At 22.5% G+C, this 144,179-nt stretch overlaps 12 protein-coding genes and 1 long non-coding RNA gene across 27 annotated transcripts in view; 8 read left to right on the top strand and 5 right to left on the bottom strand.

The window, feature by feature from the left end:
- LOC122714150 (cyclic AMP-dependent transcription factor ATF-6 alpha) overlaps positions 1-569 on the top strand; it is a 3,851-nt gene extending 3,282 nt beyond the window's left edge. For both annotated transcript variants that reach the window (XM_043935228.1, XM_043935227.1), the window contains 2 exons: positions 1-16; positions 85-569. The exon at positions 1-16 is cut by the window's left edge and continues 574 nt beyond it. In XM_043935228.1, the coding sequence (XP_043791163.1) occupies positions 1-16; positions 85-509 (441 nt within the window). In that variant the 3' untranslated portion in view covers positions 510-569. The remainder of the gene's footprint in view (positions 17-84) is intronic.
- Positions 570-7,577: 7,008 nt separating this feature from the next.
- LOC122714153 (iron-sulfur protein NUBPL) lies at positions 7,578-10,189 on the bottom strand. Of its 5 annotated transcripts, XM_043935235.1 has the most exons (6): positions 9,685-10,182; positions 9,142-9,470; positions 8,683-9,056; positions 8,477-8,604; positions 8,180-8,211; positions 7,595-7,733 (listed from the first exon to the last, which is right to left on the bottom strand). In XM_043935235.1, exons 1-5 carry the CDS (start codon positions 9,766-9,768, stop codon positions 8,200-8,202), a joined length of 927 nt encoding a protein of 308 aa, XP_043791170.1. In that variant the 5' UTR covers positions 9,769-10,182; the 3' UTR covers positions 7,595-7,733; positions 8,180-8,199. The 5 variants fall into 5 exon arrangements, 4 of the variants coding, with proteins under 4 accessions (XP_043791171.1, XP_043791170.1, XP_043791172.1 ...); XM_043935236.1 differs by lacking the exon at positions 8,180-8,211 and having other exon boundaries at positions 7,578-7,733; XR_006346585.1 differs by lacking the exon at positions 8,180-8,211 and having other exon boundaries at positions 7,597-7,733; positions 8,675-9,056; positions 9,685-10,189.
- A 133-nt stretch (positions 10,190-10,322) lies between these two features.
- On the top strand, positions 10,323-15,796 carry LOC122714152 (protein SMG7-like). 3 transcript variants are annotated; one of them, XM_043935232.1, is made up of 5 exons: positions 10,323-10,374; positions 10,762-10,832; positions 10,964-11,302; positions 12,022-14,839; positions 14,958-15,796. In XM_043935232.1, the coding sequence occupies exons 2-5, from the start codon at positions 10,801-10,803 to the stop codon at positions 15,174-15,176; spliced, it is 3,408 nt and encodes a 1,135-aa protein (XP_043791167.1). In that variant the 5' UTR covers positions 10,323-10,374; positions 10,762-10,800; the 3' UTR covers positions 15,177-15,796. The 3 variants fall into 3 exon arrangements, with proteins under 3 accessions (XP_043791167.1, XP_043791166.1, XP_043791168.1); XM_043935231.1 differs by having other exon boundaries at positions 10,344-10,374; positions 10,745-10,832; XM_043935233.1 differs by lacking the exon at positions 10,323-10,374 and having other exon boundaries at positions 10,699-10,832.
- Positions 15,797-42,020: 26,224 nt separating this feature from the next.
- Positions 42,021-50,555, bottom strand: LOC122714156 (protein SDA1 homolog). The gene is made up of 12 exons (XM_043935240.1): positions 50,427-50,555; positions 50,031-50,125; positions 49,863-49,967; positions 48,021-48,119; positions 47,414-47,929; positions 47,075-47,309; positions 46,800-46,935; positions 46,283-46,604; positions 45,921-46,135; positions 45,344-45,815; positions 42,311-42,538; positions 42,021-42,218 (listed from the first exon to the last, which is right to left on the bottom strand). The coding sequence occupies exons 2-11, from the start codon at positions 50,115-50,117 to the stop codon at positions 42,338-42,340; spliced, it is 2,388 nt and encodes a 795-aa protein (XP_043791175.1). The 5' UTR covers positions 50,118-50,125; positions 50,427-50,555; the 3' UTR covers positions 42,021-42,218; positions 42,311-42,337.
- Positions 50,556-51,745: 1,190 nt separating this feature from the next.
- Positions 51,746-52,927, top strand: LOC122714162 (general transcription factor 3C polypeptide 6). Of its 4 annotated transcripts, none has more exons than XM_043935252.1 (4): positions 51,746-51,955; positions 52,062-52,246; positions 52,311-52,569; positions 52,705-52,927. In XM_043935252.1, exons 2-4 carry the CDS (start codon positions 52,085-52,087, stop codon positions 52,875-52,877), a joined length of 594 nt encoding a protein of 197 aa, XP_043791187.1. In that variant the 5' UTR covers positions 51,746-51,955; positions 52,062-52,084; the 3' UTR covers positions 52,878-52,927. The 4 variants fall into 4 exon arrangements, with proteins under 4 accessions (XP_043791187.1, XP_043791185.1, XP_043791186.1 ...); XM_043935250.1 differs by having other exon boundaries at positions 52,645-52,927; XM_043935251.1 differs by having other exon boundaries at positions 51,746-51,971; positions 52,645-52,927.
- Positions 52,928-53,684: 757 nt separating this feature from the next.
- Positions 53,685-58,860, bottom strand: LOC122714130 (amidophosphoribosyltransferase-like). Its single transcript, XM_043935195.1, has 8 exons — positions 58,725-58,860; positions 57,361-57,568; positions 56,852-57,144; positions 56,533-56,782; positions 56,057-56,290; positions 55,853-55,980; positions 54,149-54,370; positions 53,685-54,060 (listed from the first exon to the last, which is right to left on the bottom strand). The coding sequence occupies exons 2-8, from the start codon at positions 57,542-57,544 to the stop codon at positions 53,788-53,790; spliced, it is 1,584 nt and encodes a 527-aa protein (XP_043791130.1). The 5' UTR covers positions 57,545-57,568; positions 58,725-58,860; the 3' UTR covers positions 53,685-53,787.
- Positions 58,861-59,523: 663 nt separating this feature from the next.
- LOC122714131 (multifunctional protein ADE2) lies at positions 59,524-63,196 on the top strand. The gene is made up of 6 exons (XM_043935196.1): positions 59,524-59,663; positions 60,455-60,778; positions 60,927-61,270; positions 61,350-61,625; positions 62,730-62,874; positions 62,966-63,196. Exons 1-6 carry the CDS (start codon positions 59,657-59,659, stop codon positions 63,130-63,132), a joined length of 1,263 nt encoding a protein of 420 aa, XP_043791131.1. The 5' UTR covers positions 59,524-59,656; the 3' UTR covers positions 63,133-63,196.
- A 272-nt stretch (positions 63,197-63,468) lies between these two features.
- On the bottom strand, positions 63,469-65,622 carry LOC122714168 (xaa-Pro aminopeptidase 3-like). Its single transcript, XM_043935260.1, has 5 exons — positions 65,425-65,622; positions 64,376-65,317; positions 63,945-64,307; positions 63,650-63,850; positions 63,469-63,568 (listed from the first exon to the last, which is right to left on the bottom strand). Exons 1-4 carry the CDS (start codon positions 65,471-65,473, stop codon positions 63,690-63,692), a joined length of 1,515 nt encoding a protein of 504 aa, XP_043791195.1. The 5' UTR covers positions 65,474-65,622; the 3' UTR covers positions 63,469-63,568; positions 63,650-63,689.
- Positions 65,623-65,766: 144 nt separating this feature from the next.
- On the top strand, positions 65,767-86,453 carry LOC122714167 (E3 ubiquitin-protein ligase HERC2). Of its 2 annotated transcripts, XM_043935257.1 has the most exons (13): positions 65,767-65,806; positions 66,266-66,519; positions 66,583-66,783; positions 66,924-67,134; positions 67,382-67,639; positions 67,733-79,572; positions 79,684-80,007; positions 80,113-80,422; positions 80,688-81,409; positions 81,544-81,982; positions 85,410-85,633; positions 85,702-85,856; positions 85,923-86,453. In XM_043935257.1, the coding sequence occupies exons 2-13, from the start codon at positions 66,327-66,329 to the stop codon at positions 86,154-86,156; spliced, it is 15,111 nt and encodes a 5,036-aa protein (XP_043791192.1). In that variant the 5' UTR covers positions 65,767-65,806; positions 66,266-66,326; the 3' UTR covers positions 86,157-86,453. The 2 variants fall into 2 exon arrangements, with proteins under 2 accessions (XP_043791192.1, XP_043791194.1); XM_043935259.1 differs by lacking the exons at positions 65,767-65,806; positions 66,266-66,519; positions 66,583-66,783; positions 66,924-67,134; positions 67,382-67,639 and having other exon boundaries at positions 68,352-68,500; positions 68,557-79,572.
- A 3,925-nt stretch (positions 86,454-90,378) lies between these two features.
- Positions 90,379-91,099, top strand: LOC122714165. Its single transcript, XR_006346588.1, has 3 exons — positions 90,379-90,506; positions 90,785-90,850; positions 90,932-91,099. It is a non-coding gene; the product is annotated as an uncharacterized LOC122714165 (long non-coding RNA).
- Positions 91,100-91,397: 298 nt separating this feature from the next.
- Positions 91,398-92,367, bottom strand: LOC122714175 (peptidyl-prolyl cis-trans isomerase-like 3). The gene is made up of 4 exons (XM_043935302.1): positions 92,315-92,367; positions 92,074-92,148; positions 91,729-92,009; positions 91,398-91,622 (listed from the first exon to the last, which is right to left on the bottom strand). Exons 1-4 carry the CDS (start codon positions 92,315-92,317, stop codon positions 91,496-91,498), a joined length of 486 nt encoding a protein of 161 aa, XP_043791237.1. The 5' UTR covers positions 92,318-92,367; the 3' UTR covers positions 91,398-91,495.
- A 315-nt stretch (positions 92,368-92,682) lies between these two features.
- On the top strand, positions 92,683-123,996 carry LOC122714174 (protein PRRC2C). Of its 4 annotated transcripts, none has more exons than XM_043935299.1 (19): positions 92,683-93,119; positions 94,708-94,846; positions 95,440-95,691; positions 96,052-96,208; positions 96,838-96,945; positions 97,090-97,388; positions 97,468-98,011; positions 98,139-98,801; positions 108,853-109,187; positions 109,393-111,168; positions 115,656-117,635; positions 118,391-118,585; positions 118,765-119,076; positions 120,256-120,441; positions 120,593-120,728; positions 120,831-121,181; positions 121,258-121,382; positions 122,469-122,742; positions 122,845-123,996. In XM_043935299.1, exons 2-19 carry the CDS (start codon positions 94,763-94,765, stop codon positions 122,994-122,996), a joined length of 7,929 nt encoding a protein of 2,642 aa, XP_043791234.1. In that variant the 5' UTR covers positions 92,683-93,119; positions 94,708-94,762; the 3' UTR covers positions 122,997-123,996. The 4 variants fall into 4 exon arrangements, with proteins under 4 accessions (XP_043791234.1, XP_043791236.1, XP_043791235.1 ...); XM_043935301.1 differs by having other exon boundaries at positions 94,708-94,855; positions 97,468-97,975; XM_043935300.1 differs by having other exon boundaries at positions 94,708-94,855; positions 118,406-118,585.
- Positions 123,997-127,260: 3,264 nt separating this feature from the next.
- Positions 127,261-130,105, top strand: LOC122714147 (protein-associating with the carboxyl-terminal domain of ezrin). The gene is made up of 5 exons (XM_043935224.1): positions 127,261-127,795; positions 127,939-128,383; positions 128,461-128,650; positions 128,788-128,924; positions 128,991-130,105. Exons 1-5 carry the CDS (start codon positions 127,601-127,603, stop codon positions 129,914-129,916), a joined length of 1,893 nt encoding a protein of 630 aa, XP_043791159.1. The 5' UTR covers positions 127,261-127,600; the 3' UTR covers positions 129,917-130,105.
- Positions 130,106-144,179: the final 14,074 nt, after the last annotated feature.

Below are 144,179 nucleotides of genomic sequence, written 5' to 3'. Positions count from 1 at the left end.
ACACTTTCTATGAATGGTAATAATTTTTTATTTAGACTATATGTATTATGAAATTGAAAAAAATTCATTCAATATTTCTTTTAGAAACATTTTCAACGCCTCCAAAACATATAACTATGATGCAAATTGATTGTGAAGTTACTAATACCCAATTATTACATTTACAACAATCAATCATACCTGATCATTTAAAAAATATTAATAAAACTGAAAATCATACACATCAATCAGATGATGAATCAGATGCAGTAACAGCAAATGTAACTAAAAATTACAAACCATATTTTATTAAAGAAAGTAATCACAAAATGTTTCATAAAAAAAATTTAAAAGATATATATGTTAATAAAGATAGTAAAAATTATAATAAGTCAATTGCTTATATCTTAAAACAGAAATTTATTTCTGAATTCGATTTAGAAGAAGTAAAAACTGAATTGCTCAAAGATCTAAAAAAAACAGATTCTAGTACAAAATTTATGCCTTCGAAAAAAAATGAAAGTGAATAATAGTTATAGTATTTAAAAAAGAAATTTGTATTTTTAACAATAAAAAATATATACATATATAATATTACATAGATATTAAAATAGTAAATATACATAATCTTAAAACATAAAGAGAATTCATATATTTTATGTATTTCTTATATTTTATATTTTAAGAATCATATATAGGATATTTTTGAAAATATGAGAAATTATTAAGGGTCGATTTTACATCAAAATGATTATAAAAGTTGATATAAAATTGAAATTGTTGATATGAAGTTATTTTTCAAGTTATAAATGATTTAATTTTAATTTATTGGCAATATCACATCATAGTATCACATCTAGTCAAATCTTTTAATCAAGATTAATATCTTCATTTTAAATGCAAAATAAAATAATATTAAAAAAATTTTTATTTATAAAAATATATTTATCTCTATGCAATATACTATTAATATATTATATACTTATATACTATTATATACTTCTAAAATAAAATTAAATAAAACTTTTTATAATTTATAATTTGAAAAATAAATTTTTAATCAACATTTTTCTGAATTCTGAATTTTTCTATATATATAACTTTAGTTTTGATCGTAGTTTTTGAATTAAATATCTTTAAAAAATATATGTGATTTGTTGATATGTGAATTAAGATTAGATTTTGAATTAAAGTTTAATTCATATCGAATTTAAGTATTCCAAAGAATTATTGGAAAATAAAATGTAGATTTTGAATGACCAAAATTATAACTGTATTATAATGATACATATTAAATCGATCATCATTTCTTTCAAATTTTGTGTCAATTGGCCATTTATATTTTTTGAAAGCGCCATTTTTGTAGAATTTAAATTAGATTTAAATCAAAATATTATTCAATCATCTTTATATTATTCGGTGATCCATGGTCATCTATATATGTAAAGGCAATACGTAACTAAACAATAGTATATACATATTATATATATATATATATTATATATAATATATATATAATAATATATATTATTATATATATATATATTAATATTAATATATATTATATATATTTAAAAATTTATATTTATTTATTAAAAATTTTTGAACTATGATATCTCTCGATTATAGAAAATATTTTTATGGATATCTAAAATAGTGATATGTATAAAAAAAAGTTTTTCTTAAAGAAAAGAAAAATATAATTATAAAATATAAAATATAAAATAATGTAATATAAAAATGAATTATAATTATAATATAAAAATAAATTATATATATATTTTAAAAAGTTATCAAAAATGATAAAAAGCACTTTATTCTTAATAATTTCATTTAATATTTGAATATAGATTTAAAATCTATATCAAATATCAAATTTATATCAAATCTTATAATCTTTCATATATGTCTTAAAAATATTTTATATATTATAATATATATTATAATATATATGTTTCAAATGACAATAATTGAATATCTTGAAAGATATGAAAGAAAAAAAAATAATTGATATGAAAATTGTAATATATCGATGAATATGTATTGATGAATTGTAATGTATTGATGAATATATTATGATATTTATTTGATCTTGAGATAATCTGAAAAAGTTTATAAAGATCTTTTTTATTTTTAAAAACATTTCATATTTTTTTATTATGTTTTTATAACTGATGTCAAAATATTGTCAAAATATATATATATATAAATTAATTTCAAAATATCATGTGTTAATAGTATTATATGTTACTTATAATATACAATATAATGAAATTGCTCGATCATATTATAATACTCTTAAAAATCAATATCATTTAAATGATTTGAATGATTTTTTTTAATTCTTTCCAAAAAATCAAACAATTAACAAATAATATTGAATGTAACAAATATCAACAAATTAACAAATATCTTATGAATATAACAATAATTAAATCTTTGAAGTAATAATTTGAAAAAAATTTCAAATGTTGAAATTTTAAGTTTTATGAACTATGTTATAATAATCATGATTATTTTTTTAGAAAAACATTTATGATACACTTGTTAACAATATTAATAATATTTGTTGATGTTTGTTAATTATAGAAAAGAAATTATAGAAGTATATAAGTAATAAACTCAAATTTATTTCTTATAAAGATATTTATTATATAAGTATAAACATCTTATTTAATTAATTTGATAAATTTAATTTATAATAAAATAATATTAAATATTATAACTTTTTTTTTATCACAAAAATATTCAGACATTAAATATTTAAATATTCAAATATTAATATATTAAAAATTTATAAAAATAATTAAAATAGAAATTTTTTTATAAAAATTATTTTAACTTATTTAAACTTTAATATCATTTTAATTTTATAGCACTAGTTTTAAATATTCTAAAATATTAAAAATTATTTTTTAATTTATTTTTATCAACAACATACTATATACTTTATTCCTATTTTAAACAAATTTATCATTTTTTTTTAATGTATTGTTCTTTTTTGTTCATTGTTTTGTTGTTGTTGTTTGCATAAAAATATTTTATAAAGATTTATTAATTTAATTTGATAACTTAATAAATGTATTTGATTATATTTATAAATTAAAAATGTGTTTCTTTTTAGTTTATTTTGTATTGCTCAGTACAATATTAAGATTTTTTATTTTTTGGACATGTATAATATTACAAGAAATATTGCAAGAGTATATTACATGTAACAAACAAAAATAAAAAATTTCTTGATATGTGCTAAATGAATGTTTCTTTTATAATTAACAAAGATACATTGTTAAAGTTAAATATATTAATGTCCAGATATTTTTATGAAATATATAAATATAATACAATTATTTTTATGAATAATTGTATTCATAAAGTTTGAATACTATTTTACATATCATTTTGTATTTCATTTTGTACATCAAATAATACTAAAAACATTTTATATTTAAAAATTGACTTGAACAAAATATAATGTAAATAATAAAAAATGAAGTTTCCCATTGAAAACTGAAAACTAAAAATATTTACAAGAGTTTTAACATCTGAAAATCATCTCAAAATCAAATAATACCATAATATGTTTTGATATCAATTATTTCTTCATATATTTCAATACAGATAAAAATCTTATTTAAAATTTTTATTTAAACTTTATTTGAGTATAGATACACTCAATGCATATAAATATAAATATATATTTAAATTAATGATAATAAATATTAACATACAATATATAAATATTTTATTTTATATGAAATAATTGAAAATATTTATAAATTAAAAATGTATGTTCTCTTATTTTGTATTACTCAGGATTTTTCATTTTTTAGGTATATATTGCAAGAGATATGATTTACATATGATTTTATAATAGAGTATATAGAATATTTTATTGTTCATTCAAGTTTTATTAAAATTAAAATTCAATAATTTCAATATAAAAGTGCTTATATTAAGATTTAAAATTTTATTCAATTATAATACAAAATGAAAATTTTATACATACAGTATATCTAATTTAAAACAAACTTAAATATCTAAAAAAATATGAATAATATGAAAATATGTTTTAAACAAAAATTACTTGATATAAAGAAATTAATAATTTAATATTAATAATATAAAATTTAATAATTTTTTTATAGATTGAGAGAATTATAGAATAATAAATTGAAATTGAATCATGTGAAGATCAATTTTAATTTTTTAAAATGGAACTATATAATTTTTATTAATCAACATTAATTAATGAAGTTTATTATTTCTTATAAAAAAAAGTATTAAGCTATTTCTGTCAAAAAACTTTTAACTTAAGAGATATTTTAATTTGAAATTTATAATAATTATATACAGAAAGACAAAAAAAATAATAAAATATCATTTCGCATGCTTTTTAACTTTCATATAATAAGTTTTATATATTTTATATTACAATATTTTTTAAATTTTTTCATACAATTTCATACATTTCATACATTCAACATATAATAAATATACTAATAACAATAATTAACAAATAAGTACTTTTTTTATAAGAAATAATTGCATCAATTGATACAATAAAAAAAATTACACAATTCCATTTAAAATTGACTTTTATATAAGTTTTATGTATTAATCTATAGAAAAAATATTAATACTGTATAATGTATTTCTTTATGCAAACCAACTTTTGTTTGAAATATTTTTTTGCATCATTCATATTTTTTTCAGATGAATTATTTCCAAAAACTGAGCATAAATAAATAATGTATATACATTATTTACAATATAAAAAAATAAAAGGACTTTTAAAAATTAATATGAAAATAAATTTTTATTGCATTAAAAATTAATAAATAGATATATTTTATTTTACGTACATTTATTTATATAAAATTTAAAGATATATTGATTATTTTAAATTTGGCATAGAACCTCCTAGATAAGTTTTTAAATCCGTTATTGTAGATTGTATTAATTTAGCTTTTATAAATGATTTCCCAAGTCTTTGATGAGCTATATATCTGTGACATCCGCCAAAAGAATAATAATAATCACCGCCTAAAATAGTGAAAAAAATATAATTATACAAAATTAAAATTCCTGGAAAAATAATATGGTTTTATGACAAAAATAAATCAATTTACACTAATATAGATGTTAATATATTTGTGAGATAATTTTAACAATTCTAAAATTGAAAAAGATATCACTATACAAAAATATCGATAAATTTATTTATTAAATTATATTAATTAAATACAATAAAACAAAGATAAAATGAAATTTCTTTATCTCCATTAACCGCTATATTTCGTCTCGTTCATTTAATATGAATTTAAATTGTTTATAACTTAATAAATGAAACTCAATTGACATTTTTATATATATTTTATTTGTTTTTATCTTTAAAATCAAGTTTTTAAAACTATCGACTATTTTACGAATATTATTAACATCTTCTATATGTTTAAATCTTTAAATCATTTAAATCTTTATAATTTATTATATATAACTATATATAATATTATAAAATTATTATATAGTTCATCAGTAAATATTTTTTATATTTTTTGAGAATTTATTACATTTTTTATGTATGTTGATAATTTTATAAATCATTTTAAAAATATAGAAAATATTTTTATTAAAATGATTTCATTTAAATCTTTTCTAAATTTATATAATTTAAATAACATATTTTAATTGCTAGAAATGCTTAATCTACTATGAGTTAATCAAAATCGTATAAAACGCATAAAAATATGTTTCATGTGATAAAAAAGTTTAAAGGTAATTTGGAAAAAATAAATATGATTATATATATATTTATATTTATTGTATAATAATGGCAAAAGAATGAATTTTTTTAAATATAAAGAAATCATACATGTGTAGAAATTTATTTTAAATTTTGTTTAAAATAAAAATTTAATATATTGTTGAGTAGCCTTAACTATATTAAACAGTAGACAATCATTTTGGTAGTAATTTTACCAATTTTTTTGTAAAATCAAATTCGATCTTATTTCATTTTTCTATTAATGATTTTTTTAAATCGTTTTATTTGAAATTATATATATTTGAATGAAAAAGATTAAATTTATATTTATATTTTAATTTTTAATTCATTTCGAATATTTTCAGACATTTAAGTCGTATGACTGAAAAATATATTTACTTTTAAACTGTTATATAATAACTATTTTAATAATATGTGATGATTTGTTTAAGATAGTTTTTGCTATAAAATTCAAAATTATTTAAAATTCCTAATTTTTCGTTACTACTTTTCAAACTTTTTCTTTAAATATTTAAACAATAATATTTAATATTTTTTTTTATATTTTTATAATATTTATTTTTCATATTTCTCAAAATTATCTATTTTAACTATAGATATACAACTCCAAGCTATCATACTAGATATATCACATTAATTAAGCTCCATATTTAATTATTTAATAATTTTTAATTATTATATTATAATATCTTTCCAAAAAATATATGAAGTAAATATATGTTGTAAGATTTTAGAGATTTTTTTATGAGATTTTTCCCAATAATAATCTTATTTTTTTTTTTTTTATATACTTAAAAAAGTAAATATACTTATTTTTTTAAATATTAGAATTAACATTATAGAATATAGATATATACATAATATATAAATATATATTCATTATATTTTTTTTTCCAAATCATTCCTATTTTTTTTTATCATATGAAACATATTTTTATATGTGATATATTATATATTGATTTCTAAAACAAAATTCATTATTTCATTCAAGCAAAATCGAGGAATTTTTTGTCACTTCTTATTATTATATATTTCCAAATATTTATAATAAACATTTATTTATAAAAATTTTTTGTTCATTAACAATAATAGAAATATTTAGATTTTATTTCAATTTCAAGGCTATATTTATATTTGCCACAGATTGTCCATATCAAAATTAATTTGTCCCAAACTATTAATGATGATTGATAAAAATTTGTCACTCTCTTCTTATTTATTAGTAAAAGAAATTATATAATAATAATAAATAAAATAAAAAGAATAAAAAAATAATAAAATTAAAATTAAATAATAAATAAGTAAAAAAGAAACGAAAAATGCAAATTGGACGACAAGATGATACTAAAGGAGCATTTATTTTTGTTGTCATAAATTATTGTAAACTTTATGTTTTTACTGCTTTGAATGGAAACAAATGAAATTTGTTGCTGATAAGAAATGTGAAAAAACCTATAAAATATTTAATAATTTTTCAAGAAACAAAATATTGATAAAATGTTTCTCATTGTTACTTTAATAAAAGTAATATAAACAGTTTAATATAAACAAAAAAAAGATATTTTGTAAACATAGAATTCTATCTTTATAAAATAAATTTATAATAAATATTGATAGTATTAGTATAAGTTATATGAAATTATTTATCTTATAGTCAAAAATCAATATAATTTTTTGTTAATTCAAAAGCAAAGTTACTTTTCTTTATTATTTCTATAATATATGTTATAAATAAAAAAAAAAATAAAATTTTTATTACCTTTGCTTCCTTTAATCCATAAAACATCGATTGGCGGTACAAATATTTCTGTTTCAGGATTGCTTAATGTATTTATTAAACTTTGAACCTTTTCTTCATTAATAATTGGAGGAATAGGTCGAATAAGTACATTCATTGGGATGTCATAAATTTCTGCATTTGTATCGGAATGAATGCTAATAGAACTTTCAATATTCATTTTAGATTCTAAAATTATAAAATAAAATAAAAGATGTAATATTTAATCATAAATAAGATAATATAATTAATAAATAATAATTCAAAATGAAAGATGTGATTTATACATTTAACATTTTTACGCAAATACTTTTTATGATGCAAGTTGATTTAATTAATATTAATGTTAAATTAATTATTATTATATAAATGTTAAATTAATTAATATTAATATTAAAATATTATTAAGTTGACTTAATTTAAATAAATATTAATAAAAAAATTGCAAAAAACTAAAATATATATATTTAGGTTAGTTTAACATGTTTGTTAATTACTTAAACATGCGTTTTTATTTTTAATATGTCAAAATAATTCTTTATTTATTAATTTTACACTATAATTAATAAATAATATATATATTTTCATAATATAAATAAATATAGAATATATTAAAATAAATTAAGACTACCTACTTTCAAAAGGCATAAATTAACTATGAAGTCATCTATAAAATAAATCAGAAATATTTAGAGAGAGGATAAAATATAAAGAAAGATAGAAATGATAATAACAATAATAATAATTACAATAAATAAATCAAAATATTCTGATTTGAATATCTTTTGTATAATTATTTCAACATTTTATATATTTAAATGAATAATAAAATATTTGTTTAATATTTGAAATTAACTTGGAATAAATAATTAAAATAAAATATAAAATTATTATTTTATATTTAATGATTGTTTAGTTAAAAAGAAAATTACATGTTCTGCCAAATGTTTATACATATCAGTTTGTATACTTTTTGGTGCAGATAATATAATTGGTTTACCACTATTACAACTATTCATAATAGCTTCTGATAAAGGAAAAGTTTGTAAAATTTGCACACCTAAAAAAAAAAGAAAATTTAATATATATATTAATATAACATTAATATGTTATATTAATGTGTTCATAACTTTAATACCAAGTTCTTCTGCAATCATTCGAGTTCCATCATTATAAAGAATTATTTCATTATTACATTGTGGGCATATAACACTGCTCATATTTTCCACAATTCCAATAATTGGAATATTTAGATGTTTGAACATGTTAGCTCCTCTTCTAGTCACTTCTAAAGCTGTTGTTTGAGGTGTAGTTATTAATAATACACCAGCAACTGGAAGATTTTGTACAATTGAAAGATGTGTGTCTCCTGTTCCGGGTGGGGTATCTACGACAAGATAATCCAACGGACCCCATGCTACTTGATGTAATAACTTATCAATAGCATTCATTACCATTAATCCTCTCCAAATTACAGAAGACTTATTATCAATTAAAAAGCCCATAGACATGCTATATATATATATATATATATAAAATTTTAATTTTAAAGATATTAATAAGAATATAAATAAAATAAATAATATTATTTTATCACCATTTTACACCATAATTTACAAGAGGTTCTATAAGATTTGCATTATTAATCATAGGACTTTGTCGTATATTCATCATTAACGGCACAGAAGGACCAAATACATCAGCATCGAGTAAACCAACAGATTTTTGTGGTTCGACAGTTTTTAAAGCGATTGATAAATTTACAGCAATTGTTGATTTGCCAACTCCACCTTTTCCAGATGCTACAACAACGATTTGTTTAACACCTTTTAAAGGTTTCACTTTTGGAAGACCACGTGCCATTAATTCTTTTTGTTTTATTTCTATTTCTTTCTTTTTTTGTTCGTTTAAAAAAATAAAACGACTCTAAAACAAAACAAATAAATAATTATTATAAAATTACGGGACAAAAAAAAAAGAAATATTTGAAATGCTTTGTTATAAACACTGTCACTCACATAAAATTATATTATTAACATTATATGTATAACAATTTTTACATATAATTGATAAAATAAAATAATAGCGAATTATTAAACAATATGAAAAATATTGTATATTATAAAAAAAATGTACGTACTAATGAAAACGATCGATATATATTTGTTTCATTTCGATTTCGTTGAAGACGAATACAAATTTTGGTAAATGCCAATGTTAACATTTTTAATAAGTATATTTATTTCACAAAACTAGCAACTTTTCTTCTACTTGACATTACGAATCTCATCATTGAGAAATCTTTTTTTACATATCAAGAATATAATATATGAATATTAACAATTTTTTCTTATTACAAGATTTATGTTAACAATTTGCTGATATATGGTTTGATCGTATATTTTTACAAATTTTGTTTACATTCATAGCAAATTTTAATGTTTCTGATTGAAACTAACATAAATGTTTAATACGAGGGCAGTGCAGTTTTTCATTAAAACGAAATACATATCAGTAATGCGATATAATTTGAGTTTAACATAAATATGTGAAAGTAAGTCTTATTTTTTATTTTTCGAAGACATTTTAATTAACCTTTATCTTATATAGTTTTTCGTTTTAGAATTAAAAATGAATATTATGAATATTATTTATAACTTTTTTGCTATTCACATTATCATTGGCTTATAGTTAACCTAACTGTTGAGTCATAATATATATACATATACATAGATATATTGTCCTTAATATAATAAGTAAATTATATCATATACAAGATTTGATAATATTTTATTTTATTTTGAAAATTCAATATCTTAAATATTATATTGTAAGTATATAATTATTTATTTAACAATTTTGTTTATATAATTTGAAATAAATATCATATGTGAAAGTTTATATGTAATTATTTGTATATTTTAACATAATTATGAATTTAACCTTTATAAATTATTCTTTAACATATTTTTATTCATAATATATAATAATAATAATATACATAATAATATACACAATATATTAAATATTAAATATGTAATAATATAAAACATGTAATATATAATATATATATAATGTAATACATATAATAATAATATCATAATATTATTACAATAATGATTATAATATGATATTTAATATATTACAGAATATTAAATACAGAATATTTTTAAAAATTGAATAATAATATGTGTATTTAGTTTTTTCTTTTTCATAGATAAAACATTTTATATCAGAAATTTAAGGTATATAGACTATGGGCCTAAACGCAGCTGTACAAGCTTTAAAGTAAGTTAAAAATAAAAATATTGTTTTTAAATACTTAATTTAATTGTTTTTAAGTATTATAAAAAAATATATTATAAAAAAATATTTATCTAAAGTTTGTTAAAAGTTTATTTGATTATTATTTTTATTAGAAAAGCAGAGCCTTTAAAGGATAAAGTACAACGTTGTAGAGATCTTTTAAATGATAGCGATGCATGGGTATGCCAACAACAATTACAGAAAATATATCAACAAGTTCTGATATTAGATTTGGAGTATGCCCTTGATAAAAAAGTTGAACAGGAACTTTGGAATCTTGGATTTAAAAATTATATAGCAACTTTACAATCTCAAGCAAAAGATAGGAAAAATCCTAAACGTGGAGAATCTCAAGCTTTACTTAGTTGGTGCTTAGAAGCAGCTAGTGGTTTTTATTTAACATTACTACAAGAAATTTGTACTGCATTTGATTTAGATTTACCATTCAGAAGGTAATTAGATAAAATAAATTATGTTACATATTGCTTATGTTTTTAATTTTTTTAAAAAATATAAATTAAAGATTGAAAAGTTATGATATTAGTTATGAAAATGCGAAATAATATTATGACAAATAGATTAAAAAGATTCTAGCCTATCAATTATGATTTCAATTCACATAGAATTATTATTATATTAATTATTATTATATATTATTATATTTAAAATGATTTTATATTGATTTTGATATATATTTGCTTGAATGTCAATATTAAATCAGTATTGTTTATTCATTTATAAATAAACTTTATTACTATTAGATATCTTATTATTACAATAATTTTTGATACTTTTTATTATAATAAATGAATAAATAATATTATTGATTACTTCTGAAATCAATTTGAAAATGTGTGTTTGATTTGTGCAAAGAAAATAAATTTCAATTATTAATATATTATTTATACAATGCATTAATTATAATTATACATATATAATATATGATATTTTAGAACTGAAATCAATATAATAATATAATTTTGTAAAATTAGAATCATATTCAATATAAGCTGAAATCTTTTTATATAATTGTTATAACATTATTTTGGTGATTCAGAACTAGTATATAACAATTTTAAAGAGTTATTTTCAAAATCATTATAATCTTTTAAATTTATTTATATAAAGAATTATGGAGAAACAAATTTTATAATCATCATGTTCTTTTTAGGAAGGGTTATATTTATGGATGTACATCACCATGGAAAGCTACTGAAAAATTATCAGTGCCTCATAAATCTTCATGTTTTTATGCATGCCAGTACTGTCTTGTGCATTTAGGAGACATTGCTCGTTATAGAAATGAGAGTAAACAAGCTGAATTATTCTATAGGCATGCAGTATCATTATCACCATCCAGTGGTCAACCATATAATCAGTTAGCCCTTCTTGAAGCATCGCGCGGTAATAAATTGGCAACTGTATTTCATTATACACGATCTGTTGCTGTAAAACATCCTTTTCCTGTTGCCACAACAAATTTGGCAAAAATATTATCTTCTGCTTTAAATGATACATCAGTTAATATAGATGGAAAAACAAAATTAACTTCTCAAGAGTATATAGCAGTTTTTTTAAAGCTTCATGGTGTTATTCACAATCTTGGAGATTTAAAAATTGCTTCTGCATATGCGAAATTATTAACTGAAACATTAACAGCTTTAGTTGCAACAGAAAGTTTTAGTTCTTGGATGCTTGTTCAAATGTTTGTAATTAATTTGTATGCTTTAGAACATACAAGTGTTGTTAGTAATACTGAACCATTAAAACAGGAACAATTAACATCTGATGAAAAAATTGCTCGTGATTGTATTTTGGATCTTATAGCTGGAAGTTTGTCTGCCTTGTTGTTACCTGTCTATACAATAAAAAATTCTATTATTGAGTATTTTGCTTTGCCTTCTATAAAACTGTGCCTTGATTGGATTCATACAAAACCCACAGTTTTGGAAGAATTAGCTTTTACATCAAGGCTTCAAATTTGGCCCAGCCTCTGCGTATTATTAAATGCCTTACAGAATTGCGTAATCGATTTCACATATGATCAATATATTAAAGTACCACTGCCAGAGGATCGTGATCTTCAAGGATTTTTACCGCTAGAAAAAAGTTTTGAGTGTTTAAAATTTACGAGTACTGATTTAGAAGATAATATTGAAGCTTCCAATAAATTGCGAGCAATTCGTATCCTTCATTTAGGTCATTGTTTAGCACAATATAGAATTAATGGTACTGCATTAATTACTATTACATTAGGAGAAGAAAAAGGTGAGAACAGATTTAGTTCTATAAGTGAAGGAAATGGATTAAGCAATGAATTGATGAAAGAATTAGAAGAACTCAGTTTAAATAGAGGAAGACAGTCTGTTGTATCTACTAGTCCAGTTCTTTCGGAATCTGCTAGTAGTAAAGGTTCTACAGATGTTGATATCTTGGAACATGCTTTAGATAAAAGAATAGGTATCTTAAAACCTCAAGGTTCATTAGAACGAAGTAAAGATACAACTTTAATCATTGCTATGGAATCTAATACTTTTGAAAACACTAATGTGCAGCCCAGGAAACCAAGACAAAACATAGCAATGCAAACTATAATGCGACGAGCTGAAAATGAACAAAAACAGGTTACCTTTAAGAATGTGTCTCCATTAAATATAGAAGAGGAGACTGAGAAAAAGCCTAAAGTAACTGGAATATCGATAAGTCCAACAAAAAGTGTTACTCCTAGTGGAAATAAAAATATATCAGTTGTTGGAGAAATATCAAAGCTGAATAATATTTCAAACACAACTATTCCAATCACAGTTCAAAATCGATTACCATTGATGCCTTCTGTTACAACAACTATGCAAAGTCAAATTGTGTCTTCTCAAAATCTAACAAAAACTACAAAATTACAACATACTATGTCACAATCTACTCAAATTAATCATCTCTCTATAAAAGAACAGCAAGCATCCGGGATTTTAACTTCAATATCTGGAATATCTCAATGTGCAGGAAATATTTGTTATCAAAGTCCAACTTTTAATGTACAAAATCCACAATTTACAAAAAATTACATTACGAATCAAGTTGGAAATTTATCAAGTTATCCAATTCAAGGACATTTTACTGGTTCAGCACCGCAATCGCAGAATATAAATTTACATACATCCAATCAAAATAGAACTATGCATCAGAGAACTCATATTGTATCTCAGAATACATTGTTACATCAAAATCTTGGAATTTTATCTTCAACACAGTCGATAAATGCTTCCCAGAATATTAATCCTCAACAGACAGGAAATATTGGTTTGCAGCAAAATCGTAATTTGAATATTCAACAAAATCATAACTTAGCTGTACAACAACAAAATATTATGAAAACTAACCTTAGACCAAACACAATATCTTTACATAATCAAGCTACTTTAACTAGTTCAACTATTGCTAATGTGTCTACTTTGTCAACATTAAATACATATCAAAAGAAACTTCATCAAGCTGCGCTTATGATACCAAATGTGTCAAATATACCAAGTAATTCATTAAATCCGAATTTTCAGTTTAATTTTAAGCAAAATGATTTTAATCAAGATGCCTTTAATCAAATACCACAAAAACAACTATCATCATCAATATATAATAAAAATTCAGATGTTTTGGAATTTTCATTATCCAATCATTTGGGCAAAAATCAATCTCAATCTACAGCAAACTATCCAATTTTTCAAAATTATGAAACTACAAATTTCAGTTTATGGAAAGATACTCACCATTCACAGCTTTCTGTGCCTTGTTGGGGTTCAGCAAATAGAGGTATACAGTTGCATGATGAAGATACATCCGTTATGGAAAATTATCATAAGTGGGAAGATTCTTCTAATTCTGGAAATATGATACCTCAAATTTCATTGAAAACCTCAAACAATTATTCATCAGATTCTAAATATATGAAGCATTTTAATACTGGAAACAATTTTGATAGTTCTAAATCTTCAGAGGTATGTAATTAAAATAAAATCTCGTTATTTTTGTATATATATGTTGCATACTTTATGTGTATTTTATATTATATATATTTGAATACTATTATAGAAATCTTCATACATATGATTATAGGTAGACAACAAATCAAATCAATCAATCAGCATAGGAAATACTTACTCATTATTTAGCAGTAATAATGCATGGGGATCTAATGCACAAAGTTGTAATGTATCAAATCAAGATCAAACAAAGACTAGGCTTAATCAACAATCTTTATGGTTTGGACCTGGACCTTCTCCCTTGGAACGGCTTTTAGAACAACAAAAATCATTACGCGAAGGAGGTACCTGAAGGAAAGCAATATAAGATTATATCGAAATATATTGAAAAAAGATATATCCAAATTATGGATGCAAATAACCAAGGGATTAAACAAAACGTATCATAATAAATTCTATCGATCGTTTGATGAAATTATTAAATTTGTTACAAAACAATATCTAGTGAGAGGTTTGGTAGGTGTTTAGATGTTCGTTATGTAAAACGAACAATATACACGTCCAAAGCGTGAAACGCACTGTATAGAAATATATAAATGTTAATTACTTATGTTAATTGTTGTGCGCATGATAGAAACCGAAGTTATTCTGGTAGTTGATATTACCCGATGAAGTTAAAAAAAGAAGAAAAGGGTGAAAAAATAAAAAAAAAAAGAGAAAGAAAAATGTTTTTTTTTAATCTATTTAGATATATGTTTAATTTGTGCTGCTTTAAAAAAATGATACTCAACAACAAAATGATTCATCATCAATAAATGACTAGTTATAAGAATACTATACATAAATCGTATCATTTAATGCTAAGAATTATGAATTTAAAGATACATATTTTACATAGAATGAGAAAGACTTTCAATTAATTTTATAATTTAGCATTATATATAACTTATTTTTGCAAATAATTCTAACTTTATAAACAAAAGGAAAAATGGAAAAGAAGAAAAATACACAACATATAAAAATTATTCTTATTTATATTATTATTAATAAAATTAATATAAAATATAATTTTGAGGATTCATTCTAATAGCATGAAACAGCATTTATAATTTTAAAAATGAGTAAAAATTCAATGCAATGAACATAAAAGTAATTTTGTCAAAATGATTGAAGTTAAATTTTTTTTAAATACATTATATGTAAACTATTATGAAATTAATTTAGCAATTTAATAATTTAATCAATTTTATATTAAATATTGTTACTGATATATATATAATAGAGCAATATAAAAACAAAAAAGTATGTATTTTATAGAATATTTATGTATTTATGTAGTTATTTAAAAAGAAAAGGAAAAAGGTAAATAATTTTTTGGAATATATTAATGCGTTTTTTTTTTGCAAACATGTATTGAAAAATTAATAATTTTGAGATTTCTTAGATTTATGACATTATTATTAATATACATTCAAATAATTTAATTTCAATTGAGACATTTCATTTTTGTGCATGCGAAGAGAAACTTGTCCTTTATTTTCTTTACAGTAACGTATTATCTGTTTTAAATAAAAAAATCATTGAATATTAAAAAATTATAATTCATTTTATTTTATTATAAATTATTAATTTTGATTTAACATTTATTAATAATTTAATATTATATAACTTAATATTACTGTTTTATTATAATACAATAATGTAACAAATAATTTTTATGTTCAAGTATGATCTCACATATTTTTTTGTTGATAAATTAATATATGTAGAAGCTGTATGTTTATAATTAATTCTTTATTGTTATAAATTATAATATTAACAAAAAACAAACTCATATTGATATGAAATGCAAAATCATAATTTTTTAGCAATATATCAATATTTATTATACATTTTTTAGAAAATATTATCTTAATTGAACCTAATAATTAATATTTTACATCTAAATGTTAAATGTGCATGTGAAAGTGCAAGAATACTAAAAAAAAAGAAAAAGAAAAAGAAAAAAGATATATAAAGATTTTAATACCTCATAAAATGTATGTTTGTGGTATCTTCTTAAGTGCTCTATAAATCATCTATTTGATATTTTAAATAGACATAAACTAATATAACATGGATATAAAATAATGGAATGGGTTGTTTGCTATTTTTTTATATTTCTTTTAAATAATTATTACAAATTTTTACATCTGTTTGTGTCAAAAAATATTACTTAATTATTTCAAAATCAGTTTATGTAAAAATTAAAATTTTTTCTCAATGTTTTTTTTTTCATATATAAAATATTACAAATATTTCTTTTTCATATCTTTTAATTGATTTTCCATAGATAGCTATTACATAAATGATATAACTAAAAATATGTATAATAAAATAATCTGAGAATTTATTATACAATTTTAAAAAATAATTTAGATACATATAAATAAAAAATTATGTGTAATTATTATGCATTATGTATTAATAATGCATCAGATCAAAATCAATTTTATCTTCTATGAAAAAAAAAAAATATGTAACTCTCATATAAAATGTATTAAATTCTATACATGTAATTATAAAAATAGCATTATTTTAGAATTATATAATTGAGATTATATGATTTGCTTTACATTTTTTAAGACTATTTTCTTAAATTTTAATTATTTGATGAAAAAAAAAAGTTTCATATAATTTAGAAAATTTTTCTTAACAAAATATTAATTACAAAATAAGCACAAATTTATTAAAATTAATGAAATAAAATATAATTATTAAAATAATGAAATAAAAAATCATTATACAAAAAAAATGTTGCAAAGATTTACATAAATTATAATGGAAATGATTTTAATTTATTTATTCTTATTCTTAAGTGCAAGACAAAAAGTGCATTTATTATCAAAGCAATAGAATAAATACTACTTTTAAAAAATGTAATTAAAAAGATAAATAAATAACATGCAGGTTATACAAAAAATGTGAATTAATAATTTTTAATGTGATAAACTATATTGTAGTACCTGAAAAGAAATTTATTAAAATAAACACTAGAATTTTATTTATTGAAACAAAATTTTCATTAATATTCAATTAAATAAACTCTAGTCAAGTTTTTATCGCTTAAAATAATGTTGATCATTATTATAATTATCAATATCAGCTATGAATAAAAACATAAATGTAATACAATATAATGTATTACATAATTTAAAATATAAGTTAGATATTAATCTATGATTGAATCTAAATTATCTAAATTATTATTATCTAAATTTGAATTCCAGTTATTTGAAGATCATAAGTAATTAAAGAAATTAATGAACAATTATTTGAACTATAAATTGCTTATTCTTAGTAAACATATATAAATAAAATTTTACTATAAATAATTTATTATGAATTTTATATAAATATATCATATTTAAATTATGTTATATAAATATATAAAGATTATTATATATGAAATACATACTAAAATTATATTTTCTCCATATGGGGTTATATAGGATTACTTATATTAAATTATAATGGATTTTAGAATTATTAATATCACTTATTTTTATTGAAAAAAAAAATTGAATTGTCAGATTTTTAAGATTATTTTTTTAATAATTTTAAAATTATGAGTCAAATTTTCTATAAGAAAATTTCTAATTATAAAATCTTTTTTGCATATTAAATATTCTTTTACTTTTATACTATAAAAATAACAAATAGATAAGATATTTAATGATATGATCTATTGAAAACTTATTGAAAACTTTAGTTGAAAAATTAAATGTATTTAAACATTTGTATTGAATATTAAATCTATTTTTCTAATTCTATAGATATTTCAAATGAATTTTATAGATAGATATAAAAGAATTTAAGTATAATTGTAATATATTATAATTCATAAAATAATTTATGAAAATTATCAATAATATATATAGCAAATCTTAATAAAAATATTTTTATACAATTTAATAATTTAACTGCATAAAAATTAAAATTATAATTAAATTACATAAATAAAAACAGTAATATCAATAGTTTATAATATATAAAAAATGTATAAAATATACTTTGTTTTTATCTATTATTTTAAATTATTTAAATAAATATTATTTTAAATATAATTTAAACTGTTAATAGATGATTAAAAATAACTTTTTTTATAGATTTATTTCATAATCTATATTTAGAAATTATTTTATAAATATAAATCTCGCATTAAACTTTATGCTTTTAAAAAATATTGTTGTTCACTGAATCGATTCATCAAATAAACAAAATCACATGATCAAAATTTAGAAAAATCAAATTTTTTTTTATATGATAATATAAAAAAATATATATTATATATATTATATATTTAGTGGTCAAAGAATTATTCGGCATAAGTTGGTGCTTATAAGAAGGCTATTTTCCATTTTACTGGATAAAATATGCAACAATCAAGCAAAAATTATTTATTATTATAAGTTATTTCGTGTTATGTTAATTGTTCGAGATATAAAAATATTCTATTCGCAAAAATTTTTTCTTTCTTGAAGTCTTTATTTTATCTTATCTAAATCTATTTATTTTTTTCAATTCCATGGTTCCATGACAAATGATAAATCAGATTTCGCTTTATTAACAAATATATTCCGTTAATTTTTTTCTATTTTTGGATTACTAATGGTAAAAACTTGTTATTACAATAGATTACGCATGCGCAGTATTACCACAAAAATTCCTTGAACAAATCACGTATCACGTACTTTTATTTTTACTTAATATCTACGTCGTATCATTATGTCACATCATATGTAATCCACGATTGTCGAACAAGTGATAATTATGCTATATTTCAATAAAAATAGCTCAATTCTGCAGCAAATTTCTGCAGAATATATTATATTATCCCTACCATTAGAAAATTAAACAGATATATATCACGTAATCAAATTTCAGTCAAAGCCAAGTCGCATTATATTTTCTTTCCATGAAAATTCGCTATAGAAGAATTAAGTTATTTTGGTAGAGGGGATATTATTCTTCATATTATACTCGTCTGGCAATCGCAAACAGCATAATTCTCATTTTAAAATTTGCAAATAAAAAAGAGATATTATTTCTTCTATTATTAAAAGTAGCTTAATTCTTTTTCAGTGAATTTTTGTAAGAGCAAAATACGTCATATTATCCCTATTGTTATTGTTATATTAGCCAAAGATATGTCACATAACATATCTCTGCAATGCTCGGAAAATCAAATAATTTTAAATAACCAAAATCACTTTTATTATCACATAAGCTAAAATATTTTAATTCATGAAAATTTTTTCTTTTTAAAATTATTGGATTCTAGATGAAAAAATCATTTTATTTTTTTAAAATTAACAACAACAAATTTATTCATGTGAAGTTAAATGTAATAAATTGTACAGATAATAATTTTGATATATATATTTTGAACATTCTGCAACATGTGAATGAAATATATTAATATAAACTCAAAATAAAAAACAAAAAAAAGATCACATGATGTCATCTATTATTCAAATAAGAAAATTGAATTTTATGAACTAAATGTCAGCGGAATATATAAATTGCCAATTATGGATTATAATTTTCAATTATATTATTTATCATATATTATGAATTATTAAATTACAAATTGTAATTAAAAAAATTAATCCTATGTTACGCTACATTGATTCATTCCAATGAATATTAACATAAATATAACATAGACATAATGCATAGATAAGAAATAATAAAGGAATAATGATATGAATAAATAAATGGAGGATCAATAGAAATGTGAATTCATGTAATATACATTATAGAATTTATGTAATATAAATAAAAATGAGAATTTACAGCGTTTTATTATAGCGTTTTTGAGCTTGAAAATTATCACCAAAAATTTTTTTCATTTATTATATGTTATTACTTTCTATAATAATACAAGAAATAATGAAAAAAAAAATAATGACAATTAATCATCGGAAAAGTCAATAAACAAGTAAATTCTGGAAATATTTGAATACATCTTTGGTATTCTGTGATTTGATCCTGCATTTTTTTAGAAAAGAAAAAGTCCAAGAATATTAAATTAATTTATATTTTGAATCTCATTTCATTTATTGTTAATTTTTTGAAAGATTTGTCACATTTGTTTATTGGAAAAAAATTTTTTTAACAATCTTAAAGTTAAATTTATTTTATATAATAACGAGATATTTTATATAATTATTTTAATATAATAATAAAATTTTTATATAATAATGAGAGTAAATAAAATCGTTTTTAATTCTGAGTAAAAACGAATTGATTTCACTTTTTTTTCTTATATTTTCTCTTTTTTTTATAATTTTAGAAGATTCTATGAAATAAAATAAATAAAAAAATATAATAATAGATTGTCTAATTTTTTTAAATAAAAGAAAGATATTAAAGTTTATTTTATTATTCTTTTTTTTAGAAAAAAATTAACACGTGAATAAATGATAGACATGTGAATTAGATGAAAAATCTGGCATTTCATAAATTACGATAGAAGAATGAACAGAATTTGAAGACAAAGGCAATTTTCGCCTGTGTCTAAATAATAAAATAATTTCTTCTCCATTTGCATTATTTTGTTTCTTATATTTCGTTGTGTCTATTTGTTTAATCAATCAATTATCAGCAATATCTAAAAAAATATTTTTAAAATAGATAAATCATTGTTTTATACAATACATATAGAGAAATGTTTTTATTAATGAAAAATCGGATGATTATTTATATGATTCTTTTATTCTTTTTTTATGATTTTATGATTCTTTTTTTCTTTTTATTTTAATATGAATTAATCTTTGTTTTATTTCAACGTGTATATATATATTGACTTTATATATATATAGAATGTATTAAAGACAAAACCAAGATTTGTGAAATGGTCAGACAACTTGGGTTTTATTTTCAACGACTTGAGCATTTTTAATAGTCTAGAAATAATTTACAAGACATACTTGTCTTGTAATGTCTTGCGATGGATTTATGGAAGCGATCGCAAGAGTTCCAAGCACTGCGACGCGATTTCGCAAGGGTCTATCTTTCGAATATCCTTCAATGTTCTTGGTTCCTCTAACACCCTTTTAGTTTACATTTTCACAGAAAATAATGATTGAAAGAAAAACTAAGACAGTCTTTTAGATTAGATCAGTTAGAATAAAATAGAATTTACATTACATAGAATTCAGCAACAATATAGCACATCACAGTACAGTTAGAATCATTACAGTTAATTGTTAATTAACTCACAAACAGTAAACTATCATTCGTTCATTTTTATAAGCTTATAATACAAACAATTTGTACAATTCAAGTAATACTATCAGTTCAGATATTCCATTTGCAATATACAAAATCATTCAGTTTAGGCTTTAATATTTAGTCCTTCGAGCCGGATACAGCTGGATACAATCAAAAAATAAATATTCAAAAGTGAATTCAGTTCAATATCCAATGGACATCAATCAAGAATCATCATTATTAAAAAAGGATTCATTTAGTATTAAAGATCCGTCAATGCGTTCCTATTTCGACTTGAAAAAAGATCATCAGCATAAGAAACTGCATCGAATTCTCGATCCAACAATATTCAGGATAACAACAGCATCAGATGATCGGCTCTGTAATAATCAGCATTCTAAGTATCAATTTTAGCATTGTTGATATATTCTCCCATCTAATTCCGGTAAGCAAATTCTTGTCCTTACATTAGCAGAGATGGAAGCTCAATTAAAAGTATTAGTCAGCGAGCATATATATTCGATTAAGATCTCATTAACAAATAAGAAATTTCATTAACATTTAAGAAATTTCGAAGAATTCGAGCTATCAGTAATGGCACTCAAAAATGGATATGAGGCGTAGATCCGTTATATTATATATGTTATATGACAGATATGTATATACAAGAAAGCATAAAAAGAAAGCATAAATTACCACAAGTATTGAGTTAGAAACATCACGCAGTTCATAGGGAATTTAAAAATTTCAACATAACGGCCGCAGTAGAAGATTTTATAGAAGATGCACGCGCATGTCAAAAGAGAAAAGAGAAAAGAGAAAATCTTCCTTTATTATTACGACTGATCGCGTTCCCCGCCGTTATTTAGTAACAGCATCTGATAATTTTGTTGCAAATAAAATTGCCAATTTCTGAATTCCTAAAGAACTCCTAAGGATTGGATTAAATCAGAGATTTAAATATTTATTTCATTGGTTCAAAATAATAAATCTTTATCAGACTTGCAAGATTTCATTATCATGCTGTTCGTGCAATCCAATTTTTGTATTCGAAACAAATTACAGGCTGGCTTGGGAGAGTTTACATGATATAAGAAAACCATGAATCTTCGCTATTATCATGTGGGCGCGCTTTTAAATTTGATGCATTGATCAGAAACAAATCTTTCATCCTTAAGAGAATTCATTGATGATACAAAAAATCATTTTCTCGTGTTGGAAAAATTACATGAAACGATAGAATTATGGAATACCATTGTATTAGTATATAATAATAAAATAGAATATTTCGGATATCGGAAATTCCACCTTATTAGGAGAAACATTTATCAATATTTCTAAATCACTATAAATTTGCAGAACTTTTCATTAGCAAAAGAAAAATTAGAAATACTGTCACATATTAGTCTATCCTCAATTTAATCGGTGTAGAAAAATAGATATGCTCATCGGAGCATCATAGGCACATTTTGAGCATTGTTGTGTATAGGTCAATGTAGAGCAAGTTTTGGCTTATTATGTTAGAAGATCCAGTTCGGTTGAATGCTCGGTGGCACTTTCACATGGTAGAATCCGACACGCGTTGGATGTTATTTAGCTAAAAACAATGATTTGGATAAATAAGTGATTTGTCAAATTTTGAGTGATAGAGGATATATCTGCGAAGTTTGACCGAAAAACAAAATTATTGTGAAACCCATTTCTGGAAAAACAACAAACGATAGATGTTATATAATAATAGAATGTTTTGAGATAATGTACTTCAATTGGATGATTCATGCAAATAGGCAGAAAAGCGAACTCGCTTGAAAGAAAATTATTATAAATTAGCTAGACAATTGGAGTTGTAAAGACAATATCAGGATTTTATGCAGAAGTATCAAAGATTAGAGCATATGATTCGATATATTAATTGCCTTTTAACATAAGGAAGATTATTCATACTACTTATTTTCCACCTTCTTTAAGATTAGCAGCACGACTACGAAAATTCGGATGATAAGATGGATTAATAAGAATTGGGCCTATTCTTAAATAATACTCAAATAATAGGAGCAACCATTCAAAACTCTATTTTACATTTTGGTTTTGTCAACATAAGTATGTTATGTCAGCAGATATAGAAAAAATATATCTAAGTATTAGATGCGTATCAAATATTTTATATTGAATAATAATCATTCATTATTCATAAGAAATTATTTTATCTTTATTTATATATCATTATTTATTCGAATAAGATTAATAATAATTCAGATGAAGATAATTGTAACAATTCAGTAACAACTTTGAAGATTTTAAATGGTAAGATATTAAATTTAAATTAAATTAATAATTAAATGTAAATTCTTTAAATTAATATTAGAGAAATCTTCGTCAATGATGCTCTATGAAGTAATTTATATAAATTATCAATTTTAACATAGAGAAATCAGAGGATCTTTAATATTTAACTATACATCGCATTTAAATCCAAAATATGACAGTACAATATTATATTAAATGAAGTAAATATATATATATAACGAACTAAGGAAATTTCGAATAATGTTTTTGTTGTTCCATAAAAAACAAAAAAACAAAGTAGTTGTTACAAAAAAAATTCAATATACATACACACATTTTTATCAACTATAGTTAATATATACTTTCAATATATTTTTAAAAATCTAAAAATTACAAAATATGAAAATATTATTACTGTATATGATGTAATGGATGATTACTATTACACAAATACTTTTTATGGGAACTCTAAGAAGGCAAATAAATGAAATATATTTGTATAGATTTATGATTAATACAATTAATTAATATATTTATTACAGCTGATGTATGGTCTACCAAAAAAAGAATTCTTTGCTATCATTGTATTGTTGTTGTTAGATTCTTTTATATCATTGATTAGATTCTTTTATATTTGAATGACAGCAGCTTTGACATTTAAAAGATTCAAAAGTGTACATAATTTTGATAAGATTGTTGATATTTTTCATTGAATTTATTTAAAATTTAATTTAAATGTTAATAAAATTATAATAATTATTATATAATTACAAACAATGTTAATAATTTTATAAAAGTATTTTTTTATCATTTTCAAAAATGATAAACAATGATAATATTTATATTAGGCATTTATATCAGATATTTAAGAGATGAAAATTATATATTAATAAGAATAGTGTATTTTTCATCCTAGTTATTGGATGTTAGTGTTTATCACAATATTTAATAAGTTGTACATATATATTTAAATTTAAATTTATGTATAATAATTTATTGTGGCAATTAAAAAATATGATACATTGTTGTTACTTATATAGCTGATAAATAACATAGATAATCATATTATCTATGTTTAAATATAATTTTAAAATTCTAAAATTGCAGAAATTATGTAAAGTGTATTAAAATATATTCTGAACTGGTATAACAAAATGAAATTTCATATGATTCATTATAGAAAATTCATGAAAATAAAACTTTACACAAAGAATTAAAATTAAACATTAATATAAGAAACATAGAATTTGTAATATAGTATATACTATTATACATATATACATATATATATAATATATAGTATTAAACATATATACTATATATATACATATATATATACATATACATATATATATACATATATATATATAGTATATAGTATTATACATATATACATATATATACATATAATATAGTATAGTATCAAAAACTGCAATGCTTAGCATTATTAGTAAGAGCTTTACATGTCATTTAGAACGAAAAAGAAGCATATTATAATTGTATTATCGGTTTTATGTCCTATACAGAAAAAATTAAAAGTATTATTAATAATATTTTTATTAAAATTATTAAGAATACAAGAAATATAGGCTATTATTGCACTGTTAACAAATTTCAATACAAGATTTATTTCATTTTTTGATTACGATTGAATACGATTGAATATGATTGAGGCGAAGTAAGCTATATTCGTAGTGTTTTCGTATTTAAAATTTAAATCCCAATGACTAAATTGTCTCAAAATAAGTTATCATTCATAATTGTTTAAAACAGCAAAAATATATATAAAAAAAATATATATTTCTGTTGTTATTGCAATATTATTTCTTTTATGCAATTTATTTTTGTTTTTTTATTTTTATTTAAAGATATAGCACTAATATCAAAGAATAGTTTATTTTGCATCATTATTATTTAACATCAAGTTTCTCATAATATAGAATATAAAATTCTCATAATATATAAATATAGAATTGAATCATAAAATTTTTCTTAGATAAATATCGTGATATATATATATATTAAACTATTATAAATTAATTCGATATATATTTTTTCAATACAATACTTATTCAATATTATATTCAATTATATATTAGATTCACTTACAAATATTTATTCGTTATTAGATATTATGCTGAATACGATGTTATTTCTTATTCATCATTCATTAATCGAATTTTTTGTAATTCGATTATTTAATTTTGTAATTCTCTGTTTGAAAAATGCAAAATCAGATCAACAATCTCTTTAGTTGTCAAGGCAATATTACTTTATATTTGTTTTAAATTGCTTTTTGATTCCATATCAGAAATAAAAATGAAGTTACTCAGAAATATAAATGAAGTATATTAAAAATAAAAGGATTTTCAATGTTCATTCATATATTCATAAAAAAGAATAATTACAAAATATATTTTTTACGAATGTATATAAACATGTATATAAGATAGTTAACAATTTTTATTTTTCAATGAATGTACATAAACATGTGTTATTAATGCAAAATATTCAACAATTTTGACTATTATTTTTCTATGATTTAGTAATCTTGTATTAGAATAAAAAAATATTGAGAATTGAAATAAAAATAAAAATTTAGTGGTTTCATTGATCTACATTTATCTGTAGAATTTAAATTGTTTCATTATTCAAATATTTCACCATTTATTAATAATAATAAAAATAATGAAAAATAATAATTTTCTTATATATATGAAAATAATTTAAAAAAGCAAGTTTCTATCTGAAACATATAATTTTTCTATCCGAAATCTTACGAGAGTATATATTCTGTTCCTATAGATTTAGATAATTGTAAAATAATGATTTATCTATGATTTGAAAATAAAAATGAAATCATGTTATGTACAATATGGAATTTATTATAATTTATTTGAAATAAGTCTTTGTTAAATAATAAATTATTAGATAGATAAATAATAGATTTTTAATTTGTATAATTAAAAATATATAATAAATATATATAATAAATATATATAAAAAATTATTTTTTTCAAATGATATAAGTATATTATATGGTTATATATAATATATTATATATTTTATATCTGAATATATATATATATATATATATATATATATATATATTGAATATATATATTATTATATAGTTATATTATACAATATTCTCTAAATTTATGTATGAAATTTGATGTTTCATATTGTTTTGTTTTATTGAGATAATTAAATTTATTGATATTTCTCTATAAACTATTTTTATATTTGAAATGCTGTCTTCGATGCTTTCGATGCTTGCAATTACTAACAAAATTGGTTTCAAGTTAAAAAATGTTTACATGTTTCTTTTGTTATACTCAATTTTGAGTTAAGTGAAGATGTTCTAATCTATTGAAACAGTCTAAATCTATCATCTATACTTTTGATTAAGAATATTTTACATAATCTTTATATAATATAATATAATATATTATATTATATTTATATTATATATTATATTATAATTATATTATATATTATATAATATATTATAATAATAACTGAAATTTGAATTGTTTGTTAACTCCGGTCTGTGGTTATTGATAACATATAAGAAGTTATTAAGAACATATAAAACAGATGATGTTTAACAATGTTTGTAACAAAGATATTTGCTATCTCTCTTTGTGATATTTTTTAAGAGAATAGCTCGAAGCTAAAATAGCCTACTAACGGATAAATATATCCATTTGATAATATCATTCAGATCACATTCAGATTACATTCAGAAGTTTTTAAATCTTGTCTTAGGAAATTTTGTTGAATTCCTGTGGATGATCATATTTTTTAATTTAATTTTATTTTTCTATCATTTTTTAAGCAGGTTAACACCATTTTTTATGTTGGTTTTTATATATGACCAGTATTTGCTGTTTATTATCTATTTTATATTTTGTATTAGCAATTCAAATATTTGATTTGATCGTCATTCTAATTTTCTGATCTATATATATATATATATAATATATATATATATATCAGAAAATTTTATTTATATTATATTTAATATATATGTATTATATTTTATATATATGTATAAAATTTTGAAGTTTTGTACGATATTTCAACTCAAAGAGAACTGCTAAAATAAGCTTTTTTAGTTTTCTTTATTGTCTTGGTGCTTATTGAATGTTAATTAAATTTTCATATCAAAATTCGTTTTTACTAAATCTATATTAATAGTGGACAGCGTATCTTTTATTACATTGTTCTTTCTTCTGATATTGGTACTTGATATTGGTGATAAATTAAAGGATAAAATCTAAATCTATTTTTTGTTATGGCGATTCGATTGTGTTAGCTATTGTTATAAAGGTTAAGTAAGTATAACGGCTTACAATATTTATATTCCTATATTTAATAAATCTATATTTAATATATTTCCTATATTTAATATATAATATATATAATATTAATATATATTAATATATAATCCTATATTTAATATATTTATTAAATAAATATTTAATAAAGGTAATATTTATTAAATCTATTTAATATTTGATTTAATAATAAAATCAAATACCTACAAATGTTTAATTTATTTAATTGAAGTATAAATTGCTAATAATTCTTTATCGAAGAAATATTTAATTTTCGACGCTTTTAATTTTTATTTAAAAATGCAAATAGGCTAATTTTAATTTCATGCAACTACAGCGTTATTACATCTTTTTAGATGTATTATTGTTGCAGTGCTATCTAATGAATGAACGGATTGAAATTATTAAAAACTTTTAAATTTTTTTTTAAAATTCATAGCATATAATTATAAAACTTTAGAAAAATATAAAACTTTTTAAAAATATAATTCAAAGTCAGATTTAAATAAAAATCGAAGATTATTTGACATAAATTTAATCAATTCTTTTCAAGACTATTAATTTTTGTAATATAAAAGTAATTCAAGAATTAATTTTAATATAATATTAATAATATTTTCTTTGAAAGACTTCGCTACGCAAGCGATATTGCAATATATAATAGTATTGTCGCGCATTCAGCTGAGCGTTTTTGTTCTTTTGACGTCTCACTCTATCTTTAATACAAACTTAAAATGCTTATAACTTGTTAATTAAGCCTTATCGACATATGTGTTTATAAAATTTTTTCATCGTTTATATCTAGAACCTATCATCCAAAGTCTCATATTTTTATGAACATCTTGTATATATTTATATAAAAATTCTCCTATAGATTTATTAAACTGCAAATGATTAATTGATTAATATTGGTGATCATGCAGTATAGCAAATAATAATACATTGATCCGACAGCATATTCTTTGTTTTTGAATATGTTATTTTATTTTATAGGTAGGTAATATTTTATCAATATTATATGTATAATATATCTGTAATCAGTTTAATATTATATGCAAATCCATCAAATTAATTTAATAATCCAGTCTATTTTGAAATTTAGTTAGTAATTGAATCAGATGATAGTTAAATCTAATTAAAAATAATAACTATTTTCTAATTTAATATAGATTACAACTTATTGCTTATTTTTTTATTCCAAATATTATTTATTATTTCAATATTATTTAACATTCATTTTAAAAAATTTCGATATTCATCTTTTTGTACTACAATTTTGCATTATTTATTTTAAATGATTCGATCATTTCAATCAATTCATTCATTCGTTTTATACGAATGATAACTAATTAATCCACTATTCGTGAATAAGAAATAATTCGATATAATTTTATTTAATAAATATTCAATACATTTGCTTATATAAATATTATTTGAATTCTTGTTTGAATTTAATTAGCAGCATATATCTAATACTATTGTTACAACTTATCAGTACAACAAATCTACTCAGTGTTTTTTATTAATAATTCATTAATAATTCATTAATTCATTTAATAAATCAAAATAAAAATTTATAGAAAATAAAAAATTGTTTGAAATTATCTTAGAAACCTCTAACATTTTTAGGACATTTTGTGAGATTAATATCAATATTATCTCATACGAGATATGATACAGAGATATAATATAGAGACCAATATCTATATATACGCTATTCTATGTATAACTATATTGAAAATATCATATTCTTTTTTAAATTTATAAAATTGATATTATAAAATTTTCAAAATTAATTTATTTCACATTGATCAAAATTATAAAATAAATTAATATACAAAATAAAACATAATAGTTATGTGTAAAAAATTGATATATTATAAATTTAAATTATTTTAAATATTTGATCAAATAGTTAAAAAATTTTATATAAAAAGTTGCAAAATAAAAATATATTCATAATGATAAAAATAATTTTATGAAATAAATTATGATATATATATTATAAATAATTTATGATAAAAATAATTTTTTGTTTTAATATTTATTTAGTTTTTTTAAGTTTTCTTAAATCTATATAAAAATAAAATAATATTCATTTAATTGATATTTTTAAAAATAGAAACTTATTTTTGTAGTTATAATATATTGCAATTGAGTTAAATATAAAAAATTAAAAATACAATATTTTCTATGTAAAATTATCGTTCCAATTGACTATTAGTTTATAATAATTTTTATAAGAATAAGTACATTTCAATATGAAATTTTATATTTCGTTTAAATTTATAAAACAATCTATTTTATATTTTATTTCAGATTTTATATTGAATTCTAATTATTATTATAATTTTAATTCTAATTATTATTATTTATTTCATTAATATTAATTTTTTGTGCTGAATCAATAACATTAAGATGACATTAAAATAACAATGGAGCTTTGGAGCTTCAAAATCGTGGGATAAAGAAATACATTGTACCTCTAATCTATTTTATCTATAATTACATTTCTATGAAGAGATAAAAATAAGATTTAATTTTGCGGATTTTCTATTGTGATTGTATTTCTTTTCTCTCCTCTTCTTTCCATTTATGATATACATTCTATTTTATGAAAGTCAAATATTTTTAAATACAAATATTTTTAAATATTTTTAAAGTCAATTATTTTTAAATGTACTTTATAATTTGTAAAGTGACTACAACATTACTAGAGAAACGGCATTTGAACGCATAAAATTTGATATTAATTTACATTTTAGAAATAATAGAGGAAAAAAAAATTAACAAAGAGTATAACAATTTAATATTTCTCTTTGTCAGTACGCTATTTCTTCAATCATGTTTTCTTCGACGAATTTTCACATAATAAAAATATCACATTATGCCATATCACTATTGCTATATTATATATTATATATTATAAGCAATAATGTAACATCATATATTCTTCTCATATGGAAAAATTTCATTGCGCAATTGAGCTATTTTTAATAATAAAAATAAAATATTATTCATCCAATAAATATTTATATTTATATATAGATATTACTCATATGTTGATGCTTCTGCTATCAGATCGAATTACATAGGCTATGAATTCATATTCTAGATGTATTTTGATTTTTTTAAAAATGTATTAGGATGCATGTTAACTTACTCGCATGCATTTTCATCAAATTTTCTGGAGTTTAAGAGTTCAAGAATTTAAGATAGAAACCGAGCTTGAAATTCTTTTCTATCCTCTATTGTTTTCTAATTTAATCTAATTTTACTCTTATAGAGAAGTATTTACAAGCTGTATCGTGTTATGTATTCGTCTACATATTCGCGTTTATTTTCCTCTTCGTACTTTTATGAATTCATTATGTTTTAATGCACATATTTATGTTTTTTCTATTTATTTTAATTAACATTGATACTTTTGATGATCATATCAAATAATTATACATAACATAATGTACATAATGTACATGTATAATTTTTTTTCTTTTTTTATATTTAATTTTTATTTTTATATTAGATTTTTATTCTTTTTTATCATTAATTATGCAGAGAACTCTCTTAATAAAGAAAATAATTTTATATAAATTTCAATATAAAAATGGTTTATTTATCACAATAATATATACTATATCTAACGTTTCTCCTTTTTTTTTAAAATTTTCTTATGTAATTGACGAAACTCTTGGCCAATTAATAGCATAGCTGCAGCAATCTTGATCGTATGAGATTCAATCATTTCAGTTTAGTGTGGTACATATTTTTTGAATGATATATATAAAAAAACTTTTATTTTATTTTATTTTGGAATAATTTTTAGTTTTAGAAAAAAACAGAAAATATTATAAGGTAACTTAAAACTCGGTGATCGATACTATTTCGAGGAATGAAAATTCTCGCAGCAACCAATATCTGAAACTGTTCAGAATTTTATTGTTATAGAGGATTTCATAAAAGATTCAAAAACTGTTCTCGAGAATCTAAAAGAAACTGAAAAACAAAGCAGAAGAAAGTCAACAAATATAACAATAATAATAACAATAATATAACAATAATAATAATATAATATGAATTCAGCAATTAACAAAAAATTAAAAAGATAATTAAATCCTTTATCAAAGATTGAAATGATAATTATATCAGTATTAATCATTATTGGAGAACTTATCAAAGGACAAAAGAGTTACAACATATTTTGCACAGCGAATCCAAAATGAAACTCCGACTTTCAATTTGAAGAATATTAAGAATATTATGCTCTAAGTAATTCTATATATCTTCAGGAAATTGCGAAAAAAATCTTTAATATTTTATATTAAAGATTTATATATAATTATAATAATTATAATAAATATAATAAATTAAATATATAATTATATTATAGCATCCATTTGTCAGAAAAGAATCCGAGAGAAATTTGTTTTTTTTCTAGTTTGAATAAATATGGATTCGATTATGTCTATATTATCAAAAATCTTAATCTCGAAAGAAGATATAACATATCAAAATACTATCGGAAAAAATACCATATATATTTGAATGATTTATATGAACATAATCGATCTATTGATAATATATATAGAGCGATTCTTTGCTCTGATTGCTGTTATGGAAGCAGTCATGCTGTCATCCATTTCTTTATTACAATTGCATTTAAGTAATTAAAACCGAAAATAATTAGAATAGTTAATTTGAGATTAATGACATCAGGATATATAAAAATAATTGATGAACTTTTTGTTAAAAAACATCAAAGAAACAATGAAATGTAAATAAAAATGTGATTTAATCGAGAGTTTATACAAACTTTGAAAAATATTAATATATAATGGACAATTCCTCGAAGATGCAATAAGACTTTCTGATGATCTGCATTATTGTTGGTTTGCCAAATTGCTATATCCTCTCATGATACACATATTGAAATGAAAAATATAGCGAAATAAATTACCAATTGATATTTATGTTATTAAAACTCATATATCTTGTAATGAAATCGTTGTGAAATTCATGATGAACCATCTTTGTAGTTAAATAAATAAATAAATAGATTTTTGTTTTGCTATGAAAAAAGAATACACGATTTCGAATTCTAAAGACAAATAGTTAATCCATCAAATAAATCGTATCCCTAATTCTAACGTAATTCTACGAATGCTTTATGCGATCCATCCATAAATAGACAATATTGTCTATGCAATAATTATTCAGATTCGTGAAATATATTTACTTAATTGAATATATTATCTGAAGTATGTCTTCTTTGTTTGTCAAAAAAGAATCGATAGTTTTTTTTATTTTAGAATATTTAGTATCGTAATATTCGTGCAATCAAGAATAAAATTTTACAAAGACAATGAACAACATCCAAACTTTGATGACTCATAGTTTAGCCTTAGATATGATACAGATAAAAATCGTGTAATGTTTATCATAGATCATTGTGTGAATTTTTGTTTCTGCAATATCGAATCTGTTAAGATACTCGCGAATGAAATTAATGCAATATTTTATATTAAATTAGTAATTAAATTACATAATTTTATGGATTATTTGATGTTTTCTCTGCATAAAATTCCTTAGAGAAATCAAGAGGAAAGCGATATCACGAATTGCCGATATATATATATTTTATGTCAACATATAAAATAACTCGAATCAAAATCAAAAATTATTCTGAAAAATCAGTCAAAATATGCTCGATCATTAAAATTGATTAATTTCAACCATCAGACAGCATATCCAATGTTGATATTTTGAGAACAATACGATGAATCGAATATATATCTCATAGTAATTTTCAAAATTAAAGTATTCTTATCATAATTTAATACAATGAGTTATCACAATGGAATTCTCGCAGTTTCGCTGATTTTTTATATTGAATGCATTGAATGCATTGTAATCAATGCAAGATTCAATTTCTGTTAAACTATAGGAATCATCGAATCAATGAATATCGTTGATGACTAAAATAAAAATTGTATAACGAACAACTACTCATTACTACCCATTACTACTCAACATTATTACTCAACAATCTATTTAAGATATTATTTACGTGCAAATTAAAAATTGAATTCATCATTTGCAATCACGCTACAAATTTGCAGATTTGAACATTGATTGTCTTCTATATGACAAGTCTTTAACGTAAATTCCATGAATATTCGGAAGTTAAGATTAATCGGAATAGCTCCGAAATCTTATATCGTTTCGAATAAATGTATTTGCAAATAATAACAAGCGTTGAAGATGCATAACAAACTTTCTTATCCGCAATGTTCACAAATTAATTTGTATTAATTCAATGCATGTTTAAATCGCCGCAAACGATCAATTAATGAAATATTCCGGTTTAATCGGGAATTTCCTTTTAAAGAGAATAAACGATGATGAATTTCCCATTGCAAAAACTTTTTAATCGTGTTTTTAATTATAACTTTGATACGGTCATCAATCAATTTGAAGAACGAAATTCGAGATTGCTATTCATTCAATAATATATATTTATAATATAAATATATATAATATAAATATTTATATATATAATATAATATTTATATATATAAATTCATTCAATATGAATCAAAACTCAATCAAAAAAAATCGAAAAAAGATATGAATTGATTATGCGATTCTCATTGTCTTCAAGAGCGAAAATTAATCTTCTCGTTGATGAAAATGTTATTCGTTGTTATTGACTAATAATTTCGATGATCTTCATCCGCAGAAAATTTCTCTTTTTCTTTCTAGGCTATTGAAAAGTATTTTTGTTTTTTTAACCCTATGTCGAATGAATGGCTAGATCTTGCTAACAGTTTTTTTACATATCCTTGCATTTGTTCCAAATGTTCCAATGTGAAAAATGTGAAAAAATTCGCGAATATGTGAAATTAGTTGAAAAAATTCAAAAAAAATCGAAAAATACATGGATAAATTGAATTCTGCAAATATTGTTGAATGTGATGTATTTTATTGTGATTATGAGCGGATTATACATATATAATACGCATTTTACTATTAGATAATCATAATAAATAACTCACAATAAATACCAAATAATCTCATTTAGTAATCAAAACATCTATTTTCAATATCTAAATAAATATTCGGTAATTAAAATACAATCCATCCTTAATGAGATTTTGAAAAGAAGTAATTTATTACAGAATTAATCTTGTGAAGATTTTCTCGTGGAATTTAATGGTAAAAATTAATTTGCATGAGACTGGATAAAAATAGGCAGCTCTTTTTCATGGTTTTCGTTGAATAATATTGGGTAGCATACAATAACATTCAATATTGATTAAATGAACCATTTTCCAAACACAGGGGAAAGTTTAACTTATCTCATGATTGAGAGCAGGATTTTTCTAACTCCTAAGATGACAAAATATTTATGCCGCACATATTCCCTTGCAGAATTGTAACGAATGAAATATGAAGTCAAATACTATTTGGTAGGCCAAGTTTTGAAATTTCGGAAACAATATTTCGCTACGGTGATTAATAAGGTTAACATTAATTGCATGAATCTTTTATAAATAAGGAAAAAATTAAAAATACTTGTTTCATCAACAAAAAAAATGCCATTGAAATATTGGTAACCGATGAATGCAGAAGAAATTATAAAGATCATGAAAAAAAATAAGTGTTATCGATAATTTAAAAAGTTCAAAAATAAACTATAAATGAAGAAAAAATCAAAAGAATAAAAAAAAAATGAAAGAAGAAAGAAGAATTTGAAATAGAACGATTATATACTACGGTTAATAGTAAACAGCATCTGAAAATATATATTGAGATAATGCAGTCAAGAATCTATTGAAATGATCGATCTATTGGGATTGAATAAAATATTTATACTTCTGCTTTCATATGGTCCGCTTGCTGATACTATATGCTCGATGATATAGATTGTATGAATAAAATAACATTTTTCACACAGTCAGTATGGGATAAATTCCAAGATACGATGCAGCATAGTTATCTATAGAGACAGACTATTTTGACGCAACAATACTTTCAGTCAGATTGAAAAGTCAGATTGTTCTAAAAAATATTCTAAATATCCTTTAAATAAAAAATTTTCTGTCAAAAATGGTATTGTCCTTACATATTATTTTATATATATTTTATTTTCATGTTTTGAAATATAACAGAACATGAGTACCTTATAATAAAAATATAATAAAAATCAAAATAACTTTTTTTATCAAAAAAAGATTTCCGTATAAAGAAATTATCTTCAGTCATTAAATTAAATTATAAATTTCTACTATATATTTCTATTATAAATTATAAATTTCTACTATTTGATAATCGAGAACATAATATTTACAAGGATTTTTACAAGGACAAGCGTTTAAAAATTAAAACCCAAAATTTTAGAAAAAATATTTTATTATTTTAATGCATTGTCTATAATTTTGAAAACTCCTACTTTTGATTAAAATTTTCTAATAAATTTCTTTTAAATAACAAAATTTACAAAAAGGACTTTTAATGACTCGAAAAAAAGGTCCACAATTACAAAAAACGTTTTACTACTTTAATATCAGTCTTTCTATTATTATTATAATATAAGATTATATTATAGATATATTATAGCAATATTAGTTACGTAAAGCAGGAAAACTGAATCTCTATAAAAACATCTTTAAAAAACTATTTAAATTATTATACTTGAAATATTTATACTATGCTAAATAAACTTTCTAATTTTTCTATTTTTTATCTATATTCAGTTTCAAAATTACAATGATAATGATATCAAAAGTCTAAATGACTTTAACAATGAATGACTTTGAATATTTGCACAAATAGAATGGTTGAACTGATAATATTACTCGAAGGATCAACAATTGTTATAGAATTGTACAATCATTTGTATTATGAGTTTAGAACGAACAAATGATGGTTTTATTCTAACTGTTTGCGGCTGATTGATGATTGTTCTGATGACAATTTTAACTGTACTCTAAATGTGAACTGTGTTGTTGATGAATTCTACCCTGAATTCTATTTTATTTTAACTGATCTAATTTAAAAGACTGTCGCGGATCTTTGTTTTTGCTTCAATCATTATTTTCCGTAAAAATATAAATTAAGAGGGGATTAAAGAAATTAATAGTCGTATTGAAAGGCTATTTCGAAAGATCTTCATGGAATAGCGCATGTGAGTTAAGATCCTTGTACTCCACGATAATCTATTGCAAAAATGATTTGTGAAGATTGCTGTTATATCTCTGTTTAGATTGAGAATCTAGAAAGCATTAGAGAATTGTACCCGCACCTAAATTAGATTATTGATGCTAGACTATTAATAGACTAAAATATTTGAGGCATTAAAAATAAAATTCAACCTGTCTAATCGCTTTACAAATATTAATTTGTTTTTAACAATATATAATATTAACATCATAATATTAATTAATATTTATTATAATTTCAATCATTGTAATTTCGTCTTACAAATTATTGCCAAAAATTCATATTTTATTTTTATATTCCCTGGATTATAAAAAAATAAACAATTCATGAGAAAATAATTTTTTGACAGATCATATGCTTTTGCACATATTCTGAAGGATATATAAAATTTTAATAATAGCAATTTTTTTTTTCAAATATTCGAAAACTAAAACTGATTGCTGAGCGATTATACGAAAGTCTGTTAAACTTTTGTCTCCAAGACTAAGTAAAATTTAGCTTTGCATACAAAATTACATTTTCTTTTTATAAATATGTCAAATATAAATAAGTTTATTTCACACAGTTTCGAACAGTATTTCGAGGACTCGAATATTAATAATATTGAATGTGTGCTCACACACCGTATGCACAATTCTTTTTCCTTACGAGTTTGAAATTTTATTTTGTACCCATGTTACAACCTAGATTTGCTTTTTTAGATTTTCTCTCAAAATGAATACTCAAAAATATTCTTTTTAGTCGGATTGTAAATCAAGATAACTTTTTTTATCAGAAGTAGAATTTTTTGTTGACAAGGTAAAAAAATTTATTAGATGTTGGAAAAAATATATTGAAATTAATTATCTTGGTAAATGATTATCGATTAAATGATATTAAACGATTATGGAAAATAAATATATTTTATAATTAAAAAATCTTTCATTTTTTTTTTGTTTTATTTCAATAATGTTTTTGAGATATGAAAATTCATTATTTTTCAACCAATCTTCATATTTAAAAGAAACTTGTTTTTTTTTATAATATATTTAAAAATTGAAATCGGAGGAAAAAATCATAAGGTTCTGGACGTTTTTTATAATTTTATCTCGGAACTAATATAAGAAAGAATTAATAATTTATTTGGTAAACTCATATATGTAAATAATTTATAAATAATTTTATTACATAAAAAAAATTAAAAATTGTTACCCATTTAACTTTAATATTGTATTAGAATATTATCGAATAACATTAATATATTCAATTATATATTCAGTTACATATATTTAATAAAAATATATTTACTTAATGACATAACATCAGATTAACATCATATTCTGTTTGCTCTTTTTCAAACATTGATTAATGAATTCTAATTTATATATGAGTACTGATCATACATATACATTTATGGAAAATATTTTTGATAGTAATTCTCGTGAGATTCAAAATCGCGATTTCGATTTTGTGTATTCTTGGTTTATCGCTAATGATTTCTTTAAATGGAAATAATTTACGAGTCACAAAAATATATTTGAACTTTCCAAAATTAATCTTTCGCTAATTTAATATTTAAATTACAAAAATATTGTTACGAAATTAAATACTAAATTCAAATGATTATGGTCAGATACATATCATGAATTATAATATGCAAATCGCTATATAAAAAATAGCTATACTAGCAATTTAAATATTTATTAATCAATCAATTATAATTAAATATAATGAATTATATAAATATTTATATTGAATATTTATTCATTCTATCTCGTTATATTTATTATTTCTGAAATATATTATCAAATATATTATAAAATTGAAAATTACATTATTGTTATGGAATTGTTAATGAATAATTGTGCTTTGTCAATCAAATTTCGTTCTGGTACATTTAATGGACGATGACTCTAGGATGTTAATATATTTATGAGATATTTTTAAAAGATCAATTTTAAAAACCAAAATAAACATAAAAATAAAAAAATAAAAGAAAAAATATTGTTAATTAGATTTATTTATTTTTAAAAATTATTACATTAATTATAATTTTATAATAATAATTTTATTAATAGCAAAATTATAAGCATTATTTATATTAGACAAGAAGTGGAACATAATAGACTCATTAATCACATGATAAGATAGCATTCCATATTTTGTATTTCTCTAAATAAAAATAAGCATAAAACTCGAAGAATCTCTTTAAAGATAATATATTCTTCACTACCAAAATGTTAAATGTTATTCTTATCCATCTCTGTAAAATAAATTTAAGTTATAAAGTAATAATTACAATTTTAAACACATATTTGATACTAGATTATATAATTATTAATTATATTTAATCAACGAATTATTTTAATGAATTATAAATACAAAATTGATGATTCTACCATGATATCTCAGAAAACTTAATGAAAATTATCTACAAGACAACTTTAACGAGAATCTATGTATATTTATCGATATGGATAAAAAGATAAAAGGAATTATTCTAGCAAAATCAGGTAAAGTCTGATTTTCAGTATTTATCCCAAATTTATTTTTAAAATACTATACATTTACTTGAAATAAATACTTTAAACAAAATATTTCCAATTGTAAACCATACATCATTCATTGATTTCAGAAAACTTAATGAAAATTATCTACAAGACAACTTCAATGAGAATCTATGTATACTTATCGATATGGATAAAAAGATAAAAGGAATTATTCTAGCAAAATCAGGTAAAGCCTGATTTTCAGTATTTATCCCAAATTTATTCTTGAAATACTATACATTTACTTGAAATAAATACTTTAAACAAAATATTTCCAATGGTGAATCATACATCATTCATTGATTTCACAATTAAATAAATTCATGAACATTGTTCAAATTAGAAAAAATTATTTTTTTATTTTAGCAATGAATTTTAACATATTTAAAAGAATAAGTAAAGAATCAAAATTCATTTATTCGACGAATAATTTAAAGATATTATAAAATAGTTATATGTGTAAATTTCTTTTTTTCTCATTCTTATCTAGTACATTGATCCAATGTTTAATAAAAGACAGAAATATATAATATATAATATTTTCCTACTTTTGAAAATTCAGCAAATTCAATAACATAACAAACTTATATTCATTAAAAACAAAAAACATTTATTTTATTTTTTTATAATCTCGCATAATTATTTTAGATTGATTAAAATTTTATATTGAAAAAAAATTTTAAATAAATTACGAATTTTTTGTTTATAATTAACTTTTTTCAAATTGTATAAATACTTAATAAATATTTTACCAAACTATAATCTTTATGAAAAAAAACTTTTATCTGAAATTTTTTTTTTGTATTTCTTATAGTTTACGAGTTATTAGGGATCTTTTCTTACAAGTCCGTTTCGGACCATCAAAATAAAAAATCAAATATAGAAATAAAAACATCCAACAGAACAAGAATGAACATCCAATGAACATATCTTTCAGAATTCTAAAGCAATTATAAAACTAAAAATTGATATCATTTAGATGTAAAGTCTAAAACAAAAAGATGATGTAGAAAATTTCATTATATCGGTCAAATACAATATTAAAATATTGGATCGAATAAATTCTAACTTTTTATGATATATCAATACTTCAAATATTAGGATATTTATTATTATAATGCTATAAAGATTTTACACACTCAATAGATTCTTTAAAAATCTTATATCTAGATTTTTACAAAATCTTTAAATATTATGTAACACCTTTTAAATTATCACTTAAATTTATTATCTAATGTATTTAAAGTATTGTCAATCAAAATTAAATACGAATAAAAATTGTCATCTTTAAAATCTACTATCCAACTATTTAGACTTATTATAATTAATAATATAATAATAATAGTAATAATAATAATAATAATAATTAATAATAATTAATAATAATTAATAATAAATATATAAAATTAATATATTCTTTACTGTCAAATCAAACATGACTCTTATACAACTCTGCAAAATAAGTTTAAATTATGAAATTCAAATAATAAATTATATTAATAATAAATTATATTAAATTATAATATTAAATATATATTTATAATCAGATTGTGTTTAATCAATAAATTATTTTAATAAAATTTTGTGATAATGTTTCCGTTACGTTATCATTTACTAAATTATACTTTGTTTCTGCCTCATTTCACAACATTAAATTACTTAATTTATAAAATTTTAAATTTTAGATAAATCTTAACTTACATTTCTACATAGCATCTTTTGTATTTATTTTATATTTATTTTAATCTCTAGAATCCCCTAAAGAAATTCCACAAATATATTAATATATAATAATTATATAAATATAGAATATAATAATTATATATATATTTATTTATTTTTCTACATACATACAATATAATATTTGTGAATATATATTATTTCATTTTTCGTTGTCTCAATAAATGATTTCTCAAAGCAATTTGTTTTTCCTTAAAAGAACGTTTTACTTTTCCTTTTACTTTATGCTTTAACATTTGAAAAGCTTTGGTTTTTTTTTTCTCACGATTTGTTTTACTACAAAGTGGATTTTGTCGTCCATCTTTATAACCGAATTTTTCTCTTCCTTCTTGTCCTTTCTATAAAAAAAAAAGAAATAAATTAAATATATAAATATATAAATAAACAAAAAAATAAAAGTGTTTTAGAACAAAAGATATAGGAAAATGATAATTTTATGTATAAAAATGAATCGAAAAAAAAATTGAAAATTTTCTTGTTTAAATTTTACTTTCGAATAAATCAAATCTGAAAAATTTTCAAGAACGAATAAATTTGGATAATTTTCAATTAAACAAGTAAATTATTAATAATACATTATTCTATATATGCAAATAAGTAAAAAATGTAAAATAAAATTTTAATATTTAGATCTGAATTTTCAAAAAAATTGAAGTTGAAAAATATATAGAGAACATTTGTTATTATTTTATATCTATTATTTTAAGTAAACTCTAAAAAATGATTATATTATCATCAATAATGTCATTTATATTTTTAAAATTTTATGAACTCTTAACATTCTAACATTCTTAACTAATAGATATATTTTGTTATATCTAATTAAATTTGTAGCATGATTCTTTTTATGAATATTATTTATTTTAAAAAATATAACTAAATAATAAAAATACTATTTTATGCAATACTTATTTTTATGCAATTAGAAAAATTTTATATTATCTGTTTAATGTCAATTCTGAGAAGCAAAACATTTTCAATATTTAAAAAAATTTTTAAAATAAACAAATAATAGCTATATCATGATATAAATTTTCAAAAATATAAAATTATAATTAACTTAATTTTTATTATTGTCATTATTTATGTTACAGAAAAATGAATAATTATTTTTGTTATTCTAATATGACTTTATATTTTATCCTTCAAAACTATAATTTTTAGGAAAATTGATAGTAATTAAATTTTTCATTATCAAAAGATTCCTTTATTTTAATATAATTCCTTTTTTAAATATAAATTTTTTATTCTAACAATATTATTATACATCTGCAAAATTCTTTTAATTCTAATAAGAACTCGTCACAAAAAGATACAATCATAAAATAATAACAAATTTAATTGGTGGATTCAAAATTTACAAATAATGCTTATTATATAAATATTATCGAAAAAATTCTCAAATTCCTTATAAATATTGCTATTCGAGCCAAAAATGATTTTCTAAATAAGAAGAAATAGCTAGTTCACATAACTTTAAAATATTATTATAATTTGTAATAATATTATTTAAAAAATCCATAGGATGATATTTTAAATTATGTAAATTCAAACCATCTAAATTTAGACAATTTTAAATAGTATTTACATCGTATAAAAAATTGTTTAAGTATAATTTTTTTCTAAATTTGCATAAAATAGAATAGAAAATTTAATTATAAATATAAGTGACAAATGAAAATAATAGATATAGAAAAATAATAATACAACCAATCAAGAGGATAACGCACAATTTATTTAAAAATAATCGTATCGTTGTCTTTTCCAATTTATTACTTCATTAATTAATAAAATAAAATAATACCAAAACGAGACTTAACTATTTCATAAAAAATCTTTAAAGAATATAGTAGTAATTTTTTCGATTTTTTAAAAATAAATTCAAATTGAAAATTAAAAAATAAAAATTTATTTATATATATTTCAAAATTAAAAAAATAATTTTGTAATTTGAATATATATATATATATTGTTATATTATTATATAAACATAATTGTCATACTCACGTTGAGTTTTTAATAATCAATTTCAATATTTATAGTATCTTGTATAAAACCTTCAATTATTTTCATAAAAAATCGCAAATATTGATGGTTATCTCACAAAAATTACTTTTAAATTCTAATCTAACTCATTATTATAAAATCATTTCTATCTGTTTCACATCCCTATTTTCAGTCATTCATTTCAATTATTATAATTTTGATTGCCCAAAAATTTTTTATATTTTTTTTTCATATTTCACAGATTCAAAGAATCCGTGGAATACTCAAAATTAGTGATTAATATTTCAAATTCATCATAATTTATGAGAAAATAACTTTTTGATCTGTTTATTTTACAAGTATTTATTGTCTGTTATCATCATATATTTATATTAATGAAAAATAAGTAGTGACATACTTNATATATATATATATATATATATATATATATATATATATATAGATGATATAGATATATATATATAGATGAAATTCTATTTATTTGTAAGTTCTAATTATTTGTAATTTCTTTTAATTATTTATAAAAATAATTTAAAAAATCTTTTTTAAAAGATCAATTTACAAATATCTCGTAAACTAAACTAACTGTATTTATAAGAAAAAGTTGTTCAAAATCTTGTCATTTATATATTTAAAAATTATTGAAATCAAAAAGTTTTTCTGAAATCTCTCACCTAATATTAGTAATAATAATTAATAAAAAATACAAAAATATGAATTAATTTTTGTTTATAGTTTATAACAAAATTAAAACAGATTAAAAATAAGATTGTGTTATAACTTAAATCGTGAAGTTTGAGATAAATTGCAAAAATTCGACTGGGATTTCGATAGAATCTCAATATTCTTATAATTTTATAATCTTATATATAATCTTTATAATTCTATAATCTCATAATCTTGAAATTCAAATTTGAAACAAAAACATAAACAATAATCTAATTTTAAATTAGCGGTTGACTTTTAATGAAATATATATATATAAATAATACTAATTGTGTCTAATTACTATTAAATCTATACAAAATCGAACGTTGTCAGTGTCAAAATGAGATTCAGGATCCTATATGATAGAATAGAATATCGAAATTCCATTCGAAATTTTTCTGTTTTTTTTCGAGATTTTTAAAACTAACCTTTACAGATTCAATTCGAGTTTGTTTATCATGTTTTTGTTTTTTATAAATATTTTCTATATCGGTCAATTTAACAAAATTTCCATGTTCTCTTTCACTAGAATGAAATCTTTTTAAATTAACATATGTTATTTGTTGTTTTGCTAATGCCGTATCTATTTTTTTAAAATCTTCATCATTTAATAATCGCTCATTAGATATCAAAGCTGCTTTCTCTCTTTTTTCTGCTGTGATATCTTTTTTTGTCAATTTTGCATTTTTTTTTTTTTCTGTTTTTAATTGTTTTTTTTCAAGTTTTGTTAACAGATTGTTACATTGTTCTTGTTGATTTTGATTCATAATATTATTAATTTCTATATCTGTATAATTAATTTTAAAATTATTACTTGTATATATAGCATTATTTCTATATAATTTATTTTCCATATCTTTGTTTTCATTCATATCAATAACATTTTTATTATTTATATTACTTGTATTTTTCATATTAGATTTAATGTTATAAACATCTAAAATTTCATTATCATTTTTGTTTACAAATAAGTTTAACTTCTTTTTTTTTTCCTTTTCTTCCAACTTCTTTTTCTTTTCTTTTTTTTCATTATTATCATTATTGCCATATTCATCATTATCGTAAAAAACATCATGATCATTATCATTATCATTATCGATATCACTGTTGTTATCATTATAATAATCATTATCATCATCATAATCATAATCATTATCATTGTTACTATCATCATCATAATTTTCATCATAACTTATATCTATCCAATCATCCTCTCTAATCTGTAAAATAATTTTATAGTATATAATTTTTTCAGTAAGATTTCTGTCTTATTATTATTATTAATTAATTAAATCATTATATAATCATTATATAATCATTATATAATTAATTAATTAATTATTAATAGTTTTTATTTTCAATATTACATTGTCTTTAATCTTATTTATTGAAATTTCTTTAACTTTGTCAAACTCATTGTCAAGTAAAACTTCAGCTCCTGGTATAAAATTATTAGTACATATTTGACCATATTTTGGAACATTTAAAGTAATAATTGCTTCTATAGGACGTCCTCTATCTTTTTTATGCAATAATTCAGGTATTGAATTTCTAAATACAGCAATTAAAGAACGTGCAGCCATCATTACACTTCGTTCCTTGTAATATTTGTATCGCGCTAAATCTTGTAGTAAATCTGCATTCATCACTAAAGGACATCGTATACATATTTCTCTAATAGCATTTAATCTATAATTAATGTTAAAACAATTTAATTGAAATAATATATTTCAAAAACGTTAAACTCTTATAAATGTATATGTATAATATATATATGCATTTACAAAATATATATGTATATATTATATATATAATATATATTAAAAATATATATTATATATATATATTTATATATATTTATATATATACACATAATATACATACCCAATGGCCATGACATCTGCTGAATTACGTTCTGTAACAAAATTGTTTGCTAATGTTTTCAAAATTGGTTCTAATATATCAGGTGGTATAAGTTCATGAGATGCTTGAGCGATAAATTGTAAAAGCTTTGTTACTTCTAAAAGAGAAAGATAAACAATTATATTTTATTTATTTATATATTCATTGTCATTCAAATTTAGCAGAAAGAGAAAGTTTTAGAAAGAGAAACACAAAATTTAGAAAGTTAACACAATTTTTAATAATAAAAAAATTACCTCTTTGATGTGGTTGTAAGAATCTTTGTAAATAAGGATAAAAATTTAATAGAAATAAATTATGCAAACCAATAAGTCTTGAAATTACATCCAATGTTATTAATTTAATTTCAAATCTATCATTATTTTTTTCCAATTGTTTAAATAGTTTTTCTATAAAATCCTGTGGATCATGAATTAAATGTAATGCCGAAAAATTAAATCTCGGTGCTTTCATCTCTTTTTTTTTAGATTTCTAAAATATTGAAAATTCAAAACATTCATTATTAACAAATTGCAATGTTATCTATAATGATCTATAATAATTATCTATAATATATGATTTATTAATTGACTTACCATTAACAACCGTTTCGCTCTAGCTAATTCTTTATTTCGTTTTTTTGTTTTTTTATTTACTCTATTAGCTATCATAATTTCCTTAATATTTGATTCATTATCACTGTCAGTTTCTTCACTTATCTGTTTTTCTGAATCTGTTCCCAGAAAGAATTTTAAGCAAGCAACCATAACTTTGGTTGCTTTAACAAAACAACCTGATGCTAGGACATTTACCGTTTTCGCATCATTCCAAATATTTTTATTATACAATTTTATCATGATATCTGCAGACATTTTTGCAGCCTTTACATTAGAATCTTTCAACATTGAAAACATAAAATTTTGTAGAGTTGTATTAATTTTTGCATTTTTTTGTTTAGAATTCACATTCTTAATATCAGAAATAATATGTGTTTCAAGAAATTGCCGTAAATTTTTATCTTGGCATCTTAAAAGTTCAAAAAACAAACTCAAAAGTGCAGTAGGTTCTAAGAGAGATTTATTACGTAGTTGTATTAAAACTTTACAAAATGTCTACAGAAAAAATTTACTTTAATTATAAAAAAGAAAGTCAGTTTAGTCTTTATTGACTATTAGTTTTATATTTATATTATTTTATACTTACAAGTCGCATATCATTATCAAGTATCATATTATATGTTTTGAGTACATCAATAATTTCTTGAGGAAATGATTCTAACACATATGGATAACAATGAGCCACCTGTATTAATACAATAAAATAATATAATGCTTAGAAATGATAAAATTCTATAATTAAATAAAATACATTTATATATGCAGTATATTAAATTCATTTATATGTATTTTGTTACATGTTATCTATTAAAAAAAAAAATATTTCATAAATTTTAATGTTTTATTTTTTTTTCAAATTAATCAATACATAAAATTAAAATAAATAAATTTATATAATCAAAAAGATTTAAGTCAATACATTTTCAATTTAACATATAAAATTGTACAAATAGTTTTGTATATTAAATCCAACAGTTTTAGATATGACAAGAATGAAATCATATGATACACAACACTTGAGTTTAGGCTCATTCAAATTATAATTTCCAACAATCGATAACAAACCAAGTTGACACATAGATGGAATCTGTGAGAGTAAATTAGCATTTATATCAACTTTTTCAATAAGAATGGCACAAAAAATAGCAATCATCCTAGATATTGGAAAATTGTAAGGTCCACAAAAAGTATTTAATATTATTTTTTTTTTATTAGTAATTTTTCTTTTTTTCTTAAATTTTTGTTTCATGAACAGATATTTATCTTGTGTTGCAGGATTATACGAAGCAAGATATGATGCAATTAACATATATTTTGCATAATATGGTAACTCAAAACTTAATGCTAATCTCATTGTTGATTCAATATCTTTAGATAATTGATCAGATTTTATAAATTTTTCAGAAACTCGTAAATAAATGAACTCTAGATTGGCTTTAAAAGTAGCAGAAATATTTCTCCATAAGAAAACAGTATCATTTTTTTTAGTCTGATCAATTTCAATAGGTTTTACATATTTAGAAAAATTTATTTTGGCCATGTAACGCAGTTCATTAATATCTCGACAGAATAGAAAATATACAGAGAGAAATAGTTTTAAATAATTTTTATAAAATATACTATCATGATCATATGATTTATTTGAAAATAAAATTTCGATAAATTCGTTTCGTGTATATTGTGAAAAATAAATTTTAATAGGTTCATAAATACTTATTTTGACACAAAACTTTTCCCACACTATATCACTTATAAATATTACACAAACATTGATATTTGATAATTCTTTGAGTTTTGAAAATGCAGATAATAAATTGATATCATTATCTCGTAATTTATCACATTTATCAAGTACTATTATAATTGGACGAGTATCTTTTATAAAAATCTCTTTGAGATTTATTATAAAATCCAAAAAATTATCACATTTATGATATATTTGTTTATTAGTTGATGAATTATTAAAATTCAATGATAAATCACTTAAAATATAGTCAAATATATATCTATTGTTCACATGTTCTATACAATTAATAATAGCCACATTATATTTTAAATAAGAAAGCATATCTTGCACTATTAAAGATTTTCCAGTAGCTACATGACCATAAATAAATATACTATAAGGCATTGGTTCGTCAGAATAACCAATTAATGAATATAATTGCATTATTACTTTCTTGCGACATATGATTTTTCCATCTACATATTCCAAATATTTTTCCATAATTATTTTTAAAAATTGCTTAATAATAAATAATACAATGTTACTAAAAATATATTTTCATATATTTTATTAATTATACCTGTAAAAAAAAATATTTTCTAATATTTAAGAATCTCATATAATCATAAAAAATAATAACAAAATCATATTTAATTTTTTAAATTTATATGAATTATTTTATATTAATTTTTAAAATGTTACCTGTGCTAGAAAAATGACTGATTCATCAAGATTTTTATTAAACTTATTTGGTATTAAACAAAAAACTTCCAAAGTGGATTTATAATGTTGATACTGTTGAAGAAACTGAAAAATTATAAAAAATTATATTGAATTTTATTAAATAATATTTTAATTTGAAAAACTTACTTCTTCCTTATAAGATTCAGGATCTCGTTTAATAAGATTTTGTAATTGTGGAAGATTCTCTGGTAAACGATTATTATGTCTCACCATTTTTTCATCTAAATTAATAAATAAAAGTAAATTCAATTTGTTTAGAATATATTACTATTATAGAAAATTATATATATTTAACATAGATAAATAATAATATATAATAGCAAAAAATATATATAATAATATAATATAATAATATATATAAAAAAAAAATATTTTATACACGTGTTTTATATAATATAACCAATTTGAACATTGTCAAACAAATTTATTTATTTAAAGTATAAAAATTTAATTTATAAAATTAAAATAAAATAAAAGGAAATAATTATATTGAAAAAATTTATATTTTCAATTTATAGTTACCATCTAAATTTCTAAATAAAACTTTTTTTAATATCTCAAGATAAATCTTAAGAAAATGGAGGAAATCTTATGGCGTTTCTTTTTAATTATTAGATATAAACAATGTAAATAATTATTTGAATATACAAATTATACACAATTATACACAAATTATATAAAAAATAAAAAGAAAATAATAGTTATATATTACTCCATATAAATAAATATATTTATATACAAATAAAATAACAAATATATATTTGTATATAAATAATAACATAATATTTATTGTATTAATTGTATTAAATTAAATACAAAGTATTCGTCTTACATTATAAACAATTCTATTCGAAAATTTTTATTTTATTGAAAATTTATATGTATATAGAGCATAATGAATTATATATAAAGCAATTATTTTTCAGAATAAAATTAAATATCAAATGTTTCAGCATTTTTCATCTAGGGATAATGTAATGAAATTAACACTCAAAGTTTCAGTACTTTTTCATTTTTTTCAATATAACTTTATAATAGTACAACATGGAATAAATTTTAAATGTTTAGTTTCTAATATTATATTATTTTATTATAAAAAATATTAAATATAATAAATATTATATAATTATATATTATATATTATTTATTCATATTTATACATAATAAGAAAATATAAATTAAAAAATATTTTTTTAGTTATATTTTTTATTTATGTTTAACAATATTATTTTTTATAGATTTTATTTTCTATTTATTTTCATTTTCAATATTATATAATGTATTGAATATATTTTTTTATGATTTTTTATTAAAGCCAGTTGATTGGCTTCTTTCAATTTTTTTTTAATTAATTTTTTTGTAAACTTTTTCATAATGATTTATAATCAATTTTCTTAATTTAATAAAATTTTTAATCTTTTTACTTTTTCTATCTATTTAATCAATAATCTAAATGCCAAAAATAATTGCCAATTTTATAATATATATATGTATAATTCATATATAATGAATGGAAATTTTATGTATAATAAACAGAAATTTCGCTTTGTAGGAAAAAAAATTCCCTAAGATATACATTATTTATATGTTGGCTATACAGTTTGAAAGTATAGTTATAATAAATTATAACATTCTTTTTTTATTTTTAATATTTTTAAGTAATAAAAAAATTCGTAAATAAATATAATATAATATAATAATGAATTTTGTTATATAAAATAAATATAAATAAAAGATATTTCTAAGAAAAATATTTTTTTTCATTTATATTATATTTTTATATAGTATATGAATACGAGTAATTAAATAAATATTATATTAAATAAAAAAATTATATGTAATATAGATAAAATTGTATCCAAAATTGAAAAAATGCTGAACTTTGAAAATTATTTTCACTTTTTCAAATAAATTTCTCATCAACAAAAAAATTATTTCATGTATAATTACGTTCTACATATAAACTACATATAAACTTTCGATAAAATCAAAATTTTCAGATAAAATAAATTCCTTTATGATATAAAGAAAGCCTTTTGCATCTGACTCTAGTAAGTGATATATCTAGTAAGTGATATAATTAAGTTCAAATCATTGCAAAATATAAAATTTCAATCATTGCAATTTTTTTTTAATTATTTATATTAAATATAATAGACATCAAATATTTAATATAACATATGATCACAATGGAAAACAATGATGACACATCGGATAGCGAAGAAATTCTTGTATATGTAGAATTTGAAGTACTTGATGATAATGTATTTAATGAGAAACAATTACAATTGGACATGATTGGTATAGATACAGAACATCCTATAATGCAAATTAATGGAAAGGTAATAATAAATAAATTAATATTTTATTGATTTTATATAATATTTTTTTGTTTAATAATTTTAGTTTTATGAGGGTACTTATGAAGATGTCGTTGGTACTTATATGTTTTTCACAAAAACTAATGATTCTGCAATAAGTGATCCTGTATTTGATATTGCTCCAAATTTTAAATATTTTGCTAAAACTAAAAAATTTTTAAAAATGCAAAGAATCTTCATAAAATCTAGAACAGAAGTTCTTGGTGATTCTGAAAATAATCAATGTATTCCAAATTCATATACACTTAAACAAGCAGGAATACCACTTCAATATCGAACAGAAGGTATTAAAAGTTTAATTTATTCAATAATTGAATATATTGTGATTCCAATTATAAGGTATATAAATTATTTTATAGCTCTTTTATTTTGGAAAACTATGCGAAGTAATAGATTAAATGCATTACATTCATATTTAGAAAAACAACGTATCAGACAACAAAAAAAATCTCAAGGCATAATATTAGAATCTGAATCTGATGAAGATAATCCATTTGCTATGTATGAGCATAAAGAAGAATCTTTTAATTTAGACGAATCGAAATATATTCATGTTGATTCACAAAAAGAATTAACTAATTCTGATAATTAATTTAATAAAAATTAATATTTTAAAGAAGATATCTGATATATACATACATATAAAAGAACACAATAAATTTTTGTTTTGAAAGATTTTTAGTTTGAATGACTGTTTTTTAATCAAAAATATATATTAAAAATATTCTGAAAAAAAACTTAATATAATTTGGGATACATAAAACAAAATATAATATTTTATTTCTTAATAGTTAGTATTTGTTTTTTAAAGATTTGTACATAATATAAAATATATTCATATAAAAATATAAGATTAAAATTCTATATATCATAGAATAATAAATAATATGCATTATTAATAATAATTTTTAATTTTTATGATTATTTATGATTAAATAATTAAAAAAAATTATTTATGATTAAATAAATTGATTAATGATCGAATGATATGAATTGATAATATTTATTTAATTTTTAATATATATTATTTGATTTCATTTTTTTAATTTAATAAAAAAATTAACATAATTTTTTATCAAATTATATTAAATTCATATGATATAATATGATATATATGATATAAAAATTACTTTGTATCAAATTCATTGATATAAAAGTATTTATTTTCTATAATAAAATGAGAATTTTCCTTTATTTGATATTTAAAAAATTTTTAATATAATATTATATTATATTATACATATATATTATGATATTATACATTACTGTTATTTTTAATGTAATATTATACATTACTAATTTTTATTAATATAACAACATTTATTTAAATTAATCTTTAAATACTGAATTACTTTTAAACATTATTGTATTAATTAATGATTTAATATGCATAGAAAAATATAAAATTGTATTATTTCATGATTTTTTATATTAAAACCATGTAATGCAAACATTTATCATTTAATAATATTTAAATACATAAGTACAATTTATTTTTTTTTTTACCAATTTAAGTTACTAGGAAGTTCGTCAGGATAGTCTCCCGTTAAACAAGCAGTACAATGACCAATATAATTGCTTTCACGATTATCCATACCGAATCTTACAGCTTTTACAAGTCCATCTACTGAAAGATACGTTAAGCTATCAGCTCCAACATGTTTTGCTAATTTTATATTATCCAATTTATTAGCAATTAACTCTTCTCTAGTTGGAATGTTAATTCCCATATAGCAAGGATATTTTAATGGAGGAGAAGCTATCCTAATATGAACCTGCAAAGATAAAAATTTAATAACATCAATTAATAAATCATTAATAAATTTCTTAATAAATTTTATCAATTTTATAAAAAAAAATTACTTCTTTTGCTCCTGCATCACGAAGTAACTTAATAATAGGTCCAATAGTATTTCCTCTAACAATTGAATCATCTATAAGAATTAATTTTCTTCCTTTTACATTTTCTGATAAAGCTCCAAATTTCTTTGCCACACCAAGTTGTCTGAGTCGTGTACTAGGTTGAATAAATGTTCTACCAACATATCTATTTTTGCATAATACTTCCGCAAACGGTATTTGAGACTGCAAATTAATAATATTATTCTAAATTCATATTATTTTCTTATAAAATTTATAATTATATAATTATATAATATATAATATATATAATATGTTAAAATATTAATTTAGATTATTACTTTAAATATAGAAATAATTAAAACAAAATTAAAAATTAAAACAATCTTTAAAAATTATATGGTATAAGATTAATAAAACAATTATCAAAAATTAATTAAATTTATAAAAAAAATTATATATTAATATAATTAATATATATTAATATATATTAATATAATTTTTTAATGTTAAAATAAATTGCATATTTAAATCAATTTTTATGAACTACTTATACTATATACTATATACTATATAAAATAAATATTGGATAAATACGAATTGGATAAAAAAATTCAGAAATTATAAATTCAATAGCTGCAATTATTAAAATAAAGCCTTCTTCCTGATAGAATTTGAGTTGAATTTAGAATTTTTCTTCTATATCTTGTTGAATGAAAAAAAGCAAAAGTAAAGATGGTTGAAAATAAAATATATTTAAATAATACAAATTAATATAACAATTAAAATTCTTTATTTTTTATAAATTTTTTTTAATAAATGATCAACATTTTGTATTTTTTTTATTAAAATAATTTTATTTTATTTAATATCAATGTTATAATATTATTTAATAAGCGATATTAATTTTTTTATCTGTTAAGATTTTAGAAATACATGATAAAATTAAAAATTATGAATATTTTAACATAATATAATATTAATTTATATTATTATTTTAGATATAGAAATAATAAAATTAAAACAATCTTTAGAAATTATATGGGATAAGATTAATAAAATAATTATCAAAAATTAATTATAAAATAAATAAATTTAAAAAAATTAAAAAAAATTTAATTAGCAATTATATCATTTAAAATACAGAAGATCAAAAATCTGCATTACATATAATTCCATCAGCAAATATAGTTTAATTCTTATTATTATGAATCATTATTATGAATAATATGTTTCATATATCTCATTTGTAGCTACTACAAACATGCATGTTTAATGTTAATATGCACTTTTAAAGGCCTTTTGATACAATAAATTTCTGAAGTCAAAATTGTTATTTTATTTATCAAAATCGATTAATAAAAAATAAATATTGCTCTCAAATTATTCCTTCAAAATATATATTATTTTTGATTTTATTTTAATTAGAAAATATTGACAAACATATTGGTAAAAGTTTTATTAAAAGAAAAATAAAAAATAAAAAAATTTAATTATTTCATTAGTTTTCAAATTTTAAATTAGAATCATATTATATTGTTCAATCATAGAATTATGACATGGATAGTCTTCTTTAATAATGAGAATAAATAATTTGTATTTATTAGATTGTTTTTTTTATTATAAATTTATATTCTGCATTTGTAATTAAATAATTTGTAATTATTGATACTTACTATTATAATTAAAAAATTTTAATACATTCACCTGTCTGGCATATCCATGTGCTGCTGCAGTTCCAGATTCAGGTACTGAACTAACTATATCTGCTTCTATTGGAGATTCCAAAGCAAGTTCTCGACCACATTGCATTCGAACAGAATAAACCATTTGTCCTATTATGTAAAATGAAGTAAATTATTTATTTATTGACATATATATATACATATATATATATATTTTATACGTTACCTTCAAAAATACTATCACTACGTGCAAAATAAACATATTCAAAGATGCAGAATGCTTGAGGCTTTTTATCTGGTCTATCAACAATATCTATAGTTTTTATACCCTCCCGTGTCAATTCTACAATCTCTCCAGGAAATACTTCACGCACATATCGTGCTCCAATACTTAAAAAACCACATGATTCAGATGATATAACCCAACCTTCAGCTTCATCATCATCATCTGATTCATTTCCTGATGTATGAAAAAATTTTGTTAATTTAATAACATGTTTTATTTTATTAATAATAAAAAAATATTTATTTAATATAATACAAAATTTCCTAATTTTTTTTTTATTACAAATTATAATATTTTAATATTTTTTTTATTACAAATTATAATTATTGAGAATATTCTATAATTAAAGAATATATATATATATTATATATATATTATAAAATATATTATAATTATAGAATATAAATTTTACATACCCAAATTACCAATAGGTACAATTTTTCCAAGGCATAATGGACGATTTCCATAAGGATCTCTAACACCATATATCTTGTCTCTTTGCATAATTACTAATGAATATGATAATGGTGCTAATTGCATAAGGTGTTTTATTCGTGCTGGCCAATCTGGACCATTAACTTCACCTTCAGGAGGATTTAAACAGAGTGCTTGTGTTATTAATTCAGAATCTGAGTATGTTGATAAACCAACTCCACGCCCTAATACCTAAAATCAGCAAAATTTCTTTAAAAATAAATTAAATTAATATAAAACTTTTAGATGTTTTCTGATTACCATTTTTCTTAATGATTCTGTATTCACTAATTCTCCATTGTGAGCAACTGCTAATGCTCCATGTGCAGTATGAACCACAAATGGTTGACAATTAACTTCTTCACTTGCTGCACTTGTACTATATCTAGTATGACCAATTCCAAGATTTCCATTTAGTTTTTTCATGTTTTCATCATTAAAAATATTATTAATCATACCCATGCCCTTATGGACATGAAAAGATTTTGAACATACACCTTCACTTGTAACAATACCTGCACTTTCTTGACCTCTATGTTGTAATGCTACTAAACCTAAATAAACATTAATGATATATGTATATATAATTTATTATCATATATATTATTATTATTATTAATACTTATTCTATTTTTCTATCTCTCTTTTCTATCTCTCTCTAAATCTTAATACTTATTCTATTTTTTTAATTTTTATAATGATTTTAATATATATATAAATTAATAAATACAATGTTCTCTAAAAATAAAAATTATAAAATTTTAATTTACCCAAACAAATTACTTGAGCAACATCAATTTGAGATGGCCAATCACCTGCAGCAATACATCCAAAAACTCCACATTCATGTGTAAGACCAGTTGTTATTTCATCTCTCAATTGTTTTTTATTTTGGAATACTTTAATTCTTTTATTTTCCTGAGATATTATCTGATTACAAGAGTTTGTTTGCATATTGCAAAATATTTTAATTATAATCTGAAAAATATTATATTTATTAAATATTATGAAATTTCTATTAAATAATATTGTTAAAATAAATTAATTTATTTTATTGTGATTGAATGTTAGATTGAAATTAAATTCTTAGTTATATATTAATATATTGAATAAATTATAAAAGATAAAAATAAATTAAAGTAAAATTATAAAATATACAATAATGGAAAAAAATTTTATTATATTATTAAACATAGTAGACCCCCCTGAGATTTTTTTCTGAATTATCAGTAATAACCCTCTATGAACTGTTGACCCCTAATAAACAGATAAATTTTTTTATATTATTATTATATATATATATATATTCTTTTTATTTGCTTAATCAATATTTTGCAATTGATTTCATCATTGTATTCCCAACTTATCAATATGTATACTGATATTAATATATATAGAAAATATTTAATCTTATTATTAATTATTAAATTAATCTTATTATTCTTAATGCAATATTATAAAATATTTTAGTAATTATATTAGTATCTTAATAATTATTTTTATATTATTTTTAATTATAATAAACATTTTGAATAAAATTATAATAAACATTTTGAATAAAAAAAGAAAGAAAAGAAAATCTTTTAGAAAAATAAAAAAAGAAATATGTTTTTTTCTTCAATTTATAATATAGTTTTTAGAATTTAAAATTTGCGTTCTTTTACGATATACGCATGCGTTTATGAATATAATATAATAATAATAATATACTTATACATATATATATATATTTATTTATTATTTTATTAAATTAAGAACTTCTTTAATAGAAAAAAAATACAATAAATATAATACAAATGAAAAACAATAAATAATATAATTTTTATTTAAAAATAATTATAATAATAATTTTATTAATTTGATAAAGATCAATTAAACTGTTTAAGTTACTGACAGTGCTATGATTGGTATCTTTTTATTACAGACTGTACCCATTTGTTAAATAAGATTTTTGGCGGTTTTATAATTAATATGAAAAAAGATTATAGATATATTTTTTCACATTATTTCTTTTACTAATTAAATTTTCATTATTATATTTCTTTAATAATATCATTAGAATTGATTATTGCATCGAAACATTTTCTCTTAAGTACAAGTATACAAATTTTAAATTACGTATGTTAGTACGTACCACGTGCGTCAAAGGTTTAAACGTTTGTGATGTTTTGCTATCAACTCGAAGAAGATCCGCATGAAATATGTTTCTCAACTGACTTTAAATATACAAATGAATATGTAGACCAATGAAAATCTGTTTTTGATTGGAGGGGTTAACTTATTTAGCTATTATCTTTTAAACTCTTTAATTACTAATTTATATTTAATAAAGTACTGGACATGATTCTTTAAAGTTTTATGAAAAATCGATAATAATCTATTATTTAAATAATAAATATACTATATTATTATTATTATTATTATTATTATTATTATTATTATTATTATTGTTATTATTTCGTGTATCTAATTTATCTGAATAATTATAGTTTCTTGTTTTTTTAAAATAGTCATTATAACTATTTCTATATTATAACTATTTAGAATTTTTCAATCACTTTCAAATAAGCTAAATTTTTTATAAACATAAATTCAAGTTTACATAAAAATATATTATAATATCTTCTATATATTATAATTGTAAAAACCTATTTGTATTTATTAATTTTATTATGATTTTTTATGATATCATTTATAAATTTTTCAAAAATAAACTGAAATTTTCTTTTTAATATATATTGTATATTTAAAATAAATATATTATAATAATAATATTTAAAATAAATATTTTGTTATTGTTAACTATTTTTACTTTTTAGTGATTAATAAAATTTTTGAAATTTTTTTTAAGAATAATTTAGAAAAGTTATTCAGTATATTTTAATTTTATGATTTTTTCGATAATTATTCTTTATATGATATCATGATTTACCAATAAACTCGCAATAACGAATAAGCACCAATCAAAGAAAGAAGAATTTTGAAAGTGGGGATCGTTAAAGAACTTAATTGTTCAAGAATTGAGAAATTGTATAATATTCTTAAAATAAATTCTAAACGAGAAACATGAATAGTAAGTATAATATAATAAATAGTATATAGTATAATAGATTTTATATTTACTAAAAAAACGACTAAGTTTATTATATTTAATAAAAGAAGAAAAGATATGATTATAAAAAATGAAATAATTTTTTTTTTATTTAATTTATTGATATAAATATTAATTTTAAGTTTCAAAATATTTCGTTTCAAAACCATATATTCATATACATAATTGATTTTATTTTATAATTATTGTATTTTAAGATATATATTAAAATGTAAAGTTATAATCACAATCTCATTTAATGTGACAAGTGAAAGATTTTATTGTATTTGAAATATTTACAATTTGTATTTTAGAAGTTTAGTTTTAAGTTTAGTTTTATAATTATAAAATTAAATTTAATTCAAAATTTATATCATTAAATAGATGAATCCTTTATTTTGATATCATTTTTAATTAATTGAAAAAAATTAAATTTAATAAAAATATAATTATATATATCATATTTAATTATGTTATATAACATCAATAATATAATATCATTAATCATGAAATTATATAAAATTTTTTTAAATGTAACAAAATGATTTGACATTCATAATATCTTTATATTTTTATATTATAAAATAATTTTTTTATTATTATTTTAAATTTAATATTGATATTAATATATTGATAAATAATTTAATATTAATTAATATATTATGTTGTATTATATAAAAATTGAACTATATAGTTTAAAATTCTTATTAAACATAATTTTTTTTATAAAATTCAATTTACTAATATTAATATTTCATATTCCATTTAATTAGAATATAAATATGGAAAACTCATTATTGAAGGAAAGACCAAAAAGGTATATGAAGTTCTAAATGATTCTACTTTGTGTCTTTTACAAAGTAAGGATTGTATTACTGCTGAAGATGGTAAAAAATTTCATAATTTAAAAGGAAAAGCTGCAATTAGTACAGCTACTACAGCTAAAGTATTTCAATTATTAAATAAAGCTGGAATAAAAACAGCTTTCGTTGAATTGGTAAATGATACTGTTTTTGTTGCCCAAAAATGTGAAATGCTACCAATTGAATGGATTAGTCGAAGATTAGCCACTGGCAGTTTCTTAAAAAGACATCAAGGTATAATATATAATATAATATATAATATAAATATACAATATAAACATACAATATAACAATGTGATAAAATAACAAAAATAAGTCTTGAAAAAAATTTTTATTATAAGCATTTATTTTCAATGTTTCATTTTAATTTTTTATTATTTAGGTGTTCCTGAAGGTTATAGATTTAATCCACCTTTACAAGAAACATTCTTTAAAGATGATATTAATCATGATCCTCAATGGTCAGAGGAACAAATTATTTCTGCTGGTTTTAAATTGAATGAACTCATAATAGGAAAAGATGAATTTGATATTATGCAACATACTGCACTTACTGTATTTGAAGTTTTAGAAAGAACATGGGCGAGTAGAGATTGTGCACTTATAGATATGAAAATAGAATTTGGTGTGAATGTAAATAATGAAATTATGGTAGCAGATATAATTGATAGTGATTCTTGGAGACTTTGGCCATCTGGTGATAAAAGATTAATGAAAGATAAACAGGTATTTAGTAAAATTATCCTATAAAGGAAGATAATATTTTATTATCTTGGTTTTTATTGATCTTTTATTTTGTTTGTAGGTATATAGAAATTTAGATATTGTTACTGAAGAAGATTTGAACACTGTAAAATGTAATTTTAAATGGATACAAGACCAACTTGACCATCTTCTTCCTTTATCTAGTAGTCTTGTTGTTATTTTAATGGGATCACTTTCTGATGAAGGCCACTGTAAAGAAATAGCAAAACATGCAAAATCTTTAGGTTTAAAAGTTCAATTTCGTGTTTGCAGCGCTCACAAAGGTACTCAAGAAACATTGCGTATTCTTGCAGAATACGAAGGTACTTATGAAAAGGTATATATTATTAGTTCAAAAAATAAATTATAATTTTTATATATAATATTTTTTATGTATAATTTTTTATTTTTTTATTTTTTAAATAAATCTTAATTTTTATAATTAAATCTTTTAAATTATAACTTTAAACTTATTTTTATATTTTTTTTGTAAAAAATTTTTTTTTAAAATATATTATATATTTACATTATAATAATAGTATATACTTATAATAATAATAGTAAAGATCAATTTATTATATATATTACATTAATAATTATATTTGAATTCATAATCAATTATACAGAATGTCCCAATTAAATTAAATTTGAATATTTGTCAAATTATTGACAATACAAAAAAATAAATAATTTTTAAATAAAAGTTTAATAATTTAGGGAATATATAAATAATTAATTTTTTTGTAGATGAATATATAGAAATTATATAAAGAACAACTTTAATTTTTTAAAAGAAACTATATAATTTTATAATTTATATTATATTATATAATTTTATTGCATTAATTGATGCAGCTTATTATTTTTTACAAAAAAGTATTAAGTTATTATAAAAATCTTTAAGTTTAAAAAATATTTTACTTTAAAATTTGTAAAAATAATATACAATAGAATATCATATTATATATTTATCTTATTTTTTATATGATAATTTTATAAATTTAAAATTAATACATCTCCAAAAATTTTTTGATATAATAATTTAGTAGAAAATAAGCTTCATTAGTGCAATAAAAATTATATGATTGTATTAAAAAAATTAAAATTATTTTTTTATATATTCATCTATAAAAAAACTAATCATGTCATTTATATATTCATTCAACTTTTATTTAAAATATTTTTTTCAAATAAAAATTATATTGTCAAAATAATTTGGTTAATATTTGCCTAAATCAATTTAAATAGAACATATACTCTGTATATATATATTTTTATAAATGTATATAAATATATATAATAATTAAATATATATACATATATTTTGAAATTTTTAATCATTAAAAAAATAAGCAATTAGAACAATAAAACTGATATTAATAAATGTGTAATATTTATTTCTAAATTATCACAAATTTTTTTGTACACATTTTTCTCTTAGATAGTGCTAATAGCTGTAGCAGGGAGAAGTAATGGATTAGGTCCAGTACTCTCTGGAAATACATCTTTGCCTGTCATTAATTGTCCACCTTTCAAACCAGAAAATATTTCCCAAGATTTATGGTCATCAATCAATGTTCCATCAGGTGAATTGTCAATTATAATTTAATTATATTTTTTATTATAAAAAATAATTATAATATATATATTATTAAATAGAATTTTTTAAATTTTTAGGAATTGGATGCACTACAGTAATCTATCCTGAAAGTGCAGCATTAGCAGCTGCTCAAATTCATGCATTGCATGATCATCTAGTTTGGGCATGTTTACGAGTAAAACAGTTAAAAAATTACATTGCTTTAAAACAAGCTGATATTAATTTAAAGAATCTTATTGTGTAAAAGATTTGAATTATTTAATACTAATTTAGTGATTAATTTACGATTCAATTTTATGAATCACATTTCAAAATTTCATTACATTTTAAAAATATAATTAATATTAAATAATTCATATTACAATATATTAATTATTCGTATAAATTTATATATATATCAATATATAATAAATATTTAGTTGCTAATTTAGTATTTGATATTAAATTTTTTTTTCTACTAAATATCATTTATATTGTTTTTTACAAATTTATAGTAATCATTTTATTAATCGTACTTGAGTTATTATTTTATATGAATTTACATGAATTTATATGAATTTTATATAAATGTTCATATTAATATTTTTTGTGTACATTATATTATTACTCCTCTTAGTTATTCTTTATTGATTACAGATATATAACTTTCAATGTTATTAATTCTTATGTACAATTCTTATCTGAAATAAAATAGAATAATTTATACATCAATTATTACATAGTTATATTAAGTTAATATATTTAGAAATTAAATATATTACATTTATTGTATTTGAAAATTATATACAGTCATTATTATAACTATTGACTCGCTAAAGCTTCTATTTTGAAAATTTCTTTTGGACAATCTTCTGTTAGAATTATTGGACCATTTTCTGTTATTAAAATATCATCTTCAATACGAACAGCTAAACCAACAAATTCTGGTGGAGCAAATTGATTTTTAGGATTAACATATATACCTATAAATAATAAAAAGTAAAATTATTTTAAATATTAATTATTATAAAAAAATTGATATAAGATATATTATTAAGATGATCTAAGATATATTACCAGGTTCTATTGTGATTATTATTCCTGGCTGAAGTTTTAAATTCCTAGAAATTTTTCCTGTATCATGCACATCCATTCCCAAATAATGACTCACATGATGTGGACAATAAGAATAAACTGTAGAAAATAATTCTTTTTTATTTAAATGTTTTGGTATTAATCCACATTCTTGTAATCTTTTGCCTAATAAAGAGCACATATCATGATATAATTGATCTAATGAAGGTAATTCTTTTAATTTATGAATTAAAATATTTTGAATATCTAATACTATTTCATATAAAATTTTTTGTTCTTGAGTAAATGTTCCATTAATTGGCCATGTTCTGGTTACATCAGATGAATAACCATGATATTCACAACCTAAAAAAATTTTTAAACAACAAAGAAATTAAAAACAGAATATTTTTTTCATTTATAAATATTCTAACCTGCGTCCATTAAAACCATGTCTCCATCTTGAATTATTTGATTGTTAGTAATATAATGAATAATATTAGCATTTTTTCCCCCAGCAACAACTGGTGGATATGCTAAAAATTCTGCTCCATTCATTCGACATTCATAATCCACAGTTGCAAATAGATGATGTTCACTCATTTTGGGTTTTGATATTTTTATAGTTTTAGACATTGCTGCTGAAATAATCTTACAACTTTTTTTCATTAAATCTATTTCAGATTGTGATTTAATTAATCTGATTTTATGCATAATATTTGTTGGAGAAAGAGTTTGACAATTTGTTATTTTCACTAATTCATTTAATTTTTTGTGTAAATTTGTTTGTATTATATCAATAGTATCATACCAAATAATACTATTTTTATTTTCAGTCATAAAAGAAATAAAAAATTGTTCTAACTCTATTATTGGAAGTGCTGTATCTACACCAAACATTTCAGGTGCTATTTCAACTTTAGTTGTAGGTCCATCCCATAGTTCAGAATGTTCATCTTGTTGTGTTAAAAATAAAGTAGTTACAAAATTTTCATTTTTTATTGTAATTATCAAAATACTATTAGGTTCTTGACAACCAGTAAAATATAGAAAATCTGTATTTTGTCGAAAAATATATGGAATTTTGCCAGACATGTATACTTTAGACGAAGAAGGAATAATCACAATATGTGATTTGGTTAGATTTGTGATATAAGCATGTGAAATAATATTCTCTATCAATTTATTTCGTCGCTTTTTGAATTCACAAAGTTGAATACCAGGTACTACTTCTCCTTCTTTTATTAAATGAGGATGTGTGGTTATTGTTGGTTGGCCACATGATCGATAAAAAATACTTAATGATTCTTTAGTTTTTTGTCGATTTAAATTATTTTTAATTATATCTAATGAGTGTCGTATATATTTCCGTTGTCCTAAAATTTTAATTAATATTAAAATAATATAAATAATTTTTATTTGCATTTATAATTTTGGAACAATAACCTATAATTTATTATTACTTTTATTTTCTTTTTCTCACCATATTTTTTAATTTCATATTTAATAGAATTCTTCACAGTATTAAACATTTTAATATATTTTTAAATAAAACATTTAAATATGTTAAAAATTACTTATTTAGTATCCTTAAAATCTATATATCACACCGCATTATAAATACACAGTTGATTTGTGTAGTACTTTCATAAATTGTACATATACAATACAGTCATTCTAAGTTTTATTACAATACAATGTAACTATTTTTCCAAAGAAATTGGCGATAAATTTCATTAGTATCTAAGTATATATATATATATATATTGTTCGTTGTTATTACGATTTTGTATCTTTTGTCTGAGTTATATTTTTACGATCAATACACAGTCAAAGATATAATCTTTTATGAAAAATTAAATTTGGTAATGTCGCGATCAAATACAATTATATTGAAACTTAAGATATTATTAAGCAGTGACAATTCAAATCATATGTAAATTTGTTAGGCAAAATCAGTTTATTAAAGTATCAAAGAAAATAACTATTGATTCCAATAAACATCAATTGTCTTATCATAAGACAAAGTTGCAAATTTCCAAATGTACCTGTTTAAAAAAGTCAAAAGTACATATTTTGACTAACCTATGAAAAATAGTGTGAATTACTGGGAATTCTTTAAAAATAAAATTTCATTTTATTTAAAAACTAAGTTAGAAACTTATTTCAAAGAAAAAGCGGAAAAAAGAAAATTATAGAAAATTATAAGAAAATAAATGAGTTTATATATTGATTAAACAATAAAAAAATTGTATATAATATATATATTTAGTTATGTATTATAATGTAAAAAATTTAGTTCATTCTCAAAACGTATGTTTTAGAATTTTATAAATTAAACTTCATTGATTTTTGAAAATTTAATGATATATATAAAAGATTAATATGAATATTCAATTGGATATTACAATGAGGCCAGAAATTCGCTTAGATGCAAAATGGCTCAAAACAGATTTGAAACGTCTACTTTATCGAGATGGTTTAGCTGAACTTTGGAATGAAATGATACGAGATGGAGAAATTGTAGGTTCTTTTAGTGACAGCCTAGTCAATACAGCAGGGATAATAGCTAGAAAAGGTATAAAAAATATGGTACATCAATTAAATATTGATTAATTAAATATTATTTTAATATTTTCAGGTGAAAGTGGACATTATTATTGCAATATGGGTGTATTAACATGTCCTTGTTGCAATGGAATTTGTGGTCCACAACATGGATGTAATTGTGGACCATGTCAAAAATTAGATGAAGAAGAAGCAGCAAGAACAAGTGCATTTATAGAAAAAAATATGATAGCTGAACATGTAATGGATTCTTGGCTTTGGGGTTCTCAGCCATGTAAAGAATTTTAATATATAAAAATGTTCTGTATTAAATATTATTAAAATATATAATTTATTATTAAGTCCTAAGTATTTTTATAACATAAAACATATATTTTTTATATAACATATATTTTTATAACATAAATTTTTCAGCTATTCACGATTTAACAACATGTATTAAATTACTAATTAAGGAGCAAAGAAAATTATGTTATGAAGTTGCAAACAATACATTATCTGCTATAAGATTAAGACAACGTTTGGTAATAGCACGACGATATTTTATGGCCCATTCTCGTCATAAACCTCAAGAAACTAAAGATATTTCAACAACATCAAAACCTACTATCAAGTTACAAAAAATGTATAATAATCAATATTAAGATTAAATTATTAGAAATTATTAGAATATTTTTTATTTATATAATAAACATTATAAAATATCTTAAATATCATGAATGCATTTAGATTATAAATTTATGCGCATGTATATATGCATGATTTTAATTGATTATTAATTATATATTGTTTAAATTAGTATTTTTTTTATATTTAAAAATATATTATCAATATATTAGAAATGAATATTATTAAAACATATATAATTTCAGTGTAAGATCGAATGAGAAGCCTACATTAGGTTTAGCACGTGTAGGATCTCGTGCAGCACTAAATTTTTCATTTGCATATTTAAGACGAGCTTGGAGATCAGGAGAAGATGTAGAATTTTGCAGTGAACTTTTATCTGAATCATTGGAAGCTTTACAATCATTACCCGAAGCTACGCTTTTTGATGAAACTAATGTTTCTCAAGTATGGTTAGAAGTTGTAGAACGATCAGCAAAATTTTTGAGACAAGTTGTTACAGGGTATTTTATAATTCATTATTTTAATTATCATTAAATTTTGTTACTAATTTCTTTGTCATGTTTTTGTTACATGAAAATTGTCTTTGTTTTTAGAGATATAGTTAGTGGAAGATCATGGTGTCCTATTCCAATTGCTGATCAACACACTGCTCTTTGTTTGTTATTAGAATTGGTGACACAGAGAGCTACATTATCAAGTTTATTAGATTCTGTATGTTTGCTACTTCATTTGAGTGGTAAACATAAACATCAAGATAACCGAATAATGCCACCTGGAAGTATGGCACCATTGGTACCATTATTAAGACGATTAAATATGATACCAGCTTCTAAATCACATCGAATAGATACAAATATTGCACCAGGTCCTTGTGAAGTTTTACTTAAATATTTAAGACTTCCCGAAGATGATTCTACATCCGTAGATTTACGAAAAGCTGCAGTTATAATAATGTGTAATCTAAGCAGATTAGCTGCTCCTCTTTTGCCTCCTATTATTGCTGATAGATTTCAGAAAAATCATAATCAAACTTTTCAAGAAGTTATAGCTTGGGGAAGTGTGAAATTTGGTAATGGATCCTCTCCATTTTATTACGATACAATTGCTGAGCTTGGCATTAAACAACTTTGTTGTACCGAAAGAGCTCTAATGATTCTTTCGGTTAATGGAAATGTTTATATGATGTATTATGGATCAGAAACTCAATATCCTCAAAAAATATATGGATTTTCGGAAAAGCCGATTACAATGATTGCTTCACATTCAGATGGTACACATTATTTGGCATTAACCCAAGATAATTCCGTTTATTCTTGGGGAAATGGCGACGGTGGACGACTAGGTCATGGAGATAGGGCATGGTATGATGAACCAAAGCTAATTGAGGCTCTAGTTGAAAAGAATATTACATTTATAGCGTGTGGAAGTACGTATTCGGCAGCTCTCAGTTCAAATGGTGAATTGTACACTTGGGGAAGAGGAAATTACGGAAGATTGGGTCACGGAAATTCAGACAACGTAATGATTCCTACGTTAGTAACTGCTCTAAATGGGCACATGGTCGTATATGTGGCATGTGGTAGCGGAGATTCTCAAACATTATGTGTCACAGCTTCTGGTATAGTATTTTCCTGGGGTGATGGAAATTATGGGAAGCTTGGTAGAGGAGGTTGCGATGGATCTAAAACACCAAAGATAGTGGATAAATTATTGGATATAAATGTGGCAAAAGTTTATTGCGGTGGACAATTTTCGGCAGCTTTAACCGCATATGGTGAAGTATATACTTGGGGGAAGGGAGAAGCTTATAGATTGGGACACGGAAATGAAGATCATGTTAGATATCCGAAAATTATTGATATATTGAAGACAAAAAAAGTAAAAGACTTATATGTAGGAAACTTGCATGTATTAGCATTAACGGAAGATCAATTGGTATATGGTTGGGGTAGAAATGATTATGGTCAAATTGATCCGGCATTAGGTACTGTTGTACCCGAACCGACTTTATGTCCAACATTATCTGGGAAAAATGTAATTGGTTTAGCTTGTGGACCAACGCAAAGTTTTGCTTGGTGTACATCAGCTTGGTCAGTAGCGAACAGGGTAGCATTTGTTGTAGATATTTGCGAAGAAACTTTTCGATTATTAGATACATTATTGAACAAGGCATGCGAAGGATTACCAAGCACACGACCACCTACTCAAGATCGTGAATGTTTAGCGGTCGCCACATTGAATTTAATTCGATTGCAATTGCATACTATGATAACGCATAATATCGATAGTAAATCAGTGGGATTGGCCAATACACCATTATTAAACTCTTTGAAACAGCGATGCGTTATGCTTGCAAGCAGCATCGATATTTTAGCAACAATTCAAGAAGCAGCTCAAGCTGTTTTACAAACTGGCTGGAGCATTTTATTACCGACGGCGAATGAACGCGCAAAAACATTATCAAATTTTTTGTCGAAAACGAATTACAATAATTTTGAACAAATAAACGGTAATAATGGTCAACAATTCATGGCAGATTTGCTAGTATCTAGTTTAATGGCAGATGGTGGCTTGGAATTGGCATTGAAGATTGCTGTAAAAGCGGAAACAAGTGAGCTTGCTGACGAAAAAGAATTTTCTGTGAATAATAATGCTAGCAAATCAACCGATACAAAACAGGCAAAAGAATTAAATTCGGAAAAAAATAATACAAGTATATCATTGTTACAACTGGTGAAACAATTGATCAAAAATGGTACCTGTATTACGCAATCAAAATTATTAATAACTCATCAATTGGCTCGCAATTTCGAAGAATCACAAAGAAGCGATAATTCTCCTAGCTTGAATCTCCTTTTAAAATTTCAACGATTATTAATTGCACAATTATACGAGTGTATCGATGATGTTGGAACAAAAAAATTACGTGATCAAGAGATGCTTGGAGCAGAATTGCTTTTAAAAAAATATCTTTCACAAATTTCTATTCATGTAACCGAAATAATGTCGTTTGCCGTTGAATTAGCCAATACTTGTATCAAACAGTTTATACTAGTTACTACTGTTTTAAGAGGTGACATTATAAGTGTTTTATTACCTGAATTGATTACATGTCTTATTTTGTTGCAACACGATTATCCATTATTATTGCTTAATATGAATTGGATGGAGGTAATGGCACCAATATTAGATGCACTCAATCGATTCAATAAATTAATACCAACAATCGAGAAAAGTGAGACAGATGATCTTTCTTGGCCAGGTATCATAGCTCCACAGCATGGTAATAAAATATCAATTTCAGACGAACCTACTACTATTCGTTGGGCCGATCTAGAAAATCACAATCGTGATGGCGGTTTTTGGGTAGTAGTGAATAATAATGTATATGATATTCAAGATGTTCGATTTGACGAAAGATCAAATTCCCTGGAAGGTCTTCAAAGAACTGCTACTAGTTGGGATGTTAATTCCAGTGGTGAGACGAATGTATCATTTTCTCGTGATCAAGTATCGCGAAATATGATGGATTCTTATTTTGTTGGTTATTATTGCCATTCTGAACCAGAAAACACGGAGGTTAAAATCGATGTAATGGATATATGTTCTTGTTTACTTGATACAGAAAGAGCTTTAGGCTTTCTTTTAGGCTTACATGCTCACAGAAAGCGACAAAGTTTACCTTTACAAACTGCTGAAGAGGAAGCTGGTCGCTGGTTAAATGCGAATTTCTTCAGAGGTGGATTACAAATTTTACAACCACCGAATCCTTATGAAGAAGAGAAAGGAGAAGCGAGAAGTAATACTTCGACAGCTGCAAATTCACCCACAGAACCTCCACTTCCTACGCGTATAAAAAACGAATTGCAAAAGAACGAACGTCGAGAAGATGATCGAGTTACAACATTCATTTATGCTTTAGCTGAAACTCATAAAACCGATGCTCAAGTTCAGTCATTTTTAACGATTATTGATAAATATTCAAAAGCGAACAATCTTTTAGCACATACTGAGTTTTGCGGTGACCATCCAGTTGAAGAAGTTAGCCGACTTTTAATGGCAGTTATAATAAAACATCTTGCTTTGGGTTATCAGGTGATAAATTTGATCGATCATCAAGAAACAGGAAATGAAAACAGTCCAAGACTCACGAAACAATTGGCTGAAATGATTAGAATAATTCATCAAACAAAATGGAATTTAATCAGAATTAGACAACAACAAAATAGAAGTTATAAAGAAGTATGTGCTCCAGCACAAGAAAAATGCAGATTTCTTTTACACGAAGTAAGATCAGCGACAAGTTACGAAATCAAAGGACTACATGATTTAAAATTATTATATACTGTTGCAAAATTTCGGAAAACTGTTAAAACAATAATCAGAGATATTCGAAAAAACAAAGACTCACCAAGTAAACCGGAAGATATTTTGAATGCTTCAATTCAAAATGCGAAAATAAAAAATAAATCTGACGAAGATGTGTCTATAACAATGATGACGACAACAACGACTACAACAACAATGGCATCGACGCCAGTCATGGCAACTATAGCTTCGACAATGATGACAACGACTATATCAACGATGACTACAATGACAATGACATTAACGACAATGACAACAACATCAACACCAACACCGACACCAACGACTACATTAACAATGTCAACACCAATACAAACTTTGACTCCAATTTCAATTCCGATTCAGAATTCAATACAGAAAGAAATGAACGGAAAACATTCGTCAATTTCACCAAAATTAGAAAATTTATCAGGTAATAAAAAAACATTTGCTAAGATAACTGAAAAGATGAAACAAAAAACTTTGAATATTGATTCGAGTGAATTAATGGTAAATATTATAAATTTTGTAATTACCGAGGACAGTGGAGATGTCGAAACTTTACGTCGAGCTATGTATTGTCAGATGCAACGAGCAAAGTTACGTGAACAAGGAATTATAATGATGCAACAATTATTACAGAAAGATTATCTGATAACATCGGTAAAATATTCATTGTTAAACGGCTGGCTCGGTCTTTCTCACGAGAATAAATCTTTGACTAATGGAATAATGCATTGTCTTGAAAATATTCAATCAGTAACACCATATCAAAAGTCGAAGATTATTTTAGCCGAAGCGGAAATAATTTCTTGGGCAGTGCAAGCATTGCGAGCATATGTTATTCAAGCAGAGATACCGAGTAAACCAAAAATAAGCGATAAAAGTAGTTTGAATCAAGGAACATATACTTGGTTACGAAAATTACCCAGAGCAAGATTTTTATTAACGATATTAGGAATGTTAAGCAATTATCAGCATGCAAATGAGATTGGATTATTAATAAATTCCGGTTGCATGTCAAGCATTTTGACATTGCTTAGACAGATTGGACCATCAATGTCTACAGAGCCAGGTATAGATGCGGATATGAACATAGACGCAAAACCAAAAGATATGCCGGTAAATGTCATATACGAAGATAGTTTTGAAAAGAATAAACCGCAAACTGTTCAACTAACTGGTGCTGAATTGGCGGCTTTGATGAAAATAGGTACAAGAGTAGTACGCGGCGTTGACTGGAAGTGGGGTGATCAAGATGGACCTGCACCGGGTGAAGGCCGAGTAATCGGAGAACTTGGGGAAGATGGTTGGATTCGTGTACAATGGGATAATGGTACTACCAATTCATATCGTATGGGTAAAGAAGGAAAATATGACTTAAAATTAGCTGAACCACCGACGCCACCAGAAACCGATAGTGAAATTGATTCACCACAAGATCTGGCTAAAATCGATAAGGGAAATGATTTTGTGGATGTCCATCCGACTACTTGTCTGAAATCTGCCTCTATTACCGTACTTCGTGTTATCTTACTTTGTTGTGGCATCGAAGCTGATAGAGTCACTCCTTCTGCTATAAAGATACTCGCTTCTGTATTACGCGGTATCTTATCTCTCGCGTATAAATCCGATTTTAATACACATTCTCAACTTGCAAAAGAACATCATGAAACTTGGGCAACTCTCGGCTTATTAAGAGCTATTGCTAAATCTACCGAACTTTGTAAATCTTTAAGTACTAAGGCATGGATTGATTTTCTTTTAAATATAATAGCTGAACAAAGAAATCCAAATTTAGAAAAGCAGATAATGACGGTACGTTTACTTACCGCTGTTCTACCATCTTGGTCAACTGACAGTCCTAGTCAAATGTCTTTCCTTGAAAAAATTTTTCGTATATTGGGACATATTGCGCTTAGCTGCGATTTGGGTACTAACTTTGAACTTTATTCGAATAAATGTCGCGTTTCATTAACTGCTTCTTATAGTTCTACTGTAGTCGAAGAACTGATTTCACTAATTAGATATCTACATTCTCTTTCAAAGTGGAATGCGACTTTGAATTCTTTTCTTGCCTCAAAATTATCACTCGCTTCTGATTTGTTAAGTGACGGTCCATTGTTTCATATACAATTAAATGAAAATGGAGGTGAGAACAGTATAAACATTCAGGATACAGTGATGGCAACTCTTATTGTCGTTGGAGGTCTTGACGATAGACCAAGGATCGGTGGTTTGATCGAAATCGATGGTCATATAGGTACTATATGCAAATTTACTAAACATTCAAAAATACTTGTACAAATACATGATGATAACAATGCTAGTACGCGCAAGAAAATTCCATTTTTTGGGGTGAGACAGCTTAGCGAAAAGTTTCGTTTAGATCGAATGCCTATGCCTGATTCTTTCATTTCTACTTGGGCTAATTTGTTATTGGGTCATCGAAGCATGGATAAAAGACCAAATGGTATGCCAGTAATAGCTGGTTCAGTAAATGCATCCATTTTACGTAATCAACAACAACAACTCGCTGCATTAAATGCCGGAAAAATTATATTAAATTATCAAACAAAATTACGAAAAATATTAAAATATATAATCGACAAAAATATCAGCAACAATAGTAATAACAATAATAACCATAACAATCATCACTATTCTCACCATTACTATTATCGTCACCATTATCATCAGCGTCAAATTGAAATTGGTGATCATATCAATGATGAGAATAATAGCGAGATTGATGGTCGACGATGGGATAAGATTAATCGAATCAATCGTGCTTACGAGGATCACGGTGAAAACAATGATAACAACGATATTGATGAAAATGAAGAAGAAAATGAGGATGATGAAGACAATGACGATGACGATGAAGATGACAATGCGAGAGTAATTGTAATTGACAGTACGAGAAACAATGGTAATAATAGCAATGATAAGAACAAAAATAATAACAATGATGACAAATTTGAAAATCATGGAATTAGTAATGTTATTAATCGAGACATAAATAGCGAGGATAATTATGAGGAAACCAACGTTGATGGTAGAGAAGATTATCGTAACAAACGAACAACTCTATTCCAAGAAATGCTGACGCGAGCTACAAAACCACAACCATTAAAACCCATATTCAAACATAAAGAATTGGAAGAGGCTGCACTTACAGTTTCTCAATATTTGGCCTCTGAACTAAGACACTCTTTAATTCAAGTAACAAACATAATAATCACGGGCACAGCATCAGGATCAGCTTCAGTAGGAGGTATGGCAACAACTGCAGGCCCATTTTCAGAGCCTGAGTCTCCTGTATCTGATTGTTCTTTGATATCGTTGACATCTAGTCAAAAAAAACATTGCAAAAGTACTGGAAGAAAAAGTCCTTTACCGATGAGTCCACTAGTTGCCCAATTGATAGAAATGGGTTTTCCAAAGAAAAGTGTAGAATTTGCGATTAAAAGTTTGAGTTCGGCTGTTGGATTTATTACAGCAGAAAGCGTGGTAGCTTGGCTTCTTGAAAATCCAGATGCTGCATTAAGTGACAGTGAAACGTTATCAAGTATATATGGATTATCGGATCCTGAAGATTCAACTAGTGAAAATATTGATGAATCTCCATCGACGCACGAAGCTATTTCTTCTTCAATAATACCACCAAATTATATGAAACGTTCTGATTTCTTATCAGTCGATGAATACGCGATTTATGTAAGGGATAATCTGATACCAGGTATGTTAGTAAGATGTTGCAAAAGCTACGAAGAAGTAGAATACGGCGACATTGGTCAAGTTATAAAAATTGATCCGGAAGGTTTACACGATTTGAATGTTCAAGTCGCATGGCAACGCAAAGGAGGAACTTATTGGGTAAGATTTATTCATATTGAACTTCTTGGTCATCCGCCAATAATTCCAGGCCCAGCCACACTAAAAATTGGTGACAAAGTAAGAGTAAAAGCATCAGTGACTGTGCCCAAATACAAATGGGGTTCAGTGAATCATCAAAGCATCGGAATAGTTACAGGTATAATAAACAATGGGAAAGACGTGGCTATTGATTTTCCGCAGCAAAATAATTGGACTGGTTGTGCGATAGAAATAGAGCGAGTGCCTTCCTGTCATCATTCAGTCTCATGTAATTCTTGTCACTTGCTACCAATATCTGGTCCACGTTTTAAATGCAAGTATTGCGAAAATTATAATCTTTGTGAAAATTGTTTTTATACGAAACGATGTCATCGACATGGCTTCAATCGAATCGTCGAGCCAGGCTCAGCAGCGGTATATGCCGGTAAACCGGGAAGATATCATAGACAAGATTATATAGAATCATCTCTAATCGATGATTGGTCTAAATGTATAAGAACATTAAGAGTTTCTTCACCACAAAGCTGGGCAACACGATTATTCGATGGATCTGGTCTATATTGGCAGAGTCCTCAGGGAAAGCATTGGATTCGTATGGAAATGTTGTCTGGTATATTAGTTCATTCATTGAAAATAATTGTAAATCCACAAGATGGCAGTTATATGCCATCGCTGATTGCAATAAATGTCGGTGAATCATTCAACAGTTTAGTAGAATTGGCAACAATCAGTGTACGGCATACTGACACAAGTGTACTTTTACTCCAAGATATGAAAGAATATTATCCGTGTATCGAAATAGCAATAAAGCAATGTCGAAACGGTGGTATAGATTGTAAAATACGCGGTCTTCAAATAATTGGCAAAAGAAAAGTATTTGAGAATCAATTAGCAACGTCCATTTCATTTCTAGCCTCAGATTGGGAGATCATTCAAGAGCAAATGAACTCGCAACGTGGATCTGAACCACAGCCTCAGCATTCAGCTGTTTATGTCTGGGGATTAAACGATAAAGATCAACTCGGAGGATTAAAAGGATCGAAGATTAAATTACCCGTTTATAGCGAAGTTCTTTCAAAATTGAAACCCGTTCACATAGCTGGTGGTAGTAAAACTCTATTTGTTGTTAGTCAAGAAGGAAAATTATATGCATGCGGAGAAGGTACGAATGGTCGTCTTGGCCTTGGAGACGATAGCAATGTATGCGAACCGAAACCTATCCCATTTTTGAGTCAATACGTAATCAAGAAAGTGTCTGTACATTCAGGAGGAAAACATGCGTTAGCTCTCACCCAAGATGGTAAAGTATTTTCTTGGGGTGAAGGAGAAGATGGCAAGTTAGGCCATGGAAACTCCATCTCTTTAGATAAGCCAAGATTAATAGAATCTTTAAAATCAAAAAGAATACGAGATATTGCATGTGGATCGGGTCATTCAGCTGCCATAACTAGTAGTGGAGAATTATATACCTGGGGTTTAGGCGAATATGGACGATTGGGTCATGGCGATACTGCAACACAATCAAAACCAAAATTGGTACAATCTTTAGTTGGTCAGCGTGTAATACAGATTGCATGTGGTAGCAGAGATGCACAAACAATGGCATTGACAGCAGATGGATTGGTGTATTCATGGGGTGATGGAGATTTCGGTAAACTAGGTCGAGGAGGTAGCGATGGTTGTTATACACCATTATTGATTGATCGACTTAATGGTTTGGGAGTGGTGCAAATCGAGTGCGGAGCTCAATTTTCCCTTGCATTAACTAAATATGGTGAAGTATGGACTTGGGGTAAAGGTGATTATTTTCGACTCGGTCACGGTAACGATCATCATGTTCGAAAACCAACGTTGGTCGAAGGACTTCGTGGGAAAAAAATTATACACGTCGCTGTTGGTGCTCTTCATTGTTTAGCGGTAACGGATATCGGACAAGTATATGCTTGGGGTGATAACGATCATGGTCAACAGGGAAACGGTACAACAATCGTTAACAAGAAGCCATCATTGGTTCATGAACTTGATGATGCAAGAGTAAATCGTGTTTCTTGTGGTTCCAGTCATAGCATTGCTTGGGTTTTGACCGATCAACCAGCGATTAATAATCAAGAACCAGTCACATTTCCAACTATAAAGGATCCACTAGGTCAAATGTTGCTTACATTTAAAAGCACTATCACCGGATTGGAAGCAACTGATTTAAGCAATTATCCGATTCCTTCTTGCTCTAAAACATCTACTGTTTCTCAACTAAGCGGCGATATTATCAATAATGGTGACATAATCCTTAACATGTCCACTTTTTCCTCCAGCAACAGACCTTCTCTCTCGAGCATTATTCTCTCGTTGGAAAGTAATGTAGCGAAGCAGCAAGCATTACAACATGTGATAAATGCACTTCGTATAATACAAGCTCGAATCATTGTAGTTACGGCATTGCAAAGTCATTCAACATTAAAATTAGCTAATAGCAATATTGGTATTAACAATAGTAAATGCTGTCCGATAACTGAAATGATACCAGATGGAACAATTACTGGATCGAATATCATTAGTGGAGGACATAATCATGTATATCAGAATGTGGGAGATAGTGCACAAGGTGGTGGAGAAGCACCAGCAAATGCTGCAGAACTTATTAATTTAATAAATAATAGTCCGCGAACAAGTCCCGAATCTGAAGATTATCCATTAGCAACTGTTTTTCCTTCGATGTCCAGTTCCGCTAGTTTATCCTCACGTGCCTCAAAAATGTCAAGCAGCGCAATGAGCGTGATTGCAGCAACTCTTACATCTAACGCGCAAATAGTTGGCGAAGGAGTTGCTTCAGATCGTAATTTGGATGATTTTACATGTACTCTGACTGAAGAGGATGGTAAAATGTTGATTGATTTATTAAAATTAGCCGTTGCTAATCGAGTATGCAAAGGAGCTAAAGAGATAATATCTTCGGTATTGATCGCACTAGCAAAAGTAAATCATTCGATTCGTAATATAGTGCTAGAAATTTGTATCACAGAATTGGAGGATACAGTAGCGAATTCGAATAATAGAAGCAATATACCACAACCGATAGTACAAGAAAGTCCACATCCATACATAGATGGTACAACATTGACTGGTCATGTTAAAATATCAGGTGCAGAAGCTCTTAGAGTTGAATTTGATCGACGTTGTTCCACCGAAAGACGCCACGATCCGCTCACTATTATGGACAGTAATAATCGAGTGGTGGCTGTGAAGTCTGGCAGAGAATGGAGTGAATGGGCTGCTGAGATTCGAATTCCAGGTGATGAGCTTAAATGGAGATTTTCTTCGGACGGATCAGTAAATGGTTGGGGATGGCGATTTACAGTATATCCTGTGCTTGCGAGCCTTGCACCGCATGATCTAATCTCGGATAGAGCAGTTCTATCGCAACCTTCTATTGCACTTGCTGAATCTCTTCTGGATAATACTTTGATTACGTTGGATAGAAATATTGCGACACGATTAACAACTACCTTAGCTCAATGTAGTCAATTAAGCGTATTGTCTGCTCAACAACGAATGTGGGCATTAAAAAAATTACAAGTCGTCTATTCTTCTGGACCAGGTATACGCCCGGAAATCGCACTTTCATCACTTCTCGGATCATTGCCTCAAGCACTACTGAAACAATATACTTATGAAGATCCTTTGGTCCGCGGTGGAAAACAATTAATGCATAGCGATTTTTTCAAGGTTCTTGTAGCTCTTGCCTGCGACCTTGAATTGGATGGTATGCAATGTTGTTCGGAAATTCACAAATGGTCTTGGTTTCGAAGATACTGTCTTTCCATACGGGTTGCCAAATCTCTTATAAATCGGACGTCTCTTCCAAAATCATTCTGTCTTGAAGTTACCAAACAGATTAATGAAATGATAACAGACAAAGAAGGAAATACCAAAGACCATGAGAATCATGAGTTATTCAAACAGGAACATGATGAGCAATTACTACAATGGTTAAATCGTAGGCCGGAAGATTGGATGTTATCATGGGATGGTTCTGGTGCCATTTATGGTTGGGGTCATAATCATCGCGGACAATTAGGTGGACTTGAAGGAGCAAAAGTGAAATTACCTGTTCTTTGCGAGAGTTTGTCTGCACTTCGACCTGTCCAGCTTACCGGTGGAGAGCAAACTTTATTTGCAGTTACTGCTGACGGAAAAGTCTATGCAACTGGTAAATTTTCCTTTCTTCCTTCTTTTCTCTTTCTTTTTTTTTTTGGATTTTTTTTCAATTTTTATTTTATTTATTATCTTTATTTATTATTTTTTGTTTATCATTGGATAGGATATGGCGCTGTTGGACGTCTAGGAATTGGAGGAACGGATTCTGTTATGGTACCCACACTTTTGGAATCCATTCAGCATGTATTCGTTAAAAAAGTAGCTGTCAATTCAGGAGGTAAACATTGCCTTGCCTTAAGTTCTGAAGGACACGTTTATTCTTGGGGAGAAGGAGATGATGGAAAATTAGGACATGGAAACAGATTATCGTATGATCGACCGAAATTAATTGAAGAGTTATTGGGTACCGAAATTGTTGATATAGCTTGTGGTGGTCATCATAGCGCGGCAATCACTAGCGCTGGTTGGCTTTATACTTGGGGAAAAGGTATGGATAAAAAAATAAAAACCAATAATGTTGAAAAATAAGAAAATAAATACAAGTATACATATACATAATTACATACATATATATAATTATTATCAATTTTAGGTCGATATGGACGATTAGGACATGGAGATAGCGAAGATCAATTGACGCCCAAATTAATTGAAGCTTTACAAGATTATAAAGTAATTGATGTAGCATGTGGAAGTGGTGACGCGCAAACCCTTTGTGTTACTGATGATGATAATGTTTGGAGTTGGGGTGATGGAGATTACGGAAAACTAGGTAGAGGAGGTAGCGATGGTTGTAAAATTCCAATGAAGATCGAATCTCTCGCAGGACTTGGTGTCATTAAAGTTGAATGCGGCAGTCAATTCTCGGTAGCATTGACAAGATCAGGAGCAATATATACATGGTAAAAATTCAAATGATCAATTTTTCAATGATTTTAAATTCTTTCGTATGTAAAATCTTCATTCTATCCATTTAAGTAGGAATTAAAAAAGAAAAATTAAAAAAAACAGAGGATATATTCTAATTCTTTATATTGCTAAAAAATTGAATTTTTTTAACCTTCATTTTTCTTAACCATCTTTCATTTTTTGTTTGGTTCCTACATTTAAGTTATTTTTAGATAATTACATATTTTTAGATAATTATCAAATTTTATACGTAAACAGGGGTAAAGGAGATTATCATCGTTTGGGTCATGGAACAGATGATCATGTGCGAAGGCCACGTAAAGTGGCAGCACTTCAAGGAAAAAAAATCATTTCTATAGCAACTGGTTCATTACATTGTGTAGCATGTACCGATAAAGGAGAAGTTTTCACTTGGGGAGACAATGATGAAGGCCAGTTGGGCGATGGAACAACAAGTGCGCTTCAGAGACCAAGATTAGTTCATGCATTGCAGGGTAAAAAAATAACTCGAGTTGCTTGTGGTAGTGCTCACACTTTGGCATGGAGTACAATGAAAGCTACTCAAAGTAAAATGCCTGCCACTACACCAATGGAGTATGATTTAGTAAAAGATTTACCCTTTCCTGTGCTACACAATCGATTAGTGCTTCTTCATCATTTTGCTGAATTACTTTGTCCATGTTTGCCGATGTATCCAATTACTGGCCCTGTTAGTTTGAGTAAATTAGCACCCATACTAGTATATAGCATCAAAGAAGCAACTTTCCGTAAAGTGGTTCAAGCAACGATGGTCAGAGATCGACAACACGGACCAGTAATAGAATTAAATCGAATACAAGTAAAACGAGCTAGAAGCAAAGGTGGATTGGCTGGACCAGATGGTATTAAATCTGTTTTCGGTCAAATGGTTTCGAAAATATCTTTATTAACACAGGATGTTCTCTTTTTTCCTCATAGAATTTGGAAAGTGAAATTCATCGGTAGGTTAAAAATTTTAATACTATATAAATATAAAACATATACTATATAAATATAAAACAAAAAAAGAAAAATATGGAAAAAAAATTTAAAAATAGTTAAAAAAATTAATGAAATCATCTCACATTCTCAACAGGAGAGAGCGTAGATGATTGCGGTGGCGGATATAGTGAGAGTATAGCAGAAATGTGCGATGAATTACAAAATGGTTCCTTACCATTACTTATACCAACGCCAAATGGTCGAGATGATAGTGGCACTAATAGAGATTGTTTTCTTTTGAATCCAATAGCTGATTCACCATTACATATGAACATGTTTCGATTTCTTGGAATTTTAATGGGTATAGCTATACGAACTGGTAGCCCATTGAGTTTGAATTTGGCAGAACCTGTGTGGAAACAACTTGCGGGTATATCGTTAACACCTGCCGATTTAACTGAAATTGATAGGGATTATGTTCCCGGATTATTATGCATTCGAGATATGGATCCTGACGAAAAAATGTTTCAAACACTTGAAATGCCATTTTCTACGCCGTCGGCTGTAGGACATGATGTATCTTTGTCTAGCAGGTTTTTATATTATTATATTATTTTTTGTATCAATTCTAAAATATTTATGTTCGGTTTAAATATATATATAAGATATTAATATATTTTTGAAATACTTTTAAAGGATTTATTGTAAAAATCAAAACAAATATAAAAATTTGTATATAAAAATATATTATTAAGTTATAAACAATTTCACATAACATAAACAAGTTCACATTAAGTTAGATGAAATGAGAAAGAAATAGAGTATAACGGAATAGAAATAATTTGATTTTATTTTCATCTTATTTCGTTTAATGCAAACTTTGATTCTTATGATTTAGAAAAATCGATTTTTCAAAGTTACATAAATATATTAACATTTTGAATATGCAATTATTAGATAATCCCATAAATAATATTAAAAGTTCAGTTATAAAAAATTATTAACATTTATTATTACATTTTATTACATTTATTATTACATTTTAAAAACAAAATTAAATCGATAGTTTAGAGAAGAATTAAATAAACAATATCCAGCTTTGATACATAAAGCATTGTTGTTTGAAAACCGTAAATAATTTTTTTTTCGAATGTAGATAATCGTCTGAGCATTGATATATGATAATAATATATAACGAATGTAATAATAACAAAAATTAAACAATGTATTAAATTCATTATAATCTAACATTAAATATACATTAAATTCATTATATTCTTTGAAATCAACACTAAAGTATTATTTTTATTAAATTTTTATTAATTACTATTATTTTTATTAAATTTTATAAAATTTAAATAGTAATTTTTTAAATAGTAATATAAATTAATATTAAATAAGTTTTTTAATAAGAAAGACTAAAAATTTATTTTGAAAAAAAATTATCTCAATTATAAGAAATGATTCTTACAAATAAAAATTAATAGATTAACAATTTTAATAAATAAATTAAAATATTATATTTGTATATGCAATTAAAATATTATATTGTATAATATTATATATGTATATTCACACATATACATTAAAATCATTCGTTTGAATTATTATTACTAAGGGATAGGATGATTTAATAATAATATTTCCAAATATTAAAAATATAGAAAAATATTTGAGATAATAATTAAATGATATCAAGAGACATATATCATATATCATATATCATAATAATATTTGATCTTATTATAATTTTTTATAAAAGTCACATTTATTTATTATACATCCGTACATTATACATCCGTAAATTTTTAATAGAATAGAGTTTTATATTTTTTATTATATATTCTTATAAATATTTTTAATATCAAAATATTTTCAAAATACTATCTATGTATTTTTAAAATAATTATAATAATTGCATATTTTGTATTGCATTTGTTAAGTTATTAATTATTGTATTAATGGTAATGTTAATACAATAATGTTATTCGATCGGATTTTATATATTATGAATCTATATATTTCATAATATTTCATAATAATATAATGTAAATTCTAGTTAATATTAGAATACATTATTTTAATTTTCATATATTTTCATATATTATATTATATATGAGCATAAAAATTAAATTATATTAATAATTTGTATATTGAAAGTTATTTATTTTAAGTATTTTAATAGCAAAAAAATCACATGACGAAAATTTTGATTCTCTTAATGATCATAATACTAATTTATGTTTAATTCATTTATGTTAAAAGAATCAGTAAGTTAAATATAGTTAAATATAATAGTTAATAATTCAATAATCTATAATATTTGTATCGAAAAATCAGATAAAATTATTTTCAAATTTGTTCAATCTTTAAACTGTGATAACTTTACTAAAATTCATTTGAAATTTATAAAAACTTTTAAAAATCATTTTAAAGTTTGATCTTTCTAATTTTAATCCATTTTATTGAAATCAAGAAGATAAAAACAGAAATATATCAAATTTCAAAATTTTCTTGTTTGTTAAGTGCACATAACTATAATATTTTCTATAATTTTTATATATAAAAATATTGAAAAATGTAATTATTTGCTTAGAAGATAAATCAAGTATTATCTAAAAATTGAAGTAAAGTATTATTAAAAAAATATCAAATTTTATAATACTCTGTAGATATATATAAGTTTGTAGAAATTGGATATGATAGAAACGAAAATTAAAACCTAAATTTTTTACTATTTAATATGTTAGATTAATTTTATTTTAATTGACATTCTTTTTGAAATTGTTATTCTTATATTTGATAAAAATTTTTTTTTAATTATAACTTGTATTGGAAAATATGATAATTTTTCTCAAAAAAAAAGCGAAACTATATTAAAAAAGCATTCTTTTTTATGAAATTACAATTATTTAAAAATGTCTCCAATTTGTAATTATCGAATTAAAATTATAAGTAAAAAATATTTTACATTATTCTTGAACCTTACCTATTGTATAGCATATACATCTCAAATATCAATAATATAAACTCTAAATATTTTCTTAACAAAATTTCTTAAAATCTCATAAATGTCTAAAATGCAAAAATCTACAAACATGCACGAAACGCTGAAATTTTTATCAATTATAATTAAATTAGCTATGACATTTCAATTGAAACAAATCCAAATCAATTCTTTTTGCACTTTGATCTTTATAGAATGTAAAAACAATAGGTCTCATCAGAATTGAATAGAATAGAATTGAGAATAGAATTGTTAATGAAATTTTATAAAAAAAATTATTGAATTATTGATTATCTTCAAATATTAATAATTAATAAACATAAATATAATTACAAGAATATATGATAAAAAATATAGAAATTTATTTAAAGATAAAAAATATAAATGTGATCCTTATAGAACACATTTATATATATAGACAAAATATTCCTTATAATTTTAATTTGAATTTCACATACATACTCGCGTGCGCGAAAAATAATTCTTTGCTATTTTATTAGTAATGCACTATTTATTATTTATTTCAGATAAAACTTTCTATATGCATATATCAAAAATTTATAAATAATATTTATTGTGCCGGGCATTTTAATATATAAATTTCTTTTATATAAAATCAAATTTTACTTACATATTATAATAATTAAAAAAAATGTTAATAATCTACTATAAGTGTAAATTTTCGCTATGGCTGATGTATTCGAAATATATAAAAAATATAAACAAAATTTATTTAAAAAATAATAGAATTTTAATATTATTTTTCAAAAAATGATTAAATTATAAATTATGGTTCTTTTGAAAAATAAAATAAATATATAAGTAAGAATATCTGAAATAAAAAAAATTTTGGTCTTGAATTTTGAGATTAAGATTAATTTTGTATAAAGTTTTTTAACAGATATTTATTTATCTAAAAGTGTAAAATTTATAATTTTAGATACAATAATTTTAAAATTGCTTGCTTAAACTTGTGTAAAAACGATATTATTATTATTAATTATTTTTTTCAGATATCGAAAAATCACTCCAGAAAATAAACATGAATATGTCCAATTAGCTCTAAATTATAGATTACATGAATTTGATACTCAAGTATCTGCCGTTCGCGAAGGAATGTCAAAAGTTATACCTGTACCTTTTCTCGCATTATTTAGTGGACCTGAACTGGAAACAATGGTTTGTGGCAGTCCAGATATTCCACTCACTTTATTAAAATCAGTTGCAACTTATAAAGGTATAAACAACAATACATATTATGATATAATTTAATTTTTCAATTCTGATTATATATTTATTTCTTAGGGATCGAAGCAACAGCTCCTTTAATACAATGGTTTTGGGAAGTAATGGAAGAATTTTCCAATCAAGAAAGATCTTTGTTTCTACGATTTGTTTGGGGTAGAACTCGTTTACCACGTACAATTGCGGACTTTCGAGGAAGAGATTTTGTCTTACAAGTATTTATTAAAATATTTTCATCATATTTATATAATTATTTGCTGTTTATATTTATTTTTTTTTAGGTAATGGATAAATATAATCCGCCAGATCATTTTCTTCCTGAAAGTTATACATGTTTTTTTCTCTTGAAAATGCCCCGATACTCCTGTAAACCAGTATTACAACAAAAATTAAAATATGCGATACATTTTTGTAAGAGTATTGATACAGATGAATATGCTAGAGTACAAGCTGCAACCAATTCAGATACTGAAGAAACAGACAGTCTTGCTAGCGAAGAATATATTTCGCTTTAAAGAAATTAATCCCCCAATTATTTTTTTATGCAATTATGTTAAATTTTTTTTATTAATTTTTTTTTAATAATTATCAAAAAAAGAATTTTTCCGTTAAATTTAGTTTCAAACCAGATATTTAATAAGATAAGATATTTAATCTGTTAAGTTTAAGAAGTATACTCTTTCTCTTTTATTTTTTTTTCATACATGCGCGCGTGAATAATTCAAGTTGTATTATAAAAGTTATATTGCTTATTATCGACAATATTCTGACATTCTAAAGTATTATTAAAAACTATTTATTATCAAAGAATGCTCTAGTGTATTATTCGTATATGTTATTTGTGTTACACAATATTATTATTTATTTTATATTTATATATTAATATCTGTATAATTAGAAAACTGTGTATATTGTTTTTATATTTGAATATAATTATCTATATACTTTCATGTATTAGATATACAATTTCATTTTATATATGTGAAATTTTTAATGTTTAAATTTAACATTACGATTGATATTATAATTAAAAAAATTAATTTTTGTTTTTTCGCAAAACAAAAAATTAATCATAAATAATTTCTATTGTGTTCATTAAACAATATATGAAAAAAATAAAATAATTTTTTTTCTATGATTATACTTCTTAAATTATAAAATAAAGATATAAATTAATAAAAGTATTTTATGTTTTTATATCAATTTAATAAAAATATTACTTCTTGATTTTTTTTTGTGTAATTGAGCATTAATATAAACAAATCATTATTGTTGAAGATTAATGAGTAATTGATAATATGAATTCATAAACATGGTCATTAAAACGATAAAATATATATTAGAATAGTTTTTTTTTTACAATACAAAGTGTAATATTGAAATATTATAAAAATATTATATAAATTCATATTTTTTTCTCATTAAAAATATGATTTGTTTAATAAAACACAAGGTATTTCTAACAATAAGTATTTGTTTTAATTTATATTAGAGCTTTTAAATTTTCAGTTACATATTAATTATACGAGATTGAATTTATTATCTGCAACAAAATTACCAGATGTAACAATAAGTAAATAATAAAATTTATTTAATATCTTATACATAATATAGAAAATAATTTAAATATTGCAGGTAATGCAGTTATAATGCTCTTTATCATCTAGGAAAGTATGATACTATTCTGTTAGACAAATCAAAATTAATATCTATACTATCTATATCTAATATACATACATGGCACATTATTGATTTTGTATCTTATATAAAGTGATCCAAGTGATGTTAAAATAGAATTACTAAATATTACAAGACATATGTATAATATATCTTTGGAAAAATATAAATCCAGGATGGAAAAATAATAAACTTTATATTGCAGCTTTTAATATAAATATTCGTTTTTATATTTATTATATTATATATTATCCATTATTCTTATTGCATTTTTTTCTTTATAATCATTATAATATTATAATAATCATAAAATTATCTAAGCCATAATTTTCAACTATGATCATTAAGTTATGAAATTATTTAAGAATTTTTTTTATTAAGCATATTTATAAGCACTGATTTCTAGAATAATATTTATTATTTTAATTTTTTATTTTCTTTATTTTTTTTTAACTACTATGTATTGAATATAAGTATAACTTTTATAACAGATATTTAAAATTATCGGTATTTTATTTTCATTGATTTTTTATTCCATAAAAAAATTAATATATTTCTGCCATTGTATGAATTTATATATATTTAATTTCATTATTATTATTATAATAATAATTAAATATCAACACGAAACAAATGTAGAATAGATGGATAAATACTAACTTACGGATAAATAAATGCAATAAATATGAAAAATTCTCTTACATATATCATGAAATTAATTGAGATTTTTATTTCTTTTTATATTTTTATTTTATTTTATTTTTTTTTATTTATTATTCTTTATTATATTCAATAAAATACAAAAAAACTTCTAGTTCTAAATGACTCACATTAGAATTAAATTTCGATTTCGTTTATAAGTAATAAATTTGAATTCAGATTTTTATCCGATATATCAGTATTCAATTATATATTTTTCTTATTAGTAGTTTCGATATGTATATACATATATATACATATATATATATATATATATATATATATATATATATATATTTATATATTATAGGAACGATTAAATGAATATAAAAGTTATTAGTTCTAAAGCTTTCAATATTCAAATCAATTTAATTTTTGGTTAAGAAGCTAAAAAATTATTTCTTTTATTAAATGAAAAAAATATTTAAAAAGCATTTTATTTAAAAAAGATAGTAATTATTGATTCAACTTTATTAATAAACGCTTTGACAAAATTAATAAAAAAATGATTATAAATGATTATTATAAGATAAAAATGATTTAATATATATTTTATTTTTTTAAATAAGAACAATAATCAATAAAAAATGTGTATAAAATAATTAATATTATTTAAATTATTGAAGATTATCTAATTTTGAAGATAATCACAATGGAAACTATTAAAAATAATAAAAAGTTTGTGGTGTAGAAATAACAAACAACATGTAAAAACATATAATACATATAATACATAACATATAATAAAAAACAAATATTGTTCTTAATGTTATTGAAATTTGATCCAAAAATGTAGCAAAGATGATTAATACTAATATTCTTCTAATATCAATTAAGCATGCTTAATATTATTACAAAACCTATAAAAGGATTGCAAAATCTCCAAATATTCTGATATAAGTTTATATTTTTGAATTATATTCATTATTCAATATTCAAAAAAACTCAATGGTTGTAGGTATAGGTGGTTATGAATAGAATCTTATTGCAATTTGTAAGTCTAATAAATAATTAATTAATATCTTCATTATAATTTAATTTTATAAAGACAATTTTATTAATATATGTAATGTAAGATAATTTATTAATTTATTAATTATTTTACTTACATAAAAGATTTGTAAAGATTTCCCATTTATGAATTAAATTGGAATCTTCAATATATATATATAGAATTAACAATTCAATTATTTCTTAAATTATCAACAATTGAAATAAAAATTACAATATATAGATTAAAAATTAGATTTTAGTTTTGATTATAAACCAATTATAGTTATTTAAAATCATCTATTATCATCAGTATTGCATATTTTTTATTTTTCATTTTCTTTTGATTTTTATTTTATTGAATTCAAAAAATGAAGATCCTCATTGTTCTGGATTTTTTTTTAATTTTTGTGTTTATAATAATGCTAAAATGATATTGGGAGAACAAATTGCATATTAAATAATTAATGGATGGCCAAATATATGTTCAATTATGATATCAGAAAATGGAATTTATCATTTTGTTTTAATATTATTCTATTAATATTTTAAATTTTATATTTATTTATTGATTCATAGATTTCTACCAGAACAAAAAAACAATTTGATTTGGATAACTAAAAGATTTTATGAATTCACAAAAAATTATAATATATTCCCACATAATGAATTATTAAGTGAAAGAAATTTAAAAATGGATTCTTTCTATGATGTAATTTAATTTTATTAAATTATGAATATGTGATAGATAAAAATAAATTATTGTATATAATCTATTTATTGCAGTTACTTATTGAAAAAGATGTTACTATGGAGAAATGTCAAAATTAAAAACATCTTGGATGGTTTTCTCAAACTAACAAAATAAAAATTATATTGTATAATTATGATAAATATTATGGTTTAATAAAAAATCAGAATAATATCATGCAATATTAAAAAATATATATATTTTTCATTTTTCATATAATAAAATAATAAATAAATATACCAAGAAAAGAAAAAAAAAGAAAAAAAAATATTAAATGATTAGATTCAAAAAAAAAATTATTATAAAAATGTTACATTATTCAACATGTCTCATCTTGAAAAATTTTATTTTCATAAACCTGTTCAAAAAGCAACAAATTATTTGTTTACAAAACAAATACAAATTGTAATTATAATAAAACAATTTATACTTGCATGTGTTAAATTATACTAGAAGAGTAGAAGTAGATTCCACTATGACAATTTTAAAATTTGAATTAGATGGAATTATAAATTCAATATTTAAAGAAAAAAACTTTTATATTGGTATTTCTTTTATATGTAGTTGTAACATTACTATTAGAAATTATGAAATAATAATTTTTTTATTTTTGTTATTAGTTTCAAATAACATGTTAGCTTATTATATATAAGTTCATATAAAAAAAGTAAAATGGAAAAAGACTTTAATGTATCTATACATAATGTTACTGAATATATCAATATTTTATCTGTTCAAGGAAAAATAGGTAATAAATATATTATATTTAGATTATTAAAGTCTAGATATTAATATATAATAAGTCTAGATATTAATATATAATTTATAGCAAAAATATAATAGAAATGTTAATTGAAGATAAAATATCAGAATCTTTCAAATCATTCAACTACAAATTAAAATAGTAAAAATTAAAAACAAAATTATACATTTGATTAGATTTAGTTTTGTTAGAGAATTTGATTTTGAATTACGTATTTCAAAATAATCTTGTCAATTGATTTATAAAACTTTAATAAATTGCAGTGGATTATATAAAATGAAACATATCAAGCATTAGTATTATAGTCTCAGTTATGAAAAGAATACATGGTAATATAATAGCAGAAAAATACTAACTTTTATTTTATAAATATATATCATTAACATTAATAATAATTATATATCTTTCAGGTCATCAGTATCACTCTTTGAGATTTGGATTTTAGAACAAATCATAATTCAATAGAAGCTAACTTAGAATTATTTGTCATATCACTAGCAGATATTTAGAAAAAATAATAATTAATCAATTATGAAAAATTGCTATAAAAAGAAATTGTTGCATATCTATATAAAAGATTGGTATATTCTAAAATATAATTTTTATATTCTTATTATTAATAAAATGATATTGATAACATGATAGTTTCATTTCATTGGAAATTATTTATAAAAATAAATGTCTTATTGATTATTTATACAGAATAGAATATGGATATAAAAATATTATAGGTAAATAAAATATTATGTTAAAAAATTATAATTAATATTAATTTTAGGTACATCAAATATTCAGAAAAGGAAAATATAATAAAAGAATATCTTTAATATAGTAATTATGAGATTGAAACTATGAAAAAACAATATACAATGAATCTTTATTTTTAAAATATATTTGATTCTATTAAAAGATTATTTATAAAATTTAAAACAAATATAATCAACAATTATAAAATTTAATTAACACATTTACATTTATCCTGCTAAAGGATTAGCATGTATAGTTACATTGTTTATTCGAGTTTCTGTAAGAGGTCTGTAATTTTTTGGATTTACTGGCAATTTTTCTAGTTGTTCAAGGGTTTCTAAGCCATCTATTATCCTAAAAAATAACAACTAATTTGATAACTAAATTATATAAATTACATAAATGTAATAGATTTAAATAACTTTAAGATTAATATAAATTTAAAAATAAATATAATTACTTTCCAAATAAAGTATATTTTAAATCTAAGTGTGGTTGAGGCCCATATGTTATAAAAAATTGACTTCCATTTGTATTTGGACCATTATTAGCCATAGAAACAAATCCTCTCGCATTATGTCTTAATTCTTCTTTAAATTCATCTTCAAATGGACGATTCCATATTGATGTTCCACCTTTACCAGTATGTGTAGGATCTCCAGTTTGCACAATAAATCCTTTTATATTTCTATGAAATAAGCAATTGTCATAATAATTGCTAGCACACAATGCAAGAAAATTCTGTAAAATTATTTCAATATAAATAATTCTTAAAAATTATTACAAAACAAGAAAAAAATCTTACTTCACATGTTTTTGGACACAGCTCACAAAATAATTCAATTTTTATATCCCCAATGTCAGTATGTAATGTTACACTCTGTAAATAAAAATTGATTATGACATATATATATATATAAATTATTATATAAATAATAATAATATATATACATATATAATAATATATATATAAATATATATATATATATATATAAAGTAATTATGAAAGCTAATTCAAATCAACAATAGAAAAATAACAATCATACCATTTTCAATCATTTGTAATCATTCATTAATTTAATTTAAAGAATAAGATAGATTCTTATATATAAAAAAAAGGAAATGTACATATGTATATATGCAAACTTAAGCTACCATATTGAAAATTTATAGAATTACCAACCAAATCAAATATATGAATATATTTATAAATGAAATTAAATTTAAATTGATGTATTAATTTAAAGAAATTATAGAGAAAATAACAAAAATTGAAAAATATATGTAAAATAAAGAAATATTTGCATCATTTATAAAGAATATAAACTATTTTATGAAAGATATTCAAATATTTGTAACCAACTTGACTTTGGTTCAAAACGGTAAGGAATCATAGCAGCGCCACTTATTTCTGCTGAATCTTCCGCTCATTTCTTGTTACAAGTAACGGTTAAGTAAAAAAAGATATTGAATATTGTGGCACAGGTTTAACTTGTAAAAAGCATATGTAATATTATTTAAATTGAATATAAAATTATATTCTATATAATAAGTAAGAAAAAAACTTAATTGTGAAATTTATTACAAAAGAGAGTGACAAGAAAACCTAAACGAGTGGCGCGTCTGTGCAAACGGCTCCTCTTTGGTTGCATGACGTAATTGTATTGATCGCGGAAGAAGAGCCGAAAGTCGCGCATTCGCCATCTTGAACGAATTGTGGAAAAGAAGTTTCTGTGTCTCGCAGGCGCGGTACACTTATAATAATTGTAATCCGTGACAATCCGGACATTAATTAATTTAACTGGGAATTAACCCTTTTGTGAATTAGAAACCCATTTGGAGCGGACCAAGGCAAGTCATATTTCTTTGATTTACTTCTTCGTCCAAATCTTTTTTTCTAAGTAGAAACATCCAACTTTATGGTCTGATCATTTAATTTCAAAAATTCTCTTTTAATTTATATCAATAATATAATATTTTTTAAATTTTAATAAGCTGTTAATTTTATTAAGTTTTTCTTATTAAATTTTACATACACTTTGACGTGAATCTTTTTGTTTTGAATTTTCATGATTTTGACATTGCAATTTTAAAATTGAATTTAATCTTTATATTCCAATTATTCTATATATTCTTAATTATAATTTTCATTTATTTCATTTCAAATAATCCATTACTTTGTAGATTGTTCTCTATTTTTTATTAATTTATATTTCGTGTATCCCTTTTCTTCTTATAATAAAAATTAGTGAAACTTGTCCGCTTTCTACTTTACATTTTACCTTGCATTTCACGCATTGAGTTATCTTTTCTCTTTTGCAATATTTAAGTATTATTCCAATCAATTTCATATTTTTATAAGTACTTATATCATTAATATATATATTTTTTAATATAATAATTTATGAAGAGTAATTTACCACTTATTTTTTTTAATTTTATGATTATTATTTGCAATTAATTTTGTTTTCTTACATATATATATATATATATAAAATACACACACACACACAACTACATATATATTTTTTTGTAGATTTTGTTTCAATTGTTAATTTCTCATTTAATTAATTAGAACTTTTTATACTTTTTGTAAATTTAAAATGAAAAATTTAAATATATTAACATTTTCATTTTAATATATATAGAAAGTAAAAAAGAAATTAACTTTATATTTTTAATATCTTTTCTTTATATAAAATATTTTTTTATATATTAATGTTTATAAATATTAAGCATAATAAAAAAAATTATTAATCATAATTCATCTAAATGAATAATGCATAATAATTATAAATATTTTAATAATTAAAAATAGTTTGTTTTCATAATGAACTCAAGAGATTACCTTGAATTTTTTTAATGAAATCACATAATTTTATTTCCATCATATAAAAGACATTAAGATGAATTGAATAAGTGATAAAATATGTTATTAAATTTATAAACATTAATATTAGATTTATAATAGTAATATTTATAATAACAATAGTAGTATTTATAATAACAATATTTTTTATTCAATCTATTTTTCAATTTATGATGGAAAATATTATATAATTTCATTTAAAAAACTTTTCATCTAAAATATTTTTAAATTTTTCTATGAAGAAAAATATTATTAATGTATAAATGATATTTATTGTTGATATAAATATATTGTTGATTTATTAATTTATATTAATAAATTTATATTAATAAATTTTTTATTATATTTTAAATAGATTAAAATTATATAGAATTTTAAAGTTTTAAATATATTCACATAGATAAAAAATTCATTCTTTAGATACATTCTTTTTGATAAAGAATTATTTGAAATATTTTTCATGATTTTTATTTTTATTTTATTAAATATAATTTGAAATAATGAAAATTGTTATGGAATATAAAAACATATTAATAAAATTAGCTATATAAATATTATTTATAATTTCAGACAAAGGGTTCGTTCTTTGGGTCTGATTGGTACTAAATGGTTGCCTGCAGACAGCATGTCTACTCTGTCAGGGCTTGTGTCGAAGGGGGAGAAAGGAAAATCCAAGTTTCAATCATTAGACATCAATAGCTTGTATCGGGTGAGTAGGGTGAGTTGGCCAAACATTTTTTTCTTTTTTTCTCCCTTTTAATTTATTTTTTTTTATTTCTTTTGTCTTTTCTTTGACTTTTACTTTTTTTTTACACAATAATATTTTATTAACTTTTTTATTTAATTTTTATTTGTTTAATTGTTGTGGAATCCCCAACAATTCCTGAAATTGAGATTCCAGTTTTTGAGCTATATATACTTTAAAAATTTAAAATATAATATATTATAAAATGAAAATTAAATAAAATACATTTTTTTTTATTTTACTTATAAAAAATATTTTTCCTTTTTCAATGATTCAATAAAATAAATGAAATAAAAAAAAGCCAACATTTCTCAAAATATCTTCCCAAATAATTATTATATTTTAGTTCTTATTTTACAATTAACAGAATGTTACTGTATATATTCCATTTCTTATCTTTTTTAATATATTTTTTTTTATTATTTATATAATTTATATTTTCATTATATATATTATTATATATCTATATATTATATATCTTTATTGATATTAAGAATATTAAAAATCAAATAATTATTTCAAGGAAAATGGAATTGGTATCCGATTTGTACTTATAGGGTGAATCTTTAGAACAACATCAACAAAAAAATACATTACCACGCAAACATGGAATGCAAAGTCTTGGAAAAGTGCCTTCGGCACGGCGACCTCCAGCTAATCTGCCTAGTTTAAAAAGTGAACACAGCAGCAACGATCCAGCTGTCAGTCTTGTACCAAGTGGAGGAAGTGGTTGGGCTACTACTAAAGAGTCGACAACTACCACTACTACTACAACTACTACAGCTGTAACCGCATCAGATACATCTACTGTAATTTTATAAATATTTATTAAATGAATTTTCTAGCATTGATAAATAATTTTTGACATTATAGTATTTATTTATTGATATGTAAGAAATGTACAGAATTATTTTATAATTCTATATATATTGTTGTATTCTATAATTCTAATATATATTGTTATGATGAATACAATATTAGCAATATTTTTTTCATATAAATTTTTATTCATAAAAAATTGTTATGTTTTTCTTTTATATTATGTTTATTTTTTATGTTTATCTTATACTTTTTCATTATATATATATTACTTTATCATTATATATATTCATACATATATTATATATTATAAATATAATTATTTATATATTTATTTATTTTATTTTTAGGCAAATTCTTCAACAGCACAATGTGTAGCAGGAACTGTCACAACACCATCATTACATCCATTACTCCCAGGGCAACAAAATACTTCACAATCTTCATATTCTTCCGATGTAAACAACAAATCATCATGGAGTGCAATAATGAGCAGATCTGGAGATGGTATGAAAAATATATATTGTAAAGAGAAATATGTAATATTTTATATTACTTATATGATATATTTATATATAATTTTCTTTTTTAATTCTATTATGTTATTAATATTAAATAACATTTTTATGTTTTCTTAAAATGAAAAAGGAAATGTAAAATATAAATAAAGTAAAAATTAAATTTATTATTTCATTATTAAAAATTTAAAAATAAAATATATAAAATATAAAATATAAAATAAAATATATAAATATATAATTAAAAATAACATATATAAAACTAAATTTTAAAAAAAAAACTTAAATATTATATTTAAAATATTAATAAATATTTCAAGATTCCAAAATTATAAAATATATTCTGCAAACGGAATATTATTTATATAATGTGATAATTATGCATAAAATATGAAAATATATAATATATTAGAAAATTGTATATTTGATTTATAAAAAAAATTATTTTTTTTTAAATATTATCAATGAGAATTACTAACTTATAGTTTTTTTTTAATAGATAAAATTTATAATGTATTATTCCTAATTTTATTAGTTATAAATCTTAAATTAAAAAATGATAAAATATTGAATTAACAATCACATGGTCATAATGAAGTTTGATGTATTGATATTCAGGAACTGCAGCAGGAGTCCAACAACAATCACATCAACAGCAGCAACAACAAACAACAAGTCGAGAATTAAGTGCACAATATGGACCTGGTCCAAGTTTACGACCCCAAAGTACGATTATATATAAATTATATTAAAAATTGTATTATTATACAATTTATAATATACAGTGAAAAGATTTTTATATTATACAGTGAAAAGATTAAGTATATATTATATATATATATATATTATATAAAATAAATATTATATTAGCGGAAGGAAGTTGGATACAAGGTGGAAGTCGTACAACCAGTGGTGCAGGAATAGGAACTACTGGTTCTGGAAGTGGGAATTCAGGGGTCCAGGCCCCCCCTTTAAATATCACTGGACCGGCAGGAGGACATACCGATTTATCTGGAGGCAATCGACAGAACTTGGTCCAGTCTCCCAATATGGGTATGGCCCAGGGAGGCCCTCCTCATAGTTCTTCAAATAGTCAAAATGCTTTAAGTTCTAATTCTCATCAAGTTGGTCCAAATCTACATCATTATAGAGGACTTATTCCTCCATTTGTAAGTTTTGCTTATATATTTTATCTATATTATCTATATTTTAAATAATTAACTATAAATGTATTAAATACACATACAGATGTACAGAGGGAACTTTTCTGGTGGATTTCCTTCTCAATTTCCGACAAACACAAGTTCTAGTGGGCCTAGACCTCGGTTCAATTATCCCTCAGAACGATTTCCTCCTCCATCTGTTCGTCAACAAGAACGCGAGCGCGTTCCCGAAGAAGATATTATTACACGACCAATTATTAAAGAAGAAGATCTTACTCGAATGGACGATATTTCTCGTGATGCTGGCTGGGCAGCACATGATGATATTGATTATAATCAAAAACTTACCTTTAGTGACGATGAACCTGATCCTGAACCTTCGAAGAAAGATGAAAAAAAGGACAATAAGGAAGAAAAAATAGAGGAAAATTTAACAGATGACAAAGAAAAAACAAGAGATAACCGTGATAATCGTGATAATCACGATAATCGAGATTTGAAGGAATCCCGAGATCAAGCTACTCATCGTTCATGGACTCAGAGTTCTTTATCCCGTGATTATCGTGGTTCCAACGGGTCTGGTAGTTATAGCGGTCAGTCACAACTGCATTCGGTGCATTCTTTGAGAGGTCAGAACATTTACGTGACTTAGGTGCAAATCTAAATAAAGTTGAATTCATTTTCATTCATACCAGTTATGTATTGTGTTATATCTCATAAGTTTGTTCATGACATTCGTCTTCACTTTGAAAACAGGTGTAGAAGATGATGAAGCGTGGAACGAGAGACGCAGACTAAAAGTTGTTGAAGTAGCATCTGCTGTTGAACGCGCTCGACAACGGAAAGAAGAAGAAGAAAAACGATATCAGGAATCGACTAGACAAGCGGCAGCTAAAAAATTGCAAGATTTAGAACAAAAGTTAAAAGAGAAACAAGCTAATGAATCAAAAGGTTTAATAAGTGTTCCACCAGTATCGATTCCAGTTCCTGAATGGGAACGAGAAAAGGAAAATAGAGAACGAGAACGATCTGAAGGAAAAGATGAAAAATCTATAAATATACGTGAATTGCGTGAAAGTAGAGATGGTCCAAAAGACAACAGAGATTCGCGTGATCAATTATTGTCTGATTTTCGACAAACAGATCGACAAAATTTTACAAGACAAGATAGTAATCGTAATGAACGTGAAAGAGAGCGAGATCGCGATCAAAGGGATATCAGAGATCGTGAGCTACATGCTTCATTTTCTCGATATTATAAAACCAATTTACCACCTCGATTTCAAAAACAACAGGCAGAAAAAATTAATGCTGGTCTTAATCGAGTTTCTCCTAATACTGAAAGATCAACTAGCCAATCCGTTCCATTCTCTCAGCAGTATGATCCTGGTAGATGGGTTCATAATCACAGTTCTTTAAGTAAGTGCAATTTTAGTGATATTCATTCGTTTCTTCTTTTTTTAATAGTTATTTGGTGTTAACTTAAATAGTTATAATCAAGGAAAGGAATATAGTGAAGTCATATATATATATTTAATCAGGCATTAAAGTTTGCATATTTGGTAACTTCATTTAAAATTAGATGTCAATTTGTTTTTTATATGATGTACAATTCTTTTAATATGTAATATTGTTTTTTAATTTATACAAAATATTAATATATTTGTGGAACATCTTTGAAAGATTGATTTTAAAATCAAAACAAACAAAAATATATATATAAAAATATTGATTAAAGTTATTAAGTCATAAATAATTGAAGTTTGCATTAGATGAAACGAGATAGATAAAAGAAGAATATTATACTGCTATCTTGTTTTATGTCTTGCTTTATTTAATTTACTTAGCTTATATTGTTTATAATTTAATAAATGAGATTTAACCGATATTTTTATATATCAACATTTATTTGTTTTGACTTCTAAACTTTTCAAATATATTCCACAAATATATTAACATCCTATAGATTCCACTATATCACTTCTACTAATTATATATAAATATGCATGCATAATCATATTTAGTACTGCCTCATTAACTATCGCAGAGAAATGTAACAATTATCATACTAGATAAATATTTCGAGAATTATGACTGTTAATTCTTGATTTCTGAATTCATTCATCTCTTGAATTATTAAGAAACATGAAATATAATAGAAAAATTATTCTTATAATATTTGTTTTTTTTAATTATTATTTTATTATTATTAATTATCATATAATAATTCAATTTTATTCAAATTATTGAATTTAATATTATTTTCATTGAACAAATCTTAAACATATTAAAACATATTAAACATTTCTATTAAAGTATAGAAATTTTATTTTTGTTTTGTTTTGATTTATTATTAATTAAAGTAAATTATTGTGCATTAAAGATAATACTGCTTCATTTAAGCAGTTTCAAAAATTTTTGAAATTGAAATATTTGACAATTAACAAGGCATTACTATATATTTTTATTATATAGTACTTACTTTTACATATATTCACAAATATATTTCGTTAAATATACTCGCATACAAAACTAAATATTAAATTTTCATTAAAATATGATTAATTTAAACTATTACATTTTATGAAAAAAAAAATGTAAAATAATTTGTGTTTATTTTAAAAGATGAAATCTTTACTTTCACATTCCTAAATTTAATCTTTCTAAAAATTTTTTTTTATTGCAAAACTGAAGAATGAAGGTGAAATTAACTTTTTTCTATTTTTTTTTTTTATATGTTCTTATTATAATTTAAATGAAAAGTGGATTGTTGGCATTGAAATTTATTATCAGATTGCGGTAAAACTTATATCTCGTATATATTTGTTTAATGTGCATATATACGTGTTTAATATATTGTATTTTTAATTATTGTATTTTATATTGTATTTTAAATTTCATTAGAGTCTAGAATCATTTGAATTTTTAAAGAAAAAAAATAATTTCGCATTTTGTTTTGCAATAAAAAAGAATTTGAAAAAATCAAGAAGTAAAAATAGAATTTTAAAATCAATCCAAGTAAATTGTTATACAATTTTTTTTTCATAGAATTATAAAAGTTTAAATATTAATCATTTTTCGGCGAAAATTTTACATATGAATATATAAAGTGTTAATATATTTGTGAAATTTTTTTGCAGAATCAATTCTAAAAACCAAAACAAACAAAAATTGATATATAATTAAGATTTATTAGTCTTTATTTATTAAGTTATAAGCATTTGAAGAAGTAGAATGAGGCTGAATATCTTTATATCGGCATCATATTTTGTTCTTTATCTATGAATTTAAATTGCTTATAACTTAATAAATAAGCCTTAATTGATATTTTTATATTATATATCAAATGTATTTGTTTTAATTTTTGTATTTGTTTTAATTTCTAAAATAGAGTTTTTTAAGATATCCGAACATATTAATATTCAGTATACAAGTGTGTTTAGATGATAATAAAAAGAAAATTAGTAGAAATAATGAGTAGAAAATTTAAGGAATGATTTTAAAAACCAAAATGAAACAAAAAAGGAAGAATTTTATTTAATATTTTGTTTTTTAATTATTGAAAATTAAATATGAAAAATTTTTTTAGGCGTATTTTTTTAATACAAATAAAAAATATTGGAATTATAATAATTTTCAAATTCAATAACAGATTATCGATAGTTTATCTTATAAATAAGAAAAAAAAAAAATAAATGCATATAGTGCGATCATTTATAAAAAAAACTTAAATATTTATTTATTTAAAATCATAGAATTTATTTAAAATTCATTCGACTTATTTATTTTATCTATTTACTAATTTCTTATTATATCTATTTTACCGAAATCTATGAGAATTAAAATTTAATTCATCAGAATTAAAATTAAATTCATTAGAATTAAAATTAGAATTAAAATTAAAATTCATTCATAAGATTTTGGATCAAAAAGATTAAATTTATTTTTCTATGTACAAGTAATTATTTTTTTATAAAAAAATTCACATATATAAATATTAATAAAAAATAAAAGTTACATATATTCAATGTAATTCATCTTTTATAAAAAAAAAAGAAAATTTTTTTATTTTTTATTTTTTTTAGTAAAATTTTTCTAACAAAAATATATTAAATATATACTGTAATACTCAAATCAATACATATAAATCAAATATAAATAAATCAATTGATAATTATTTATTTCTATCTCATTCATATAAACCTCAAATGAAATTTTTGTATTTTTTTCTCATTTTGATTTTTCACGTCATTTAGAATCATTCTTTAAACTTTTTACCTATTTCATCTGAACACTATATCTATATGATGTTAGAAGATATGCAAGATATATTTAAAGGATCAATTCTAGACATCAAAATAATAAAAATGTTGATATACAATGTGTTCATGTTTCAGCGTTTTTTTTTTTTTTTGTGTGTGTGTAAGCAGTAGATTTTAGATAAAAAAAAAGCGAAAGTTTTATCATTTTTTATATATAACATTTTTTATGATAATCAGATTAAATATTTTAAATTTATAATAGTTGTGAAATGACAATTTCATAATTTTTTTAGATTGATACATTTCTTTTTATTCGATTATATAGTGTCGAGTTAAATTCAATAATCTATCATGATTAATATATTTTAATATATAATAATGGGAAAAAAATAAAAATATTGGATTTTTTGCAGTTTATTCGTTAACAAATTTTCAATAACGAATAAATTATACGAATTTTTGATATTTGAAAACTGATTTTCATCCATTGAAGACACATTAATTTTCATGAAATTGATATAACGATTGTCATGATCGTTCACTGAATTCGTAGCCGTTATCATGAAATATAAAAGAAATATTAGTATTAATTTAAAAAAAATCATAACATTATTATTTTATTAAATTTTATTGTAAATTTAAAAAATATATTCTGCTCATCATGTTGCATATAAAAAATAATGATGAAACTTTTAACTTCTCATTACTATTTTTTTTTTTAATCTAGTACTTGTAAAAAAAATATTACTAACTGAACATTTTATATAAAGTTATTTTTTAATAAGCAATTTAATTTTGCATTAAATACATTTTTTAGATATATGTCTGATTCGGCTATTCGAACGATAGAAAATATTTAATAATATAGAATATAAAAATATTTAATAATATATTCTAGAATTATGTAAGATTCCTGAATTAAACATTTTTGAAATGATTTATATATATTAATTCAAATATACAATTAACTATATTTTAATAAAAACCAAAAAATTATACAATTAAACAAAAAAATTATATGTTGTTGAGAAATTCTTTAAATATAAGCATTCTGAGATAACATCGTAGAAAAGTAATCTATTTCTTCGATTACGTTACATTATATTATCTTATTTATTGATATCAGGCGCTCAAATAATATATATAATTATTTTTATAAAATATTTGTTTTAAAATAATCGAATGCATTCTTTTCAGAGGATTTTTTTAAATTAGGTATAATATATATATATTATTATAAAAAAAATTTACGGTATTTTTTGATATAGTTATAAAATTTTAATTCAATTAACTTTTATTCAATATCATACTTTTATACTGAATTATTTCAATGTGCCATACTTCATAAAAAAATTGTAGATAAATTTTTTATATTACATTTAGTTTATTTATTTATAAAAATCCATAAGTCAAAATCTTTGACATGATTTAATTATTGAAACAACAGATTGTCAATCGTGAAATATTTTTCTGCGTGAAAAATATTTCTGATAAATAAAAATTAGATCTTGCTTTCAAAGATGGATGAAATAGAATGTTTTTTAAACATTTGATAAGATAAACGATATTATACTTATAATCTTATAATCTTCAATATTTATTTCAAATTTTTTGAAAATTTAATTTAAAATAATAAAAATAATAGTTGTTTCGTAAACGATTTAGATTGTCTATGAAAAATACAAAAAATATACTTGTCCACGAAGAGTTAATTAGCTAGAATTAGCAATAATTTGAATAAAATAAACGATATTATTTTTTTATTATTTTGTTGAAATGATATACATATAAAAAAAAGTTATTCAAAATTAAAACGTATATTGATAAAAACTTATTTTATATATGTAGAAAGTAAATTGACAAATATTTTTAATCATATTTTAGTATTATTTCTAAGAACTAATTTTTAAATCATATATTTTGTATTTTATATCATTTTGATGAATTTTCAATAAACGATATAATATATTCTTAAAAAGCCATATTATTTTAAAATGTTAAAATTTTAAAAAAAAACTAATATTTAATAGAAAATAAAAAGAAACAGGTTGTATATTTTATTGATTATTTGAATGTATATAAAATACAAAATGACTGATCGATTAAAAATATCAAATATCAATATTGTGATTATCTGAAAGATCCTATTAAGTTTGTATATTTCAAGTTTGTATATATCCATTATACAAGTTTAATGAAGCAAATCATGTTGTCAGATTATGTTACCATATAAAATTTTCCATTTATAACAAGTTTGAGCACAGATTCGCAAAATGCAATAATAAAATAAAAATATAACGATCCAATATAATGAGCCTTAAAAGACTGAAATTATAATCAAAATTACAATAATAAATATTAAGTACAAGATTAATATCGCTATTATTATAACTTCATTCATAATAGTTTCGATTCTGAAGACTCTGAAAACTCTGGAATACTCAAATTTGCTATAAATATGAATAGAACTAAATAGTGATATTAGTGATATTAGTATATTTTGAATGCTGTATATATTTGTCATGATGTAATTGATATAAATAATAGAAATGTAGCGATTGCATATTAATGCACATGATTTATTATAGATTTATATACAGATAAAATTTAATATAATAGTAGCAAGAATTTTATTTCGAAAATTATAAATTTGTGGTAGATTTCAAATCATAAATATCATTCTTAAAGCATAAGTTCGATCAAGCTATCGTATGCATTTTCATGCCCAAAAAATTTTACTTTCAATTTTTAGTTATAATTAATTAAAAATAATAATTAAAAATGATCACGATTATGAAAATATGTTAATACATATATTATCTAATCATTAAAATATGACTGTTCTATCATATCATTTAATTTTTTAAGAAAAGTTATTAACTGTAGTAAAAATTAAATATCGGAATAATTTCCTGGATACAATTTATATCTGATTTATAGAAATTTCAATTGCGTATTTTTAAAAAAAAATCTGAAAGAAATGCGAATTTAAATTTCTATTTTCTAGTTTCAATACAATCAGAAAAAAAATAAGATAATATAGATTAATATAAATATTGAATAAAAAAAATTCGAAATTATTTATTAATTACTTATAAATCTTATAAGATTATATATCTTATAAGATATATAATCTTATAAGATCTTATAAGATATATAATCTTATAAGATCTTATAAGAAGTCTTGACAGTTTCTATATTTCTTCTATAATAGTATCAAATCGAACATATAAAAAATAAATAAGAAAGTTTGAAAATTAAGAATTGGAGAATAAAAAAATAAATATGCATATATTATATCAATCTATATTATTGATATAATATTTTTATTACTTTAATAAAAATCTTTTTTTTTTTTTTTACTTATTGTTCTTTTCTATATCTGATTTGATTTTGTAAGTAAAATAATAAATATTCCATTTTATTTATTTACTTCAAAATTATTCCTTATTCAAAAAAATATTTTAAATAGAACTTATTTGTTTTCAAAAGGGAAGTAATTTAATAAATTTGTCTATACATGGATATGTGTAGAATATATAAAGATCAATATTATTTTCTTAACAAGGAAAAATTAAATAGAGTATTATTTGATAAATAGAATACTGTTTGTTTTTTATATAATAAATTTTACAAATTTCAAATTATAATTATATATATCAAATTAATATTTTTTAATTAATATTTTTTCAATATAAATAAGTTAATACTTTTTTTTAAAGAATAAGATGTATCGATTAATGCACCAAAAATTATAATTCTTAAATTATAATAATAATCTTTGTATATCTTTCATGCATCTGCATATAAACAAACTATACTAAATTATTTCTCTTCCGGACATGTTTCTATTTGAAACATTTTTTTTTAATAACGAATAATTCTAAAGATAATTTCATTTATTGAATAAAATGAGATAAATTGTATACATATAATAAAGAAACGAGAATACAACAGTAACAGTCAAGATTTTAAAAAAAAGATAATCATACAATAAAAAAAATATTTTTATAATTTTCATTCTTTTAATTCTTTCGATTAAAATAAATTCAAATACAACGTTAAAATAGTTTTATTAATAAGTAATTTTCTTTCGTTCTTTTGAAATGTCATTTTTTAAATATCAGTACTTGATGTTTATCTTTTTTAATTATATTTTTTTTTCATTTCGTTGAAATAAAAATAGAATTTTTCGAGTCAATAGTCGAAAATAAAATTTTTTTATCCTATTAATTTTAATTTTATTAATTTTTTAATCGAAAATTTAATGGTTTACTACTATATTATTACGATATTATTGTACTATTAAAATGCAGTTTTATCATTTGTATAGTATATTTATCTAATATTATATATATCTAATATTATAGTCTATATATCTAATATTATAGTCTAAAAAAAAAACAAAATTTTACTACTGTACTTGAAGATTTATTTATGTTATCTGCATACAGGTATGTAAAATAAAATTGTTTATAATTTTAAAAATGAACATTTATCATTTTTATATATTATTTTTATATATCAACTTATTGTTTAGAATCGATCCTCTAAAGATATATCTTGTGTATATGATGTATATTAAAAGATGTAAAATCAATTTATTTAAATATTTGTAATAATAATGACAAATATTTTATATTATTACTCTTTGAAATTATTAAATTTTTATTTGAAATATTATTAATTATCGAAATAGAATTTGATCGATTTCAGTGACCTTGAAATATGTTGGCAAAATCATATTCTGAAGTTTTTCTCTGTTAATCTATCAATCTTCAGAAAAAAAATATTCTTGACACTATATATTTAATATTACATATTTTTTAGGGCTTATGTTCGGATTTGAATTAGATTTGGATTAATTTAAATTAATTTGAATTTATAAAATCTGAGAAATATTCAATTTACGATTTAGCGAAGTAAGGCCTACATTACATCGATACATTTAGCTTAAGTTTTGATTACAATTAATGAGAGAAGCAGAACTTTTCAACAAATTGATTATATTTATTGTTATATATATGAAAAATATAAATATTTTAACTATAATAATCTTAAGATACATTAAATTTTTAACGTTTGTATAGCCATATTTTAATCCAATCAAAACTTAATTTAATAAAAAATTTAATAAAATTTAATAAAAGATAATCTTATAATTTGTCTTGAAAGTCCTGATTCATCTTCCATGAAATAGTATTTAGATAAAAATAATTAGATAAAAATCGTGATCGCTATGAGATTGTCTTCGTTATAGAACTAAACTATAATATAATTTAATTTAAATTTAATATTTTAATTTATAAAGTGTCAGAAAAATATATAATATTAATGAAATATAATATTATCTTTTAGTAATAAACAATGAACGATGACTAAAACCTAATTGAGAGAATGGCCTCTACATATATTAAAGTCATTGGAATTGATCCCTTGAACTATATAATTACTTATAAATGATATTAAAAATATTCTTGCTATTATTTCAAAAAAGTTCTTCAAACCAAGCAGCAGTTATATATAAGGAAAAGATGTTTAAAATGTTATGAAAAGATGTTTAAAATGACCTTAACAACATATGTCATTGAAATCAGTGAGGTGTATCTTATTTTTAATAATTATTATATCTTTTAGTATTAACAACAATTTTCAAAATATTTAAATCTTACATTCTATATATGTATTTTCAATATAAGTATATTATATATACTTATACATGTATATACATTCTTATATTGGAAAAATATATGGATTATTTACAAATATTTGTTGTACTACAAAAGATTGAATTGTAATTTGAGGGATTTAAATTTTTAAAATCTTTTATATATTTTTATAGATTTTAGCATATACAATCCAAAAATAGCTCTTAATAGAATTCAATGATTCAAAATTGATCTATATGTAATTTCCCATTTTTAAAAATTTTTTAATGACTGATTTAACTCTTGAATTCTTAAAATTTAATTAACATTTAAAGGATTAAAATATCATTCAAATTAACTTTTAGTTAAAAAATTCCTGATTAAAAATTTATATGATAAAATTAATATTATAATATACAAGATATTCTATTATTCACAATGTAAAAGATTGATTAGATAGATAGATAGATTTTTCATGAAAAAATAAAATTTAAAAAAAAATTTTTTTTCATTTAAGATTTTGTTTTCATGTTTGAACATTTTTTGAGTATAAAAATTGACTAATTTGCGATTGGATACAAATGAACTATCAATAAAATTTTATTTTATATGTGAAAATAATTACAAAATATACAAAAATATAGAAAATATATAATAATATAGAAAAATAAATTTTTTTCATTTAAAAATTAATTTTTAAAAAAATTTTGAAGAATTTTAAAATACATAATTGATTCCTTGATTATGTATTATCTTTAATTTTTATTTTCTCAAGAACTTAAGTAATCAAATTTTTTTTGTTCTTTTCGATTTACTTTTATGAATCTATCTAACTATTATTAATATAACAGAACAATAAATATATAAACTATATAAATATTTATTCAATAGAGATACATTATTATAAATTTATATTTTATAAAAAATATTATCATCATGATATTATTCTCGAATTCAATCATAATAAAATTTAAATTACGTTAGATTTTAATTTCTATCATTATAAGATGGTTAGCTATACCATAATATAATTCAATTTGCCTACATTATCGTACAATTTGAATTTTTTTGGAAATCAATTTGAACTTAGCGCATATTGTTGTTTTTATTTTAAAAAAAATTTGATGAAAATATGGTACATTTCTATATAATTCTATATAATATTCTATATAATATATAATTCTATATAATACAATTCTATATAATTAGAAAAATTTTAAAAAATTTGCATGAAAATATGTTTTGAATCATTGATAATTAAATGATAAAGACTTATCATTTTCAGATTCTAAATATTGAAATTTATGAAAATATAAAGAAGCTTACAAATTTAAGCTTACAAATTAGTTTTTTTTCTTCATAAAATTAAAGTGATTAAAGAATTTATAATTAATATTTTCATTTTGAATCGTTTGAAATAATATTTTTCATTGTTTCCATTTATATATAAAAAATTCCTTTTATTATATTCAATGTAACTTGTAGACAACAATGTGGAAACATCACATGCTGCATCACAACATTGAAATAGAACAGATTCAAATATTTTCATTTCAATAGATGATGATCGAACTCCATCTCGAGATTATCGTGGCTCTCTACTTCGAGATGATCGATATCGTCATTCTACACATCGATCTTATGACATACGCAAAACAGGCGGATATTATGATGAATATACTCGCAATTGTAGAGATCACGATTATGATGATAGACATTCTCGTGATTCTTGGGAACGCGAAAGATACTTTGATGATAATAAGGATCGAGAGTTAAAGGATAACACAGAATCTAGAGATATCAGGGAGACTCGAGATATTCGTGATAATCGTAATGCTAGAGATGTGAGAGAAAGAGATAATAAGGATAAAAAGGATTACGATAATTATTTAAAGGTATATACTTTTTTATTATTTTCTATATCATTTTGTTAATTTATTATTATGATATAATAAATATAATGATATTTAATTAAATTTTCGAAATTTATGATTATTTGTAACATTTGTTTATTTGACAATGTATTAATAATATAATGAATGTCTTATATGTTATATTATATGTTATATTTTTTTAAATATATTTTATATTTATTTATAGGATCCCTTTGATGATCGTAATCGTGATCGTGATCGTGATCGTGATCGTGAACGCGAACGCGAACGTGAACGAGAACGAGAACGAGAACGAGAACGAGAACGAGAACGTGAACGAGAACGAGAACGAGAACGAGAACGAGAACGAGAACGAGAACGAGAACGAGAACGAGATCGAGATCGAGATCGAGATCGAGATCGAGATTGTGATCAAAGAGAAAGATCGGAGAGTTCAGAATGGCGCGAAGAACGTATCATTCAAGACAGAATAATCGATAATCGTCGCGATACCCAGAGAGAAGAACGAATAGAACGCAATGAACGTCCACAGAGACCAGATTCTCGCGATAGTCGTGCTTCTCGAGAATCGAAAACATCTTTACGAGATGAAGATTCACATAAATTACGAGATTGTACTTCGTGGGTAAATGAAGTTACCGATTACGAAGAAAATAAACGTGATGCGTATCATGAAGATATTCGAGAAAGAGAACGAGAAAAAGAAAGAAGGCAACCACTAGGACCTGTAACTAAAGAAAGAATTGAGGCAGATGAATTAAAAAATGAGAAACGTAATTTAACTCAACTAAAACGGGCAAGTTCTGATCAAGACAAAAAAGATCAAGTTAAAGAACCTTCTTTAGAGATAAAAAAAGAAATGGATGTTTGGAATAGAAAAATTGATCGAGTTAATGAAAATAATAGAATAATAGAAAGAGGTGATAATTCTCCAAAAGCATGGGCGGATGCTGTTTCTCCAACGTTTGAAAAAGAAGAAGAAAAAACTTTGGAACCTATTAAAAACGATAAAGACTCGGAGGATTTAAAGCAAAACTTTGATAAATTAAATTTAGATAAAAGAGAAGATATATTGAGTGAAGATGTAATAATAGAACAACAAGTGAAAGAAGAAAAACGAGAAAAAAATATTCGAAATAGAACTAGCAGTGGCGGATCAAGTTCGAGAGTGCGAGATTCTCGAGGTGGTCGTCAATGGGGAAGCACATACAGTGTATATGCTCGAGGTTGGCGTGGTCCAGAAACAAGAGGACGAAGAGGTGGTCCTAGAACTGCCACTAGACCAGCTTCTGCTAGAAGTGCTTCCTATGGACATACAGATTCAGAAAATAGTGCCGATGAAATATCTGGTTCGACCGAATCTGGTAAAGAAGAAAAGAAATCGGTTAGATCACCAAAGCCTAGTCAAAAAACAGAAAAAGAAGAACGCAATCGTGAAGCAATAATATCTAATCGAGATGAAAAACGAACCGATTATTGTCAATCACAACGTAATGAAAAACGAACTTATGATAATAAAGTGAGTCGTGAAGGTTTTGCACCTTCGGGTGAACCATCTCGTCGTGGCCGAGGAGGCAGTTTTCGAATTCGAAGCACAACTACTACTGGTAATCGTATGGAAGGATATGGACCTCCGTCTTGTAAGAGTCCTTTTTCTTCTGAACGTAATATTGATGAAAAACAAAATTCTGAAAAATTGCGACAAAATCCTTCAACACCTACTCCAGAAAAAGAAATAAATTCTTTGATATCATCACAAAACGAATCTACTGATGATAAAATTATAGCAAAACAACAAGCACTTACTGCTGGAATAACTGGAAAACGTGCGAAATCTCCGAATCAACAATCTCAACAAACTCAACAATCTTGTAATAAACAAGATGGAAATCATACAAACAACAATGTTTCTTCTCAAAAGATACAAGTTATAAGAAAAGATGAATCACGCTCAAAAAGAACTCGTAGTGGAAGCAGAAGGGTAAGTTTTTCGAATAATAATAAAAAATTCAATTTTCCGTTCTTCATTTCCTTTCTTTCTTCTTTTATTCCTTCACTCTTTCTCATTTAATAATTAAATAAGAGTACTTGCTCTTAATCAAACATTTAAATCTTTATAATATCGGAATTATAAAAATTAAATACAGAGTAAAATACGATTACTCTAACTCAACATTTTTTTATTGTAATTGTCAAAATAATATTAGATAAGAGAATAAATATATTATATTATAAATATATTATTCAACTATATATTTAAAAAAATTATAAACTTTTAAAAAAATTATATTTTTTAAAAGTTTTGCATATGTATTTACTTTATATGCATATCTTGAGTTTTTATCTTTATTCCTTATATAGAAAAAATATTGCTTAAGCTTGATTCTCTTTTTTTGATATTTAATTCAAAAAGAAAATAATTAAATTTTTTTACATTCTAAATTAAGAATGAACATGTAATAGATAATAAAATAGTGAAATTATGTAAAAATTTATTTTTGAAATTATAATAAAAATACGATGTTTGGAATATATTTATATTCTACTGGTTATGAAAGTTAAAAAAGATAAATATAAAAAAAATTATTACAAATTACAATTATTACAAAATAATTACAATAAAAAAGAATATTTATATATAAAAAAGAATAATTATAATATAAATTGATTCATATTCTTTTTATCGACAATCACTCGTATAAATATAGAGAATGAAAATAGTTCTCAAAGAGATGAAAAATATAATGAAAAATAACATTTCCTTCAATGTTTCTGGAACTATCCATACAATATACAACAAAATAATTATAGAAGAATTGTATATCTTTTAATAACGAAAGTTAAAAAATGGATGTTAAAAAATAGTTAAAATTTCGAGGATTAAATAGACATTTAAAATTGATTAATAATACAATCGTATCGGATTGAGGCATATCCGAATTAATATATTGTACCAAAACTTTTTTATTAATAACTTAAAAATTAATAAAAATCTGAAGTTAAAATTTTATATTTATAATTTTATATCTTCTTTTTTTTCTTCTCTTTTCTCTCAAAATTTTAATTCATTTGACTAAGGGATGCATATTACATACAATATGTGCATAAAATCTTGCGACATCCTTTTAATTTAGTTAATAATCAAAGATATAAGATTAAAGATAATATCTCCATTATAGAATAATAACTAGATAAACTATGGTAATAATTCTCTATATCTTCTTTCAATTATAATTGAAATATCATACATATATATCGTTATAATAACATGAGAATCGTATTTATTTTCAGATTACATATTTCTTTATTTAACTTATTTTAACATATATAAACTTATGATTTACACACTTACAATAAAATTATTTTTACAACGACAAAAAAATTTAAAATTTGATTATTTTTAATATTTCATTTCTTTGAAATCATGTCTTTCGTTGTTTATCTTTAGAAATGAATACAAATTTTTTTTGTATGTACTAATTGAATTATTTCATTATTTCATTGTGGAATTAAAATATCATTTATAATTTTTTTTTATAAACTTTCATTATATTTATTAAATTTAAAATTAGAAAATAATTTTGAAGAATGAAAGAATTATGGCATTACGTTTTCTTCAGATACATTCGGTAATGAAGACATTAAATTTTTTAATTTTTAATTACTTCTAATTTTTTTATTTTTCGTAATTTTTAAAAAATACGTGTTTAAAATTTTTCCAGAATTCAATAATATAATTAATATAATTAAAATTCATTAATTATAATTAAAAAATATGTATATACAAAATTAAAATTTGTTTTACATGAAATGAAAGTGAGTTTTATTTTCATTATATTGTTATCGTAGCGACATCAAAAATCACGAAAAATCCATTCTTTAAAACCGTGTATTTATTTGCTTAATATATAAATATATATTATATATACAGTTCTAAAAATATTGGAACATTCGTAAACTAGAGATTCCTGAGTTAATTTTAAACATTTTTTTTTGCAAAAACTTTTTTTTGTTAACGATTAACAAAGAACATTGGCCAATCACAGAGCACGTAGCCGAGTCGAGCCACAATATGTCAATGACGAACACGATCAAATCCAAGCAACATATGTCGAAAAAGATGTGAATATTATAATTTTTTTCGTGATATAATTCGATATAATTTTTTATCGATAAAATATCTTCATACATTATATCTCATATTCAATATATTTTCTACGATATATATTGCTTAGATTTGTTTGTGCTCAGTGGCATGTAACCAACACTGTTGTCATGGTTTGATTAGATTATGCATTCTATGATTAGTCAGTATTTTTTTTTTTTTAATAATTCAACGAACTCAATAACTTAACAAAGATGTAATAAAAAATTTTGCAAAGGAAAATGTTGCTGTTCTGACGAATTTATAAATTATAAAAACATTAATTTATCAAAAAATATAATTATTTCATTCTTATTTCAGAAATACGAAAGATATAATGGACCAAATAATGATATAGCGCATTTTAAAAATATTTGTTTACTTGATAAATATCACAAATGATCGGCAATTAATTGGTATCAATATATTCATATTAATTATATGTACTTCAATAGAAATCCACTTAATGCTAATAATTCAGAATTGGTACGACATTACATCTTTCACTGGCAATATGAATGTTTTGCTGATTAAAATACGATCGCCTGTTAGCTCCTATAATGACAATGAATGTTTATTCATTTCACATTATTATAAAACATCATCTTATCGTCTTATTCATGTATAAAGACAACTGAAAGTTGTACCTGTGTTAATCTGCTGTTGTATTGTGAAATGAACGATAGTTATGAATACATATGTATGCCAAAGCCGATCAGTTGCCGATCAAGTGCGGTGGTATCAAATAGCCAACATTTTTAAAGGAATGTCGCGTATGTTATAATGAAACATTCAATTGCAAAATTTAATTTTCTAACTTTCATCTTATCTTTCTAAAAGTGTATTAAGATTTTTTTATTGTGCTTTAAAATTTTTTTACAATAAATTTCGCATTACGACAGTTTTCTCAAATTCCAAAGAATTCATTATTCAAAAATTCCATAAATTTTGATATTATGTTACAATAATCTAATAAAATCGCAATTATTAATAATAATAAATAATAATGTAATAATAATGAAGAAAAATAGAATTTAGTTAATAATGATATCCATATTATTGAAAAGATTAAATGAATTGAAAGAAGCAAAACATTTCTAATTCTTTCTAGATTTACAAAACAATTTTTTTTTTTATATAAATATTTTATACATAAAAGATATTTCATTACAAAATATTTCGTCCGAAATATATCATGTCAGACATCGCACCGACGCGAAGGAGTTAAATTAATAAAAAAAATTAGATTAATTTGTCGATTTGAATAATTTTTTTTTATATATATGAAAAATGATCAATTTTTGAGTTATTATAGGCAAATGTAACATATATTTCTTATTGTATATTTTAACATAGTCATATTTTTATTTAATTCAACTATCATAAAAAATAACATTATTATTATATTATAAATTATCTTCTAATAAATTATTATTAATTAAACAAAATAATAATGCTCTTATAGCTATAATAATGAGAAATAGCTTTGACAAATTTGAATAGTGATAATAAATATTTACAATAATTAGCAATGCAATATAATTAAATTTAACTTAAATTTAGATTTTTAACATTTGAAAGTTATTTTAATTTCATTTTTTTTTATAAGATATATGTTTAAATTCTAAACTTTTTAGCATTTGTCTAGATTAATATTAAATTGTTTGTCGCATAATTACTTTAAAAATGACACCATATCGATGATCTTAATATAGATATCAAAGATGTTATTCTAAATATTTTTTTCTTATAATTTTAACGATTTCTTATAATTTTCGAAATTTCCAAAAAATAATTATTATTTGATTATATATTAAATATATTATTATTATTATATACATATAATAATAATAATATATATATATATATATATATATATATATATATATTATTATTATTATATATTATTATATATATTATTATTATATATTATAATAATAATTATATATATATATGCATCGTGACAGCGAATTTATTGTTTATAGATATTGTTAGATTAGACTATTAGAATGCTATTGTTTACATAAAATGATGCATTTATAACTTACATTTAAAAAAAAGTTTTTTAAATATATATATATATATCGTATTTTTATCGTTTTTTTAAAGACTATTTTCATGCGTTAGATATGATTGCAGATAAAAAATATAAAAATTAGATATTCTTTCAAAATTTATCTTACTCAAAAATATTATTAAGATTAATGATTAAGAATGATTTGAATATTTTGTTTTGTTAAAACATTTGATTTGTATTTGTATAATATTATTCATTATTCATATCATGAATTTATATTATATTTGATTTTATTCTATGTTTATAGGGTAGAGATAATCGAGAATTGCGTTATCGTGGCAGTGGTAGTAATGTATCGAAGCAAACATCTTCAGATTTAGGAAATGAAGATTGGGAAACTACATCTGAGAATAGTGAAGATCACATAGAGGATCACAAAGAATCACGTAATAGTCGTAATAAACAATTTTCTGCTCGTTCAAACACGGGTAATAATCAAAATGTTGTAGCGTCAAATATACATTCACGTAGAAATGAACAGGCAGGAAATAATCGTGAACAACGTGAAAAAAATGTAAAGTCTTCCAATACAGCATCCCGAGCCCCTGGCGCAGAAAAACGAAATCTACAAAATTCCAGTTTCGCAAATCAGAAGAATCATTCCAACAGTATTCCGCCGTTGATACAAACCACTCAAATACAAAATGGAAGATCGAGAAATCAAACTTCTGGAAATACTTTATCGATTTCAAATAAATCGATAACAAAAGATACTACAGTGAATCGTTTAGATGAAATAAAATTAAGCGATTCTAGTTTAGTTAGTCAAGCTCTTAATGACATCAATAAAAGATCCCAAGGAAAAGAGAAAAAGCCAATGATCGATTGTGAAATGGAAATAAATAATTGCATTGAGGATGTTCCTATTGTTGAAGATAAAGTTGATTCAGATGGTTTTCAGGAAGTTCGTTCAAAGAAAAACGTAAAAGAATCTAGACATGGTTCAAAAGAAGAGACAAAACCTGTAAAACGTGAAAAGGAAAAAGATAGAGAACGTGACCGTTCAAAGTCAAAAGCAAATGGTGGCTCACAGCAAACAACTTCTTTGCAACAAGTACAAAATATACCGCCACTGCTTGGGCAAACTATTCCACAACCTACAAATATTTTGCAAAAACAATATGATAGAACTTCGAGAAGTCAAAAACTTGCACCTAGATTCCAAAAACAGCGTTTAGCTAAACAACAACAGCAGCAGCAACAACAACAACAACAACAACAACAACAACAACAACAACAACAAATATGTACATCCGATGCGAATGATACAATCAAAATTAACAATTCATCAAATAATTTTAGTAAAGATTCATCAACTGGCCCCGCACCTCCGCCATCTGTGAATGCTTGGGATAAACCGTTCACTACGAGTCAATTACAATCAAATTCTCCATCAACAGTTTCTTCTGATATGCAATTGATATCAGCTTTATCAACACAAAATGATCATAGTCACGTTCATAGTCACGAAGTTAACGAACAAACAAATTCTGGTAATAGTAGTCAACGAAATTCACCAAGTGGTGAAAAAACTGTTGGCAAAAGTTTGAAAGATCAACTTCTAGAAAAAAGTTCAGTTTCTGACGTATCTTCACCTCCTGTTCAAACATTAATTTTTGAGAATACAAATTATTCAAAAACTACCAAGGCTGGTCCTTCTGATTTAGCAGTAAAGACTAAATTTCCGAATCATATGAAAACTCAACAGCAACGCGTTGAGAAACGTACAGATTTGGAAGAAGAAGGTAATACCATACAACAGCAACAGCAGCAAAGTTTACCTGTAGCATTTTCAAATAAACCTAACGATTTAATAAAAGATAAAAATCAAGAGCCAATTCAAATGCCTCTTTCATTTAATAAAAATGAAGATAATGCAGATATGAAATTGGATTTCACTTTTGATTCTGATCTTTCTCAATTAACAGAAGACAAAAACAAAAGCTTAGGAATGACTCGATCTATACACATGGCTACTGGCCAAAATACTATTTCACCTTCTACAGCAGAACTTAATTTAAAAATTGCATCAGTAAAAAAAGTATGGGAAAATGCGCCTCCTATGCCAACCGTGGTCGAGCACGAAGATGGCAATGTTGTTAGTACTGCTAATACTTTCCCTCAAGCATTTGAAAGTACAGATGTTGATGATAGTTACAGCCCTCATCAACAATATAATCAAAATAATATGAAAAATGAAATAACTACTTCGACGAATGTGTGCAAGGTGAGAAATCATTTCGCGAACATTATATCATGTTATCATGCATGCATATTTAAACTATTACATCACTAGAAATTGACTTGATGTTAAATTATAAATTTGTTATAAATTAAGAAAATTTTTTATAATTTGTTCATCTTACTATTTTCACCGATTTGAATATTCTTTCATTTCTTGAATGTTTATATTTGAAATAAATATTTTTTATAAATAGTTATCATGGTGAAAATCAGAAAGGTAAGTGGCTAACACGCATCGTTTTAATTTTGTTTTATTTACTAGAAAATCATTTTTTTCTTATTTTTTTTTTATTTTTATATTCTTTTTCAAATTTACAAATATAAATATCAAGTAAATACTTATTTTTTTATATATCAATTATCCCCATTTTCATAATCGATGTCATTTATCATTTTCATTGTGATTTTTTCCTCTTTCCTAGATTATCCATGTTAGCTATATTATCATTGATTTTGAATAATAATCGTCTTTCATTATTCTCGATTGATCAATAATGTTTTTTTTATCATTGATTCTTTTTACTTAATTAAACTTATGCGATTAGCAATGAACCTAAATATTTTCACCAAACTTCGGAAAAAAATTTTTTAAAGAAAGAGAAAATCATATCACAAAATTTACATTGTTCTGTCAGCATCGATTAAAATAGCAGTTGATAGTGATGTAAATAGAAAACTAAAAATAACGAAACACCATGTCCCCTGTGGGAAGATGCTGACTCTTTGCCTGATGCGCAGCTGGTTCCCCCGCAGGTGAAGCCGCAGCAACAATCTTCGGGCAGTAGCAGTAGCCAGTCTGGTTCAACAGTTCCTGGACCGAGTTCTATCGGAGCAGGTCAAAGTCCTATCGGACATCCTCCTGTCAGTCTTCAAGGACCATTGAGCCCACCTCCATTCAACTCTACGGGACAACCTTCTCATATCAATTATCAGGTGATCAGATTATTTTGGAAATATATATATATTTGGGAATCTATAATTCATGTAATATTAATTTTGTATTATTATATAGACAAATGGATAATTCTCCAGCAATGTATTTAATATGCTTTGTTATATTATATTTTTTTTGTTTTCGTTGTTTTATTAGTTATATTATTTTTATTTTTCAGGAATTTCCTCAATATCCAGGCTCTCAAGCTGCACAATACGGTAGCATGTCTGCAATACCTTCTCCGCCAGCTGTATTATTTAATACTGGTTCCGGTCAACTTCCAGCTCAAGCAGGAGGTCTCTATGGAGCATTTCAGTTAGATCAGAGCCGTTCTCCTTTCACACAATATGCGCCACCATATGCGCCATCTCTTCAAAATTCATTTAGTCAACAGAATGTTTATTTGCAACAACCTCCGCCTCCTCCACCGCATGCGCCAAATGCACCCACTCCGGATATGTATCAAAGCAATCTTTCACAATATCGCATTGTAAGTAAGCGTGATTATATAATATATTGTATCCTATTTTGCATTTAAAGAAATTATCTTAATAATTACAAATCGAATGTAAAATATTCTTCTATATCATAATTTATATAAATAAGTTAGAGAAAAACAATTATATATAATAAATCATTATAGCGAAATTAATTTAATAATAAAAATATGTATAAAATGTTTTAAGATGGAACAATAAGTCATAATATATATAAAAATATATTAAAAAAGAAAAATAATATTTTTTTAAAAAAATCTAATTCTAATCTAATAAATTTAATAAATGTATAACTTATTCAATATATAACTTATTAAATATTATATAGTTTATTAAATATAGAAATTAATAAATTTAACTAATTCCTAAATGAATATAAGATCAATAGATAGTTATTCTATAAAATTAATAAAAAATCGTTTTCGATAAAATCATATGAAAATTTATTAAATAAATATAGCATGATCCTAAAATGATAATATTCTAAAGTTAGAATTTATCGTCCAACTCTTCGATCTTTTAAGTTAGATCTTTAAGTAAGAATATTGAAATTTATGTTTTTCTATCATTTGATTAATGTTATAACCATATTATATTTCTGTAATGTCTAATATAACTATTTATATTATATATATATTTCGATTTTTACTAAAAGAAAAACTTAAATAATTTTTATTCTAATTTCATTTTTTAATTATTTTCATATTAACATAATTTCCTATCAATTTACTTGTATTTGAAACAGTTTCCAAATTCGATTTTTTCAAAAATAAAACTTAAAGAAAAGAAATTTAAAATAAAATATCATTCTTTCTAATTTATTTTTGCATTTACAATTATTATTCACTTGTACTAATCATTCTGGAATATTATATATTGATATTTTAAAATTTATTAAATATTTATTAAATATTGACATATCTTATATATAAATAATATTCAAAAATAGAAAAAAGATACATAAGAAATATAGTTTAATTGATTATTTCTATCTAAACCAATGCAAAAACATATTATAAGATATTATCAAATTATAGCAAATATATAATAAAAAACTATATTATAATATAATATTTAAATATAATTGAACTGATAACTTGCTTGTTCTAGTGCCTCTTTTCATTTCTTAAAATATATAAATATTTAAATATAAAAATATTTATTTTTTACAGACAGCAGCTGCTGCTCCACCATTTGGACAAAGTCAACAACTCAGTAACAATCCGAATACAGTTCTTATTAGCTCTTCTTCAAATTCCTTGATGTCAGCCAGCGTCAAGCCATCTTCTCAACCAATTGGAGCTATTGGAACTAAAGCTCCTCATTTTCAAGCACCATCTGCTCCTCAACCAAACCCAGTACGTCTTATTTTAATCGAACAACGTATAATTAATAGTTATTTAATTTCTGCATGAAGTTATTTATTAGATTATTTGCAAGATGTGTATGTTTATTTTTTTTCTTTTTTTCCTTTTTTTTTTTTTTTTTTTTTTTTTCTTTTTTTTTTAGTTAACGTACATACCATATGATCCAAATCAAGTACTTGGCGTGAGTGGCAGTTATATGGGCAATTCCCAATTGGTACAGAGACCTGGTCCGAATGTACAAGCCTCGGCTAATAGTTATTATAGCGCAACTTCAGCTGGTAAGTAATGAAATATATATTACCTAGTAAATTCTAAACACAAATTGTCATTATTATATTTTCATTTGCTATTGTTTAATATAATTATTATATTTATTTCAGATGTATTTCCCGGGTCACAAACAGGTTTTTATCAGCCAGGAGGTGCTACACAACAGACTGGTACTCATTACGGACTTCAGGGATTTGGACAGCACAGTCAAAGTTTGGCAACTGGCAGTGCTACTCCTGTTGGACTTCAAAATTTCAGCTCAGGCTTTTTATCTAGTTCGGGTTTACAAATTGCTGCAGCTGCAGCAGCTCAACAATTTCGTAATCCGACAGGAGGACTTCCTGGACCAGCAAATGCAGGTCCCACTTTTCTTAGCAAACATCAACCACAAGAACAACCTAGACAATTAAAAAGTCCATCGGGAAATCAGCAAGATGTTCTTGCATCAGTTTTCAGCTCTAGTAAGTCAAATCATATTTCTATCATATATCTATCAATTTCTAGATAATATTTTACACGATATACAATATTTTATAGCATCACAAATACCATCTCCAAAATCAAGAAATTGTAAACAACAATCTTCATCTCAACAACCACAACCTAGTCCAACACAACATCATAAATATCAACAGTATCAAGGTGTTAATCAATCAACTTTGGTAAGAAAATGTGCCTTTCATCAATAATATAATCATAAATAATAAATATTTTTATATTCACAATACTAACATTATACGAAAAATAATTTTATTTCATAGTATATAATAAGTTACAAATACACAATAATTCATAAATATATATCTATACTTAAAGCGATGAATCTATAGTTTAAAATAAATAAAATTTGTAATATGAACATATATATATATCTTAATTATAGATGATTAAAAATTTGCGTGTACTATTTTTGCTATTCAATATTTCACTCAAATTAAGATTTTTTGTTACGAGAATCAGAAAATATATTAAAATAATTCATTATATTAATTTATTGTATTTTATATAATTTTTATGTAACTCGACATGAATCAAAATCTTAAAGAAAATATTTGAAATCCGTATTATGCTTCATTACTACATAATGTATAGACCATGTCATTGTATTAAATTCCGTATTTTAAAAGTACTAGATATTTTTTTATCTCAAATCCATTTTTTGTTCACAAATCGTACACGTTCATTTGCATTGAATACGCAATAAATTTTAAATGGTTCAAAAAATAAAAATCTAATTAAAATAAAATCAAAAAATTGTGGTGACATTTTTTTAAATCATTAACTTAAAAATTAAGTTATAATGCAACAATGTAGAAGTTTATAACATCTTTTTAAAAACTATTATAAGTATTTTATTAATAAATATATTTATATCGAAATACATATTTATTTATATGATTATATTATGCTCTATTAGAAACAATCAATTAGATTGACATTCTTCATAGACAGAACTTTTTTAAACTCTTCATCAATATGAAATATGTTTATTTGACATTTTTTTATTTATTATTATATAAAATCAGTTTTTCAAATATAAATATGTATATAAATCAAATATAAATCATTCTATAATAATAAATTAAAAGAAAAAAAACATAAAAAATAGAAATTTTTAGTAAAATTGATAATAATAGATAATTAATTACACAGAAAATAATTAACAAAAAGATAATGTACATATAATATTTATTTTAAAAAAAGAAAAAATTTAGAAAAGAAAAGACTAATTGACAAAATTATTATAGATTTTACAACAAAATATACGTGGTATGGGTATGCCTCCTCGTGCTGGAATTCAACCGTCGCAACAAAGATATCCACCACCTATTCAAAGACCAGTTGTTCCATTTACCCCGGGTCCAAATCCGAATAATCCTACACAACAGCAACAACCTAATTGTATGCAACAACAACAACAACAACAACAACAATCTCAAATCAATCGTCATAGATCGAATTTGCATCAACAACAGCAACAACGAAATATGAAGATGCAACAACAATATTATTCTGGTCAAGGTTTGTGTTTATCAAATTATTATATAAACAATTATCAAAGTAATAATCAAATTAAAATAAATAAATTGCAAATTTTTATATTATTTTATTTTTGCTTCTTAGGAAATGTCAAAATGGATACAAATGAAAAAACAGATTCGCACAATGATAAAATCAACGATGGTAACTCCGGTGCTCAACAAGGAAGCGCTAAACCAAACGTAAATTCACAAGAAAATGACAATAAGGAAGAAGTAAACCAACAAAATGAATGAATTGTGAAAAACAATATTTGATCTACTATTTGAAAAATACAATTTACAATCATACATTATGATGTGACGTCGATTGAAAGGTAAATGATAATGATTAACTATACGCGTGGAGCAAATTGAATTCCAACTGATGTTATATTTGTCGATTTAAAGCGGCTTGCGAGCTTAGAATTCGTAATTAATAACTTGGTCATATTTAGTTAAAATAATTTAATCGTGATGTATTGAGAAGGGAAAAAATAGGTAATATTATACAAGGCTCCGAATTATCTATCGAATTAAACTATCATAAATATATTATATTTTATGAATTCTTAACAAACAAATCGCTTTTATCGAACATTTGTTTTTGTTCGAAAAAAATACTATAAATAACAAAACGGCAAATATCCAGAAAATAATCTGGATAAATATCCAGAATTAAACAAAATTTGATCGATATCATCGAGAATAGTTATCATCTAAAAAAGTCCCAATGGATTACTATTTTCATCAGGGACACAAACACGTTGTTCAGTTAAAATAAATAAATAAATAAATTAAAAAAGTTAAATATTAGACTGACGCGCACAACGTATATTCACTCGATGTCAATCGATCATGCGAATCAGTTAATTACATTATCAATTGTGAAGATGAAATACATGCACAAGACTTCTGTTTCTGTATGGACACGACGGCGGTCTGTGGTATACGATAATATTAAAACCAGATTTTTATGAAATATAGTTCAACAAAGATATTGCACGACCGTTGCTACTATTTGTAGAGCATTATTAAAGTGAAAAAAAAAAAAAGAAAAAAATCAGATCGATAAAAAAGACTGTTGTGTATATCAAAATTATAAAAAAAAAAGGATATTCATGCGATGGTCGTATAGATCTGCATGATTCTGCCCATAATATAATGTGACATTTAAAAAAGTTCGTGTACATTAATCGTTTATTGATATATTGTGCGGTCATGGTGAAGCTTGTGAAAAATAAATAGTGCAACAATCGTTTGTAGTACTGAATATATTGTCATGACCTAACCACTCTCAAAAAAGAGTATCAATTATTAGAAGAAATGAAGAAATTACAAGAAGTATCGCTTGCAGAAGTTTGAAATGCGCTCAATTTTTGCGTATAGTAAAATTCCACTAGATCACTATACTGTCTGTCGCAACGTACATATGTAGAAAAAGAATTGTATATTCTCTGCTTTCGTTGCGGTTCAAGCACTATTATGATAACTATTATTATTTTATTTTAATTTTATTTTATTTGTAATACTATTGTCATCATTATCATCATCATTATTTCTATTGTATTACTATACTGCAACATATATAATATATGATCATCACCATCGCCGTCGTTGTTACTATTACCGCTGCTATTGTTATTATTTATTACCACATATTACCACTAATCCATCATTATTATAGCAAAAAATTTTTATTATTTTCAAAATTATTGCTTTTACTACTACTACTACTACTACTACTACTACTACTACTACTACTATTACTATTATTACTACTATTACTACTACTACTACTACTACTACTGTTACTGCTACTGCTACTGCTACTGCTGTTGCTGCTGCTGTTGCTGCTGCTGTTGCTGCTGCTGCTGCTGCTGTTGCTCTGCTGTTGCTACTGCTACTGCTACTACTACTACTACTACTATTACTGCTATTACTGCTACTACTATTATTACTACTATTACTGCTACTACTACTACTACTACTACTACTACTACTACTATTATTATTATTAGTAGTAGTAGTATTGTTGTCATCACCATTATTATTGCTAATATTATTATTATTGTTATTGTATTCTATGTGAATGCCCAGAGAAATTTCCTTTAATTTTATTTAATTATTATTATCATCATTATTATTATCATTATAATCATTATGATTATCATTATTATCATTACCATTATTATTATCATTATTATCATTATTGTTATCATGTTGTTGTTGTTGTTGTTGTTGTTAATGACATCATCATCATTATCATTATCATTATCATTACTAGTATTATATTAACTCTTTTGCCTCAATTCTATAATTATCATTGTTATCCTTGTTGATATCACCATCATAATTATATGATATCTTTATCCTAATAATGATATTATTAAAGAAAGGAAAACTAATAAACAAATTAATCTTTTAAATAAATAATAGTATTTACAGGAATTAATATTTACTAATTTTTTAGAATGATGATATTTCTTTAAAAATTCATATTCTATTTCATATTTAAAATATATGAAAACTCTAAAAAACAATGTACTGTCAAATCTATTTCATTATTTATATAGCATATGCTTATTGCATTTTTTTTTACAATTCGATAAAAAATCAATAAAATTTTTCATTTCCTTTAAGATATATATATTGATATTGTTTAAATAATTAAAATATAATACATAAACTAATACATTATAAATATTTAATATATAATAATTAATTAATAGATTAAATTACTTTATTCGTATATTTTCATACAAAATTTAATAATCCGATTTAAATATATTTAAATGTATTATCAGTGTAAAGGCATATATTTGAAAATTTATATATAGAATATGCTTAATTTATATTTTTTCAATAATTTTAAATATTGAGTTTGAGATATTTAAAAAAAAATAATTTAAAAGAAATAATTATATTTTATAATTATATATTATTTTCTATTATTTCAAATTTATTATTATTATTCATTGAAATTAATTAATCTTTCAATGATACTAATTCAATAATAATAGTATAAATCTTTCTATTTTTTATTATATAGCATTATTCTTGTTATTAATTAATAAGATTAATATTATTAAATTAGAATGATTTAACATCAGTATACAGATAATGTTATTTTAATTATTTCTTTTATTGCTAATGTTATTATAATGTAATTAATTATGATAATATTCTCTTATTAATATTGCTTCAGTTTCTTAATCATATTATATCATTATTAATTTTATTTTATATCAATATTTTATTTGTTGCATTATATATGTTTCTTTTATTTATCATTTTTTATAATATTTCATATTTATATTATTTTTTACATTTACATTGATATTATTTGAAAAAATAACCACTAATCATCATCATTATTATATATATATATATATATATATGTATATCGTTTTCATTAAATCCATTATTATTTTAATTATGAATTTGATATATCATTATTTTCTTGATTAATAACGTGCGATTCCATAATCACAATCGCCATTATAATTTTCATTATATTTTCAATATTTTTATTCTTAACTTTATTAACATCATAATACATATCATAATAATGATATATTATCATTTTCATATGTGATCAAATAATATTTTTACAAATAAATATTTAACAGTAGACAACACAAGAATGACGAAGAAGATCAAGGAGATATAAGTAAGTAAAATGATAATACAGAAATCGTTTATATGCAAGTATCTGAAAATGTTTCAAAAACTTACATAATTTATTTAATTTGCCTATTGTCGTTTGTGTGCGATGTAGTTTTTTTTTTGGATTTTATATGAAAAATATGAATAAATGCAGGTGCAAGGGTCTGTCGATTACAATGCAATCAAATAATAATAATAAATAACATATATTATATTGAATAATAGAAAAAATATATATTTTAATATATTTATAATTATTTATAATTAAACATAGAATTTGTGGAAATGCTATATATTTTAGAAACGAACATTAGAAAAGATGAATAAACATTTGTTCATATATGAAACATACAAATATATAAATATTACAATAATATATGTTAAAATGTAATTATAATAATTTTTATTATTTTGAATATATGCATGTATATTTTTATAGTCTATTTGAAACTAAATTATTAAACAAAATTATGTATATTATTAAATACTATATTTATATGTTATAAAAAGTAATGAAATACATTACATATTTCCAATAAATTACTCTGTGTAAATTTAAAAAATATAATATAATAATATAACATGATGGACTCTCGCTACCTATTTTTAAATTTAAATTTATTATATTATTTTTAAATTTATAGAGTATCTATAATTTCATTCATTTATATTGAAAATTTAATTTATATAAATAATTAAAAAATGAAAATAAAATGAATATTATAAATCATTATTTTTTAATACTTAGCAATGTTTAAGATAATTAATCTAGATTTTTTTATATTTTTAAAATTAAAAAATTTTTATATTAATATAATTTATCTTAATAATTTTCAAATAAAAAATGTTTTATTTAATATTTTTTTAATGTTAAATAATAATAAATAGTATAATAAATTCAATAAAAGTATATATTTTTAATACAACACAGAAAACCGATGAAATAGATTTTCTTACAGTCATATCATGTATCTGAGACATCTATCGTATTAAAAATAGTTGATCATAATTCGTCACCGTGAAGTATTTTAAAGTTAAAAGTTAAAACGATCATAAGAAAATTTTTTATAATAAAAAAAAGTTTTTTTATAATAAAAAATAAATGTTTGTTATTTAATTATTTCTTTTAATCATTGCTTAGTGTATAATAATATAGTGTATAAATTCCTTTTCTCAAGAAATCAACAAAATTAATGGGGAATGAAAAAAGTGCCCTTAATGGGCTTAAAATTAATGAACAACCTGTGGAAATAACAGATTTTTGGATACATTATATGGCTTATATGAATGGTCATAATATACAAAATATTTCAGTATTTATCAGTGAACCATCTTTGCATTATAATGCAAATTTTGGAAATCCATCGCCTTTAGAAAAAGCTGCAAAGGTTAACGTTAATATATTAATTACTTTGCATATATAGAATTTTATACATATAAATATTATATACATTCATTTTTTAGTTTTTTTAATGATATTATTTTAATTAAATAAATAATTGTTTACAACAATAATAGACATATGTTTCAGAATTTAATGTTATATAGACATCCTTGTATATTGAAGTATGTTTCTTCATGGTCGAAAGGTGGTAAATTTTTTCTAGCTACTGAACAAGTTAAACCTTTAATTCAATCAATAGAAAATCAAAGTACATTGCAAATATGCATGGGCCTATATAGTATTTTACGTGCATTAGTTTTTCTTCATGAGAAAGCATATATGTCTCACAATAATCTTTGTGAAAGTTCCATTTATGTTACACTAGAAGGATGTTGGAAACTTGGTGGATTAGAATGTTTATGTAAATTTAAAGATTTAACTTCTTTTTATTTGCAAAGAATAAGAAAGTATAGATATGAAAAAGCAATATCTTCTAATGAAGATACAATTTTCATTTCAAAAAATTTTAGAACAATTGATGTATATGCATTTGGAGTTTTAGCAGAAGATACATTAAAATTAAAGGATCCAGGTAAATGATATACGAATAATTTAAATTATAATTTATCTAGAATAGTTATAAATAGGAAATGTTTTATTCTATTTTAGCCGATGTACCCAGTCTTTTAGAATTTAAACAATTTTGCAAAGAAAATCTGCAAAATCCAGATCCTTCTTTACGAACTGAATTATCTCATATACTTCAACATCCATTTTTCACCCATGATTTCATGAAAATATATGCATTTTTAGATGAATTACCTTTAAAAAATAGTCAAGAAAAAGAAATATTTTTTAGGTAAATATTTTTTATAAAAATATAAACAAATTATTATTGATTCCATAAAATTAATAAAATATTAAGTTATTAATTAAATAAATTATTATTATATTAATTAAATAAAATATTTGAATTAATTTTTAATTATATTATAGAACCTTAATAAAAAAATTGAAGATATTTCCTGAAAATATTATTGCAGAACAATTAGGTCGTTTATTGCTTTCAAGAATGGTTTTATTAGACATAACAGCTCAAGAACAGCTTTTACCATTTATTTTAAAACCAAAAGGTAAAACTAAATAATAATATATTATACTTAATATAATTCGAAAGATTCCATGTATTTTATTTATAGATGAAAATGACAAGACAAGTAGTAACTTATTTTCAATTTCTACATTTAAAGTCTACTTGGTACCCAAATTGTTGCAGATGTTTTGTATACGAGATGTATCAATACGTTTAGTGCTTTTATCACATTTTAATTCATTTGTTTACACATTTCAAGATGATGAATTAAAGTCTCAAATACTTCCTGAATTACTTGTTGGAATTAAAGATACAAATGATCATCTTGTATCTGCAACATTAAAAGCATTAGCCGATATAGTTCCCATCCTAGGTGCTGCAACTGTAATTGGCGGAAAAAGAGGAAAGTTATTTACAGATGGACGACCAAATAAATTAAAAGATAACAACGAAATTGACAATAACATAAATATTGCTCAACTTACTATTCCTATGAGTATTCAAAAAATAATTGATTTACCTGAAAGACCATCTCCAGATGGTGGTGAAGATAAAAAAGAGATTACATCTTCAATTATCGAAGAAGAATACACATGGTCTGATTGGGATGTACAAGAAACAGGAAACATTCTTAAAATTTTACAGCCTTCCAACAAAATATCTCAATTCCAATCAAAATCCAATGACATTTCAATTCCTAATTCAACATTGAAAATTACTACAGATGTAGTATTAAACAAAAATAAAACTACTGAATTAAAATTAACAAAAAAGTCGTCTATTTTATCCGATATTTCAGAACTTGATATTAAAAATTCAAAATTAATTGATTCCATTAAAGAAGAATATAATTATTTCACAGATATGGAGCCTGTGATAAAAAAAACACAAATTTTGCATGTACAACAACCACAAATAATAAAAAGTGTATTTGATGTGACAGTATTAAACGAATTAGTTGAAGAAAATAATGGATGGGAAGAAAATTTAAGCGATTGGGAGACTGAAGATTCTCAAGAAGTAAAAAATTAAAAAAAAATATATATATATATATTAAATAAATATACATATATAATTTTTTTATTATATTTCTTGTATTTTAAAGTAACTTAACTAAAATTACTTATTTATTTTCTTAAAATTTATTTAAAATTTATTTTTTGAATACATCAATATTGTTTGTTATTACAATGTTAATATGCATTACAAATATATTGTAATTTTTTAAAAATATATAATTCTTAATTTATGAAATATAAATTTCATAATAAATAAATGAAATAGTTGATTGAACTGATCATTTAAGTTTTTTTATTTTTTTAATTTTAAAGTTTTTAATACGAATTTGAAATTATATTGAATTATATTGATGATTATTAATTTAATAATTAAATCACTGGAATAAATGAAATCATATGATAAAAATTTAAGAAAATTCAAAATTGTATCACAGCAATCACATCTAATTTTAATTATCTATAAGTCATGGTTGCCAACATTGTATTTATTAATAGCGGAAGTTCAATTGGCATCATGAAATAAGAAATAAAATGAAAATAATGAAAATAGAATAATTTGTTTTTCTATTTGATTTTCTAATTGATTTAAATATATATATTATTTTTAATAATTATATATATGTAAATAATATATAAATATTATAATAAATAAAAATAATATTCAACATACAATTTGATTATAAAATACAAAATTATCAAACCAATTCATTAAATATTTTAATTAATATTTCATATTTTATTTTAAAAATATTTTTTAGAAATATATAAAATATTTATATTTATAATATACAAGATAACAAATTAAAATTAGATTTGACTTGATTACAAATTGTTTGTTTTATTTTTTTTAATTATTTCTTGTATTTTATGTATTATTCTTATTCCTTGATTTTTTATGTAGCCATTTTATTCAGGAAGAATTATATATATTTGTATATAATATCTTATTTCACTTTTTTTGCTTTACCATGAATTGATGAATTATAAAAAACAAAAAAAAAAATCAAATAAAATACATTAGTATTGATGAGATATATCGTAATAATAATAATAATATTGTAAGAAGATAAATAGTAATTTATGTATACCATACATATGAAGAAAAATATAATCATTGTACAATACCCATCTTGAAGTTAGAAATCTTATGCTTAATAATGAATTTATTCTGCAAATAAAAAACACATAGATTAATATATTATACATGCAACATTTAAATATAAATATATATTATATATTAGTTCTATTGATCCAGACAATTATTGTCTGTTATGCAGTTTTAGTATTTTACAATTATATATATATATATATAAACTTATATATATTATTATATAAGTTTTATATATATATAAATTTAATATTTTAAAATATATAAAAAATATATAAAAAAATTAAGATTATTTTGGAGTGTCAAAAATTATTAATAACTTTTTAATAGTAAAATCCAAAAATACTAATTTTAAATTCAGAAATTAAAAAATTAGAATTTTTTAGATTGATTTAAAAGTTATTCATATGTAAAATTAATGATTTAAAACATATTAGAATATCATATTCATATTTGCAATTCATCCAATGAGAAGAATTATTACGAATATCTGCATTTAGAAGTGATAAGTCAAATTTGATCTTGCAGATATATTGCATATTTTTTTTTTGTTTTTCTAATTGATCCACATAATATATATTATATATTAATATATCATAATAATATCATAATATATTATATCTCTTTTCTTTTATTATTTTCATTATAATTAGACAAATACATCAATTAAATATATAAATTAAAATTAATAATAATAATTCAATATTTTTCCTCTTTTTATAAACTGAAAATCTTGATTTTTTTTATTGCACTTAAAGCTTAATTCTTATATCTTATATTTATTGAATAAATAAATAAATATGTATGTGAAAAATAATGTAAAATATCAAAATTTTTTGTTAAGAACTAATACTAAAGCAGCAGTTTAAAATTATTTCATTTATTACTGAATTTGAGAGATACAAATAAGAAATTATGAGAAAAAATACATTAAAAGAAAAATATAGCAATATTAATATATAAACAAATATATAGCAACACAATACAAATAACAAAATACAAAATTTTTGTAACAAATAATATTTTTAATGCAATTATTTTATAATAAATTAGATAATAATGCATATATAAAATTTATAATCAAATATATTAAATATTTATAGTTTTTAGTTTATAAATATATTATATATTTTTATTTTTATCTTTTTTCAATTGATTTTTTTTATTTAAATGACAATAATATTTTGACATCTGATAGTAAAAAATTAATAATATATATTATAAATAGTGCGTGCAATTATATCTTCCTTATGTACTGAATTTAGAATAGTTAATAAATTTGATTTAATTATATTACTTATGATTAGTTCTACAATATTCAGTTGATTATTATATTTAATATATCTAAATTTTCTGTCTTCTAAATTTTTCCCAAATTATATAGATATTTAGATATATAAAAAATGTATAAAATATGTCTCCTATAATTGATTTTGAATTAAACTTATTTGTAATAAATGCAACAATTATATTTTATAAATTTTAATAATTGTTGATAAATATTTATAATATAATTATATAATATTCAATTATATATATATAATTAGATGGACCATAAGTATAGTCTTGATTTAATTCCTATTCAAATACATCATATTATAAATATTTCAATTATTAAACAATATATTTCAATAATATGATCATTCAATTTTAATTTTAAAAAATTAAAATTCTTAATTAAAATTCTTAAGTTTCTTTTTTTAATTTTTTCGATAAAAAAATTTTTAAAAAAATTTAAAATTGCTGGTTAAAATTTTAAAAAATTGCTATGAAAAAAAATAAAAATCATGATTTTTAGTATTTTTTTTATCTAAATTTATAATAAAAATTTAAAAAATATTTTATAGATCTAAATAAGTTATACATATATGCACAAAATTTTATCAAAATTGATTGATATAAAAAAATTACAAATATCGAAAAATATAAAATTTTTTAAATTTATTATAATTATAGGCTGAGAATCGTAAAAAAATCGTAAATTTAAATATTATTGGTCGTTTATAGCTCATAACAATTGATTTTGATGAAATTTTATTTTAAATCATTACAGAGTCAAATAAAAGAGTTAAAAATCATAATTTTTTTTTTTCTTCATAATCCGATTAATAATTTAAAAAATTTTTTTACATATTTTACATTATAAAATAAATTATTTAACATATCAAAAAAATTCAAATCGTTTGGTTTAATTTTAAAAAAGTTATTTGATTTAAAAGAGCCTATGAACATTTAAAAGAGCCTTTGTCTATATATAATTTGTAATAATTATATTTGTTAAATAAAAGAGAAAATAAATTCTCATCATTTTGTTTTGTTCGATAATGCGTTTAGTAGAAATTTCAATATTTTTATGTTGAATATCATTTTTATCATTTTTTATTGAATACTTCATAATTTTCTTTGACACTCCAAAAAAATGAACTTTTTCAAAATTGCATATGATGATATATAATCAAATACAATGCTTCTCATGTTTATCTATTAATAATATTAAAGCAATTTATTACATTAAAAATGAAAAACAAATCAATAAAAAATATTAATGAATTTATTTATATAAATTAAATAATTTGTAATTCTCATTTTATACATATATAAAAATATATAATAGAAAAATAGCGATATAGATATAGATTAAAAATTTTTTAAATATCATGTTTTTTGAATATTTTTTAAATATTTCGTTTTGAAAGAACGAATAAATGAAATTAAAAAAAAAATCGATTATAATAAATAAAAAATATTATTTAAAATAAATTTTTTATAGATATAAAACTCAATTTTGATGAGTTTTTAACTATAAAAAAAAGAAATAATTTACAATTATAATATTTATAATTAATAAATAATTATAGTTTGAAATATTAAAAATATTTTTATGAAATTTAACATTTTTATTTTATTTTATATAACTTTCTCTTTTTATTTAAAAATTTATATTTGTCAACAAAAATAGTTTTGTATGAGATGGACACAGTAAAATAGAATAAACACATGAACTATGAATTGTAGAGTATAATATTAATATATATAATTAAATCTATCTATATTAAACTATTCTATTCTATCTAATTATCTAAATAATATATAATATTATCTAGTTAAATGTAATTAAATTACATAATATTAATGTGTATAAATTATTAATTTATAAATAGTATATAGTAGTAGAATATAGAATAGTAGTATATATATATATATAAGAATATAGTAGTATATATTCTTTTTTATAATGATATATAAATATAAATAAATAAAAAAAATAAAATAAAATTGGTTGAAAAAAATCTACAAAATGTAATTAAATCTTACGAAAAAAAATACATAAAAGTTTCTGAAATTTATAAAATAACTCAGGAGATTTTAAGATGTATTATGTTCAAATATTACATTTCTTTATAGAGAATATATATAAAATATTATGTTTTAATTATTACATTATTTTACTTTTTTGGATCCGAGAAAGATTTGTAAAAAAAATTTCCGCAAAATTGATTTCGATCAAATTTCAAGATCAAATTTTTTTTTATTGTAAAAATAAAGATGTTCCAAAAAAATTATGGGTTACAGACCACGTTTTTTTGAAAAATTATATTGAAATTTTGTCATTAATTAAATGAATTTTGTTCAAAATATTTTCATATTTGAATTTAAAATTTTTATCTTATATACCTTGTTCATCTAAAAATCCAAAAAATAAAATTATTTTAGTTAGTATTTCTTATTTATTGATCCGATTTATGTATATTTATATTCGATACGATTATGTATATTTATATTCGATATGATTATGTATATTTTTAATCGTGTCAAAGAAAAAAATTTAGAATTTAAATTAAATCTTATAAATATGATAGATTTTCTTCCAATCCTCCGAAATATGAATTCAAAAGATTTCAAAATAGTTTAATAGAAATGTGATGATGCATCATCATGAATAAAATATATGTATCGTCGTCTTTTCCGCAAAATAATTTATTACAATTTAATAAACATGAACGCAAAAAATGAAGATATTCTATTTTATAAATATTAAATAAATAAATTAGACGAATAATTTTTTTGGTCAAAATACCTACATATGTCTACATTTGAATTGAAACATCCTTGATTAAAGCGTTGTATCATAGGATGAAGATTTTAAAAATATTATATTCTAATATTTTGCTTACTTTAAAAATTTTTTCATTTGTGAAAAGCATTTTCAAGAAAAGATCAATTTTGTTGCAATTTTCGAAATATTTAGCAATAAAAATTTATTGTGGTAGCATAATCATTAATCATTTTTTAGTGTCTGAACTTTTTATGTTAAAGATGCAGACTTTGCTTTCGTTATCGGATGAACTGTTATGTGCGATAACAGTGAGTAATAGATATGAACAATTATCAATAATATAGATATGAATAGTTACAATTACCTTCTTCTTTACAAAAATGTATATGAGATTGATCGGTCTTTCTATAAACACTTATGGAATTTAAATAAAATAAATTTTTCATCTCTAAAGTGAAAGTTTAATTCAAAAAAAAAAATTAAATAAAAATTAAAGTCAAATATTTTGATATTTTATATATTTCAGATATTCATTTTATCATGTATTATAATGTATCAACACTTTCGATATATTTTCCGTGTTAACATATAATTTTCAAATATCTCAATTGCACATGACAAATATTTTTGTATTTATATATATATATATATATATATATATTTGATATAATTTCTATATAGAACAGAGTAATACAAGAAACAATAAAACAATTTCATAAGAGTTGGAAAAAACTTCTAGAAAAAAAGATTTGATTAATTGATTATTTTACATATACATATCCACAAATGAAATCATATTACACAGTTGTTCATAGACATAAAAGTTCGCGAAATTTATGGCATGCGACATAGGAAAAGAAGAAGAAATTTTTTCGCATGGAAACTTTTTCGCATTATCGATTATTTAAAGCTGAACTTAAAGCTAGACAAAGAGTTAGAATGATACTGCTTAAAATTACCGTTACCTTTAAAGAAATACTTAAATGATATTTAAGTATGTATATATATTTTAAAATATTCTAATCTAGTAGGAATATAACATAATCCTAAGCCTAAAGATGACATATTTCAAATACGGCTAATTCAATGGCGACCAGCATCATCCTGCGATTAAGAAAATTTAGATAAGTCTATTAGTTTCTAATTAATATTTATCGGATCTTTATGCAATATTGATCATCGACTTTGTTCGAGGAATTTTTTTATTTATCACAAGTAAGGAGACTGACCGCGATTTTATTAGCTATTATTATATTCCATTGGGAATCTTCCTAACCGTTGAAAGAGATTTCTAAGGATTATTTTCACAAATTTATCAAAAATTAAGAAAAAAATTTAATCTAAATTAGATTTAATTAAAAGTTTATTGCCATACTTTAATTGTTAACAATACGATAAATAGATAGATTTCTTTGTATAATTATATATTATGATCGAATATCTACTATAATATTGTAAGAGATCCAAATCTTATATAGACAAACATATCATATTTGTAATATAATGCATTTATTGTTAAGAAAATACATCATCGGATGCAAGCACTAGCATTCAATACAAATCCATCTTAATCGAAAGATCAATTCAATACATATATACATGCATCTAATAAATTTGAATCTACCATCAACACTATCGCAAACGTCAATAAGCAAAATGGTGAACAAAAGAGAGAATTCTCTTTTTGCTCCCATTACACTAGAATTTTGAAACGAATGAAAATTTACATGATAATTAATCCATATTCAACTTCAAAATGTGAAGAACTTTTAAAAATGTAATTAAATGATAATTGTTTAAGTAAACGAGTAGCTATAATTTTTTTGAGACTTTATCTTCATAATGAATAAAACATGATGCAATGTTCAAGGTCAATTTTTCTGGAATTTTTTTCTCATTTTTAAACATTTTTATTCATTTGTTTTTTTTTTTGTCCATTTTTCATATATTACCATGAATTCGAAAAATATATCTTTATTAATTAAAACACAATTTATTTACAATTAATTACAACACAATTTATTTACAATTTGTATTTTCATATTCTTCTGTCAAATTTTTGTCATTAAACATTTAATTTTACATTTTTAAAATACTCACAATCCACAAATACGCATAATTATATATTTTAATATAATTTTATATATTTTAATATATATAATTAGTGAAATATTAATTAAAATCAGAGTTTGTTCATCAATACAAATCAATTAATTACTTTTGCTATTTATACATATTAAATGTGAAGCATTCTTGCCACAATCACGTTAAAACATTTGAATCTTTCTGCTTTTTCTCAAAGTTACTCAATCAAGTTGAGTAATTTATAAAGATATTCAAATATTTAATGAAACAATGTGTTAAAACTGAATTGAATGACTAAATATTAGTCATAAAATGCATCTCAACTGATATTATTATAATTATTCGAAGAGCCACTTACTGTCTGTACTGAGAATAATATAATCATTTATATTATCAGATTTAAGTGAATAAATAATGGTTTAATACTTTAATATTTTATGTTTGTAGCTGATTAATGACTTACTGTAATGATTCTCTGATGTGAACTATATCGTTGCTAAATTCTATCTGATCTAAACTCTATTTTATTCTAACTGATCTAATCTAGAAGACTGTTGCGGGCCTTGGCTTTTCCTCCAATTATTATTTTCCGTGAAAATACAGAGGATTTGTCGCGTTGGAGAGCGGTTTCGAAGGGGGTCCCTCATCGCAATGCAGGAGGTCAATCGCGATCGCTTCGATTATGATTTATCGCAAAGTACTAAACGTACAAGTATAACTTGTGAACTAGTCACTGCTATTATATTTCTGTTTTGATTGCTAGTAAGGATTTGAAAAGCGTTTAGAAAATTGTACCCATTCGTAAATTATTTACGAATATATTATTACGTTATACGTTATACTCGAACTGAAAATAAAATCCAAGTTGTTTGATCATTTCACAAATTTTAGATTTGTCCTTAATATAATAAGTAACAAACGTTCTTATATCGAATCGACATAATCCATATTTATTCCATAAATATTTAACAAATCATCTTCAAGCTTCACTCATTTCCAAGGAATTATATTTATATAATACTCACATGATGAATTATCTAAGAAAATAATGGGGTAGATAGTAAATAATTTATATTAGAGGAAGCTATTCTGATGATTTTGATTTATTATTCCGAGACATTTTTCCGAGTAATATCAAAAGATTTTAGCTTTTTCGTTTGTCATTTATTAAAAAATTATTAATTATTAAAAATCGAACATTTTCTACATGAATTTTTAATAATTATACACTTATACATCATACAAGTGTTTATATATTAAGAAAAAAAAAATATTCGGATTAATATTTGTATTGTTTAATACAAATATATATAATAATCTTAGCTATATTGTTTTTAATTTAGACCTAAATTATAAATGTACATATCATATCAATGGTTAGAAATGATGCAACATTACAAAAGATCAAAATATACAGTGACATCATATTGTTTCATAAATAAGTTAATCTAATTTAATCTAAATCTAACTTAATCTTATTTCAGTCAATCGATACTAAGATATTTTTGGAAAATATTTTAATTTTAATAATTAATAATTTTTTAAGTCTAAAATTTTAAAATCTTTTGAAAGTTATTCGAAAGAATATCTTTAATAATATATCAAAATTAATCAAAGAGATCAAAGTCATTAAAATAGTTTAATGTAAATAATAATATAAATAACATCTCGTAGTTTTTATAATCAACCAATCAATCCCTTTTATTTTTAATTCACTTTTCATATCAATTTTAGCTGTCTACGACAAAAACATTTAATAATATTATCAAATAGATCAATCCATTTGAAATTTGAAAGCGATGATATTCAGTTTGAAATGAAATTCAAGAAATTTAGAAGATATGACAATACAAGATACAAAACGTACATTATGTTGTGATATATAATGACTTAACAGACTCGAAAAATCAACATTTAAAGATACGCGCAATTTATTGGTGTCATCCATGTTTATCACTCAGTCACGATGGCCATCAAGCTTTCGAAAATGCATTTTCATTTTCATCAAAAATAAATATTATGATTTCTTTTCGTGACTAATCCAAAAGAAAATTTAATTCTTGTATAAAAATTCTAATATTTTAAATTAACATTAATCTGCTGCATCAAATTATTCATATTATCAATTTAACTTAGATCGACGTCCTAGAAATTTAAAAAAAAAATTCGATTCTTCGACAAATCTTACGTAAAATATAAATATTAACAAAAAAATCTCCAAGCTAATCAAAGACTCGAAATTTTAAGAAATTTAGTAATATTATACTTAGCATCTTTATATATTGTGAAATTTGGAAATTTGGAATTTCGGTTTTATCATGGAATATTTGTGACTTGAGACAAATAAAGATGATTGTCGACATAGCAATGAGAGTTAACCTTGAAAAATAAAAGTTATTGTATGAATATTTTTTGAAATTTTTAGAGGAGAACTATTGTGTTCTTACAGCATTTTTTTAAAGGATTTACAGATCAACAAAATTTGAAAAGATTTACAAATCCGGCAAATCAGATCAACAAAAAATCGATCGTTATACATCTTACTCAAAATTTTTCAACATATAAATCAATATTACGCATTTTCAACAATTTCATGTTATATTTTATTTGTAAAGGATACCATTCGCATTCTTTGCAAAAATTTGAATGAATCAATGAATGAATCGAGTACATTAGTCTCGGAGAGAGACATTTTTGTAATATCATTGATTATAATTAACAACATTAATTTGTATATAAGAAAATTTTCTTAATACCAGATACTTAATTTTTTATTTCTTATATAAATAAATAAAAAGAAAGAAAAAATAAAAAATAGGAAAGAATATTTTATTTTTTCTATTTTATTTATAAATTAATAATATTAAACATCAAAATAAAACAACAAAATAATTAATATTATATACCATAATAATTATTTTAAATTAATATAAAACTTGAAGTATATAAATTAAAAAGTAGTACTAATACTGGACTATTTTTTCTTATATTCTTTCTTTTATTTTTCTTATTTAATTAATATATAAATAATTAAAATTTTAAAATTAAGATTTTCATTTTCTTTTGGTATTGGATATTAAGGACAAACTTTGTGAAGCGGTCAGGTAGCCTGGATTTTATTTTCAATAGCTCAAGTATTTTCAATTTCAAGTCTAATAGTAATTTATGAGCAGGTACAATTCCCTAACGCTTTCCAGATCAATTTAAATAGAGATAATGATCTCACAAGTCACACTTGCATGTCTTGCGACGGATCATTGTGAAAGTGAGTGCAAAAATTCTGATCTCTATGTGTTGCAATGCAACTCCGCGAAGAATTCCTATCCTTTGAAACCCAATTGTCTTCCAATGCTTTTCAATTATTAATCCCTCTAATTCTCTCTTATTAGTCCCTCTTGCATTTTCATGAAAAGTAATTTGGAGGAAAAATCAAAGGCCACAATAGTTTTTTAAATCACATTAGTTAAAATAGAAATAGAATATAGATGATATAATTCGTATCAAAGTACAGTTAGAAGTTACATTACAATCGTCAATTAGTCGCAAATAATTAAACCATCATTCATTCATTCAAAACTCATAACATAAATGATAATACAATCCTACAACAGTAGATAATCCTTTGAGTAATAGCATCAATTCAAGCATCACATTTATGTAATATATTATATATTTGTATATTATATAATATTCAAAATCGTTCAGTTTAAACTTCAACAGAGGATAATAATTTTAGAATATTTTTATAAATACTGAAATTAGTAGATGATTGTTCATCTATCTTTTTAGAAAAATTAGAAATTTATTTATTATTTTTTATTAAGATGTTCTCTTGCAGATTTATTATTTTTTTTAATAGAATAAATTAAATATTAAAAAGAGTTTTTAATAACAAAAATAGCAAGATATTTCGATAGTATCATGAATTTTAAAAATATGATATCAATTCAAATATTAATAAATTGAAGAAATATATAAAAAATATATAAGATTAAAGTATCCGGTAAGCAAATTTATTAAAAAAGTTTTTGTGAAAATTAATAGTTATATACAAAATACAAAAATAATTAAAAAAATATACTTATTAAGAAATATAATAACGCAACTCGTGTCTTTTGAGCTCAAAAATTAATAGATATAATAATCTACAATTCATAAAATACACGGATTTTTCGATAAGCGCAATTAATCCATCTTTTTAACTATGTACATGCAATCATAATGCAATATATCGAAAAAGCATTAATGTTTATTTTTTTTATTCTATAATTTATGCAAATAATGCCTTGATAGCATTTTAATTATCTTGATTATATTTTAATTATATAGAAATACAGTTAATATATAGGAAAACATCATATTTGCATAAGATAGAATAAAATCTTTGATCAAGCTTATTTCGAATCGAAAAATCTCAATTAGAATAATGTATTTGCAATCATCAATAATCATATTTAGTGGTTCCGATCAACAAGAGAATAAAAAAATATATTTGTTACTAATTTATTAAACAACGATCTGGCCAAATTAACAACAATAAATTGTAGAGCATTATTAAATACAAACGCAACAATTAATTTCATAATTGAAAAATTAATTAAACGAATCAACATTCCATTCATTTGTGTTTCAATAAAATTATAGTGCAGTTGAAAATCTGTGCCAGAAATATTAAAGATATTAATGCTGGAATATTTCGATCTTGGACATATTTTTCTGTCACGATAACTATTATTTATCATGGAATAATCAATATGAGTCAGATAAAAAAATTAATTTTCAACAGATAATATAATTTTTTTTTTTTGCATAAAATATTTCGAAAATATCTTCAAACGACCTTCTATAAGGAAAAAAAAAAAAAAACAAGAAAATCTTTTGTACATTTTTTTCCAATTTCGAACATGTTTTTATAGACGACATCGAAAAAATATAGATAATTTTTGGTTTATTCGGAAAATCGCATAATATAACACAATAGATATATTATGCGAAATAAAAACTTATCGTTAAAATATTAAATACTATTATATTTGGTTATTAACAATACTTTATCTTTATTATTCATTGCTTTATATAAATTGATAAATGAGAAATACCAATTTTTCCACATTCTTCTGCACAACTTCTATAAAAATAATTAATATTATGTAAAGCTTCAATAAAAACAGTATTATAGAAAGAATTAATGCAACTTTTTAAATTAGCTGGCCTGAATATTTAGCAATGGGAGTCTAATAAGAGAAAGCTAAAAGTTTTCTGTTTAAGTTAATTGTTAAGACAAAGTATCAATAGTAGTATTTCAGTAAATTTATTAAATCTACTATTCTAAAAACTTTTGGAATATTGTGGAATTTAACGAACTCTGTTCTTTACACAATAAAAACAATAGTTTCCATTTCATATATTACAAGAAAAACCTTAAATTTCGAAATTGCAAAAATTTATGACTCTACATTTCTGATTATATTCGCAAAGATGTTTCAAAAAATATGAATTATAAAAATCAACTGACACAAATCGTTATCTACAAATTTTTATTATGTGTGGATCAATATACTATTTATATTTCCATTTATTTTTCAACAGAATATCATAATTGAATTAGCAATAAAAATTGGATTATACGGTTTCTGCGATCCTAATGAGAAAGCATATGAAATATGCTTTTTTTATTTTCGCTTCATCGATGCATTTGATCAAATCAATTTAATTTGATAGCACGATCCAAAGTAATATAAAATCATAATCATTCTATAGTTAAAAAATTATATTATTGTTAATATATTTATGATCCAATAAGCGTTATAAATTTAGTCGATTTCATATATTAAACTTATTATTCTTCATTAATTGAAAATTTTAACACAGGAGACATTTGTTCGATCGAGAAATTCAAATCGAAATAAAAAATATAGTTCAAACAATCCAGTTGATTTTATATCTTAATTATTAAAAAAATTTCTGCGATCATTCATTTGATAAATAATCTCAAATGAAAAATCATTGCAGAAAGACAAAGTCTCGGATAATGAAATAATATTTATTAATATTAATTAATATTGATAATATTAATAATAATTATATTGAATCTTAAATTTATAAAAATTTAAATATATAAAAAAATAAATTGATATATTAAAAGAATCAATTGCAGAATTCATTGAATATTTTCTCTTGGTGAATATATAACCTTAAATCTTAGATTTTTTATTTAATAAAGAATGTCCCAAAATTCACGCAAGATTTGAATTTTGCGCCATTTATGCGCTAAAGTGTTGCCAACAAAAAAAACAGCGTGACAACTGACAGTTCAGAATTATTACAAATAGAGCGCTATATGAAAGAACAACATGTTTTCATTGTTGATATTTTATTAAAAATTATGAAGGTTTTTCGAACAAAATCTTTAACGATAAGGCTCATTTTCATCTTGATGGATTGGCTAATCGACAAAATTGTCGCATTTGGAATTCAGAAAATCCATGAGTGATTATTGAGAAACAAATGCATCCACAACGTGTCACTGATTTTAGGCTGAAGGTATCATCAGACTAAAGTCGTGGAGGCCATTTATCCGATATGCTATTTCATACATAATTTTATATTGTATATTTATGAAATTTAATAAAAAATTTATAATTTTTAATTATAAATTTGTGTTTTCTACCAAAATTGCTTTTTGCATGAATTTTGACATCTTTTATATTCTATACAGATTATAAGCTTTTATCCTAATCTATTTCAATGATATCATATTGTTTTATTGTTTTATTATTGTTCTTAGCAAAATTTATTTTTTTAATTTTTGATATTTTATACTTTGGCATTCGTAGCGTTATTATTATTGAATTTATGATTGGATGCTATTTTGTAATAATTTAAATTTGTTTCAGATTTTTCCTTTTTGTTTATATTTGCGATAAGTTTGCAGAAATCTGTCTTTTTTATTTCTGTAATATTTTGGGCTTCTCTTTCAAATTTTCTTCAAGTGTAATATATTCTTTCAACCATATGTAGTGTTCA

This window comes from Apis laboriosa, unplaced genomic scaffold, assembly GCF_014066325.1.
Source record: "Apis laboriosa isolate Shangri-la unplaced genomic scaffold, ASM1406632v1 scaffold289_cov146, whole genome shotgun sequence".
NCBI lineage: Eukaryota > Metazoa > Arthropoda > Insecta > Hymenoptera > Apidae > Apis > Apis laboriosa.
This window is presented reverse-complemented; position numbering and strand designations above follow the sequence as displayed.

What these genes read in the sequence shown, in the direction of transcription:
- LOC122714156 (XM_043935240.1), bottom strand. Translation starts at nt 50,117, where the DNA reads ATGGTGAGACATAATAATCGTTTACCAGAGAATCTTCCACAATTACAA. An exon ending in TTGATAATGATATGCGACTT is followed by an intron (nt 47,930 to 48,020) that starts GTAAGTATAAAA and finishes TTTTTTCTGTAG; the next exon opens with ACATTTTGTAAAGTTTTAAT. An exon ending in CTCGAATTGAATCTGTAAAG is followed by an intron (nt 42,539 to 45,343) that starts GTTAGTTTTAAA and finishes TTTTTTTTATAG; the next exon opens with AAAGGACAAGAAGGAAGAGA.
- LOC122714175 (XM_043935302.1), bottom strand. An exon ending in TGTGTCCAAAAACATGTGAA is followed by an intron (nt 92,010 to 92,073) that starts GTAAGATTTTTT and finishes ATAATTTTACAG; the next exon opens with AATTTTCTTGCATTGTGTGC. An exon ending in AAATATACTTTATTTGGAAA is followed by an intron (nt 91,623 to 91,728) that starts GTAATTATATTT and finishes GTTATTTTTTAG; the next exon opens with GATAATAGATGGCTTAGAAA.
- LOC122714147 (XM_043935224.1), top strand. Translation starts at nt 127,601, where the DNA reads ATGGGGAATGAAAAAAGTGCCCTTAATGGGCTTAAAATTAATGAACAA. An exon ending in GAAAAAGAAATATTTTTTAG is followed by an intron (nt 128,651 to 128,787) that starts GTAAATATTTTT and finishes ATTATATTATAG; the next exon opens with AACCTTAATAAAAAAATTGA. An exon ending in ATTTATTTTAAAACCAAAAG is followed by an intron (nt 128,925 to 128,990) that starts GTAAAACTAAAT and finishes TTTTATTTATAG; the next exon opens with ATGAAAATGACAAGACAAGT.
- LOC122714131 (XM_043935196.1), top strand. An exon ending in TTTCTTAAAAAGACATCAAG is followed by an intron (nt 60,779 to 60,926) that starts GTATAATATATA and finishes TTTATTATTTAG; the next exon opens with GTGTTCCTGAAGGTTATAGA. An exon ending in GATTAATGAAAGATAAACAG is followed by an intron (nt 61,271 to 61,349) that starts GTATTTAGTAAA and finishes TTTTGTTTGTAG; the next exon opens with GTATATAGAAATTTAGATAT.
- LOC122714130 (XM_043935195.1), bottom strand. Translation starts at nt 57,544, where the DNA reads ATGCAAACAAACTCTTGTAATCAGATAATATCTCAGGAAAATAAAAGA. An exon ending in TAGTGATAGTATTTTTGAAG is followed by an intron (nt 55,981 to 56,056) that starts GTAACGTATAAA and finishes TTTACATAATAG; the next exon opens with GACAAATGGTTTATTCTGTT. An exon ending in CACATGGATATGCCAGACAG is followed by an intron (nt 54,371 to 55,852) that starts GTGAATGTATTA and finishes ATTAATTTGCAG; the next exon opens with TCTCAAATACCGTTTGCGGA.
- LOC122714168 (XM_043935260.1), bottom strand. Translation starts at nt 65,473, where the DNA reads ATGTTTAATACTGTGAAGAATTCTATTAAATATGAAATTAAAAAATAT. An exon ending in CATGGTTTTAATGGACGCAG is followed by an intron (nt 64,308 to 64,375) that starts GTTAGAATATTT and finishes AAATTTTTTTAG; the next exon opens with GTTGTGAATATCATGGTTAT. An exon ending in AATAATCACAATAGAACCTG is followed by an intron (nt 63,851 to 63,944) that starts GTAATATATCTT and finishes TATTATTTATAG; the next exon opens with GTATATATGTTAATCCTAAA.
- LOC122714167 (XM_043935257.1), top strand. Translation starts at nt 66,327, where the DNA reads ATGAATATTCAATTGGATATTACAATGAGGCCAGAAATTCGCTTAGAT. An exon ending in GCTTTGGGGTTCTCAGCCAT is followed by an intron (nt 66,784 to 66,923) that starts GTAAAGAATTTT and finishes TAAATTTTTCAG; the next exon opens with CTATTCACGATTTAACAACA. An exon ending in GAAGAGATTTTGTCTTACAA is followed by an intron (nt 85,857 to 85,922) that starts GTATTTATTAAA and finishes ATTTTTTTTTAG; the next exon opens with GTAATGGATAAATATAATCC.
- LOC122714162 (XM_043935250.1), top strand. Translation starts at nt 52,085, where the DNA reads ATGATCACAATGGAAAACAATGATGACACATCGGATAGCGAAGAAATT. An exon ending in TAATGCAAATTAATGGAAAG is followed by an intron (nt 52,247 to 52,310) that starts GTAATAATAAAT and finishes TAATAATTTTAG; the next exon opens with TTTTATGAGGGTACTTATGA. An exon ending in ACTTCAATATCGAACAGAAG is followed by an intron (nt 52,570 to 52,644) that starts GTATTAAAAGTT and finishes ATTATTTTATAG; the next exon opens with CTCTTTTATTTTGGAAAACT.
- LOC122714153 (XM_043935234.1), bottom strand. Translation starts at nt 9,768, where the DNA reads ATGTTAACATTGGCATTTACCAAAATTTGTATTCGTCTTCAACGAAAT. An exon ending in TATATCGATCGTTTTCATTA is followed by an intron (nt 9,471 to 9,684) that starts GTACGTACATTT and finishes GTTTTGTTTTAG; the next exon opens with AGTCGTTTTATTTTTTTAAA. An exon ending in GTAAATTATGGTGTAAAATG is followed by an intron (nt 9,057 to 9,141) that starts GTGATAAAATAA and finishes ATATATATATAG; the next exon opens with CATGTCTATGGGCTTTTTAA.
- LOC122714174 (XM_043935298.1), top strand. Translation starts at nt 94,763, where the DNA reads ATGTCTACTCTGTCAGGGCTTGTGTCGAAGGGGGAGAAAGGAAAATCC. An exon ending in CTTCTCATATCAATTATCAG is followed by an intron (nt 118,586 to 118,764) that starts GTGATCAGATTA and finishes TTTATTTTTCAG; the next exon opens with GAATTTCCTCAATATCCAGG. An exon ending in CTGCTCCTCAACCAAACCCA is followed by an intron (nt 120,442 to 120,592) that starts GTACGTCTTATT and finishes TTTTTTTTTTAG; the next exon opens with TTAACGTACATACCATATGA.
- LOC122714152 (XM_043935232.1), top strand. Translation starts at nt 10,801, where the DNA reads ATGGGCCTAAACGCAGCTGTACAAGCTTTAAA. An exon ending in TTAGATTTACCATTCAGAAG is followed by an intron (nt 11,303 to 12,021) that starts GTAATTAGATAA and finishes TGTTCTTTTTAG; the next exon opens with GAAGGGTTATATTTATGGAT. An exon ending in ATAGTTCTAAATCTTCAGAG is followed by an intron (nt 14,840 to 14,957) that starts GTATGTAATTAA and finishes ATATGATTATAG; the next exon opens with GTAGACAACAAATCAAATCA.